Genomic DNA, 122,370 nt, shown 5'->3' on the forward strand with positions numbered 1-122,370 from the left:
CCTTTGTTCCTTAAACAAATTGGTTTTCGTCAACTAATTTTATTTCCCAAAAAACTGATCTATAAAAATAATATTTTAAATGTATTTTTTGATACAATGCCTATCAAAACCACTTAATGTCTTTCAATTTACCATAGGTCTATGTACTTGTATTCTTTTTTTTTTTTTTTAAGATTTTATGTTTTGTTTTGTTTTGTTTTGTTTGACAGAGACACAACGAGAGAGGGAACACAAGCAGGGGGAGTGGGAGAGGGAGAACAGGCTTCCCCGCAGGGCAGAGAGCCCTATGTGGGGCTCCATCCCATCACCCTGGGACCATGACCTGAGCCGAAGGCAGATACTTAATGACTGAGCCACCCACAGGCCCCTCCATTTTCATTTTAAAAGTTGTTTTTTTTTTTACCATGAATAGATATAGATATAATTAAAAAGGGCAAAGAAATATATTTATGGATTTTGTCTTAAAAATATAAGGTTCCAGTTATTAGTACAGATCATACACTCTATGTTTCTAGAATCCCAAATGATACAAAGGTATTTATTTGAAACAGTAGCTGTATTTGAGTATGTATTTGTATTTTAATATTTATTTGAAATTGTTTTTATACTTACATATACTTTATTAAAATAGGAATGTGCACAACTAATTTATGCCTTGAACAATGAGTTTAAGATATATTAAGAACAAAATCATCAACTCAAGAAATCAAATTTGCTTTTCTTTCCCTTCCTGTTTTAGTACCTTTTTGAAGGATTTTAATTTAGTTTTGAGATAGGATTGATTTGCTTATTTCATTATCATGGAAAGGAGTAGAGTCATATTCTGATCATCATTAAATCATGGAATAAGCAGGGTCATTGCAAAGTTGACTAAATTTGTTACTATATCATCCGTGATCTATTTCTGAATGCTGAAGTAAAAAGATAAAGGTATGTCAATTTTCAGTGGGAAATATTTTACATGTTTTTAAATAATAATGAACCATTTTCTTTTCTTCCCCCCTTTGCAATGATGTCTCAAGGTAGTCAGTTTTTGTATTCAACTTTTGGCTATACCCTACTGGCAGCCATAGTAGAAAGAGCTTCAGGATATAAATATTTGGACTATATGCAGAAAATATTCCATGACTTGGATATGCTGACAACTGTGCAGGAAGAAAATGAGCCAGTGATTTACAATAGAGCAAGGTAAATGATACCTTTGGTGTGTCTCACTATATCACATTTTAACACTGTGCTGTTCATTAAAAGTCAGACTTTCATTGTCTCCATTCCAAAAATCATACTCACCACATTTTGAGAGCTTTTCTACATGTCTGTTTTTCCATCTATAAAGTAAGGGAAATTGAATGTATTTGCTGCAGAGTATTCCAGGATCCTTGGATGAGAGAGAGCAATAATAATTTAAACTCATGCATAATTAAACCAAAATTGCTCCTATCATGTGTATTTATCTATAATTTGCTCTCCTATCATCCCTTTTTTTATGTTGTAACTAATATTTTCTTTATCTGTTACTGTTTTTAACTTTTTAAAATTTTGAAATGATTTAACACTTAAAGATAAATTATAAAACTAAATACAAAGAATTCCCATATACCCTTCACCCAGAATCCCCAAATGTTATCCTTTTACCACATTTGCTTTATCTGTTATTTTTTTCTCAACCATTTGGAAATAAGTTGCAGACAGACCTTTCACCCATAAATAATTAAATATGTGTTTTTTTTAAAAAAAGGACATTCAGGAAACTAATATCAGCATAGTAATTATATCAATTCTGTAGACCCTATTCAAATTTTGCCAGTTCTTCCACTAATGTCCTTTATAGCAAAAGAAAAGGGAGAGAAAAAAAAATTCTGCTTCAGGATGTAGTCCAGGATCATACATTACATTTTGTTGTCATGTCTCTCAGAAGTCACATGAAGTCGTTTTGTCCCATTATTGGTGGTGGTGATTTAATTGCTTTGTTGAAGTGGTACCTGCTGGGTTTTCTCCCTGTAAAAGTTTAAGTCGTTTCTTTGAAATATATCAAATTAAATTTGATCATAATTTTTTCTAAATTATGATTTGTAAAAGGGGCATTGGGAGAGAATTTTGAGACTAATGACTACTATGAGTTTTATGGCTATGTTTTCCATTTTACTCATTATTATTTGGTTCACTAGAAAGGTAAGGTTTTTAACAAATCAACTGTTACTTTTACTTTGCATATTTTTCTTAGTACATGCTTTGCAGATGGCTTAATGGTACTTGAAATAGATGAAATTGTGGGATTATTTTAGCTTTATCTTATCCCTATATTAGGTTTGTTCAGTCTTCTGTTATATTTAGTTAAATTACCATTTTTAAATTACGAGTATATTTAAAAGGATTAAATATGCATTGCAAATCAGCCTGAAGGAGGTTTTTTTGGACTTAAAAGAAATTAGGTTAGCAGCAAGCAATGAATTTTAATTTTAAAATGGCCTGTAGTTCTCAACCACTTCAATTAGTGTTTATTATTTTGGGATCCAATATTACATTGTACTGGAAAGCATAAGAAAAACTGACAAATACTGGAGATTGTCAATTGAGTATAAAAAAAATGCATACATTGTCAATTGAGTATATTTAGTAAAGGTGGTGTGGATGCATGATTTTTTTAAATCATTTTTTTTTAGATTTTTATATTCCATTGTCATACAACACATTATTTTTTTTTAAGACCTTATTTATTTATTTGACAGACAGATCACAAGTAGGCAGAGAAGCAGGCAGAGAGAGAGGGGGAAGCAGACTCCCTGCTGAGCAGAGAGCCCGACATGGGGCTCTATCCCAGGACCCTGAGATCATGACCTGAGCCTAAGTCAGAGGCTTTAACCCACTGAGGCCCCCAGGCTCCCCAGGATGCATGATTTTATTTTGATTTAAATCTAGGTGTTTGATAATGAATGCTTACACTTATATGTAAGGGAGAGAAGAACATTAGGTATCATCACTGAGCTGTTTTCTAAACTGAAAATTAAGACTCTTTGAATGTACAGAACTGCAAAGCAGTTCTTTTTTTCCTAATGAGTAATTTATGACTTGCAAAAACATCAAAATATGGCATATGATGGTGAGTTAATTTCATTCTATTGCCCATTCTTTGAAGAAAAAAAAAAGACAGTGGGTTTTCTTTTCTTCTGTTAAAGGTTCCTATCAGCTCTGAGTTTGTTAGATTTGGAAGTATCGAATGGTGCTAAAGGGGTAGTTGATTCATATTAGTTATATTAAATGGGCTGCTGAAAAGGGCACTAAAAAAAGAAAGAATGTTACCTGTGAAAATGGTCTGTCCACTCACTTCACCTTTATTTTACTTGATGCAGTATCTACTTGGGACTCTAAAACTCTACTTTGATTCTTTTTTTGTTAATAATTATTTTAAAAGAACTTAAAGGCACCAGCTTTTTAAGGGAGTTCAGGGAGTAAAAGGAAACTTCAAAGACAAGTATTTAAAAAAAAAAAAAGCTTAAAGTAAAGCTTAGTAAATCCATATGTTTCTATTCGTTTATGTTTGTCATTTTGCAGGAAATAAAATTTCCAGCAAAAGTTTGCAGCTTTGTTAGTGTTTACTCACTCCTTCATAATAATTACAAATTAAATATAAATATATTATCCTAACCTAGGCTTTTTAGAGTTATTGTAACCCAAGAGTAAATACTTAGCATCTTTTTGCTCGTGTGTGTGTGTGTGTGTGTGTGTGTGTTCAAAACAATCAGTCCTAGTGTCTGTCACCTTTTTAAGATATTTCCCTAGAATCCTACCCCAAAATACTACTTATATTTCTTTGGCCAGAATTTTAGCAACAGGCCACACTTAGCTGTAAGAGATACAGAGAAATTAGTTTTTAGCAGGGTACATTGTCCTGAATAAAACTGGAACTTTCTTAAATGGAAGCCTAGGAATATTGACTTAGTATACACAAATAGATATATTGATTCTATATAACAAGTATGTTCTGTATAGGCAAGTAAACTAAAATAACCCTTGAAGCAAATGCCCATGGGGAGTGGACTGATTGTTCTTGACACTGAAAGACATTCTGTTGATAGGGGAATCCCTAATCAATGCATTAGCTTATTTTTAGACTCTGTTCATATTCCCTGATTTTAGCACAATACTTGCAACAAAAATATCTTTTATAATTGGATGGGACCAAAAGCAAATACAATGCATATTTTCTGAAGTGTTTGCTGTATTTTGGCACTATAGATATGGTCTTTACTTTCTATTATTACCTTTGTGATTATTATTATTATTTTTATTTGTGAAAGTGTTTTCTAAAATTAAGCATTTTTTAAAAGATTTTATTTAACAGAGAGAGAGTGCAAAAGCAGGGGGAGTGGGAGAAGCAGGCTCCCACTGAATAGGGAGCCTGATGGGGGCTTGATCTCAGGACCACACAGGGGCCCCTTAGTCATTGGTTTTCATGAAAGCATATTTAGATTCTCTGTGGGCTTCTTTTTTTCTTTTTAATCTTCAAAGCACATGCCTTTGGCCACCCTTGGTTCACCCAGTATTATGACTTGGACTTTTAGGGGACATGGAAGATTCTTGAAGGAAGAAAGGAGTAAGTTTTCAAATTATATATGCCCACAGACCTCCAAAGTTATGAATTTTGAGGGAAGGGTACACGTTGAGAGAGGAGGCCCACAGGTGATTCTGAAAAACAACTGTCCTACCCTTCTCCATACCAGATTTGAGAATTACTAATGCTAGTAGAGAATCTGATCGGGAAGAAGGGTTGTGGTACTAATGCAGACCTAAATTTTCTCTGTAGAAGGGAAGACCTGGGCACATGGGGCTGCAGTGATTAGGGGGATGTAGGAAATCATAGGTTTGAGATCTAGAAGAGAGAGCTCAGAGCTGCAGACTAGCCAAGATTGGGTATCAAGGAAGTGCTGGTTAACAGTACTGCAGGAGGCAAATAGGATATCGACTATACAAGAGAATTAGAAGAACCTTGAAAATCCAGAAGAAAGCTGTTTAGTGATGGTGGACCAGAAGCCAGATTTTAAGGAGTTGAGTAGGACTAGAGAGGGTGAGTGCCTGGAAAACAGAAGGTCTGAGCTATTCTGTGTAGTTTGGCAGTAAATGATGAGGGAGAAAGGACTGGCAGCTGGAAGATATAACAAGGATAAAAAGATAAAAGTTGTTTTTCCTGGGACACCTGGGTGGCTCAGTTGGTTAAGCTGCTGTCTTCAGCTCAGGTCCTGATCTCAGGATCCTAGGATCGAGTCCCACATCGGGCTTCTTGATCAGTGGGGAGCCTGCTTCTCTCTCTACCTCTACCTGCCACCCTGCCTGCTTGTGTTCTCTCTCTCTCCCTGACAAATAAATAAATAAATTTTTTAAAAAGTTGTTTTTCCCTTAGGATACAGAAAACAGAGCATTTTTTAAACTGAAGTGAAGGAGTCAAAGTCAAAGCTTCTAGCATGGCACAGAGAGAGGACAAAGGACTTTTCCTTTGTGACCTGTCCCCTCTCCGCTCTTCCAGCATCACCTTCTACCACTTACCCCACAAGCTCTCTGCTATAGCCAAATGGAACTGCTTTGCTCCCCAGCTTGGCCTTTGTAATCAGCCATTTGAACAAGGCTCACTCTCACTAGCGCTCAGGACTCCTCCCATCCATCTTGGTAGTCACCTTACAACCTGTTCCTTGAAATGTGGTCCAGGCTCCAACAGTATTGACATTACCTGGGAGCTTGTTAAAATTGCAGGATTTTGTGACCCCTTCCCAGACCAACTAAATCAGAATCTTCATTTTAACAGGATCCCCAGGTGATTCATGTAGTGCTTTGAGTTTAGAACTGTCTGACAAGTCTCATAGTGCCTTGAAAGCAGCTACAGAGTATTTTTTACCTCCTTTAGTCTCTCCAGTGCCTTGCAAGTTGTCTCCATTAACTATTTGGCCAACAAATGATGCTTTCATGTATTGAATTTTTTTTTGTTTTTTTAAATTTTTTTTAAAAGTTTATTTACTTAAGAGAGAGAGAGCACAAGCTGGGGGAGAGGCAAAGGGAGAGGGCAAAGGGACTCCCCACTGAGTGCAGAACCTGCCACCACTGGGCTTGATCCCAGGACCCTAAGATCATGACCTGAACTGAAGTCAGATGCACCCCTAAACATGTTTAATGAGCACTTAGTGGGTGGCAGGTACTGTTCTAGGTAGGGGAATCATCAAGGAGCAATACTGGTAAGGCTCCAGCCCTTATGACTCTTACATTCTATGGGAAGAGACAAACATGTAGACTAAGAATTTCAGATACTGATATGAAGAAAATAAAACAAAGCAATGTTATATAGAGTAATAGGAAGAGAATGTAGGGGATCTATTTAAAATACATTTTAGACATGACTGATAAGGAAATCTAAATTGCCTTGTTGCAAATACAGAAATAAGTCTGACATAAAAAGAAGCAAGGCAAGATGTTGTAAGTGATGAGAACATGGAAGTAAGTAGGGGCTAAATTGCATTGGACAGTAACTTTCAATGCCATTAGAAATCCCCCCCCCCTTATTTGAACAAGTATTTTATACCTCCTTTAGTTTCCTGAAATGATCTATTTGGTTATATGATCTATAACCTATACTCACTACTCCTTTTTTTTTCTTTTTTAGAGATTTTATTTGACAGGGAACACAAGCAGGGGGTGTAGGAGAGGGAACAGTAGGCTTCCCACTGAGCAGGAAGCCTGATGTGGGGCTCGATCCCAGGACCCTGGGATAATGACCTGAGCCAAAGGCCAATGCTCAATGACTGAGCCACCCAGGCGCCCCCATATACTCACTACTCTTTTTTTTTTTTTAAGATTTTATTTATTTATTTGACAGAGAGAGATCACAAGTAGGCAGAGAGGCAGGCAGAGAGAGAGAGGAGGAAGCAGGCTCCCTGCTGAGCAGAGAGCCTGATATGGGACTCGATCCCAGGACCCTGAGATCATGACCTGAGCCGAAGGCAGCGGCTTAACCCACTTAACCTATTTTATTTTAACTGAAATAAAAAATAAGGGGCATCAGGGTAGCTCAGTCAGTTAAGCGTCTACCTTCAGCTCAGGTCATGATCGCAGGTCCTGGAATCGAGCCCTATTCCCTGCTTAGCAGGGAGTCTGCTTCTCCTCCTACCTTTGCCTCCTGCTCATGTTCTGTCTCTGTATCTTACTTTCTCTGTAAAATAAATAAATAAAACCATTTTTTAAAATATGTAAAATAAATAAAAATTATAATTTATAATTATAGATATTTTGATATATAAGGTTTACTCACAACATTAGAAGACATGATAAAGTCAGACACAACCTAACACATAAAAGGATCATAAATGTAACAACTGTAAATGCAGACCAATATAGGTGTGTCATATTGGTGCCTTTGGTGGCTACCTCTGGCTAAAGCTGTGAGCGAAATCCAGTGCAGTCTTTCTTCGGTTTTCACCATGGTTACTTTCAAGAAAGTTAATGTAGAATAAAAATGTCCAAAGACTACTTTGTGTTTATAAATAAAATGGAGAGGATTCTAATCTCAGCTCATTATAAACAGAATCTTTACTTAAATGATTACCGGTAGGATAATTGAAGGTCTTCCACCATAAGGGAGAATATACACTACTGTGTGGGACTTTTCCACACGTCGTAAGACATTAGGACCCTTGAGCCCCCTGCCCACTAAATGTTAGTAAGAGCTTTCTAGTAATTGTGACATCTAAAAAAAAGGCCTCCAAAAATTTCCCTTAAAGAGTTGGCACTGCTTCTGTTGAGGACTGTTGATTGTATTGTAGGCCATCATAAGAAGTTCAGGTTTTGTAATTACACTGGTAATCATTGGAAGGTTTCAAACAGATGGAAGAAGGGTAAGACAAAATATCAGGCTTCCACATGGAGAATGGACTGGAAGGAGATAAAATAATCTATGAAGTATAACTGGCGAAACAAGGTTGTTCAGGCAAAAAGGCAGTCAGGGATTCAGGTAGTAGAATTAGTCATAAAAACAATGGGAAATTTTCTTAAGTGACTGGAGAGAAGGAAAAAAGAATGCATGATAATGTAAATGCATTTTATTTTTTTCTTTAAAGATTTTTCTTTATTTATTCGACAGACTGAGATCACAAGTAGGCAGAGAGGCAGGCAGAGAGAGAGAGTAGGAAGCAGGCTCCCCACTGTGCAGAGAGCCTGATGCGGGGCTAGATCCCAGGACCCTGAGATCATGAACTGAGCCAAAGGCAGAGGCCCAACCCACTGAGCCACCTAGGCACCCCCATAAATGCATTTTAAGGTAAAGATGGGAGTTTGAGGCCATCTAAGTTGTCTAAAGTACTCTGGAATCTTCACAGTAAAACAAAGGATATAGTCGTCTGCCGGCTGGCCAGAGGTGGGGCTGAGGACTGGAAGAGATTGGGACTAGCTGTTGTGAGGAATAACCAGGAAAAGAATGAGATTTGGTAGCAGCAGTGAAGACCCTTACCAAGTGTGAATCGATACCAGTCAGCTTTGTGATGTGAATATCTGCAGCTTTTCTCCCCAGATAAAGAACCAAAGAAAGGGGTACGTAGATTTATTCAGGATTGGCAGATTGGTGTTCTGTCAGGTTGGGTTGGAAGAGTGGGGAACCCAAAGATGCTAGTGAGACCACAGCTGAAACTGTTCAGGCTAGAACAGAAAGTTCAGTGAAATTAGGAACTAGAAGACCTAGGAAATTGGGAAGAGTTAAGGGGAATAGATGGGGGTCACAATGAGGGCACAGAGCAGGCTCAGTTGGAGAGTTGGCTGGATTGGATAACCTTAGTTCTAGGAAGAAATGTCTGAGTTTGAGACCTTACCCATACAGTGGGTGAAAGTGATGGTGAGATTCAGTCTGACAGTGCTTACGAACAGCCATGGTGGGATGAAGATGAAGATCCTTACGGATGAGACAGCACTCTGAAAACCTCAGGACACATTTTATTAAGAATCTTGAAAGAAAGGATTCTCTTAAGCTACATTTCATTTTTGGTTTAATTATTTTGTGATTTCATTTCATTTACATAATACTAGAATAGAAACCTTATGAAGTCAGGCAGTTTGTCTCTCTTGTTTAACACTTTATTCCAGCATTTCAAGCAGTGCCTCCCACACAGGAAGTGCTCTACCAGTAATTGTCGAATGCATGAGTAAGTAACAGCTGTCCTTTATTAGGTAGCTACCAGAAATATGTAACGTGATTGATACATGTTTTCCCATCTCTGCAAAGAAAATATTTTTGTCACCGCTTCCCAAATTAGGATGCGGAAGCAGAGAGGCAGCAGACCACCTGGGTTCAAATCCAGGTCTGCCACTTACAAGCTGTGTAGTCTGGGACAAGTTATTTCTACTGTCTGTGCCTCAGTTTTCTATCTGTGAAATAGGAATTATAGTGGTACCTACCTGTGAACCTTGTTACAAGAATACATTAGTTCATACTGATACAGTTCTTAGAACAATGTCTGGCACGGAGTAAGAATTTTCAAGTGTTAATCAGATAAAACCAGCATATTTTACTAGCTAGAAAGGGTATGCTGCGGTTCAAACAGGTTTGCAAGCTCCAGCTTCTCTCAGTACACCAAGAAAGTCCCACGTCACATCATGACACATCGTATTCCTATGGCATTTTTAACCAGGAGGTTTAGTGTCCTTACAAATATTAATCTTAAGTGTCTCAGTGTGTACTCTTTTCGTTATAAAACTCACATGCAACATATGACTCACTGAGCCCAAGGACTATAAATATCTACCAGACAGTAGTGTTTCCGCATATGCACCAGGCAAATGTATCATATGTAATATTAATTCATTTTTATAGGGATTGAAAGTTTGATACACTCAAAATGGGCAAGCCATGCCAGTAGATAAAAAAACAACAACAACCGCTATCTATACTTTAATTACTCAATTATCGATGTTTTATTAGAATATGAATCAGACTGAAATGAATATTTTCTCAGAATGTATGATCAGTACATTGAAACAACCTGTCTCATGTACATATCTTCCTATTCGTCCTCATATGTAAAGTTCATAATAGACTATTAAGTTTTTAATGACCATTCTTATCTCATTTTAGATTTTATGTTTACAATAAAAAGAGACGTCTTGTCAACACACCATACGTGGATAACTCCTATAAATGGGCTGGTGGTGGATTTCTGTCTACAGTGGGTGACCTTCTGAAATTTGGGAATGCAATGCTGTATGGTTACCAAGTCGGGCTCTTTAAGAACTCCCATGAAAATCTTTTACCTGGATATCTCAAGCCAGAAACAATGGTTATGATTTGGACGCCAGTCCCTAACACAGAGATGTCCTGGGATAAAGAGGGTAAATACGCAATGGCGTGGGGCGTTGTGGAAAAGAAGCAAACATACGGTTCCTGTAGAAAGCAGCGGCATTACGCCTCACACACCGGAGGTGCGGTAGGCGCCAGCAGTGTCCTGCTGGTCCTTCCCGAAGAACTGGATGCGGAACCTATAAATAATAAGGTTCCCCCAAGAGGAATAGTCGTTTCTATCATATGTAACATGCAGTCTGTTGGCCTCAATAGCACTGCTTTAAAGATTGCTCTGGAATTTGATAAAGACAGAGCTGACGTATCTTAACAGGTGCAAAAGGAGCTGTTTTGTTCTTGTTCTTGCTGTTGTTCGAAACATTCAAATCCCAAAATACATGAGATTTTTAAAAATAGATTTGTAATAGAGTATAATTGAATGCAGAGAATTATGTACTTCTAATTGCTTAATTTTGTAATTGTCTTTTATTGTAGGATTAGTTCTTTATACTCAGGGAAGTAACTATATTATTTTTACTTTTCAAAAAAAGTGTTAATTCTTGAAATAAAATATTCTGATAAAAAGAGATTTTTTGAATGTGTAATATTAAGAAAATCTCATTCAACAGGGAACTTTAAATATTACTATTTTAATATGACAGCAGAAACAAGTTAATGAGAAATGTATATTAGTTATGTATTGCAGCTTCAAAGAACAAAAAATTACCTCGTGGTTTCCAAGGCTCAGTAGCTTGACTAGGTGAATCTGATACCATTCTCTAATGAAGTTGCAGACAAGATGTTGTGATCGTCTAAAGGCTTCTCTGAGGCTGGAGGACATGCTTCTAAAGTGGCTTACTCACTTGACTGGTGGCAAGTATCAGTCCTCTGGCTTGTGAGTAGCAAGAGGTCTCAGTTTCCCTCCATGTGGGCCTATCTGTAGGACTGCTTCAGTACCTCAGTGTCACGTTAATTGGCTTTTCCCAGAGCAAGTGATTCAAGAGACATTGAGAAAGGGAGGGAGGCCAGGAAGGAGAGCCATGAGCCAGGCAGAAGCCAATGTTTTTGATAACCTAGCCTCAGAGATTACATACCATCACATTTGCTGTATTCTCTAGCTTTCACAGACCAACCCTGATAACAATCTTGGAGGGATTACACCGGGTATGAATATCAGGAGGTGGGGATCATTGGGGGTCATCTACCATGGTCTGACCTCTGGTCCCTAGTGATTAATGTCCTTCCTACCTCCTCCCAAGTTTTCCAGAAATTTCATTCCATTATAGTATCAGCTCAAAACTATCACGGAAGTCTAGGTGTAGATGAAGTTCCTGGGGGTAGTTCCATAAGTATAGTTCCTCTTTATCTGAAGACCTGTGAACTAAAGACAAGTTACCTGCTCCCACATGGGCAATATACAGCAGGCAGCATACAATGGCACAACATAATGCAGTTACTGCTATGGACCCTATGGGGGGAAATGGAAGACACATTCTTGCAATTCTGAAATCCAACCAAACACAGGTTGGCAGCTCCTTGGTTGGTACTCAGGGCCTGGGGATAATTCTTGGCTCTTGGGCTATATTCTCCGGCTCACAGTTCTACCCTCTGACTTATTATTTTTTCATGAAAGGTAGCAGGTGTTTGTAGCTGAGTGGTTTTCCCAGCCTGCTTTCTGCTTATATAAATTTGGAGGTTCAAAGGCCTCTTTTGTATTCTGTCTCTCCTTTCAGTTTGAGTAGTGTTCCTGCCCATACAATTTGTTTAAACTTGGTAAGTATTCTACAGATATTGGGGGCCATGTTAGTAAACAAAAGGCATACCACCAAATGTCTTCAAAGAAGGCCCTTCTGTAACTTAGGATTCTGCTGGGACAATTGGAGAAAAAATGTTGTTTCTAATAAACCCTGTTGTTTATATAGCTCTCTGAGATATCATCTTGGTTCTTTTCAGCAGTCAAATGATTTTAGTCAGACCCTTGGTTTCATTTAAAATTTTTAATATTTATTTATTTTATAGAAAGCAAGCATGTGTGAGTGCAGGGAAGGGCATTGGGAGAGAGAAACTTAAGCAGCCTCCTCACTGAGCTTGGAGCCCAACGTGGGGCTGATCTCACCACCCTGAGATCATGACCTGAGTCAGATGTTTAACCAACTGTGCCACCCAAGCACCCCTTCAGCTTCATTTTAGAAAATGTTTTCCTGGAAGTGCCCTCAATTTTATCTTTGCCCTGAAGCCATTTTGGTTTCATTCACCATCCAGAGATTCTGGGAATTTTCTAAACCATCCAGTATTCTTTTTGTCTAGTAGTCCTTCCTTTAGCTTATATCTCTCATGTATTTTGATATAAGCAGTAGGAAGAAGCTAGGAGACACATTCAACACTGGACATCTCAGCTGGATCACCCAGTTCATTGGGCACAAGTTTTACTTTTCCTGTCCCTGCAGGCAACAGTGTTGCTAAACTTTCTAACACTACAAAATTCCTTTTCCTCCAATTTCCAGTAAGATCTTCCTTACTCTCATTTAAGTCCACACCTGCAGCCTCTGGAAAGGCCATCATACTTCTGAACAGTTTCTTCAAGGCTCCTGGGGCTTTCAGTAAGACTTCAAAAGACTTCACTCCAACTTCTAACCACTGCTCTGTTCCAAAATCACTCCCATATTTTAGGTTTTGGTTAGAACCTCACTCTACTTCCAGGTAACAAATCTGTAATGTAAAAAATACATATTTCAGATATAATTCAAAACTCATATACCTTAAAGTGTACAACTCAGTAGTTTTTAGTATAGCCACAAGGTGTATATCCATTCCAAAAAAACCAATATTCTACCCATTAGTCTTGCTTCCTGTGCCTTTCTCCTTCAAGACTCTGGAAACCACCAGCCTACTTTCTGTCTCTTTGGATTTGCCTATTATGGACATTTTGTATCAACAGAATCCTACAATATGTGGCCCTTTGTGTCTGGCTTCTTTCATTTGGTATAGTGTGCATCAGTAATCTATTGTGTAACAAATTATCCCATCTCACAATTTCTGTGTTTCATAAGTTTGGAAGCAGCTTAGCTGAATTGCTCTAACTCAAGGTCTCTCCAAGATTTGCAGACAGAGTGTCAGTCATCTAAAGGCTGGAAGATCTTATTTTAATATGGTTCACCCAAGGGCTATAGGTAAGAGGCCTCCATTGCTGACTTAATGACTGTCCTATAACTTCCTCCAAATTGAGTAATTGAAGAGAGAACAAGGCAAATATCACAATGTCTTCTGTAAGTTAGCCTTGAAAGTTATACACCATCACTTACACGAAATTCTCGTGATCACACAGACCTGCGCTGATTCAGTGTACGAGACTGGCTCCACAGATGGCTTGTTAGAGTGTTGACATCTGAGGAAATTTTGTTGTAACAGCCTTGGATGAGTGTAGTGGAGATTACACTGAATTCAGGAAAATTCAAGAAGAAACCAAAGTTTTTCTACACTCTACTAAAGGAGGGGTTTTCTATATTTCTGAACCCTAAACCTGTTCTTCACTTTCTGCTTTGATCTATAAAGGTAGATGGATGGGCAATTCTGAGTTGGTTGAAGTGTAGAGAAAGCAGCTCCCTAAAACAGATCTGCTTCATCTCCTCTGATTTCTTTCTGGCTTCTGATCTCTATGTCTTCTATTTGTATTTGTCAAAGTTTTCTATCTGTGCCATTTTTTTTTATTAAAGATTTTATTTATTTATTTGACAGAGATCTCAAGTAGTGGAGAGGCAGGCAGAGAGAGAGAAAGAGAGAGAGGAGGAAGCAGGCTCCCCACTGAGCAGAGAGCCTGATGCAGGGCTTGATCCCAGAACCCTGAGATCATGACCTTAGCCAAAGGCAGAGGCCTCAACCCACTGAACCACCCAGGCACCTCTCATCTGTGCCATTTTTTATAAACATAAAAAGGTCATTCCTCCCTTTAATTTATTAGATTAAATTTAATATTTAAATTTTAAAATATGTTTTGACTAAAAATAAAAATGTTTCTGATAGTGAAAGAACCATGGTTCTAATTTGATCATGTGATATCAGTATAAGCTTTGAACTTTTGTGTAGACCACAGAGTGAACTGCTTGGAAGCTCCAGAGAGGGGATCTTTAAATTGGGAGAAAAGGATGAGGCAAGAGCATGATCTAGGTGTTGGGGAGAAGTGCACTGTGACTAAATTATAGGTGTGGGAGAGTCCACAGAGTGTGAAGATCCCCATGAATTTAGTGAATGTGTATTATGAACAAGGCACTTGCCTTCATTGTTTTTCATCTTTTTTAGGATTCTTGAAGCTCTGAGAAGAAATGGGAACTTTTTCAGAAAATAAGATGATATGCAAATGTCAGGGATTTACAGACCCTAGATTAGGAATTCCCGTTTCAGGTATTTCTGCCGTGATAACTTCTTTTCTCACTTAATATTGTGAGAAATTGTACTGATAAATTCACATATCTCTCAAAGTAGTATCTCGATGTGGCTGATCCTTAATATTAGGGGAAAGAACGTGGCACAAGTTTCTTGTGTTTGGATTTTGGGGGGGGGGGTTGTTTTGTTTTGTTTTTTTACCCCTGTAATTTACAAGTTGCCAAGGCTGTCATTAGCTACAAATGATTTGCTTTACCTCCCTGTATCATACTGTTCTTTTATTTTGTGAAATTAAAAAGAAAATGCCAGAAAGCACAAAAGATTCACATGGCAGATGCTCAATATAGTCTCAATACCCTAAAATGTTAACATTTAGTTACATTTCTTCATTAAAAAATAATAAATATAGCATAAAAGATAAAGCTTAAGACCCCTTTCACTGCCACCCAAAGTTCCAGTCCCTTTTGCCTTTTAGGCAGCGGCTATCAGGAGTTGGCATATACCCTTCCAATTCCCTGTTTAATTCTCTCATAGCCATGTATGTATCCATATCTAATAATAGTATTAATTTGTATTATTTACAGCCATACAAATAGCATCATAGTATACATGCTTTCTACATTCCCTTTTTAAGTTTAACATTATTTTGTGGTCTGGTCAGTGTATTTTAGCTGCTATAAAATACTACGTTTATGACTATTTCATACCGTTTTCTTATTGACAATTTTTTTTAATAGGCATTGCTGTAAGGAACATCCTTTTTTTGGTTGAACCATATGAAATTGTTTTTTTAGGTCAAAAATATTTGAGTAGGGACAATTTTTTGTGGTTGAACATAATTCTGTTGTTGTATGCCAACAGTAACTTATAATTTTGGACTATACGGTGAATGGGAAATGGTACCTGATTGTTTCTACTTGCATTTACCTATTGGTAAAGTTAGACTGTTTTCATATGCTCATTAGCCATTTTGATTTCTTCTAATGTAGATTTCCCACCTATATTCTGTGCTCATCTGGAATAGGGGAAATGAATACAGCATTTCTTTAAGTATTTATTGTGGACATGTTAATGGACCAGGAAATGAGTAACCTCGAAGTACTCCCAAAGTGTGGTAGTTTTCCAATGGCCATAAATTCCCCTTGTTCCATTGTGTGTACTCCTTTGTAATGTGCTTTTACCTTTCTTCCAAGCCAAAGATGGAATCTATTTCTCTACTCTCTTCAATCTAGGCTGGCCTTGTGACTTGCTTTGACCTATAGAATGTGGTGGAAATAATGTTGTGTAAGTTCTAGACGTAGTCTTTAAGAGCCCTTCCAGCTTCTCCCCTGAGAATACTGCCCCAAAACCTTGTTTAAAAAAAAAAAAAAAAAAAAAAAAAGCCAGATTAGTTTACTGGGGCATGGGAGGCCACACAAAGGAGAACCGAGATGCCCTAGCTGACAGCCAGCACCCACTGCCAGACCTGTGACTAAAGCCGTGTAGACCTTACAGTCCAGTAAGCCTCTTGCTCAATGCGGCTGCTTGAGTGAGCCCAAGTGAAACCAACCCACAGAATCATGAGAAAAAATAAATCACCATTAGTTTAAGTCATTAAATCTGGGGGTGGCTTGCTTTGTAGCAGTAGTTAACGTAACGGTGCTCACAAGTATCTGGTTGGCTCACTTGGTAGAGTGTGTGACTCTTGGTCTCAGTGATGTGAGCTTGAACCCCATGTTGAGTGTAGAAACTACTTAAAAGTAAAATCTCTTTTATAAAATAATTGTGTGGTAGCGAGATGGGTAAATAATTTAGGAGAGAAAAAGAGAACTTTGAAGTACTTGATTTTTAATGGTATCCTTTTTTATTTAAAAAAATGTTATTAACAAAGTGCTTATTATGTGTTACACATTGTGCTAAGCACTTTGTATATTATCTAATTTTATCTTCAAAACAACCATATTAAGTAGAAGTTATTCTTTATGATTTTATTTATTTATTTGAGAGGGAGAGAGAGAACAAGAAGCGGAAGGTCAGAGGGAGAAGTAGACTCCCTGCCCAGCGGGAGCCCGAAGCAGATTCAATCCTGGGACTCTAGAGTCATGACCTGAGCCGAAGGCAGTCACTTAACCAACTGAGCTACCCAGGCGCCCAAGTAGAAATTATTCTTATCTTGCTGGAGGTCATACAACCATTACCATTGGAATGGATTAAAGAATGAATAACCTCATATTTTCAGAATCTCTGTTTTCAAATCTGGGATAGCATTTTAAAATTTGGTTTTCTGTGATAGGCAGAACAGTGGCCCCCTACAGATGTCCTAATTCCCAGAACCTGTGAATAGGTTACCTTACTTAGCAAAAGGAACACTGCAGATGTCATTAAAGTGAAGATCCTGGATAGGGAGATTGTCCTGGATTTTCTGGGTAAGCCCAATGTAATCACAAGCATCCTTGTAAGAGGAAAGTAGGGGTACCTGGGTGGCTTAGTTGGTTGGGCATCTGACTGTATTTTGGCTCAGGTCGTGATCTCAAGGTCCTGGGGTTGACCCCCAGGTCAGGCTCTGTGCTGAGTGGGGAGTCTGAAGGATTTCTCGCCCTCTTCTCCTGCCCCTCCCCCTGCTCACACGTGCAATCTCTCTCTCAAAAATAAGTAAATCTTTAAAAAAAAAAATAATAGGAGGAAGATAGAGTCAGAAGAGATGTGAAGACACAAGACACTAGAGGTAGGACGATGTAGTCCACAGATCAAGGGATGCAGGCAGCTTCTATAAACTGAGAAAGAAAGGAAATAGATCTTCTCCTAGAGCCCCCAGAAGGAGCATAGCCACACCAACACCTTGATTTTTAGCCATTTTGGACTTAAAAAAAGAGAAAAATCATATATATGTGTTGTACCTAGAATATATAATAATTCTTTTTTTGAATATGTAAGAATTCTTATGATTCAATAAAACCCAACCCTATTAAAAATGGGCAAAGGATCTGAGTAGACATTTCTCCAGAGAAGAAATATGAATAGCCAGTAAACACATAAAAAGATAATCAACATAATTAATCATCAGGGAAAGGAAAATCAAAATCAAAGTGAAATAGCTCTTCACCCATACCAAAATGGCTATGATCCAAAAGACTGACAAGACCAAATGTTGGAGGAGGGGCACCTGGGTGGCTCAGTGGGTTAAACCTCTATCTTCCGCTCGGGTCGTGATTTCAGGGTCCTGGGATCGAACCCCGCATCGGGCTCTCTGCTCAGCAGGAAGCCTACTTCTCCCTCTCTCTCTGCCTACTTGTGACCTCTGTCTGTCAAATAAATAAAATAAAATAAAATAAACTGTTGGTGACGAAGTGGAAAAATTGTAACCCTTGTGTATTACTAGTCAGAATGTAAGATGGTGCAGCCTCTTTGGAAAATAGGCAATTCCTCAAAAAGTTAAACACAGGATTATTATAACCTCGCAATTCTACTTCTAGGTGTATTACCCAAGAGAATTTAAAATGTCTACATAAAAAAGTGTTTGGGGGGTGCCTGGCTGGCTCAGTGGATTAAGACTCTGCCTTCAGCTCAGGTCATGATCTCAGGGTCCTGGGATTGAGCCCCACATCAGGCTCTCTGCTCAGCAGGGTGTCTGTTTCCCCTTCTCTCTCTCTCTCTCTGCCTACTTGTGATCTGTGTGTCAAATAAATTTTTAAAAAGTTAAGAAAAAAGTGTACATACATGTTTGAAGTAGCCAGAAAGTGAAAACTCACTGTCCATCAACTGATGGGTAAATAAAATGTATATTCTTATGACAGATATTATTCAGTCATAAAAAGGAATGAAGTGTGATGGCCATCTTAAATATTATGCTAAGTCAAAGAAGCCAGACACAAAAGGACACATATTACATGACCCCATTTACATAAAATGTCCAGAATAGGCAAACTGATGGAGACAGAAAGCCTATTATTGGTTGCTAGGAGCTGGGAAGAGGAAAGGGGAGAGAATGCTAATGAATATGGAGTTTCCTTATGAAGTAATGAAAACAGTCTGGGATAACAGTAGTGATGGTTTACACAACCTGTGAATATACTAAAAATCACTGCATTTTACATTGTAAAAGGTTGAATTTTATGACACCTACATTATATGAATAAGAGCAAGAGCAGGAATAAGAACAAGATCAAGAACAAGAAGAATCTTTACTGATGATTTCCAGGAACACCAGGTAAGAAAACCATTTGTCATCTGATCAGGCCAGAAGCCAAGATTTCCATTTTCATTTTCAGTTATCTTTATGTAACCGGATTTTCTACTTATAGACATAGAAGTTTTCCTTTAAAAAGATGTTTACAGGGGCGCCTGGGTGGCTCAGTGGGTTAGGGCCTCTGCCTTTGGCTCAGGTCATGATCTCAGGGTCCTGGGATTGAGCCCCGCATTGGGCTCTAGGCCAACGGGGAAATTTTCAGGTTATTTGCCCTCTAAGTTAGTTATCATAGGTTTTGCTCCTTTCCATATCCATAGCCTGCCATCCCCACTGGTTCTTCTTGGGGCCAAGGTTCCAAAACTATGCAAGCTAAAGTGAGTTGGGGCACCATAGCAAAAACACTGATACTTGATACCTTTTGTATAGGACGCCTAATTCCAGTCCCAGGTAGTTCTGTTACATTACATGGTACCACGTTCCTTTTGATGATGTCATATCTTTGTGAAGCTGGGTTTGGGGACATTGCTGTGATAAAAAACAAGTACACCAGAGCCACTCAACACACATCTGTAGTCAGGAGTGCTCATGTGTCTGGACCAGAGAATTCCATGTCATCTGCCATTCTCAGCCAGTATATCCTGGCTACTCCCAATGCCTCCTCTCAAGTTGCCTACCCCAAAAAGTGCTTCCTACCATTCAGACCCCAGCTGCAGTTATCTACTAAATTATGCAATATGTTAAGGCCACATAAATCCAAGGCATTACACTGTAATTACTGTGTAATTATACTGATTGTTAACTGCATTAAATATGTACTTCTGGACATGTGTTTCCATAGTTACAATGGCAAAACTGTATTTAGAATTACCAAATAATGGACTTCTTTCCACTTTTTAATTATTTAACCCATTCACAGCAATTTGGAAAAGGTCTGATAATCAAATATTTATAGTTTCTACTCCTGAGACAGATCAGAATACACTTTTTTAAATGCTTATAACGAATCCACAGACACAGTATATATAAACATATAGCATATTCACACACACTAAAGATAAAAAGGGGAATTTGCCCATAATCAAAACTTTATTGAAAAACTGACACCAAAATAGGAGATCACTGTTGTAAACCTTACAAAATTAAACGTAATTACATATCTTGGTAGATTTACTGGAATTACTGAACTGATAAGGCTTTCTGCGATAGAACACAAATTCAAGAGGTTGTGTGGATCATTAGTGTTGCTTTCTTCTAAATGAACACCCTGCAAAGGAATCATGAGAACATGTTAAACACAAGTGTACACCATCTCTGCTATAGTTTTAATGACAAAAAGTATGTTTTCGGTAAAAAAACAAAACGAAGTTTTAGGAATATTAGAACAATATTCACATACAGGTTATTTATCCTTTTATGCCAGAAATTTACTATAATAAGTCTTGTATATTTGAATTTATTCTGATGTGACTATAACTGTTATTCCTGCTTCTCAAACGCTGTATTAGAGTCTATAAACCATGAGCCTAAATTCAACAGTTAAAACTTTAATGCAAGCTGTCAGGAAATGTAATCTTAATTTTTAGGAATTATTCTGAATTACTTTCCTAAGAAACTGATTTTGATTAGAATTCTCTTCAAATCTATTAGGAAAACAATAATACCCTATTAGTCATCCATGGGCACAAAACTCCAAGACACAAAGGCTGAAAACATCTTGCAAGTATGCTTTTGAGAGCAATGCTGCACTTAAATATCATATGCCAACTCTGTACTTACATCTCACCAGGACACACAAAACAGATCTTGGATTCACTGCCAAATCTACTTATAACTCTTCTGGTGAGAACATGGAATTTACAACACCCCTAAAATTCACAAGCAAACTTCAAGTATCATTATGAATCATTATAAATCTATAAGTACTACTATGGAAAACAATATACATAATTACTATTTTTTTCTTAATGCACAAAAGTGAAAGAGGAATTAAAATGGGATTTTTAGAGGCACCTAGCTGGCTCAGTCCGTAGAGCATGTGACTCCTGATCTTGGGGTATTAAGTTTGAGCCTCGCATTGAGTGTAGAGATTACTTAAAAATAAAATCTTTTTAAAAAATAAATAAAATGGGAATTTTATTTAACAATTAAGTAGATGCTCTGACAAATCAAACTGCTGGCATTTTGATTGATACCTTAGTTATCTGTTGCCTAGCTAGCAATGATAAAAACTCTTTAGCCAAATGTGTGAAATACATATAAAGCAAAATATTTACAAGAGAATTTTAAAAATTTATGGGTTTGGGGGCGCCTGGGTGGCTCAGTGGGTTAAAGCCTCTGCTTTCAGCTCAGGTCATGATCCCAGGGTCCCACATCGGGCTCTCTGCTCAGCAGGGAGCCTGCTTCCCCCGTCTCTCTCTGCCTCTCTGCCTAATTGTGATCTCTCTCTGTCAAATAAATAAATAAAATCTTAAAAAAACAAAAACTAAAAATTTAAAAATTTATGGGTTTGAAAATCCATTATGTCCTATTGTATGTACTTATTCTTTTGCTCCATTTGGGCTTACATTTAATATTCCAAATTAAGCAAACTAAATAACTACAGAGAATTAGGTGTTCCAAACTAAGAAAAACAAGTTCAATGCTTTGCGAAATTAAAGGCATAAACTTACCCATCTGAGCAGAGCACTCTTTACTGAAAGCATACAACTAATGGTACTAATGAATTTAAGATTTCTTTTAAACTGGCTTTTAATAAAGGCAGATATTTAGGGACGCCTGGGTGGCTCAGTTGGTTAAGCAGCTGCCTTCGGCTCAGGTCATGATCCCAGCGTCCTGGGATCGAGTCCCGCATCGGGCTCCTTGCTCCGCGGGGAGCCTGCTTCTCCCTCTGACTCTGCCTTCCACTCTATCTGCCTGTGCTCACTCTCGCTCGCTCTCTCTCTGACAAATAAATTAAAAAAAAAAAAAAAAGGCAAATATTTATAATAATAAAACATCAGCACTGGGTTAGAAAATGCCAAATGAATACCCTCTGTGAGTCTGGCCTTTCCTCCCGTTGGCTGGCACAGCACTGTTGAACAGCCTACACAAAGAACCACCGTCTGAGCATGGCTGAAAACCGTGGTAATCTTGTAGCAACCTAGAAAAAGGGCAATGTTAAAAGTGAGAAGCAGAAGAAAATAAAGCCTATTGTTCACCAGAGTTCTAGCAAAGACCTTGTAAAAGATGAAGAACTTGAGTGCTGTGCAATAGCAAGCCACATATTTAACTTAAACTTTTCGAGTCATCACATTAAGAAAAAAGTTTTAAAAGAGCCAACAGGTGAAGTTAATAATGTATTTTATTGAACTCAGTATTTCCAAAGTATTATTACCATTTCAGCATGTAAGCAATATGGTTTTTATGTGTGTGATATTAAAAATTGGTATTAAAAATCCAGTGTATATTTTATACTTAAAAAGTATTTCCCACTGGGACAAGCCACATTTCAAGTGCTCAGTAGCTACATACAGCTAATGGCCACACACTGGGCAGCACAGCTTAACAGTAAAGCATCAACATACTTTTCACCGCATCATGAAAAAACTGATGATCAGAACAGTTTAATGACTTAGTAAGTCGAATGTCACCTCCCCTTTGGAGTCTCAACCACCACCCCCTCCCACCCACGAAGTTTCTACAATGGTTTGGGTAGTTCCTTAGGAAAATGTCCCTTTTGACATTTCCAATTCTGTGATCCCACTTCTACTCAACACAAAGTCCTAACATTTGTAGCTATCTAAACATAACACACCACACTAGCAATCCCTTTAGAAATTTTCCTTGGGAAAGGAATTAAGATTTGAAATTTTACCTGGGCATTTTACATCCATAAAATAGGAATTTGGGCTTTGCACTAGCCGTTTCTTTTTATGTTTTTTCTTCTCCTCTTCCAAGGACGGGTGTAGTAAATCTCTAGCCAACTGAATAAAAAAGCATATTATTATCGCTAGAAGGAATCCACAGTTCTGGCCGATTTAACCGTATGTGAAAGATACATGCAAAACAAGGAATACCAGTCACACTCGGCAGATGCAACACGCCAGATGTTATTTATTCAGCCTGTTCAGCAACTTTAATCAGGACTTTTTACAATGCTCGTGTTCTCCAAGTCCCGGTAAAGGAACTCTATGACGATCAAGCAGCATATGGTACGGTTAATCCCGCTCTTCTTTATTCAGCGGAGTACTAGTCTCCGATAAACACACTGTGGTGCTAAGAACTTGACCCCAGCCCTGCGCCAACCGAGGGCAGAAATCGCTGAGGCAGACCCGAGAGTGCCAGCGCTGGGGTGATTTCTGCCCCCTGCCCCCGGGGTTCAACATCTGATCTGACAGGAACTCTGCGTGGCTGAAGCGTGACTGCCCTGACGGAGTTAACATGCCAGGCAACTGCGAAAACAGTTTTTTAAAAAGGAAACCAGCCGAAAACCGCTTCCGAGAGGGGGCGAGAACCAACCAGCGCAAGAAAAGCAAAAAGACTCCAAAGACTGCAGTCTCACGGGCGCCCACCAAAACCCCAAATTGATATTTTGGGTGTCACCCGAGGAGCTGCCCCCTCCTAGTCACTGAGTCCAGACTTGAGCCCAGGGCGGCCCCGCTCCACGCCCGCTCCACGCCCAGAATAGGGCCCGACACGCCGCGCTGCCCGGGCAAGTCCCAACAAGTCCCCCACGCGCGGAGGAGCTGCGCGGCTCGTAGCTACCGAGCCGTGTTCGACAGAGACCTCTCCCCCGGCCCGCCGAGGCGCCGGGCTAACCCACCCCCGGGACCCTCCCGACACAGAAGCCCGACACAAACGGAAAGCCAGAAAGTAAACAACTCACAGGCATGTTGAACCTTTCGCAATCCCGGCCAGTCCAGATCTCTAAGGCGACACCTCTAGCGAGCAGCACGCGATCTGGAGAGCGGCATCAACTTCCGGGATAGAGGAGGCGGGGCGGGCGGGCCCGTCCGCTCTAGGCGCTCCTCTCGGTGGTGGGGTCAGCCTCGGCCGGGGCCGGAGATTCCCGGCCACGGGGGTACATGGGGGTCGCGTAGTTACGAAAGCTTGGACCGCGCGCGGCTCCGGGGCTCCCGGGAGAGGGCCGCTGGCCCCTGGGCTCTGCCTCGGACAAGTGGTGCCCGGGGCGAGGCTTAGGCGGTGTGGCCGGCCTGGGAAGCCGCCTGGGGCTTAGGTTGCGGAGAACGGATTGCCCTTGGCCACCCCAGCCCGGCGGCGGCGTAGCGGAACCCGGGGAGCCCCGTCGGGCGGTCCCTCCACGGTCTCGGCCGGCGGACCCCCAGCTCTGCGACGGTTCTGCGGAGCCGCAGGTGTCCGCTCGTTTGTTGAAACTGTAGCATTAATCAAAACTATTAATCCGTGTCCGCGAAATTATGAAAGTTTTGTATACTTGTACATCCAGCTTTCAAGGGACCGGTTAAGTTCGGGGAAGGCGGCTCTGCCTTGGGTTTGCATCGCCCTGAGAAAGTTTTTAAGCACCGGATTCGCTACCGAGCTTAGTTCACCGCTCGACTCCTTCATGCCTCTGAGAATTATACTTTACAGAGCGGACAACTCTGACCTGGAAAAAAAGGCACGGAGAGCCACACTTGAAAATATTTTTGATGAGGACGAGCTTGAGGGATGGGTGTGAGGGAATATGATCAAAGGCTAGGAAACCAGGCTCTCTCTGACAAATAAATAAATAATACCTTTAGACAAAGCGTAAGAGACTCTTAATCTCAGAAAACAAACTGAGATTTGCTGGAATGGAGGGGAATGGGAGAGATGGAGAGGCTGGGTGATGGACCCTGGGGAGGGTATGTGCTATGGTGAGCCCTGTGAATTGTGTAAGACTGTTGAATCACAGACCTGCACCCCTGAAACAAATAATACATTAGATCTTAATTTTAAAAAAATAATAAAAGCTAGGAAACCAGGGAAATGCTTGACCAGAAGAATGTCCTAGATAACATTCTCCATCACCTTTTATTTCACACATTTTGGGAAATGCAGAAAAAAATGAAGAAAATTAAACACTTTTGACAATTTAACCTATAACCTTCCAAACATTTTTTATTTACTTGCATATAGGTTTGTTGGGAGTTTGGGTTTTATATATCATCTTGTACATATTCTTTTGTAGACTTGATTTCCCCCCCCACTACTTCTAATGAACCATGTTATTATGTATTTTCCTAGATTATGACTTTTAATGAGCACATAGAATTCATTCTATGAATATATATCCTCCTTTCATCTGTACACTAAAGTGGACATTGGGTTTGGGTTTTTTAATATTTTGTATTTTAAATATGACAAAATATTAAATATTTTGAAGATAAGTATATGGAATAATACAATAATGTGTCAGAATAATGACCCCCCTCCAAAGACTTCAATGGCCTAATCCCCAGGACCTATTCATGGCAACTGGAATTAGGGTTGTTAATTAGCTAATTAGAAGTATTATCTGGGTAGGCCCAGATCACAAGGGTGATCTCAAAGTAATCAGAAGGGTCCTTAAAAGTGGAAGAGAAAGACAGAAAATGAAGACTTAGAGAAAAAGATTCAGGGATGAAAGAAAGGTCTGAGAGATGCTGTGTTGCTGGATGTGAAGATGGAAGAAGTGGGGCCAGAGCCATAGAACGTGGGCAGCCTGTAGAAGCTAGAAATGGACTCTGACCTGGAGTTTCCTGAAGAAACACCGTCCTTCCAGCCCCTCAGTTGTAACCCAGAAGAACCCAGGTCAGACTTTGAACTATAGAACTGTGAGATGAGAAATTTATGTTGTTTTAAGCTGCTAAATTTGTGGTAATTTGTTACAGTTGGAAACAAATGCAATAATGAAAACCCATGTAGCCAGTCCCCAACTCTGTCAAGTCTGACCATTCAATACTGCCTCTCTCAAGGATTTGTCATTTTAAAAATAATACTGTAGTAAATACTCTTGTCAGTAAGTCTCTAGGCACACCCTTGATTATTTCCTTAAGATAAATTCCTAGAGGGGGCTCAGTCGGTAAAAGGTCTGCCTTCCATTCAGGTCATGATCCCAGGGTTCTGGGATTGAGTCCTGCATCAGGCACCCTGCTCAGTGGAAAGAATGCTTCTTCCTCTTCCACTGCCCTCTCCTCTGCTTGTGCTAGCTCTCTCTCTCGCTCTCACTCTTTAAAAAGAGATAAATTCTCCCTCTAAAAAAAAAAAAAAATCTTTAAAAAAAGATAAATTCCTGAGTCAAAAGTTATGTATATTTTAGGTTTTATAATATAAACTGACAAATTACACTCCAGAAAAATCAAACCAATTTACATTCTAATTGTTGTTGTTGTTGTTGTTTTAAATTGTATTTATTTGTCAGAGATGGGGGGGTGGAGAGAGCAAGCACAAGCAGGGTTAGCAGCAGGCAAAGGGAGGGAAAAAGCTCCCCTCTGAGCAAGAAGTCTGATGAGGGACTCCATGCAAGGAGTCCAGAATAACGACTGGGGCAGAAGGCACACACCCAATCCACTGAGCCACCCAGGCACTCTTATCTTTCAGTTGTAAAAGTTTGAGAATGCCCTCTTTCTTTGTACCTTTGACAATAGTGATATTATGTTGTTCCTGACGTCAGTCAATCCTGAAGAACTGTATGGTATTTTATCATATTTTACTGTTATTTTAATTAATATTTTTCATGAACTTATTAGTGCCCAGCATATTTCTATTGAGATGATCATCCATTACTTCCTTATGTATCCTCGTTGGTTTTTTTTTTTAATTAGGTAGGCTCCACGCCCAATGTGGGGCTTGAAATCAAGACCCTAAGATTAAGAGTCACATACTCTACCGAATTAGCCAGTCAGGCACCAGCCCCCAGTTATGTATTCTTTCATATTAAGGCCATTAACCCGTATGTGATTACATATGCTGCAAATATTTTTTCCCAACTTGTTATTTCCTATTAACTGTATCCTATTTATGGGGTGATTTTAAAACTATACAGAATTTTTAAATTTCACATACATATATTTCAGACCTATTGGTGTTTCCTTTTTTGCATTTGTGTTTTGACAAGCCTTTGCCACCTTAGCATCCGCTAAACTTTCTGCGCATTCTTTTGTTATGATATTTATCCTTTAACTTCTTGGTACTTGATGCGTAGTCTCAGAACACTTTCCAATGATCACGTTTAATTACTGCTTCAGTTCCTTACTGATGCCCGGGGCGGTGTCGAAACGCTCAACATCTAGGACGCTATACCAGCAGAAGGAATAAAACTGAAGGTCAGGGAGACCTGGGCTCTATAACTCTGCCTCCTCCTCCAAAGCTCAGTGTCACCTACAGTGTCCTCAGGTCCTTGCAATGCTGGCGGAAAAACGGACCTGGAGTCACTTTGCCTTTGACAGCCCGCTTTCAGGGATCTCATGGAAGGATCTCGCAGAAGGATCTTCCACTGGCGCCCCCACGAACCATGAAGTGCCCGCGGGAGTTCTGTGTGCTGCTGAGAACTTCCCCGCTGTTCTATCTGGCCACGTGTGAGAAGGTACATTGTTATCTCCAGTTGTGCACCAGCCGCCTTCACCTGCGAAGTGTGCAGCCATCTCTGCTCCCTTCCGCCTTCATCAACTTCAGACATTGGGAAAGCTGACAGGTGTTCCAGCTAAGCCAGGAGCTTAACTGGTGCTAAATTTCAGGCTAACCCAAACCTGTTCTAAATAGCTCAGAGACCTATTTGCCTCTGGGCTGGCGTGCCTACCTCAGGCTTGTGCCTTTCTTCTCCCAGAAAGGTGGTCGGAAATTTAGTTGTAAGAAATTCAGGGTGTGGGGTGGAGCCCCAAAGATAACTTTTTGCACTCCTGCCTAAGTATTGTTCTGAGAGACTCAGAGAAATCTGTGTCATCAGCAAACTCTATAACAAGGCTGCATTCTTTTTCTCTTCCTCTGTGGTTCATTTGTTTGTTGTCAAGAATCAAAGCATGTGTGGCTTATTCTCACGTTCCTGAAATCAACGGCAACTGCTGAAAGCCTGCCTCTTCTCTGCCCCCTAGTTCTCCGCAAGGTCACAACCTTTGTCCCAAAAGCTGCGTTGTCAGGTTGAAATCCATCTGCCACTCATGAAGATGTCTGACACGCTCAGGTAAACTCCCATCTATAAGGGGTAAGAGTCTCAGGTGTAAACGCTGTTGTCCTGTTTTTTTCTTTTCCATGCCAACGTAATTTCTGACTGAAGCTGAGCCAACTGGGGTGGTACTTTAGGCTGGATGTTTGTGCCCCCCTGAAATCCATATGTTGACTCTTAACCCCCCAGGGTGATGGTATTGAGCAGTGAGGCTTTTGAGAGGTGGTTAGATCCTCAGGGTAGAGCCCTCATGAGTGAAATTAGTGCCATTATGGAAAAGGCCCCAGAGTGCTCCCTCACTCCTTCTACCCTTTAAGGATACAGTGATAAGACTTCTATCTGTGAGTTAGGAAGTGGGCTCCAAATGGGCCCACACTATTGATCTTGGACTTGCCACCCTCCAGAACTGTGAGAAATAAATGTCTGTATTTAAGTCACTCGGTCTATAGTGTTTTGTTAAAATAGCCTGGACACACGAAGCAGGCTGGCCTGGTGGAAAATGTCACCTCATTCTTGGAGACTGTGCTGGGTTTTCTCCATGTGTCCCTCACCTGATCTGCTCTCCATCTGTCCTTCATCCTTCTCTGTGCCCACAAGGCTGATCTCGACGGGCTGCATCTGCTGAGTTCTCTTGTCCTCTGGTTTCTAATTGAGTTGGCCCAATGAGGTGCATCAGTAGGAAATCACAAAGTGGGTGAGGAGAAATATTGGGGTATTTACTCCCCTGGTTCTATCCTTGGTGGGCCGTTTTCTTCCCTATGGTCATGTTACTCTGAAGGAAACAGTTGCTTCTGGTGTCCTTTTCCTACAGCTGGTAAGGGATTCCAGTCAGTACTTCCTCCCCTTTTGGTTCTTTTGCTTAAGGGGTGGTATTACATGGTTTTTTGTTGATTTCTGTTAACTGTGCTCAGCCTTGTAAATATACCTACGTGAAGCTATCTTCCGTCATCTCTTTTGAGTGGGCCGTTTGCGATCTGCCAGTATCCTGACATGAGGATCCCTTGCCAGGATGTGCTCCTCTTTAGCCTGCAAGGCTTTGTAGATTTGTAGATGGGCTCTGTCTGCCCTTCAGCCATCAACCCAACCAGGTCACTGCAGGGATGTCCATTATCCCTGACTACAGAATCCTTCATGTGTAACAGGTTGTGGCTTGAGATGAAAATGGGAATCTTGAGACAGCCTAGAGTCCTAGCCATGAAGATCTTTTGCCACATTACAGACAGCATTGGGACCACCTAGGAACTTGTTGGAAATGCAGACTCGGGCCCCAACCCCAGACCTCCTGAGTCACAATCTACGTTTTAACAAGAGCCTCTGGCAATATCATTCACATCTCAGTGTGAGAAACACTGTCCTAGGGGTGCCTGGGTGGCTCAGTCTGTTAAGCGTCTTCGGCTCAGGTCATGATCCCAGAGTCCTGGGACCAAATTCCACACCCGGCTCTTTGCTCAGTCAGGGAGCCTGCTTCTCCCTCTCCTTCCCCTCCCTGTGCTGTGCTCTCTTCTACTCTCTCTCTCTCATTCTCTCAAATAAATAAATCTTAAAAAACAAAGAAGGTTTTAAGAAAAAATAGAAAGGGGGTGCCTGGGTAGCTCAGTGGGTTAAGCCACTGCCTTCGGCTCAGGTCATGATCTCAGGGTCCTGGGATAGAGTCCCGCTTCGGGCTCTCTGCTCAGCAGGGAGCCTGCTTCCCTCTCTCTCTCTCTGCCTGCCTCTCCATCTACTTGTGATTTCTCTCTGTCAAATAAATAAATAAAATCTTTAAAAAAAAAAAAAAGAAAAGAAAAAATAGAAAGAAAGAAACACTGCCCTAGATTTACCATCCCAGCATTCGCAGCATTCTCTCTGGAGTCTTCTTACGTTTCTGTGTGACTATAAGGAAGCCAGAACCTAGTTTCCACGACTCCAGGTAACAAATCAAAGATGATTCTCTAAATTGGAACAGGGAACCCCCCTCCCTTCTCCAGGATGTTTTGTCCATTTCAGCAAATCTTATTCTCTCTTACTATGTTGAGGAAACCTTTAAGTCAATGATACTCAAACTTGGTTACACATTAGAATCCCTAGAGGAGCATTCTAGGTTAGTTTTAAAGCATTTAGGGGTGGTACCCAGGTGGTAGGGTTTGTTTGTTTATAGGGGGAATGGGGCAGGGAGGGGCAAAAGGAGAGAGAGAGAGAATCTTAAGCAGGCTCCAAACTTACCACGGAGCCTGACGTGGGGCTCAGTCTCACAACCCTGAGATCATGACCTGACCCCAATCAAGAGTTGGATGCTCAACCTACTGAGCCATCCAGGCGCCCCAGGCTGCAGTATTTTCTAAAACTCCCCAGGTGATTCTACGGGAGGCAAGATTGAGAGCTACTATTCTCAGTTCCTCAGAGCGCTCAACTGTTTCAAAAGCAAAGCCCAGGGGCGCCTGGGTGGCTCAGTGGTTTAAGCCTCTGCCTTCGGCTCGGGTCATGATCCCAGGGTCCTGGGATCAAGCCCTGAGTCAGGCTCTCTGCTCAGCGGGGAGCGTGCTTCCCTCTCTCTCTCTCTGCCTGCCTCTCTGCCTGCCTGTGATCTCTGTGATCTCTGTCTGTCAAATAAATAAATAAAATCTTAAAAAAAAAAAAAAAAAAAAAAAGCAAAGCCCACAAGAACTATAGGCAACTCCTCCTGAAAGGTTGGGGGGGGTGTAAAACCATTGCTGTTCAGCTTGTCCAGAGCAGTTAGCCAGATGGGGTGTCCCAGCACTGCACTGCCTGCCTTGAGGATCAGGTGGCAGGTCTCCTGGTCTCTCCAGCTGCTGCTTCCTATAAACGCTCTCAGAGCCTGCCTGAGTCTCTAGGGAAGACAGTGAGCTATTCAGAGGCCAGAGGCCAGGTGCTCTTTCAAACTTTCTTGTCTCTCCACAGCATCCAGTGAAGACATTTTACAAAGATGCTGAGGTCAGCAAAATGTATGCAAATGCAATTGCTCCCTTTACTGCAGCACTTACCACCTACATTAATCCTTTCTCAATAACCACTGCTGTCTCCGGTGGTTTTTCTTTGCATGTTCTTGTACTACAAATTCATGATCCTTATGTCCATGTTTCTTTGGGTTCTCTTCCCTAAAAGTCCGTTGGCTTCTTAAAATCAGGATGTGTTCATTCCCCAACTTGCCTAAGTAAGAGAGCAGGTGCAGAAATCTGTCCCCTGAGCTCCATACTCAGTGTAACTGGTGTTATGGTCTTTCTTTGAGAACTAACTAGTCTGCCTCTGATTTATCCAGAACTTTGCTTTTCCTGTGAGAACTTTCTAGGTCCTTCTCGAGGCATGCCTTTTGTTTTCCCTCTGCCTCCAGTTAATGTGATGGAAAGACTGAAGGACCACAGAGTCCTGGCTAAGCCCCAGTTTACTTGTTTCTAAAACTGGAAAAACAAGTCTAAGTCATTATAGGGTTAATGGGATATTATAGTGAGCTCTTCCCTTGGAAAACATGTTCAAGCAAAATAAATGAAAATCATTCTGTTTTCCCATTAGATAAAAGCTGATTAAAAGGCTAGTGGGTCAGCAGGCTCAGAGTATTTAGAAGAACAGTGCTCTATTTATTTACATTTTACAACGTATTTATGATTTGTAGAATGTCTGCTATATACAAAGTGGAAGAAATGTAAGCCCTGTTACCTGGGAGCACAGAAATCTTTTAAGTCTAATAACCACTTAACCTTTGTAAGCTCTTTCCCCATCTGTTAAATGAAAATAATATGCATGTCTATTTCATAAGGTTATATGAATGCATAATGAGATACTGCTTATAAAGGGCATAGTATTCTACAGATGTTCAGTAAGTGCCAGCTGTAATTCCTAGAGCTTGTTGATGATAAAGAAAACAGTTGGCTCTGGGAATCTTGGGCTGCTGGTGATTTCCTTCGTGGTGACTTGTAAAATGCAAGGTTTATAGAATAGTTCTGACTTAGGGAAGATCATGAATTTGTTCCATCTGCAGAAAAGACTTGCTGGAGTCTTACCTCTTTTTTTTTTTCTTTTTAAAGATTTTTTTTATTTATTTGACAGAAAGAGACACAGCAAGAGAGGGAGTACAAGCAGGGGAAGTGGGAGAGGGAGAAGCAGGCTTCCCACTGAGGAGGGAGCCCCATGAGGGGCTCTATCCCAGGACCCTGGGATCATCAGATGCTTATCAGCCAAGCCACCCAGGCGCCCCTGGAGTCTTACCTTTGAATAAAAAACGAAGATATTGTTCTTTCAAAGTCCAATAGGTGGCACAAGGAGCCACTTGTCATGCAGGACAAGCACTGGCCAGTAGAGAGTTTTATCTTCCCTTTTCCAAAGGCCTTAGTCCTGGCTCTGTCCCTCTAGTCTGTTATTCAGTCACTCCCTAAGCAGCTGTGCATAATAGACTCCAAGTATACAGACAGGGGTTATTGTGAGTTTTTTTAAAGGAAAAATACATATAAGACTGAGTCTAATCTCCAAATATTTTCCCCTAAAAAAATCCATTCTTCTGAAACTAGTTAACTGTATTAAACTATTTAAGTTCCAGATTGCCACTAGGTGAAAGTTAAATACCATTGGCTCTACATATATTTTTCATAGAGATACTTAGTCCAAAAATCTAGTAGAATTGTGCCAGCTTTGTGGTCCTTATGTAGCATAGACTCTAAAGCAGTGGGACACAAGGAGCTAGGGGAAAGTTGGATTGCTGATCTGTAGTGTTTGCTGACTTCATAAATGTTTGCACCATGGTCAATTTCAAGTACTAACGTGAAAGGACTTCATACAGAGTGGAGAAGAGAGGGACACAATCCTCTTGATCAGATAATGCCAGAGTCTTATTTTAGGAATATTTCCAGTAATCAAACTGCTAATAAAATATCCATATTGATGCTTTGGCATATCCTTTTCTCTTACATCAAAAGCAGGAATGAAAAATGGGAGGGGCACCTGGGTGGCATAGTGGGTTAAGTGACCAACTCTTGGCTTCAGCTTAGATCATGATCTCGGGGTTGTGGGATTGAGCCCCAAGTCATGCTTCAGTTTCTCTCTCCCTCGCCCTCTGCTCCTCCCCCCTGCATGCTCTCTTTCTCTGTGAAATAAGTAAATAAATCTTTTTTAAGATTTTATTTATTTATTTGACAGAGATCACAATTAGGCAGAGAGTCAGGCAGAGAGAGAGAGGAAGGCAAGCAGGCTCCCCGCTGAACAGAGAGCCTGACGTGGTGCTCAATCCCAGGACCCTGGGATCCTGACCCGTGCTGAAGGCAGAGGCTTTAACCCACTGAGCCACCCAGGTGCCCCTAAATAAATCTTTTTTAAAAACAGGAGAAAGAATGGGCTATTAGACAAACCCACAAACTGGATGTTTGGCCTTGAATAAAGAAGAGTTGACCGACTTGATCGTTTTATCCACCTGAACACAGCCCATTACTCAGAACAAGAGCTCTACAAGCCATTGCTCTCAGGCTTGCTAATAATGTAGTAATATATTAAATATGGAATTTCAGCTTAGGAAGGGACAATGCATTTCTCTTTTCAACAGCTTTAATTGTTCCTTCTATCATGTCGAAGTCGGCTTGCTTTTAAATTCACCTATTGAATTTCTGGCCTAGGAAGGGGACATAAAAAACCCATGTCATTCATTTTCCAACCAACAGCCTTGAGCTAATTGAGGACAGGGTTTCACCCCTTCTTAGAATTTACTTCTCTAGGATGCATATCATAGTATTCAGAGTTTCTCATCACCCTTTTTATATTTCTTTGGACATGCTCCAATTTGCCCACATCCCTCTTAAAATAGGCCCAGTGACCAAACACATTGCCAGCTCTGAATCACAGGGAACTTGGTACTTGCCTTGTTCTGATCATCACATGTGTATCAGTTCAGCCCCATATCCCATATGCTTTTTTGGCAATGTGATGGCATCCCACTGTTGATTTACATAACCTTGTAGCTGACTAACACCCTAAGTCTTTTCAAGTGTTACTAAACCTCATATTTCTCATGCTCTAATTGCATTTTAAGAGATCTACATCCAGTGAATATTCTAAAAACCAGTGAATTGCACTCTTTGTCAGTCGGTTGTATGATATGTGAATATCAATAAAGCTGTTAAAAAGTATAAGTGCAGGAAAGAAAAGCCAATGTATTTTATCAAATAACCATGAAATCTTGACAAACACAGTATTTCACATAATCATTACAACAATCCTTTGGCGTTCTGGAGGAACTAAGATCCTTGTGTAAGTGGGGAAGCAGGGATTTGAACCTAGATCTCCTCAAGATACCCATGCTCCTTCCACCACACTGCTTCCCAGTCACCCTGCTACGTGCTAGGCACCGTGATCGGTGCCCAGTTGAAGTTAGAGGAAGGAGGTCTTCCAGGCAAGCAGGACCGCAGGACCGTAGGGACCCGCAGAGTGCTAGCAGTTGACAGGGTGATTTAGAGAGATTCAGGCACGAAAAGGAAGGTGTCCCATAAGTGAAGCAAATATGATTGCTGAAAGTGGGGGTGGTAGAGCTGGGGGAGGTGTTGGCAATAACTGTGTGATTAACCCAGAGTGGCAGTGTGGATCACACAGGACAGATTGCGGGTAATAGGGTCTCAGCTTGATCTGTGTTTCCAGTGGGTTACCAAGGAAGAATAGCTGTATGCACACGGGAGTACTGATTTTGAAGGGGCCAGAGTCCTGGCAGGGTTATGGCGGCAGAGACTGAAGCCTATGGCATCCAGGAGTCAGGTCCTACGACACAGAATCAAACTGACTCAATCCCGGGATGAGGCTGAAGCCCAGAATCCAGAACCAGAGCATTTGATGAAGCAGGATAAGTCCCAGAGTGACCTGACATTGTCCCCTGAACTTCTGTACCAAGGCTCCTTGAAACCTTCAGCTAGAGGAAGGATTTGCCACTGAATCTGGGGCAGAGCCAAAGCTACGGGCAAATGTCCAGTGGCCCAGAATGGGGACTGACAGAACGTTAAAGCGATCAGTGCCTATCCGGTGTTTGTTTTGTTTTGTTTTGTTTTTTCCCTAAAACATGCATGACCAACGACAGCTGCAGTTACACAAACCCCTGCAGACGTATTCAGGGTTAAAACATTCTGGGTGGGCTTTTCAGATGCCACTTTCTTCCCTACTACACAAGAAAGGGTATCAGGAAGTGACAAAAATGTATTTCAGGAGTAGCCGTGAATCTGTCCCATCCATTTCTGTCATCAGCAAACATGGCTGGTGTGCGTGTCCGGTTTGGGCAGCCAGTGTGATGGGCTCTCCTGGGTGGGCAGCAGCAGGCAGACCCTGACTGTGCAGCCAGAGTCTCTGACTTAGCCTCTCTCTCTCTCTGCCACCCACTCTGCAGCCAAGCCTCCTTGGGTTTCACGTAACAGATATATCTTCAGCTTGCCTGCACTCAAATGGAAAGAGTGCTGGAGGTAGGCCAGGGCAGGAAGGGCAGCAGGGCCTCGGGGTGGGGGTGGGGGGCCAGAACAAAACCCTCAGAGGCCCTGGGAGGGAAGACAATTCTTATCTTGCCACCTCCTTTTTCCTCTTAGGGGCGACCTGGTTTTTCATCTCTCTGTCTCCCTGCCACTCTTTTAACCCGCTCTCCCAAACCCCAGTTTTTCTGCTTCTCAGGACACATAGTGACAGTGGCCATGCTAGTCCCTCATTATATGCTTTCCTCATCCCAGGGCCAGTAGTGACCAACCAGAAGACCTGGGTCCCAGTTCCAGATGCACTGGCGAGGGAAGCTGGTTGTCTCAGCTTGGGTCAGGAGTGTGGGTTCCAGTAGTCTCTGGGCACTTGGAATTATAGTGACTCCTAGGGCCTACCCCAGTGGAAGAGAGTGGGGGGAGCTCTTAGGAAAGGAGGCATAGGTTGGACAGAGACTCCATAAGGTTGTCTACTCTCTCCAAACCATTGTCACTACTGCCTTTAGCAAGGCAGCTGGTGGTCTAAGTCCTCTCCTCAGGCTGCCTTGCTATTGCTCTGTCTTCTCCCTGAAGCAACAGGTTATTTGCTAGATGAGATCTGTTGACTAAAAACACTTTCTCCACAAACTTCAGTATTGAACTTTGTATTCAGCAATGAATACATATGCAGTAACTTTTTTTTTCATGTAGAATAATCAAATCTAGAGACCACGTTCGAGGAGAGATACCATTTTTTTTTTAAAGATTTTATTTCTTTATTTGAGAGAGAGAGAGAAAGGGAGAGCACAGAGGGAGAATAAGAGGGAGATGCAGTCTCCCCACCAAGCAGAGAACCTGATGTGGGGCTTGATCCCAGGACCCTGAGATCACGACCCGAGCCAAAGTCAGATGCTCAACCGACTGAGCCACCCAGGTGCCCCGAGAGACACTATTTTTAAAAAGATAATTATTTTAGAGATAGAGAACAAAAGCATAGGCAGAACAAAGGAAAGAGACCAGCAGATTACAGGCTGAGCATGGAACCTGATGCAGGGCTTGATCCCACGACCCGAGATCATGATCTGAGCCAAAATCAAGAGTCCGATGCCCAACCAACTGAGCCACCCAGGCGCACGCGCACACACACACACACACACACACACACACACACACACCTTTTTTTAGAGAGAAAGACGGCAGCGAAGGGGCAGAGGGAGAGGGGAAGAGAGAACCTTAAGCAGGTTCCACCCTCAGGTTAACCAAATGAGCCACTCAGACACCCCCAATGGGATACCATTTTAAAGACATCCCAAGTACATTGGTAATGAGCCCACTTATAAGGATCCACACTGCCTGGCAATATATTTTTACAACCAGCCAAGTGCCTTTTTTTTTTTTTTTTTTTTAAGATTTTACTTATTTATTTGACAGAGATCACAAGTAGGCAGAGAGGCAGGCAGAGAGAAAGGAGGAAGCAGGCTACCCACGGAGTGGAGAGCCCGATGTGGGGCTCGATCCCAGGACCCTGAGATCATGACCCAAGCCGAAGGCAGAGGCTTTAACCCACTGAGCCACCCAGGCACCCCCAGCCAAGTGCCTTTTAAAACAGTCCTCATGTTATGTCTGAATGTGAACTATCTTACCCATACTTCAAGTCTCTAAAGAATAAAATCTGCAAGCAGGGGCTAGGAGCAGAAGATTTGGAGTTTCTAACCTAAGCAGGTTCCTGCTTCATATTTCTAAGCCGGCATTGAGAGGAACTCTTGGGTAAGCAGTTAAATCTGACGGCTATCCTTGAAGGCTCTGCAAGCAACCAAGACTTCTGACCCTATAATCTCCAGTGGTGATGACAGTGATATTATCTGAACACTTATTTCTTGTCAGGTACTGTGCTAAGCACTTTACATGGATTTACCTCAGATAATCTTTACAACATCTGTAGGAGATAAATAGTAGTGGTATTCCCATTTCATAGATAAGGAAACTAAGGCACAGAGCTTGTTAAGTACCATTCCCAAGACCTCATGAATGCTAACTTGCAGAACTAAGATGAAAACCTAGGTTTGGCTGAAGCTTAAGAATTTTGATCTTAACCAATATAATATACTTAGAAATTCAGATAAGAAATCTTTTTTAAAAAAATTATTTGAGGGTAGGGCACCTGAGTGGCTCAGTCACTTAAGCATCCAGCTCTTGGTTTTGGCTTGGGTCATAGTCTAAGGGGTCATGGGATTGAGCCCCGAGTCTCCATCTCCCTTTCCCTTTACCCCTCTCCCCCCATCTTTCTTTCTAAAAAAAGTTATTTGAGGGGTGCTTGGCTGGCTCAGTCCATTAAGCATCTGACTCTTAATCTCAGCTCAGGTCTTGATCTCAGGGTCATGAGTTCAAGCCTCGCACTGGGCTCCATTTTGGCACGGTGCCCACTTTAAAAAAAATTATTTGAAAATGAAGCACCCTAAGAAAGAAAGAGGAAGGAAGGAAGGAGCCCCCTAGTTTTCCATCATTTTCATTACTCCTTAGGTCTTTTCATTTTTCACTGTATTTGATTAAGTGAATTTTTGTGTATCCTATAAAGAAGGCACTGATGTCAGAAAGGATGTAAAGATGACTAAGACCCTCTTGGGATTTTCAAGGAGTTTAAGGTCATCTAATAATAAGGAAAGGGCTGTATAAACATAATTTCAATGTATGATACACCATCCTAGAAACATGAAGTCTAGAGGAGATTAAGGGAAGGGGCAATCATGTTTATTTACTGTATAAAAGTAGTGATTTAGGGTACCTCAGTGGCTCAATTTGTTAAGCGACTGCCTTCAACTCTGGTCATGATCCCAGAGTCCCAGGATTGAGTCCTGCATCGGGCTCCCTGCTCAGCAGGAAGTCTGCTTCTCCCTCTGACCCACTCCCTCTCATGCTCACTCTCACTCTCTCTCTCTCTCAAATAAATAAAATCTTTTTAAAAGTTATGATTTGTTGCACATGAATATTGTTAGATGAATTGTAGAAGAAAGACAGAATCCCATGTTAACCAAAGTAACCAAATTTAACCAAAGTAACAATTAACCATTTAACCAAAGTAACAATTCTGAAGTGTGCTGCTTAGCAAGACTAGGGTGACTTCTGGTAAATCATGCAGTTATGTCTTAAGGAAACCATGGAATGTCACCCTTATAAATAAGACCATAACTTTAAAGGAAGAAATGCGTCCTCGATGGCTTGATCCTTGTTGCATATTTTCAGTAAACACCTCTAATGTGAGCTGTCAGCCAGCAAACCAAGGCAGGGAGAAGAGGAAGAGGGGGAGGGTTGATCTTTGGAAAGAGCTCTTTATTCAATGTGACCCTTTAGATCTCAAGAATCTTTCTAGAATGGTCCCAGAAATAAATGGATACACCTATTTCGGTACTTTGATTGCAGAAACTGGTCTATCATCTGCCACCAGCTGGGCCCAGTGGGTCTTGGTGCTGCCTGCTATCCAGGAATCTGAGATGTGCACTGATTCTTTGCCCTGTGCTCCACTCCCATTGCCAACCCTGCTTTCTTTTCAGATAATGCAAGCCCAGCTGCGCCTCTCTGTCCCCCCTGAAGTGTGTAGCTTCACCATGGCAGTGTAAAGCAGGATGCACTCCAGACTTTGGAAAAAATAGCTATAGTGCTCCTTTTCATTTATGTACGACTTTACATTACAAAGCCCGTCACAATCATCATTAATTAAACCTGCCACTCATGGCCCTCTGAGGTAGGACTGAGTTAGTCTGCTTTTTTTACTCCTGACAAAAGAGACAGAAAGGCTTAGGGATTTGCTGAAGTGAAGTGGTTCAATCAAGGAAGCTTGGCCCAATTCCTTTTTCTAGTTCATTCCTTTTTGCCTGGAAAGAGGCCTTCACGGTGCCCAGCTCTTAATTCCAAGCAGCTTAAGGAAGTCAACTGGGAAGAGCTTCTTGGCAGGGAAATGGCAGCAATCTAGAGCAGAGCAGCAGTGTGGGGCTTGAATTATTTGAAGACAGCCAAGTCATATTCTTCTGGTCCCACTGGATGTTAGATATGTGAGTACATGCACACACACGCACACGCACAATTTCTCCCATCAGGCCAGGGAGCCGGGCCAGGACACGGGGACATAGTTGGAACATTGCTTTTGAGTAATGCTACATCTGACCTGCTGACAAAGCAGCCCACACACCACCCATGTTTGAACCCTCTGTTACTGATCCTTTGTATTATGATTTTAAACAAACTCAGAATCAAACCTATTCCGAGAGCAGGCCTAGTCCCATAATTTGTGGGGGTTGAGGTGAAAAAAAAAGTGAAAACAAACAATAACAAGAAATAACAAACACAAAGAAAAGAGTGAAAATGGGGTGCCTGGGTGGCTCAGTCAGCTAAGGTCTGCCTTCAATTCTGGTCATGATCTCAGGGTCCTGGGATCGAGTCCTGCATCTGGCTCTCTGCTCAGTGGGGAGTCTGCTTTTCCCTCTGTCTCTGCTGCTCCCTCTGCTTGTGTTCTCTCTCTATCTCTCTGTCAAATAAATAAATAAATAAAATCCTAAAAAAACAAACAAACCAACAAACTGAAAACAGGCCCACATATCTTGTGTCTAAATATTTAAAAATTGTAAGTGAAGATAACAAATTTCCTCCCTTGACAGATACATGTTTATAATGGCCTAAAGAATGATAAGAAATTTAGAATATTTTGGTTCCGCAGAACTCCCTACCAGAATGTGGTGATTCAGGGAGAGCAGTCCCAGTCTGCCCTGATGCCCTGCTTTCCCACCTCCAGGCAGGACATGATCACAAAGGGCCTCATACACAAACAGTGAGGATGCCAGACCATGTGTTCAAGCTCTGGCCATGTTAGCACCCCCTTTTGGCCATTGCTTATGCCTGTGGGGCCACACCAATGGCACAGTGAGGAAAAGAGGCCCCTACCATTCCTGGAAGCAGGGTTTTTGGCAGGGAATTCTGAGGTCTAGGTACCTAGAGTAGGTTCTAGAAAGTGAGCATGGCTCTGAATGAATACACCCACCTAGCCTGTGGATTCTTCACCCAGTGGGGAGTAGTGACCAGAAGAGGGCAAGAGTAGAGCTCTTTAAAGAACTGGCCCCAGGGGAGGGGCCCGTCTTGCTTAGACATAAGAGCAAGTAATATCTGGCTAAATAATAAAGAAACCAAAAGTGTGAGTTAATATTGGAGTCTGCACAAATCTGGATACCATAAGAAATTGCTACCTCAACTATAAAACACACGGGCATGAACTGCTTCAAGTGTTTTGCTTGCTCTCCTCCCACAAATAATTTATTCTGGGCAGTAGGCATAGTCTCCAGTAGGTATAGGGCCAGAAATCAAATGAATAAACTCCATAATCAAATATTTTACTGGAGAGGTTGTGCTCCCTTGAGAACCCAGATACCAAAGCTCTAGGTGGTAATCCTGGCTTGGGTGACCTTTTTGTTGCCTCCCCAAAATGACCAAGTAGAAAGAAGAAGAACAGTGACTTCCCGGGCCCTGGGTGTGTGCTGCCCTGCTCTTGGGTCAGTCAAGGTTGCAAAGAGCTATGGGACCAAACCAATCCCTCCATCTGCCTGATTTCCCTCAGAATCAGAGTCATGATCTCAGTCTTGGCTTGACATACAGAAAAGTTAAAATTATGAGTTTCTTTGTTAACTCATTTCGATTTCATTTAACGATCTACAACATTTAATTAAAAGAAAACTGTCTGCTCATAAAAAAATATTTTTAGTCTTCAATTCTCAAGGCAAAAGAGGTAAAGAGTAGAATGTATACGATGTATACTTTGATGATAGTTTGTTGTTGTTGTTGTGTATTTCAATGGTAAGAGCATTGGATTCTGGATTATTGGCTCAGATAAAGGCTTTAGTTCAGCCTTCTCTGACATCATCGTTCCTAACGTGTGAAAGACCTATTTCCGTAATGATGTTTGGATGTTGGTTACATAAATAAATTCCTTAAAATTTTTTTAACGGAGGTAAAAACACAGCCCCAGTCAGAAATAAGGAGTTAATTCAAACCATCAGGTGGTGGTCACTTCTGGGGTGTGGACAGACAGATTGTCCTCTGGCTCTCCCAGCCTTCTCCCTCACAGATACACTTTGTTCAGACAGAGCCACTCTGTGAGCCAGGGACAATTCATGGTGCTTATGTTGACCTCATTTCTGGTTGTCACTTGACAACTTGACCCATCTATTACTAGATGATCCAACTGTTATGGCATTACCACCGAAAGTACCCACCTTCCTGCAGGCATTGCAGGCATGCCCTCAGCCTCCCCACCAGTTCCGACTCCCATGGCATTGTGATTGATCCTCCTTAACCAACCGTTCAAGTGAATTATATGTCCAAGTAAGTGACTTAAGGCCGGTCAAAAGATCTTGCTGGGATGGTCCTGTCCGTCTCTCAAATAAGAAGCATAGCTCTCAGATGATGCTGATGACCATAAAGCTTGATGTCCAGGATGCTCTTTATCTAGAATAATCTGGGAATGGGGCATTCTAATACACTGGGGAATCTGCTGAACTATAGACTACCAGTTTTGAAAGAAAAATAAACTAATTAGGAAACAACTGCAAATTAATACAACAGTGCATTACTGGCTTATCATAATTTTACCCAGCATTGTAATTATGTTCACATGTGCCCCATCTCTCATGCAGGCTTCTTGAGGGATGGTCTGTACCAATTTCATCTTTGTTCCCCTTATAGTACCTATGGATCGCTTTATGTATTGTAGGTGCTAAAAAAAGATTTTTATTAAGTGAATGAAAATATAGAACACAAATTATAATTTGCCAACACTGACTTAATCTTTCTCTGATGACTCAGGCCTTCCAGGGTTCAGGCTTATTATTACATGTGTTATCTCTGGCAATATTTAATACAGGCCAAGTGGCTGACAGGGGAATTCGACAATAGCTGGAAGACAGGACTTGGTGTCTACTGATTTATTCCATTTCTAAGTCTATGTGCATGTATTTAAAAGTAAAACAGAAGTGATCCCACTTATTATTCCCTGAAAGAAAAGCCACATTACATAGAAGATTACAAATAAAGAGTGTTAACTAGCTTCTGCTTTTATTTTTTTATTTTTTTTTAATTTTATTTTATTTTATTTTTTTTTAATTTTTTATTTTTTATAAACATATATTTTTTATATACATATATTTTTATCCCCAGGTCTGTGAATCACCGGGTTTACACACTTCACAGCACTCACCAAATCACATACCCTCCCCAATGTCCATAATCCCACCCCCTTCTCCCCAACCCCCTCCCCCCGGCAACCCTCAGTTTGTTTTGTGAGATTAAGAGTCACTTATGGTTTGTCTCCCTCCCAATCCCATCTTGTTTCATTTATTCTTCTACCCACTTAAGCCTCCATGTTGCATCACCACTTCCTCATATCAGGGAGATCATATGATAGTTGTCTTTCTCTGCTTGACTTATTTCGCTAAGCATGATACGCTCTAGTTCCATCCACGTTGTTGCAAATGGCAAGATTTCATTTCTTTTGATGGCTGCATAGTATTCCATTGTGTATATATACCACATCTTCTTGATCCATTCATCTGTTGATGGACATCTAGGTTCTTTCCATAGTTTGGCTATTGTGGACATTGCTGCTATAAACATTCGGGTGCATGTGTCCCTTTGGATCACTACATTTGTATCTTTAGGGTAAATACCCAATAGTGCAATTGCTGGGTCATAGGGCAGTTCTATTTTCAACATTTTGAGGAACCTCCATGCTGTTTTCCAGAGTGGCTGCACCAGCTTGCATTCCCACCAACAGTGTAGGAGGGTTCCCCTTTCTCCGCATCCTCGCCAGCATCTGTCATTTCCTGACTTGTTGATTTTAGCCATTCTGACTGGTGTGAGGTGATATCTCATTGTGGTTTTGATTTGTATTTCCCTGATGCCGAGTGATATGGAGCACTTTTTCATGTGTCTGTTCGCCATCTGGATGTCTTCTTTGCAGAAATGTCTGTTCATGTCTTCTGCCCATTTCTTGATTGGATTATTTGTTCTTTGGGTGTTGAGTTTGCTAAGTTCTTTATAGATTCTGGACACTAGTCCTTTATCTGATATGTCGTTTGCAAATATCTTCTCCCATTCTGTCAGTTGTCTTTTGATTTTGTTAACTGTTTCCTTTGCTGTGCAAAAGCTTTTGATCTTGATGAAATCCCAGTAGTTCATTTTTTCCCTTGCTTCCCTTGCCTTTTGCGTTGTTCCTAGGAAGATGTTGCTGCGGCAGAGGTCGAAGAGGTTGCTGCCCGTGTTCTCCTCAAGGATTTTGATGGATTCCTTTCGTACATTGAGGTCCTTCATCCATTTTGAGTCTATTTTTGTGTGTGGTGTAAGGAAATGGTCCAATTTCATTTTTCTGCATGTGGCTGTCCAATTTTCCCAGCACCATTTATTGAAAAGGCTGTCTTTTTTCCATTGGACATTCTTTCCTGCTTTGTCGAAGATTAGTTGACCATAGAGTTGAGGGTCTATTTCTGGGCTCTCTATTCTGTTCCATTGATCTATGTGTCTGTTTTTGTGCCAGTACCATGCTGTCTTGATGATGACAGCTTTGTAATAGAGCTTGAAGTCCGGAATTGTGATGCCACCAACGTTGGCTTTCTTTTTCAATATCCCTTTGGCTATTCGAGGTCTTTTCTGGTTCCATATAAATTTTAGAATTATTTGTTCCATTTCTTTGAAAAAGATGGATGGTACTTTGATAGGAATTGCATTAAATGTGTAGATTGCTTTAGGTAGCATAGACATTTTCACAATATTTATTCTTCCAATCCAGGAGCATGGAACATTTTTCCATTTCTTTGTGTCTTCCTCAATTTCTTTCATGAGTACTTTATAGTTTTCTGAGTATAGATTCTGTGTCTCTTTGGTTAGGTTTATTCCTAGGTATCTTATGGTTTTGGATGCAATTGTAAATGGGATTGACTCCTTAATATCTCTTTCTTCTGTCTTGCTGTTGGTGTAGAGAAATGCAACTGATTTCTGTGCATTGATTTTATATCCTGACACTTTACTGAATTCCTGTATAAGTTCTAGCAGTTTTGGAGTGGAGTCTTTTGGGTTTTCCACATATAGTATCATATCATCTGCGAAGAGTGATAATTTGACTTCTTCTTTGCCGATTTGGATGCCTTTAATTTCCTTTTGTTGTCTGATTGCTGAGGCTAGGACCTCTAGTACGATGTTGAATAGCAGTGGTGATAATGGACATCCCTGCCGTGTTCCTGACCTTAGCGGAAAAGCTTTCAGTTTTTCTCCATTGAGAATGATATTTGCGGTGGGTTTTTCATAGATGGCTTTGATGATATTGAGGTATGTGCCCTCTATCCCTACACTTTGAAGAGTTTTGATCAGGAAGGGATGTTGTACTTTGTCAAATGCTTTTTCAGCATCTATTGAGAGTATCATATGGTTCTTGTTCTTACTTTTATTGATGTGTTGTATCACATTGACTGATTTGCGGATGTTGAACCAACCTTGCAGCCCTGGAATAAATCCCACTTGGTCGTGGTGAATAATCTTTTTAATGTACTGTTGAATCCGATTGGCTAGTATTTTGTTGAGTATTTTCGCATCTGTGTTCATCAAGGATATCGGTCTATAGCTCTCTTTTTTGGTGGGATCCTTGTCTGGTTTTGGGATCAAGGTGATGCTGGCCTCATAAAATGAGTTTGGAAGTTTTCCTTCCATTTCTATTTTTTGGAACAGTTTCAGGAGAATAGGAATTAGTTCTTCTTTAAATGTTTGGTAGAATTCCCCCGGGAAGCCGTCTGGCCCTGGGCTTTTGTTTGTTTGGAGATTTTTAATGACTGTTTCAATCTCCTTACTGGTTATGGGTCTGTTCAGGCTTTCTATTTCTTCATGGTTCAGTTGTGGTAGTTTATATGTTTCTAGGAATGCATCCATTTCTTCCAGATTGTCAAATTTATTGGCGTAGAGTTGCTCATAGTATGTTCTTATAATAGTTTGTATTTCTTTGGTGTTAGTTGTGATCTCTCCTCTTTCATTCATGATTTTATTTATTTGGGTCCTTTCTCTTTTCTTTTTGATAAGTCGGGCCAGGGGTTTATCAATTTTATTAATTCTTTCAAAGAACCAGCTCCTAGTTTCGTTGATTTGTTCTATTGTTTTTTTGGTTTCTATTTCATTGATTTCTGCTCTGATCTTTATGATTTCTCTTCTCCTGCTGGGCTTAGGGTTTCTTTCTTGTTCTTTCTCCAGCTCCTTTAGGTGTAGGGTTAGGTTGTGTACCTGAGACCTTTCTTGTTTCTTGAGAAAGGCTTGTACCGCTATATATTTTCCTCTCAGGATTGCCTTTGTTGTGTCCCACAGATTTTGAACCGTTGTATTTTCATTATCATTTGTTTCCATGATTTTTTTCAATTCTTCTTTAATTTCCCGGTTGACCCATTCATTCTTTAGAAGGATACTGTTTAGTCTCCATGTATTTGGGTTCTTTCCAAACTTCCTTTTGTGGTTGAGTTCTAGCTTTAGAGCATTGTGGTCTGAAAATATGCAGGGAATGATCCCAATCTTTTGATACCGGTTGAGTCCTGATTTAGGACCGAGGATGTGATCTATTCTGGAGAATGTTCCATGTGCACTAGAGAAGAATGTGTATTCTGTTGCTTTGGGATGAAATATTCTGAATATATCTGTGATGTCCATCTGGTCCAGTGTGTCATTTAAGGCCTTTATTTCCTTGCTGATCTTTTGCTTGGATGACCTGTCCATTTCAGTGAGGAGAGTGTTAAAGTCCCCTACTATTATTGTATTGTTGTTGATGTGTTTCTTTGATTTTGTTATTAATTGGTTTATATAGTTGGCTGCTCCCACGTTGGGGGCATAGATATTTAAAATTGTTAAATCTTCTTGTTGGACAGACCCTTTGAGTATGATATAGTGTCCTTCCTCATCTCTTATTACAGTCTTTGGCTTAAAATCTAATTGATCTGATATAAGGATTGCCACTCCTGCTTTCTTCTGATGTCCATTTAGCTTCTGCTTTTAAACCTTCACCAGGTCAAGGAATTTATCTTTGAGATTTTTGTAAAGGTAGGATGTCATTAGTACCATTAATGTATTGTAGCTGTTATTTTATTAAAGTCTAATCATCAGATTATAATTTACTAATGAATGCAAACATATTTATCGCTATGCACCTAGTATATGCCAAACCCTGTGTTAGTCATTAGGGACACAATATGAATATAATTTATACCCTCAAGAAATTTAAATAATTTATCTTTAAGAGCATTTTATTATACAGATTATTTTACAGAACTTTAGATGTCACTGTAGAAAATTAGCCTGGCTGTTATGTGACCCTCTAACATGTCCCATAACTCACTCAAAATACAGAATAATACAAAAGAAAAAGAGCAAATGTTAGCTGAATTACTTGACAGTAGCCTTTTTTTTTTTCCTGAAAAACTCAGCCTCCAGAATGTTCATTTAAGAATCTAGTTTTTTGCATTTTTTGAATACTGGGTAAATTTCCTTCTGGACATAAGGCGATTTTCATTTCCATTCAGAACCATGTCTGTCCCCCAGAACTTGGGGGCAAGGCAGCTGTCCCAGGGTGGGAGAAAGGAGCCATCCCATCAGCCCTGCCCCCTGGCCAGTCTCTCAGTGGGTGGGTGCAGTCCTGAGAAATGACAGGAGGGAGCCCTGCCCTGGGATTCAGGAGAAACCAGTTCAGTTTGTCAGCTTCCTGTAAACATGCTTATTTTCATCATGACAGTAGGAATTTACATTATTCACTCTTCATATCTGGTACTAAGGGTTTAGATGCAATCTAAACCAACATATATTTTGCTAAACACAGGTCCCAGAAGGTGTTCCATCAAAAAGTGCCTCAGAGCACAAGTGTGAGGAAGGCCGCGCTTTGCAGCCAGTTTGAAGAGTCAGTCACAGAGCACATCAGCATATTAAGGACTCAGAGAAACCATATCATCAAAACACTGTGAGAGCAGCATCTCTTGAAAGCATTTGGCCATGAAACCCATCCTTCTGACTTCACCAGCTGATGAACACTGGGTACTCCGAGGTACAAACTTTGGAAACAATAAGTGATCTCATATATTCATTGGTTTTATAGCATCTTAAAACAGAAAATAGTTTTAGAAATAGTCAGTCAGTGGCCAAATTAGGTCCCTTTCATTTGTCAATTTCTTACAGTCCATATGCCAATAACTCCAGTGAATGAAATTCTATTGCGAGGAGGACTCCAAAGAGCATCAGTAATTGAGATCTACAGATTTTCGCTAAGCTCCAGGGTTTCCACTTTGGGTTAAATTCTTGGTTGAGGTTATTCTTGATTAAACAAAACTAATGGTGCATATCCATAGGCTAGGGAGATGTTACTGAGCAGAGAATTATCCACAATTCAAGAAACTAATGAGAAGGGGGAAAAGTGAAACAAACAGCAGAGTCCAAAGCCCAAGTAATTATCTCCTGGGTAACTAAGAGTAAATTCCTTTTTTTTTTTTTTTTTCTATTCTGACACTGAGTTCAAGGCAATCCTTTGATTTTTTTTTTTTTTTTAACAAGTATTGAGTCATTTATTCCTTTGGTTTCAGGATTAAGAAAAGAGAACTGATATTTGCTATACCAGCCTCAAAGTCCAGTGTTCTAGATAGTGTCTCCTTAATGCTTACTTAAAAATAGTCTTACAATCACTTCGTAATGGACTTTGCCTTGAGTTTAAAGGACAAAGATAGTTTTAGGCTTTGCTTTCTTTTCCTGCTGTTTGGTCGTAAAGAATTCTGTAAGTTGGTAACTAAGTAAACAACTGTAGGCTCCTAGCGGTGAATTGGGTGTCCCACAGTACCAACTATAGTGTAGCCTAACCCCAAAGCAATTAAAGAAGCAAGCAATTTGCATTCTTTTTCTACAAAACTACTCTTGAGTAGCAGATGGCAAACACAAATGTTTTGCTCTAGAGACATATGGAAACCTCTCTGTTTCATAAAAGCCTCAATGAATATTAAACGCTGAATGATGCCATTCATTGCAGAAATAAGATGTTGTGATAATCTCCCAAACAGGCCTAATTAGGCCATATAGCTACTTGAGTTTCAGAGAGTAATACGTGGGAAATTACTATGTGATTAGGATTTCATTAGCAGTTTTTCTTAATCTGAATATTCATCCTGGCCCCAAAGAATCACCTATTCATCCTTATTTCTAAAGCATTCTGTTGTATTGCAACCATCACTGATAATTGTAAATCTTAAAAATGAGTAATCAAAGACTTCTGCTTGATTTCATATTAACTGCTTCAGTTCTGTCTGAACAGTGATAGCAAGGAATTCCAGGAGAGATCTGGTGTTCTGTCATAGGTTCTGGAGCGATCGACATGTTCCCTAATTAACTTCGTTTAAGAAGACTTGCTGCTGTTAAATTAGGGGAAAAAAAGGAAGTCTATGTGTAAGGTTGTTCAGGAAATGATTATCCATATTGGTAGGAATTGGAGGCAGGAATATGACTGGATATGGCTGTAAATACAAAGCAGAGTCTCATTTTTCTCCTAAACTTTTAGATTGGCACTGTCATAAATTGTTGTTGCTATCACAGAGAGGACTGAAACGTTGTACTCCTTGGAAAGAGAGAAGTACCGGTAACTGAGTCATAGGGCGAACTAAATTCTCTTTGGAACAAGGAACTAGGTATCTTGGGCTCCTTTCCCAGCACCACGCCCTGCCTGGCCTCCAAGAGACCTGCTAGGCCTTGAGGCTGTTGATAAATCCCCTTGATTCACCAGGGTGTTTGGTCGGCCTGGGAGGGTCACCTGTTATGGGGTTTGGATTCAAGAGCCAAAGTATTCCACAGATAGAAAGGGATTATCTAACCCAGCCCCCCCCCCCTCACTTTACAGATGAGGAAATTGAGGCATAGAAAGGTTGTTGTCCTTGTTTAAGGTCACAGAGCAGAGCTAGTTAGTGGCAGAGCTGGGAACAGAACTCAGGTCACCTGGGGCTTAGTTCAATCCTCTTTCTATTACAAAACCCAGAACTTAGAAAGTTCGAGCCTGAGATGCCTGGGTGGCTCAGTAGATTGAGTGTCCGACTCCTGATTTCAGCTCAGGTCATGACCTCAGTGTTGTGAGAGTGAGCCACTGTCAGGCTCCTTGCTCAACAGGCAGTTTGGTTGAGATTCTCTCTCTCCCTCTGTCCACCCCCCCCCCCCAGTCTCTCTCTCTCAAATAAATACAATAATCTTTTAAAAAAGAAAAAAGAAAGGTCAAGGCTGGCAAAATGGTTAACCTTTGCTGCTTGCTTTGAGTTGAGAAAGAGTAGAGAGGGGCCAGGTGGCTAAGTGCCTATGTTAATCTAGATTTGGATCACCTATCCCCTCTTTAGGCAAACATTTATTTGCTTCTTGCCTCTTTTTTTCTGGCTCAAAATCAATCCACCTGTTTAAGAGAACAAGTCAGAATTTTCCTGGATTTCAGCTCCATTACTTCTCTAGAAATTCCATCATAACCAATCACTTAACAGTACTCAGTGAACATATCAATGTGCATTTGACACTGAAACAGTTGGTAGTATTCATTTGTTGCTTCTGTAGTCTTGTCTCCTGTTTCCTCTGTTTCTCACGGAGCCCATGACTTTCGTTGAGCTTGACCCTCTGCTCAGCCCCACCCCGGTTTGTCCAGGCCAGTCTCTTGGACGCTAGGATTGTTCCCTGGCAGGGCAGTCAGGTCCCAGGGAACTTGATTTTAGGGGATTTTTAAAGAACTTTTGAGGATGAGGATTCGTGGAAGCAAGGAGTTTGGGGAGTTTCAAGATGACATCTTGCAACCACATTGGGCTGGCCTGTTGAAATATGTGTTACTTTGAGGAAGCATTGCTAAGAAGATGAGAGAGAGAAAACCCAGGTCCCAGGCACGTCATTTGAGCTGCTGGATGACTCACCTGTCATTAGTTTTATATCTAATTATTTCAGTATGTGATTCAGTAACTATTTCCATTATTTAAACCATGCAGTGTTCTATTATTTATTGCCATAAGCATCTCGGATCTGTCATGATACTGATTGTGAGTTTCAGTGTATCTTCATTTTGCCATCAAATCAGAGTCCATTTTAAAGTTGGTCCTAAAATGCTTTTTTAAATTACTCAAGCTTACAAGGAACTCTATCCAAATGCACAAGATTTGTTGCATATGTCTTATTTGACACAAAATCTTGCATAGCAATGTCTAGATTAGTGAAAGGAATGGATTTTACTAAAATATTTTATCAATTTTGTAAAATATTTTATTGTCAGAAACTTTATATCAGAGAAAGAAATAATGTAAGAGGTGTTTTTTTTTTTTTAAAGATTTTATCCATTTCTTTGACAGAGACAGATCAGAAGTAGGCAGAGAGGCAGGCAGAGAGAGGAGGAAGCAGGCTCCCCGCCAAGCAGAGAGCCCGATGCGGGACTCGATCCCAGGACCCTGAGATCATGACCCGAGCCGAAGGCAGAGGCTTTAACCCACTGAGCCACCCAGGCACCCCTGTAAGAGGTTTTTGAATGGATTCTTTAAAGCCCACCCTCTAGTTGAGTACAATATTATCCCAATTCTCTATGCAGGCTAAGCCTGACTTCCCCTTTCTGTCAGCTGGACCCTACCCAGAAATGGAGCCACTCAGAATTGTAGCAACGCGGGTGGCTTCCTCTGCATTCTAGATGATTAGGTATTCACTCCTGACACTCAAGAAAGAGTTTTACTTTCATCTGGGCATAACCATGGTCCTCGCCCATATTCTAAGGCCTATGCCCTTAGAATATGGCCTCCCATTCAGTCATGTTCATTAATGCATCCCCCCTCACCTCTGTTATACACCTACTGACTCTGTTCTAAGAAGCTATGTTTGTTGAAATGTGTTAATCAAGCAGATACCGTACTTTCAGGCAGCAATTTTTGGTATTATATCATTTTAATCTAACTTTTGCGTCTAGTCAAAATATTTAATAATCTATTTGGCATGAGCATTTGATCAATCAGGTTGGAAGCCTGACCAATCAGAATGTATGCCCAAATAATAAAAATGGACACCCAACCAATCAAAATGGATGCCGACCAGTCTGAATTAAAAGCCAACCAATCAGAATGAATACTTGACCCATCCGGATAAATGAAGTGTATACAACCAAATGCTTGTCTTCCATTTATCACTGAACTTTTCACTTGTGGATTCTCCTCTCAATTAACTGGGAAGCAAACTGAGGGCAGGAACCACATGATAGATCACTTAGTATTTTCCAAGTGGCCTTGCTGAGCTGGTTTCATAGTGAGCTTAATGGATATTTGTTTGAGTGGACATTATTCATCCTGTGATTACTCAGAAAAGATCAGTGGGTGGGAAGAGTACAGTTTGTCTCTCTCTGATGAAGGTGATTATAGAGTTATCCTACTGGAATATCACTAAACAAATAGCATGTTTTTGGATAACACACAGGTGATAAGAGAAATTGGTATTTTTGAGGGATTATCATTCAATATGATCTTGACAAGCTAGAGAAGTAAGATATAATCACACTGACTTCTTAAACACAACAATGTATAGTATACTTACAGAATGAATAACATTAATACAAGATAGCATACAACCAGAAAGGTATTTGTGAGGTCAAAAATACCTAGGTCTTACAGCGAATAATAAACTAAAGGTGTCCCAGCTAGTTAAAAAATTAGAAAACTGGCATGATAGTCAGATCCAGATAGTTTATTCATTTATTTGACAACTTAATTGAGTACCTGCTCAATTACGGCATCATGCTAGGCATGCTGGGGGCACAGTGAGAAATTAGCAATGTCCTTTCCCTCAAAGAGCTCAAGTTTTAAGGGAGAAGACAAAGAAGTACACAAAGTATTGGATAACAGAGAACTTTATTCGATGTCTGAGTCATCAGTCAGTGAAAATAATCACCATAAAGGACATCTTTGTAGCCCACCGGGGCAGCTGTGCTCAACAGATGGCAGAGGACCAGAATGCAAGAGTATTTAGACAGAAGTGTCAACACTGACGGGTGCAGGCTGATGACCAGAAGCTGCTTTGCCCCTAATTTTTCAGGACCATGTAAGCTCCTGATTCTTATACGGTGCAGTTAAGAGAAAAGCCCCAGTAATGATAGATACCAGTTTTGCCAGCCCTTGACACATAGGGGTCTCAGCCAAATTTAATTTCATGTAAGCAGTTAAGAAAGGTAACTTTCCTTACACGCAAGTTTTACAGACCAATTTAAAACAGTTGAAGAATGCTTGAATTAATTTGAAAATTTTCCTAGCGAACACACCAACCCTCAAGAATACGTATAGATTCTTGGGGGGGGGGTGTGTGTCTTTGATCCCCAAATGAATAAACTGTAAGAAGTGAATAATCCCTTGGCATTGTGCAACATGGGCAAAGGCAAGGCAGCTCAAGGACAGAGTAAACGTGCCGAGGAGGACAGGGAAAGAAAAAACAGGAAAATGAACTAAATCTCGGATCAAAACCAGTCTGAAACTCACACAGACCTCCTGCCACCCCACCTCATTAGAAGATTCACAGGGAAGAATTCAGATTGAGCCAGCCTGGTCTTATGTCCATCTCTTTGGCTGGAGGAGTGAAGTACCATGATTCACAGCCATCAGAGGGAAAGGAGGAGCTTTCCAAAAGCAGGAAGAAAGCGTGCTGACCTGACAAAAATCACAGAGGGTGAGCTCCTTGGACATCCAGATTTCTGTAAGTCAAGCTGCTATACCCACGTTAACCTTATCAAAGGCTTCAATAATCATTTACGCAATCAGATTGAATGTGTTAGTCTTCCTAGTGCTCTGTAGTGATGTAGCATTTCAAAGATGGGTTTGGGCAACTGGCAAAAAACATTGATGTGGTTTCCTCAGAGCACAGTAGCACAGATTTTTAGAAAGAGGGTCCTCCAATGCCATTTGGAGAAAGAAAAGAAGGTGGCAACCAGCAACCTGTTCCATGTGATACCCTCAGCTCTACAGATATATTTATTGTCCAATCCTTTGAGCAGAGTACCTTGACTTAGTAGTATTGTTACTACCACCAAATCTGTATTCTAAGAACATTGCTGTATAACTATAAAAATATTTATACAATATTTTTATACAATATTCATACAATATTTAAATATAAAAATAATCTATAAAGGGAAAAATTTGGATTCTTCTTGAAATAGTGTCCATATATCAAAATTCTTAAACTATGATGCACAGACTTACCGCCTAGAAAGTCCCAAAGTTATATACACTTGGTAGCAAAGAAAAACCAGGGAAGTGAAAATAAGACAGAGTTGGGTTTTTTCCTTTAAATTCCCATCAATTAACAAAATTCCCCTAAGGAAATTTAGGGACTTTAAAATTCCTAACTAACTTCTTTCTGAAGTTCTGTACCACATCAGTGTGTTCTTACTCATTCTGAAAACGAATGCCAACAGTTGCATGCAGATAGTGGGACTGAAATTTATTTTAATCAATACACATTTTAATTTTTTTTTTTTTTGACAGACAGAGATCACAAGTAGGCGGGGGGGGGGGGGGTGGCGGGGGGAAGCAGGCTCCCTTCCGAGCAGAGAGCCTGATGCAGGGCTTGATCCCAGGATGCTGGGATCATGACCTGAGCGGAAGGCAGAGGCGTTAACCTAACACTGAGCCACCCAGGTGCCCCAATACACATTTTATAAAAGAAAGATTTCACTGGTCTTGGAAAATTTTTTCTCCCTTCTTTTCCAGAATGAAGGTGAAGGTATAGAACTGAACTGTTCATGGTTGTTCAGCCCCAGTTGAGGCCAAATTCACAGACTTGTCCAAGAATTGGCTGGGGCAAAGAGGCAGAGGAAGGGGCCCTTCTCTTGAGGGGACAGAAAATGACATTGACATCCTTAGGAGCTTTGTTCCCATCTGTTGGCTTTAGGAATTAGTTATTAGATTAGCAGCAACTCTCTGGGTACTGTGTTATCAATAAGTGTGAGTAAATCACACATTTCCTCTTCTTTCCACATAAAAGGTGAAAGCCAGTACTAAGACCAAATGAATATTCTGACACAAGACCAAGAATGGAATATCACTGGCACCATACATGAAGTCACAAGGCACTCAAGATGTGTTTCAGAAAGCTTGTCTTGTTTAACTAATTGTCCCAAGTTTTTTCCTTGTTCCACTAATGGTTGAGCCCATTGCCTCCCTTAATACCCTCCTCCAACCTTTCAGAAAGTTTTTACTTAGATCTAAGGTAAATGCCTAGGCTGGTGGTTCTCAAATATTTTGACTTCAGGACCCCTTTGTCCTCTTAAAAATTATTGAGGACCCTGAAGAGCTTTTGTTCATGTGGGTCTTATCAATAGATATTTGGCTTATTAAAAATTAAAACTGAGAAGGGAGAAGAGATGAGAGACAGAGCCATGACTGGATAGAGCTTCTGGTTCTAGACGTGTGTGGCCATTCCTTGCCCTTTGGCTTTATTTGAACCAGGAAACCTCCTCCCTTCTAAGAGAACTTGATCTGGATGGGTTTCTGTCACTAGCAAATGAAAAAGGGCTGACCACTATATCCACAAAACAAAGAATAGTCTAAACCAGTAAATAAAGTTGTAAAGTGAGTATAACAGAATGCACCCTCCCCCGCCTTGTCATCCATTGAGAGGCTCCAGAGGGTTTAAGAAGGTAACCTTCACCACTAACATTTCTACAATGCCTATGGATTTCAAAGTGCTTTCATTTTAAGCATCTCATTTCATTTTCTCTACAACCTTAGGAAGTAGCTTGCTTTATACCCATTTTACAGATGAGAAAACTGGGTCGCAGTTTTATGAGAGGGAGCAGTTAAGCCGCCGAACCAAAATCCAGATCTTGTTCTTTAGATTCCCACAGTCATAGTTCCTGCCTCACATAATGCATGCCACTTTATAGGACACAGTCTTGTAGCGCAAGTTTTAATATTTAAAAATCCCAGATTTTTATCCACCGTCTTATTGGGGGGAGGGGAGTGGTCTACATAACAGATCCTCTAAAATACCAATCCTATTTGCCTCTGGTCTGTATGGCGTGAAGAGAACATGACTGGGGTTCAAGTTAGAACGGCACTCATTCTTTTCGAGATCTGTAACTGAGGGGCTGAGGAAGGGGGCACAGAGGTGGTGCCGGGCAGGAACTGCAGGCGAAGCCAGATAACGCACCCTGCAGATAATCCACAGGCTGCGCCACAGCCGCGTGAAGCAAAGAAAGCATCTCTGCTCCGGGTCCGGGCGGAAGAGATGCGGTAGTCCTGGGACTCAGATTCAGAGGTCTGGAATTGAAAGGCGCCCACACACAAAGAAACCGTGAAGTTGAGTTCCGGCGGCAAGACACGCAGAGTTCGAAATCGAGCCTTCCTTCCCAGCCGGGGTGGAAACGTCTAATCACCCACTCCCCCAGCACCCAGCGGATCTTCTTTTATCTCCTGGGGTTGCTCGGACAGCCGGTGCCGGGCACGCCCGAGGCTCCTCCAAGGAACTACAAGTCCCATCTAACCCGGGGACGCGGGCGATGATGACGTAGCCCCAGCCGATTGGCCGCGCGGGGCGGGGCGCGCAGGCCTTCTTCAAGGGAAGGGGCGGGTCGCAGGGCGGGGCGAGCGGCGGTGGCGAGGCGGACACGCCCCCTCGTCCGCGGCCCCCTCCCCGCCTCTCTCCGCCGCTTCTCTAGCTCCCGGGTCAGAGGGCCGGAGCGAGAAGATGGCGAAGACGTACGATTATCTGTTCAAGCTGCTGCTGATCGGCGACTCGGGGGTAGGCAAGACTTGCCTCCTATTCCGCTTCTCCGAGGACGCCTTCAACACCACCTTCATCTCCACCATCGGTGAGGGAGGGGCCGCGACTGGGGACGGGGAGTGAGAGACATGGGGGGCGGGTGCAAGCGGGCCGGGGAGAGGGCTGGAGGAGAGCTTGGGAGCCCCAGGGAGGGGACCCCGGGGACGGCAGGGTGGCTAGGGCAGTAGGAGAGAGTGAAGGAGTGAGGGAGAGGGGCGGGCGGGGACGTGAGGTTGGGGGGGGGCGGTTAAGAGGGAACTTGGGGGCAAAGAAAGGGGAAGGGGAACCAGAGCAACAAGGACTAGGGGTATTGGGGGAAGTGAGAGGGTTAGGGGAGTGACAGGGAAGGGTCTTAGCGGGACAAAGTGGGGGGCGGGAGACACGAAATCACATAGAGAAAGAGAAGGGGATAGTGGGTGTGAAATGGATTAAAAGACAGGAAAGAGGAAGGAAATGCGAAGGGGGAAATGAAGCTTCGGGAGGAATGGGAGGGACGTGAAGTAAAAGAACAGAGGACACAAGGGACAAGAGGCGAGAACCCAACAATCGGAAGGGAATTCAGAGGAATGAGCTATCTGGAGGTGAGGGATGAGGGGCACTGGCCACAAGAGGTCTGGATCTCTTGTCATGGAGGGGGTGCAGAACAAATATTGCAGGATGCGGAGAAGAGTTCAGAGGATCAGAGGTCAGAGCGAGGACAGGTGGTGGAGAAACTAAAGGAAAGCTGGGTGTGAGATAGAAAGGAAAAGGAGAAGCAGAATAATATACAGTCCAGAGGTTAAGCAGAGAAGACAGAGAAAATGGGAAAGGGAGAGGACGTGGAAAACGTGGGGCACGGGACTTTCTCCAGTACCTGGGAACCCTGGTTACCATTTTCTCTCTCCCTTTCCTTTGGCTCAAGTGCAGGAAAAAGATCAAAACGTGACTAATGGTGGAATAATGCCTACAGAGTGTGAAGTGTTCTGTGAGCATTAACCGGTGTTAGGAGAATTGGCGACTCTTGGGAATGGTGTGATCAGGAAAATACGGTTCACTCCTTTACTACCATCTCCTGAGAAGCAACACTTCTCAACTTTGTAAATTCTTGGGCTTGAATGTTTAATAACTTCTCAGCGGAGGAATTGATCTTACATTCTGCCTGACTCCCTATGCGTTTTGCCTTGGTTTTAATTATTACTTGCTGAATGAATCACAACACAACAGTGTACCCCCAATTACTTTGAATTGATTAATCGTTTTACCTGATCTTGGCGGGGAGCTGGCTTTTCTACTTTTGTCCTGGCTGACTTTGTGTTCAGGTAAGGAGATAAGTAACTTACCATAAACTGAAGAGCAAATCAAGGCTGGTTTTAAACTGCCTATGCAAGTGACCTTAACATCATTTTCTTTGTTAAATAGCTGCAGTTAATTAAATACCTTAAGAATCTTATCTTTCAGTTGTCTGGGTGTTGTTTGTAGTTTCTAATAGTAGCTCACTTAAGCACCTTTCACATGGTTCTTATAGCATATTTCACTGTGAATTTTTGGGATTATTATGGTGCCTTGGTAACAATTGTATTTGAAGACTGTGTGTCTTAAGGATAATTTACCATTTAAAAAAAAAGAATATTTAGGTATGGAGCGCTCTTAAAATTGAGAACTAGGGAAGTCTATGGTTGGTTTGTTTGTTCTGGCCTCTTTCTTACAGACTGAGTGCTCTGAAACCTCCCCGGTGTTATGCTGTCTGGGCTTAGGGAAGTTTGAGTTGCAAGTTCTTGGCAGTCATTCTTGAGTGGGACTTTTTCTTTTCTGAGGAAGCAGATTTTAAATGTCATGTCTCAAGTATATTCCTAAGAGATTTGGTGGGAGCTGTCACAGCAACTAAAGGACGTTAGTTTTGGATGCTGGTACTAATTTCAAAACCCCGAATAAACCTTTTACATTGTTGAATGCATAGTGCAGTCCAGATGGCAAAGGACAATTTCTAACAAGTTGAGTGGGTAGCCTTTTGTCGTTTCTCTCTGTGTGTGACCCTCCCAGAAGCATTCTCCTGTGTCAAAAGTGAGTGAGTCTCAATGATGCGGTTTCTCTTAAGCTCCTTGGTTGACTTTCAGTCATTTAACATAGCTTTATTAGCCCCCACCCCTTTTGCCTTAATTTTTGTCCCATATTTCCTGTAAGGGTATCTGCTTCCTTTTGTGATAGTAGCTTTTAACAATTACTTTTCTTGGGGCGCCTGGGTGGCTCAGTGGGTCGGGCCTCTACCTTTGGCTCAGGTCATGGTCCCAGAGTTATGGGATCGAGTCCCACATCAGGCTCGCTGCTCAGTGGGGGGCCTGCTCCGCCCCCCCCCACCCCCTGCCTGCCTCTCTGCCTACTTGTGATCTCTCTCTGTCAAATAAATAAATAAAATCTTTAAAAAAAAAAAATACTTTTCTTGCAGTTGGCTTAGAATCTTTTTTGTGTGGATTTTTTTTTAATTGAAATTGGTTCTGTAAAGGGTTGCAGCTATGAAGGCAGGAAAACCAGTGTCCTGAAACTGTGTTGAACAGAAGGCAGACATTAGTCGGAATGAGTCTCAAATGTGATCTTGGTCTTCATATTTTCTGTGAGGTGGATGTGGTTAAAAGAGGCTATGAGCTGCATTTTCAGTTGACATGGAGGAGGGGAAAGAGCCCTCAGAGGGGAAAGGAGCCACAGAGCCTGACAGGAAGTGGTATCACACTGCCTTCAAACAGCAGAAAATTTTTTTTACCTGAAACCTAATGCTTTGCATTTGAAATTAAGCTGGGAAAAGAAGGTGAATATTAACAACATGCTCATGAACAAAGTTCTACACATTCTTCACTAACCGCACACGTAGGCATGGAGTGTCCACATCTTTAGCAGCAATATCCACTCCTTGCCCCCCTCTCCCCCATCCACTGGTCATCTGAAATTGTTGAGGTAAGAGTTGGGACTTAAGAGTCCCAGTCATAATTATTTTTTGAGATACCTAGGTGTATAAGTTCTGGGCTTTTCTGACTGGATTTTTGACAGGGTCTGCCACAGCCTTGCTGACTAAACTTGATAAGGTCAACATCACAGGAAAAACTCATTTCTTAATACCTGAGGTTTGTGTGTGTGTGATTTGGTAGATATGCATGTGTGCTTGTGTCTTCCCATGCAGATACGTGTTTAGTTTTGATACTGCTTTGTCAAAGTTCAAGTCATTGTTTAAAAGGCATTTGCCGTCTTTGATAGTGGTTAGGCCATCATGAAAGGAAGGAGACAGTCATTTTGATTACAGATAATGGCTCTCTCACAAGTACTTTCTTCTCACTTCTTTAAGGTTCTGCTACCTTCTCTGAGATCCCAGCTCTCCTCATTTCCTTTCTGCTTTTGGGGTCGGTGGAAGGTGCATTGTCTTCCACCTGACCCTTTGCGAATCTTTCAGTTTATCAGTAGGATAATACTCGTTAACTACTGAGTAGGGAGGGTATATCCATTTGAAATTATAGGCCCAGGGGTGCCTGGGTGGCTCAGTGGGTTAAAGCCTCTGCCTTCGGCTCAGGTCATGATCTAAGAGTCCTGGGATTTAGCCCCACATCTGGCTCTCTGCTCAGCGGGGAGCCTGCTTCCTCTTCTCCCTCTCTGCCTGCCTCTCTGCCTATTTGTAATCTCTGTCTGTCAAATAAATAAATAAAATCTTAAAAAAAAATACATAACCTCTTAACATGAAAAATACATGTTTCCAAAACAAAAATAATAAAAAAAAAAAAAAGAAAGAAAGAAATTACAGGCCCAGTGCCTATGACCAACCAGCCTTCCAGTTCAGAGGTTTGAGAACTGAAAGAAGTTTTTCTGTTTCTTTCTTTCTGTTAAGATTTATTTATCTATTTGAGAGAGAGAGAGACAGCAGAGTGAGAGAGAACACCAGTGGGGTGGGTGTGGGGGGATAGTGGTGGGAGGGATAGAGGGAGAGGGAGAAGATAGATAGAGGATAGAGGGAGAGGGAGAAGCTGACTCCCCACTGAGCAGGGAGACTGATGGAGGACTGGACCCCAGGGTCCTGGGATTATGATCTGAGCCTAAGGCAGAAGCTCAATCGACTGAACCACCAAGGCGCCCCTGAAAAAGTTTATTGATGAGCTCCCCCAAGCCTCCTGCATAATCATAATTAATGTTTTAAATGTCTGTCAGATGTGATGTTAAGACAACTAGGAAACAGTAATACAGTCACCTGTGCGTTATATTTCCTGTGGGACGTGGGAACAGTTTACTGTTGATAGGAGGCCATACAGACACCTTGGAATGGCCTGTACTGTGCAAGGTGCTGCTAGAACAGAAGAGAAAACCCAGCCCTGTCCTTTAACTGGACAGTGTGAGCGTCATTCCTTTGCTGTCTTTCCCCACCCCTCCCCCCTCTTCCTGTCAGGGTATTTCCTGAGTGGTTTCATTATTTAGTATGGTCGTAGTTTGACAGTAGAAGAGTTGGAGATTATCAACTTTCTAGCCCTGCCCCACTTTTGTAAGTAGGAAAGCTAAGGTTGAATTGACAGTGTCAAGATCACACAGCTGGTTGTAGCAGAACTTCCCATGAAGCCCCTAATTCAAGTCTGCGTGACTTCTCACTGCTGCTATTTCTGATCAGTCTGTCAGTCTGATCGTCTCCATAAATCCAAGTTACCACCTTTCCCCGGGGAGGAATTAGGTTTTGCACTTACACTTTTCTGTGAGGATTTCTCCTAGGATAACTCTGCATATGATAGCCCTCTTTTGCCTGTTTCTTTTGTGTCCCTAGTTACAGGTTGGGAGATCAAAGTGCATCCTGTCATTAAAATTCCTTCCACGTGCAAAATAGCTAATGAAATCATGTTAATAGCAGTATGCTGGTTAATTGTTGCCGCCTGGTCTCATCAGAGCACTTTTAGATATTTTATTCTGTAACGTTGCATTTTTTTCTTGGATTCACTTTTCCTAAAATCAGGGGTTGGCAAAGAATGGCCCTGGGGCCAAATGTGGCCTGTAGTTTTTGTGCCCATTGACAAGCGAAGAATGCTTGCTAACATTTCTAAGTGGTTATTAAAATATAAAACAAGGACTATGCAACAGAGACCATATGTGTCCTACAGAGCTTAAAAATATGTACTCACTGTTCCTTTACAGAAAAAGTTTGTCGACCCTAACCTAAAATTAAAAAACTTTTTTGGGTGGGTAACAATTCAAGGCTGTTATCAAGAATTACTGACTGAAAAACAAACTTTGTCATATTTACATTTTTATCCAAAATGTCATCAACATTTGACTAAGCATCAGCCAAATATGTAGAGTAAGTGGATTTTAATTTTCATACTTGTTTTCCTTGGTTTCAGCCTTTCACACAGAAATATGCAAGGAACATGCAACTTCAAATTGAACATTTTGTACATAAAGCCTAATTTTAATGTCATTGTGTTCTCTCGAAGCTGTCAGGAGATTTTCCATCCAAGCCGTAGCTTTCCTGACAATACTGTTTCAGAAAAAGTAGAGCTTAATGTTTGATAATAAAGGGTTAAACCTAACCTCCTCAATTCCTGTTCTAGTGAGGGAGAAAAGCCATTCAGCAAATAAAGAGTGGGTGTGGGGAAACTGAGTCTTGGACACAATATGGATATGTTTTAAGACTAAGCGTACTTTACAAAAAAGAGTTTTGCCAGCTGTTCTGCCTGGCAGCAAATCAGGGGGAAGCTTTGTTTTGGACCCACTGAGAAAGCTGTGGGGAAATAGGTTTGGATATTGTCTTCAAGGGAAATAAGCCTAGCCTTTGAAGACCAGAAAAAAATTAGCAGTTGATTTTTGAGTTAAATCCGATAACTGCATTTGAAAAGAACCATGGAACCAGAAGCAGAAGACCTCCGGGGAGCTGCTGGCACGGCCTGAGGCTGGGTCTTGTTGAGGCCTGCCTGCCTGCCCGCACTGTGGAGCCATTCTGGGGACCAGCTCTCTTGTGTGTATTAGAAGTGGGAGGATTCTGCAGGAAAGAGATTTCATGCAGAATGAGGAGAGGCTTGGAGTGGGGATGGGGAAGTAGATTTCAGGTGGCGGTTAATACTGCGGAGCCTAACATAATAGGGAGCTTCTGAAATGTAAGTAGCCATTGAAGTGGACTGTTTCACGTCTGGTGTTAGGGAGAGAGCATGGTGAATTAAGGGGAGTAGTGGGTCTGCAGTCAGTTTACGTCCTGGCATCTGCCATTCCTAGTTTTCTGGCCTTGGTGAGTCACTTGTCCTTCTAGAGCCTTAGTTCCTTCATCTCTAATAGAGTCTAATATTATACCAACTTTTCAGGGTTGCTGTGAATTCCCTAGGGCAGAAATCAAGCCTTATTTACCTTTTAAGTCTCCAAGGCCCATGTTAAATGACTTTTTTTTTTTTTTTTCATCAGCTGGATGAATGAATGCCTTGGTGGATAAATTGTGAAAGCCCTATATGAGCTATAAAGCATTGCTTGAATTTTGGTTATTATTCTCTTTCATAGTATTATAATTAGATTATGTCTGAGATACAATCAGAATGCTTAATTGGAATTCTTACCACAAGAATGGTATTTTCCCCAGTATAAAGTGTTATATATCTTTCTATTATCTGTTTTAAAGGGATGTTTTAGAATAGGTAAGATATCACTTATCTTTCAGTCTTCATAATAAGCTGTTTGACACCCGGCTTCCAATCCCCCACTGACATAAATACCAAATAGAAAATGAGTGAAATCACTGGGTTTGCTTTAGAAGAGCCATTTCAGCTTTGTCTCTGCCCATTAGCTTCAAACAATGCAACAGATGCCTGTTAACAGTTTCATGCCCAGTTTTAATTAGCAGATGGAGCTCTGTTTGTGTCTGTATTCTGCCCAGTGCTTGTTTGAGTGACAGGGTAGTGAGTGGATTGGAACTGGGCTGGGCATTTGGGTTGAATAAAGCCAAATTCTGTTTTTAAAGAGATGAATATAAACATTTATTGTATAGAACTTCTTGTGTATCTCACTAGAATGGCACAGGGTCTAGAGTAAAATGAATGTTTCCAGTTATGTTTTCTGCTCTTATTACCATTCTAAAATTACATAAGGTAGAAAAAAATGACCACTTTATGGCTTAGATGAAGGGCTTTACTGTCATGAAGTGGCTTTCTTTGAAGACCCATTTCAGTATTTCAATATTGGGCAGAGTATGTTGAGAAATATGCAAAGCTGGGATGAAACAGACTTCAGCATGAATGTGAGCATGGGCAGGAGTGGTGGCGGCCACCCTCTGCGCTGTGTAGTGTAGACCACCGAGCTTGGGAGACCCCGGGGGAGACCAGGGGCTGACGGGTCCCTGACCTCTGCGTTGCTGAGGGAGGGAAAGGGCGGGAGAGGGCGGGTGGCTTTGCCCTACACATCGGCCATCTCTTCTTGCAAGGGAATAGATTTTGCTGTCCATCATGTGAGGGCTAAATTTCAGTATTAAAAATACTGTCCGTGGATGATAATTAGATGTGTTGTATCTGGAGATGTGTCCTTATCCTCTGTTCATTTTGTGTTTGGGGATTTTTCTTATTTTGTGTTGAATTAATAGGAACCTTAAAGAAAGTAGGTACCTGATTGTCTTTAGAGGAAAAAATGTCCGCTTTTTTTTTTTTCTTTTTTTCCCTTTAAAGTTACTAAGTTACTTGGGACTTCCTTTGAGAAGCCACATAAAGTGGTGGGGCAATTGGAAACTGTTCTCTGCAGCAGACCCGTTACTTGGCAGTGATGTAATATCTCTTTTCTCGTTGTTGTACCTATAGCATTCTGCATCAGTGTGATTGGGTGCTTTGGTATTTACCTTTTGCTGAACCATTGGACATTTTCCAAGTAGCTCTCATCTTCCTCAGCCCTGAATGTTAATTCTCAATTCCTGGGAGAAAGTGCTAAAGCTCTCTATGTCCTCACGTTCATCAAATTTAGGCTTGCTGTCCCTAAGAGAGAGGCTAGGACAGCTCTAGTTGCACCCAGTGACAGCATTGCAGGACTTTAAAGCGCTTGTTTGCAAAAGTCCGGTTAGGGATGGAATCCCACCTCATCACGATTGAGGAAAACCAACTGCAAAGCAATTAAGCAATATGTCGTGTTGCATAGCTTTCTTCTGGCAGAGCTAGGACTGGCACGACTTCCCCACATCATGTTGTGATTTTGCATATTTTGGCAAAGAACTTGGCAGTGATTATTTTAATAACTTATCAATGTTTTCCTGATATACGAAGTAGAGGGACACTCTCTAAAATACCCAGTCGTGTTTTGACATGAAATATCGGGTGATCTATTTAAAAGTTGAATTGTAAGAGTCTGTTTCTTATGGCCCTATGCAAAATTTTTCTGGAATAGGTATTACCAAATATTCCAATCTCATACACAAAAATACACAAGCTCCATCACAAAAAAATAAATAAAAGGGTTTGTATTGTGAGCAGTCAGTGACTAACCCTACTGTAATTTGTATGTTGCCTGTGAATTTGGACGGGGTAACTTTATGGTTTTCAACAAGGAATTTTTTACTTTTTCTTTTCTAAAGGTCTCTGAATAAAATCTTGAGATGGAATGGGAAACAATTTTTTATTGAGAGTTAACTCTTTCAGTTTTGGAATGATTCAGACTACTGTCTCAGTTCAGACTCCACTAATACTTCACCCTTATCAGTTTTTTGGGGGAGAAGGGTTGGATTGGGAAGGAGAAAAGAATGAAAATAACAGGGGCGCCTGGGTGGCTCATTGGGTTGAGCCTCTGCCTTCAGCTTGGGTCGTGATCTTGGGGTCCTGGGATTGAGCCTCGAGTCGGGCTCTCTGCTTAGTGGGGGGCCTGCTTCCCCATCTCTCTCTGCCTGCCTCTCTGCCTACTTGTGATCTCTCTCTGTCAAATAAATAAATAAAATCTTAAAAAAAAAAAAAAGTTACCCAAGAATGAAAATAATATTCTACCCTCCACCCATGTCCATTTCTTTGGCTACTCCTTCAGTCTCTTTTGCTTTTCTTAGTAGTTGGAGAAACTATTGGGAAAGGAGTTAGAAACCTCTGCCTGTGAGAGTGTGAGGACTGGGGCACCTGGTTGGCTCAGCCGATGGAGTGTGTAACTCTTGATCTCGGGGTTGTAAGTTTGAGCCCCACACTGGGGAGAGATTACTTAAAAATCTTTAAGAAAAGAAATAAATAAAAGGGTGTGAGGATTAGTAGTGACTTTTGACTTCATTGCTGTCTACATTGTTTAGAACTAGTTAGTAAAAATTTGGTGCTTGTTTCAGTCACAAACAGTAACAAACAGTGACAGATGAGGTTGTTGTCCACAAAAAAAATAATTTGAGTGCATTTCCCATTTTGTCTACTTACTATTGTTTTGAAAATTTCCAGTCTTACAGAAGCATGAAAAAATTGGTGGGACTGGCAAAATCTCTTACTTCCAGAAAATTCCATCATAATCAAATTTTAAAACATGCGTACATAATATCAGTTGTGTCTCTATCTTTGCCCTTCAACCTTCAGCTTTGACAAATACCATTACATCTGAAATTTGTATTGTGATCTAGAATATGATTTACCACAATTTTTTATTCAAATCATCTATTATTGCCAAATATGTAATACTGTGAAAAACAATTGGTGTGTGTTTGCAATCAGCCCTGTTTAAGCACTTCCCAAGGAGTGAGACTGGGCCTGTTTTCTCATTGTGAAAAGCAAATACAGGCTTCGATGGTTTTCATACTCTCTTCTGGCTGCAGCATTCTATGAATCTATGAAATCAAGTAGTGTGTGTAAAGAAAGAGGGTTTGTCCTTTATTTCTTCAGTTAACCACTATGGGCAAGGGTTCTTTCTGCAGGTGAACACTAGTGTCTTGATGTCATGAAGTCAGAAGAAAGAAATAGTAGCCCTAGTTAATTCCAGCCAAGCCTGTGTTGATCTTGTAAATCAAACGTTTTGTAGTCCTAAAGAGATTGCTTAATGAATTTGAATCCTGTGCTCAAAAAAATGCTTGGGTTCAGGGCGCCAGGGTGACTCAGTTGATTAAGTGTCTGGCTCCTGGTTTCTGCTCAGGTTGTGACCTCAGGGTCATGAGATTGAGCCCCATCTCAGATTCTACACTGAGCCAGGACCCTGCTTAAGATTCTCTCTCACCCTCTCCCTCTGCCCCTCCCTCTTCTAAAAAATGCTTTGGTTTGAATAATAAAGCTGAATGTCACCAAAAATATAATCACATGAGAAGTTGGAAAAATACTTCTTTGAGAAGAGATGCATAAAGTATTTTCAACTTATCTCATTTTCTTTACATAAAACATGGTGAGGTAGGTGAAAAATAATCCAAAAAGATAAGAAGCTTTTTGCTGCTTAGGTTTGCTGGTACTGAACTTCCATTTGACAGATAAGGGACAGAGGCGTGGAGACATGGAAATGGCTCTAGGTCACACACAGCCAGACCTTAAGCAGCAGGTTTTGGATTCAAGTCTCCTTTCTCTTACATTTCATCTGCTTTTACTTCTCTTGCTATGAAAATACATATAGTATAAAATCTGGACATAGCCAACATCTGTAGAAAATTCAGGGATTGAACCAGAGATATAGGGTCCAAGCACATCTCTAGAGTCCTTGATTAATGGAATGCTTTTGGTCAAACCTTTTAGCTCCTTCTCATGATCTTTACTTTCTTACCAGTTAAAAAGAGAGGCTAGTGGTGGGGCGAGGTTGCTTGTGAAGTGCAGAGTGGGAATTGCAGAGATTTTGATAGTCATTTCCCAATGTAAGACACTAAGTCTTTTTCATTTTCTCTAAATTCACTCATTCAGCAACATTGTTTCATCCACAAAATTTTGAGAGGGGAAAGAGTAACAAGTATCCAGGCAATTTAACACAATGAGGAAGAGGGCTCCAAAGGGGTAAAAAAAAAAAAAAAAAAAAAAGGTTGTGAAAGCTTGGAGGTGAGGTAGAGGAAAGTTTCTAGGAGGAAATGGCATTTAAGCTAAAATCAGAACCTGGAGGAGGACTTAGTTGGGTAGAATGAGAGAGTGTGGGGGGACGGAGGGCTCCTCCCGCAGGTGCACCAGACAGCACAGCCCTCTGGAGGAACTCAAGACATCCTGTTTAGCTGAAGCCTCAAGTGAAATGGGAGGTGAAGTTGAAGGTAATTAAAGGGCAGGTTGTAATGGGCTTTCAGACCTGCTCAAGAGTCTGGACTCTGTCCTGAGAAGGGCAGGAGTCACTGAGAATTAGATTAGCAGACAGTATCTGTTGCCTTCTACGTCACTTGGACCCTTATGTTCACCAAGTGCTTTCACTTATATTTCTGTTTAAACTCCTCAGTAATGAAATCTATGGCTAGACATTGCTATCTCCCTGTTCTGGAAGCTCAGGTCCTGAGAGAGTAATTGACTTGATCCAACAAGTAAATCTTAGAGGAGCCCTGACCATACTTTTGTCTACATCAACCTGCTCTTCCCAGAACAGGTTCTGGAGTTTTCCATGGGAGGGACTGTACTGGCACTGAGGCTGGAGTAACAACCATGTAAAGTGACTTGAGAAGTGTGTTGCATGGAAAGATGAAATCACCTTCTCCCCAGAGAAGCTCTTATACAGCTCACGCCAACATGCTTCAACTTGCCTGTTGACCCTGGGAGGTCAGTGGACCTGTGGCTTGGGGTTGTCTCCTGGCCTCTAACCCCCTCCCTTAGGAAGCAGTCAAATATGTGCACAGCAGAGTGGAGGCAGGAAGGGACAGAGTTTAATTATGAATCCAACTCTCTCATGAAAAGGGAACTAATTGTAATGGCAACGCAGCATTGCCTCTCCACATGGGGCCATTGGTTGTTACACTTGTATGTTGTTGGCCTTAGACTGTAATGTGCTAGGAATAGCTGCTTTAATTGTAAGCTTCTTTCCTTTGGCAAATTAAGTTTAAACTTTGTGCTAGCCTGTCCTGTTCTTTTCTGCAGGGTGAAATCATCTCTGCTCTGGGTTTTGTTTGTAAAGCCCTATTTGGCAGTTTTCCTCAGAATCGCAGGGCATTGTAGACTGGACTAACACCTGATTGGTTTGCTAGCCCTGAGTTTCCAGAATGTTGCTGTGAGCCAAAAAGCAGAAAGGCCGGAGCAGCTAAACCTGATAAAACAAAGTCCCATCTGCTAAAGCTCATGAAGTTGCCTGCTAGGGGAAGCCCTTGGTCTCTCATTTTAGCTTTGCATTCTGGATTTTTACAGTGGTCATTTGTTTCTCTGAGAGATTAGGAGCAGAGCTGAGGTCCTCTGAGAGGCAGGCCACCAACATCTAAGAGGAAAAAGTGGCAGTATGCCACTTGCAGCAGGGATACTCATTATAGGAGTGTGGGCAGCTCAGTAGTAAACTTCCTGGGCTTCCATTTCTTCAAAGCAAAATCAGAGTGTTGTGAACAATACACTCTAAAGACCCTTCTATTTTTTTTTTTTTTAAGATTTTATTTATTTATTTGAAAGACAGAGATCACAAGTAGGCAGAGAGGCAGGCAGAGAGAGAGAGAGAGGGAAGCAGGCTTCCTGCGGAGCAGGGAGCCCGATGCGGGGCTCGATCCCAGGACCCTGAGATCATGACCCGAGCCAAAGGCAGCAGCCCAAACCACTGAGCCACCCAGGCGCCCCTCTAAAGACCCTTCTAGAAAAAATAGTTCCTGAGCAATAACCAAAGGATTCACTGACAAAAGGAAAAATAGACTTAACACAAAATAACATGGTATGGATAAAAGAACTTGGGCTTCTGAGACAAGTTCAAGTTCAAGTCCTGTTTGAGAGCCTTGGGCAAATGATTTAAGCATTTTCTTTATTGATAAAGGAAGGATAGTAACTCCATTTCAGGATTTTGGTTTCATTTTATTTTGAGAATCAAATGCACCATCATGTGTATATTATCTTCGGCACATGGGACACACACATGAAAAGGCATGTGCGGGAGTGAACTCATTCCCAGTTCACTGAGGTAGGCCCAGACAGCTGTGAGGGAGGATCTTGGCAATCCCTGGGACTTCATTGTTAGAGCACTTGCTTTTAAAAGAGCTAACGTTTATTGAGTGCTTACTATATATACTAGGTACAGTTCTGGGCATTTTACATGGCTTACCATTTTTCATGGATTGATCCAATTCATTCATGAGACTACCTCTTAGGTACATTCTGTTATTCCCATTTTCCAGAAGAGGTATGGAGTCACAAAATGGTTGAACAACTTCTCAAGGGCACGTAGCTGGTGAGTAGTGAAACCAACCCAGATCTGAATCCAGGCAGTCTTATTCCAGAAACTGTTTTTAACCACTGTGCTTTTCTACACCACCAGTGACTCAGAAATATTAAAAAAAAAAAAAATTAGTTATCTTCAAGGATACAGTGTGGTGCCAGGTGTCCTGACCAGCTGGGCGGTATCACCAAGTCTTTTGACCTCCTTGGTATCAGTTTTCCTTTTGCCAAGAGGATGGCTGTGAGGTGCTGTAGTGACAGTGCTATATAGTACAGTGCTTAGCACAGGGGCTAGTGTGCAGCGCGGCTCAGTAGTTGGTGAGGGGTTTTGTTTTTTCCAGGTAATTTAAGAGGCACTTGTTAGAGTGAGTTCCATAAAAATTATGAATGGGAACATTTTGGTTACTTTATGGGGTGTGCTTCGGTTTTCTAGAAAATTCATTCTGAAAGTTGTGGCCCACATGGATTTTACAAAGCCAGAATTAGAAATATTTGTCTTGAACCTCCTTCTCAAAGTGAAGGGAATTGTCCCTTCACTGGCTGGCTTTAAGAAGGTGTCCAGGAGCAGCCCTTGACCTCAGGGGCAACATGTCAGTGTAATGTAAGGAATAAATCTTGTGCAGCCTTCTGGCTACTGCAGACTCCCAGGGCATCTTGAATTCTTCCTTGGGGCGAGAACAAAAACAAAAACAAGACACAGTGCTCAGTACCCTGTCTAGGAGGGACAAATGTTTCAATTTAAATATTCCAGCTCAATGTCCTCTGTTAGGGCCCTGAATTTTAAGTACAGCGAGTTTCTGAGTGAAGTCTCCTGAATTTTAATGAGTTTGTTTGCATACATGAATTTGAACAATACATTAAATCTTGAAACACCGTAGCTGATTTTAATGGAGTAAATTACCCAACTTGAAAGTTAGTTGATAGGCTTTTCTTTACCAAATAATCAAGATGATGATGCTTTAATCTCAAAAAAGTCATTAATCACATTTTTACAATAGCGATACATGCCATTAATTTTTTTTAATCATTGAACTATCTCATCAAGAGAATTAGGGGAATAAATGTGTCAGTATGAGTGTAAAGCATGATTTTTCCCCCTTGTGATAGTTAGTACTTAACAAATGATTACATGGACATGGTAAGCATAAATTTGAAATTGGTTTTGTACAGTACTTGCTTTGGAGCAGGAAGGTGAGGTGAGATGCTCTTGGCTAACTTAAAAGTGTTTTTTTGTTTGTTTGTTTTTAAAGATTTTATTTACTTATTTGACAGAGAGAGAGAGAGATAACAAGTAGGCAAAGAGGCAGAGAGCCTGATGCAGCACTGGATCCCAGGACCCTGAGATCATGACTGAGCCGAAGGCAGAGGCTTAACCCATGAGCCACCCAGGCGCCCCTTAAAAGTGTTTTCAAACATTAAAAATATACATATAAGGCTGGTACAGGAGGTGGCAGGGTCCACATGATGAAGGGCCTCGAGGGCTAAAGTAAGGAGCATAGATTTATTTTTTTAAGATTTTATTTATTTATTTATTTGACAGACAGAGATCACAAGTAGGCAGAGAGGCAGAGAGAGAGGAGGAAGCAGGCTCCCCGCTGAGCAGAGAGCCCGATGCAGGGCTCCATCCCAGGACCCTGGGATCATGACCTGAGCCGAAGGCAGAGGCTTTAACCCACTGAGTCACTCAGGTGCCCCAGGAGCATAGATTTTATTCTGACTCTAGTTGAAAGAACATAGGCAGAGTGATGTGCATATGGTTTGTAATTTTAAAAGCTGCCATGGTTTTAAGAAAGTTCATTTTGGGGGCACCTGGCTGGCTCAGTCAGTGGAGCTCATGTGACTCTTGATCTTGGGGTTGCAAGTTTGAGCTCCTCCTTAGGTATAGAGATTACTTAAAAAGAAAATCCTTTAAAAAAAAAAAAGTTTGGGGCACCTGGGTGACTCAGTGGGTTGGGCCGCTGCCTTCGGCTCAGGTCATGATCTCCAGGTCCTGGGATTGAGCCCCGCTTCGGGCTTGCTGCTCGGTGGGGAGCCTGTTTCCCCTCCTCTCTCTGCCTGCCTCTCTGCCTACTTGTGATCTCTGTCTGTCAAATAAATAAAGAAAATCTTTAAATAAATAAATAAATAAATAATTTAGAAAGTTCATTTTGAGGCTTAATGGCACTGAAAAACCATGCTATTCTAGTCCATTCCATAACGTAATGTTGCGTCCAGAAGAGTATCTTGTTAACAACCTCTAGATGGCCAGAGGCTTACCCTATAATAAAGCGTAAAGGTTGTGATGGTGGGTTCGGCTAATGCTCCAGGCAATGAAATGTGCCAGATGGTGGAAAGAGCAGAAGCATTCAGATCATCACTTCTGACTGTGACCTTCTGGAGGACAGCAACCGTGATATGCCCCTTCAGAGCTCATTTTTCTGATGCTCAGGCACACAGGATTTGTTTGTGAAGTAAGTCAACTAACACCATCCATTTCCTTCTGAGGAATGGATCTTGGGCTCTGGCAATAGTGATGTCTCATCCATTAGCACATCCATCCGCTTCAAAGGATGTGTAATTATCACCTGTTACTGCTTATGGTCTTTTTCTAGATGCAAGAGCGAGAAAATCAACCTATTTCTCTTTTACCCAGAGAGCAAATGCCTGCTAACTTCATTTATGATCAGGCATATGTGCACACTCTCTTGCACATGGAAGGCCCTCAGGGAATGTTTGCTGAGTGAATGTCCAATTGATGGCCGATGCCCTCTCCCCAAGTCCCAGCTGCCCATGGCTACCTCACATCTCTTTTGTAGTTTCCAGGAAAGATCCCACCACCCCCAAACAGGAGTGTCCTCAACCTTTTTTCTTGCCATCTCTAATTTCTGGGTAATCTTCCCTCGCTTCCTTTCCCCTTCTCTCCAAAGAGGCAGTGTTGACCTGCTGGTTGATTTCTTGTAATACCTTCCCTCTCTCTTGGGACTGTCCCCCCCCCCCCCCACATTATCACTTTCTCTCTTACATCCTGTTTTTTTCTTTCTCTTCCTCTGTTGAAATTGTCCCCATTCTAGTAAGGAGACCTCATAAATGCATGACTTTCTCAAGTCACCCATCTCTCTCTCTCCTTTCGATTGTTGTTTGACTCCTTTAAAGAGACGTCTTGTGCGTGGGGGTTGGGGGGGTGGACATTGGGGACGGTATGTGCTATGGTGAGTGCTCTGAATTGTGTAAGACTGATGATTCATACACCTGTACCCCTGAAACAAATAGTACATTATATGTTAATTTAAAAAAGAGAGAGAGAGAGAGGTCTTGTCCCCTGCACTTTTTTCTGTATCCTCATGCATTAACACCTTGAAATCTGCTCCACCAGCTTCAACACTGTGTCTAGGTCATCCTGTCATCCTAATTGAACAGGCCAGTGGGCCTTTCTCCAAACTTGACCCCCTTGGCTTCTCAGCAGCATCTGACACTGTTTATTACTTGCTCCTTGAAGCTCATTCTTCTACCAGCTTCCAGGAATTGTCTGCTCCAGTTTGCTTCCTACTCTTCTAACTGTGCCTTCTGTTTCCATTGGTAGCCTTATTTTGCCTTTTAGTTGAAGTCATTGTCCAAGTGTCTGTTCTCGATTTTTTTCCTTTTTTTTCTTAGAATTTAGGCACTTTAATTTGTAATCATGCTCATCTGTGTGATTACTGCACGAAGTTCTGTCTTCCTGCCACATGGTCTCTCTGTGAGTGCAGGTAGCGGCTCTGTTGTTTTTCACCTGTCCCTACCGCCTAGTACAGTGCTTGGCTTGTAGAGTTAAAAAATCCCCAAGTGATGAAGGTGGTAGGCTTGCCCCCTTCTAAGTCTTCCAGGTAGGACTCCCCAGCTTCATATCTCATTACATCCCCAGCCTCTCCCAACCCACCCCAAAATGAAGTCATTTCCTCTTCCTATCTCGTACCCTTTCATGAATTTTCATGTGTCAGTTAACACTACCATCAGCTTTGTTTTGTCTTGTTTTCATTTATCTAGGCTCAAAAATCTTGCATATAAGTTGTTTCCAACCCCTTTCCATTATTTCTTCTACCACCCTCATATAAGGCCCTCCATGCCTGGACTTTGCAGTGCCCCCCAGGTGGCTTGGACACTTCCAGACTCGTTTGGACAATACCTCTGCCTCCCATTCTACCTGTGCATTTAGATCAATTTCACTGTAGAGCATAGCTCTAGATATTAATCATACTAATAATCCCTTACCTCTCCTCTTAAAAGTCTTATTTTTCACTTTGCCTAATTGAATGCATCTTTCTCAGTCTGTCCTTCAACATTCCCTGTAGTGAGGTGTCAGCTTGTATTTCCTTCTCTTTCTTATGGGAGTCCTACACTCAAACCCAGGGCCTCCTAAACTGGTGTACCAGCAGGCTGTGGCCAAGCTTTCACTTGACCAGTATAGGTTTCCTAGCTGTCCTTTTGTGAGAAAGAACGCCATTTTTCAGTCCCCGAAAAGACGTACATCCTACGTTTTTGGAATTCAAATGTTGTTTTACTTGTAAAATTCTGGTGATAATAGATGGTCATTATTTATCTCATTATCTTTTGCAAATTAAAAAGATAAATTGCAATGAAATTCTTGCAATTTTGTTTCTCTGAGGGAGAAAATGCTATTTCTAGCTCAGTTTACTCTCCAAGCAAATTTTATGGGATAACAGTTCCTAGTTTAGTAGAGCCCTTCTTTCAACTTTTCCATTCCCCCTACCACCACCATCTTTTTTTCTTTCCAGTTCACAAATTTTACCAGTTCACAAAGTTCAAAAGTCTAGGAATCACTGCTCTACCCTGAATGGGTTGTTTCATGAACACACTTCTTATCTGCCTGTTGACGTCCTACCTTTCCTTCTTTGTTTTTGTTTTTGTTTTTGGGTGGTTTTTTTTTTGTAATGCATAAGCAGGTTTTCTGACTTTATTTATTTTTATTTTTTTATTTTTTATAAACATATAATATCTTTTTATCCCCAGGGGTACAGATCTGTGAATCGCCAGGTTTACACACTTCACAGCACTCACCATAGCACATACCCTCCCCCATGTCCATAACCCCACTCCCCTTCTCCCAACCTCCCTCCCCCAGCAATCCTCAGTTTGTTTTGTGAGATTAAGAGTCATTTATGGTTTGTCTCCCTCCCAATCCCATCTTGTTTCATTTATTCTTCTCCTACCCACTTAACCCCCCATGTTGCATATCCACTTCCTCATATCAGGGTCCACCTTTCCTTCCTGATGCTCCTCAGGATGTTCCTTTCATGGGACACCATGTCAGAGCCTTGTCCCTGCCCTCCCCCCACTGGAAGATGCTTTCTCTTTCCTCAGAGGTACTTTGTACCCTGTAGCACTTTGGACTTTTGCATGACATCTTCCATGTTCTTCCTGTGTTCAAGTAGAACTGGCCTCCTCTGCATCCCCACCTCCCCACTCCCACGATAACTTTCTTTAGGACAGAAGCTTATTTTTTCTCTGTGTTGTTTGCATTGCTAGATGTTGTAGTTGGCTCATAATTGGACAAATCATCCTAGGACTCCAGTTCCGTGATAATTCTTTTGAGCAAAAGAATTATCATGGAACTGGAGTCCTAGGATGATAGTGATGAAGGGATTAGGTAAAGCTCACATCTTCGGGGGGAAAGGATCTTTTAAAAAAGTTTTAGTTCAGACTTTTTTTTTTTTTTTTTTTGATGACTCTGAAATTAAAATCATAGTTGCTTACTAAAACATGTTGAGAATTATTGCCCATTTATCTTTACCAACCTGGGGTTGACCCCACGACCCTGAGATCAAGACCTGAGCTGAGATCAAGAGTTGGATACTCAACTGACTGAGACACCCAGACGCCCCTGCCCATTTATCTTTTAAAGACAAAACCATCTTAGACTGTTGCTCTAGTTATCTCAAGCATTGGATCAAGGTCTGCTGTGGTTGTGGTGGTTAAAGTGAGAAATTACACATTTGACATCTTCTGTGAAACCTGTGAAATCTTTGTTGTAACGTTGATTTAGATTTCATTTCAACAGAAGAGGTCCTGAATATTTTCTTTCCCCTAGGTGATAGGCCAGTTTCTTGGCCTCTAGCCTTCTCTAGAGTTTATCAGCGCTCTGTGAACTTGGGCCTGATCTAGATAACGAGGCTTTCTCTGTGTCTGTGAGTAAGCCATCTATGAGCCATATATGAGCCTGTCACTTTCAGTTTTCTTTAAGACAATTTTTAAAAAGTGAATTAGCTTTTTCTTCCCACTTTGTCTGCTTCTACCCACTGTCCCCCTCTCAGATCTTTGGTTACTGAGTTTGAATTATGCAAAAGCATACCTAGATGAGAAATAGGACAGTGGCCAGGCCTCCTTAGTATATGTTTGAGGCAACCTTCAGTGCAAAACACCTTCCACCTTTGGGTCCTTGACCTGGTGAGGTTGGAATGGTGTCTCACCATTTCCCACAGAGGCACTGAGATCATTTTCGACTTGGAGAAAATGGCAGGATTTCTGACATAGAGGACCTTGGCAGGAGAAGGAAGAGCTTGCCACTACCTCTTTGGGCACCCCTTTTTTATTAAAGAAAGGCTGGAGGAGGGTAGCCAGGGGCACTGGCAGTGGTGGCAGCCACAGCTGCAGTCAGTGACCACTGGGCCAGATCGTGGCTGCCTTTTTTTAAGCTCTGCTGGTTTTCTATCATGAGTAACTGGTATGTAAATAAAAGATGAGAAATTGAGTTGTCTCTTGGGGAGAATGAAAGCTTAACATCATGCTACAGGCATTTTCTCGCAGCGTACTAACAGTACTATGTGGTATGGTTCTAATTAACTCTGAAGGGCCAGGCCTTAACTCAACCTAAGGAAAGTTCTTTTGCCAAAAGATACTGCTGCGTGGTGACCCACTGGAGCCCTTGCAGTATTAGAGGATAAAAGCAGAAACAGAGGTTGGGGGAGGACTCTGGTTTGTTGGAGATGGGTGTCTTATCTGCAAAAGCCCAAGTAAAAGACAATGATCAACTCTACTTTCATTGGCTTAAGTGTTTTACTTTAAAATCTCTTTTGGCTTCTCCAGCCTACCTTTTCTTTTTTGACTGGGGACCAGTAATTCAATATCCTTTGTACATCAGAAGTATAGAAATTGCTGAGATTGTGGGGAAATGATGACACTACAGTGAAGCTCTTGCCTCTTTATGTGTTGAGAAGTTGGGAGATTATTGTCTCACCTACTGGAATATTATAACTGTGCTCTGTTCCAGGCTGTATACACTCACTGTATCTCTCACTGACATGCTGATTTTACCCTGTAGTATCTTAACTCTGTTGGCTATTTGAACAGGGAAGAATGTGTAAGACCTTAGGGAGAGGCTTAATTTGAAATTTTCTTTATAAAACTTCTTGATACTGTGTTTGGCAAATACTTCCTTAAAATATGATTTTTAAAAAAATTATTTATTTATTTGACGGAGACACAGCAAGAAAGGGAACACAAGCAGGGAGAGTGGGAGAGGGAAAAGCAGACTTTCTGCAGAGTAGGGAGCCCGATGTGGGTCTTGATCCCAGGATCCCAGGATCATGACCCAAGCCCAAGGCAGACCCCCAGTGACTGAGCCAACTAGGTGCCCTGTCTTTTTTTTTTTTCTTTCTAAGATTTATTTGAGAGAGAGATAAAGCGAGAGAGCATGCAGGGAGGGGCGAGGGAGAGAAAAACTCAGGCAGACATCCCCCTGAGTGCAGAACCTGATGAGGGGCTCAGCGCTATGACCCTGAGATCATGACCTGATCCGAAGCGAAGAGTCAGACGCTCAACCAACTGTGCCCCCAGGCACCCCTAAATATCTTCTTAAAAGTAAAAGTGAGAGTGGTAGAGTTCAAAATTAACCTCCACTTAAATCCAGTTACGGTTTTGGTGATTTTTTTGCCAAGCACCACATTTTCCTTCATATTGCTTCATATTGACTGACCATATCCCTCATATATATCCTGTCCGGAGGTGAAATTCCCCTATTAACGGCATCCCTAGGAGCCCTGTCTTCCCAGCGCAATACATTGTGGCCCTGCCTGAGTTGGTATAAAAACATCCTTGGTGTGTAACAAGCAGTGCATGCAGAAGTAGTTCACAGCAAAAAAAAAAACCCAGACAGCAACAAAAGCTTGGTACCCAGGTTGCTGTTGGATAGGTTACCGTGTTTGTCATTTTTAAACCCCCAGGTTGTGAGATAAGTTAAGGGAGGGATTTCACCAGCCCCTTTTCTGTTTCAGTTCATGTTCATCGTTGACTCATACTTATTCTAGTCAAACCCCATTTTGCTTGGAAATTTTTTATATTAGAAAATGTCACTTTCAACTAGGGGAGGGGAAATTCTGATTGAGCCTCAGAAGTGATTTAGCACTACTTTTGACTCAAGAAAAAAATTAGGGAATCCTTACAAAGAAAAATGTTGTAAAGTACAAAGTGATTCTTACAAATAGGGTAAAGAAAAGTCATCTCTGAGCTTTACTGGGAGAAGGAGGGGGGTGGGGATCAGGGAAATTATTACAATTTTTTTGTTATTATTAAATTATTTCAAAATTTTTCTACATGGTGGGGAGATAGCCTTCCCCGTGGACTTCCTCACATTTCCCTATTCACTAAAACAGCTCTAGTGAATTGCCTCCCAATTGGTGTATGAATAGGAAGAAAGACACCAGAACTCTTAAACTTGATCTTGAAAGGCCCGTCTTCACATATAATCACCCACAGATGTCTGTATGTGATTATATATTCCCATAGAGAAGGAATGATAAATGTAAATGAGAACCATGATATAATTTTGCCTTGCTTGCTTGCACATTTTCAGAATATAATTAAAAGCACATGCCACTGTGAGTAGTTAACTATGAGGTTTATGTTAGGTTTTTGTAAGATTCTGGCAGAAACATAAAGCATGTTTTAGCATCTAAGTCTTCCCTCTGTCCTCTGTCCCTCCCTCCCCACTCTTCTTGCCTCCCTTCCTTTTTCTTCCCTTTCTCCCCTTTGAAATCAAAAGGAAACTCTCTAGGTTCTAACTTACATCTCTTCAAAACTAGAGATCATTTAACCTTTAAGGCACAGATTTAAAAATTATTCATCTTCTGCTTCTAGCGGTACCTGCCATTGTAACTAAGTTGTACTAGATAATTGCTTTCTGACTTCTTTCTTCAAGTAAAATCTGATGAGGATAAATGTCTTGTAGGCACTATTTCACTACCCAAAACAAGTGGCATGTGGGAAGGGAGGCAGAGGTGAAGTTATGGGAGCAATCATGATATTAATTAGGTTGCTGGATTTAGTAAATCATGGTCCTCCAAATAATGCCAAATGCCCAGAAAAGCCACTGTACTGCCTAAAGAATTTCTGGTTCATTTAGTCCCTCAATTTATGCTTAAAACTGTGACGTGTGTCTCTTTTAAATTCAGTAGGCTGTGCATTTATGACTTTAGATGATGCAGCTTTCACTTTAAAAATAATGATAAAAGCTTAAGGTGTAAATTTAAATTGTAATATGGACACTAAAAAAAAAAAAGAAAAGAAAAGAAAAAAAAAAAGAAAAAAGAAACCCATGAAAAAATAAAACAATTTTCACTGGTTAAGGGCAATTCTTACATGAGTTCTTCTCAACTGCTTTTGTTTGTGAGTATGAAAACTTGAATGAGTAAATTTTGTCGTCCAAGTAACTTTCTACATTTTCCACTTATTATCTCTATGTCTCATCTGCTCTTAAGAACAAAATAAAAAGTGGCTTCCTTTTCTGCACCAACTTTGTCAAATGTAGAAATTTCCAGTGCTTAAAAATTCAGACTGGTCATTCTTTCCACGGTGTTACAGCCTGGGAGGTAAAGGGTCTGTCTGATGTAACTCCCCAAGAGCTTAATTTCAGTTTGAAATAGGAATTCTGCAGTGGTGTTGAATTCCTTAGAAATGGGTGTGCTCAGTTTCTGACTCTTTCCAAAGCTTGTGCATCTGACAATGGATGTGGCCCCAGGCGGGATCTCCTGCCTCCAATTTCAGTTCAGCGGTTCATTTCTCTTTTCTTGTGTAACCCTTGTGATGCGAGTTTCTGCTTTTGAGAGTTCACCTTCCTGGTTTTTCCCTCCTAATTTAACAACTGTGTGTAGGGGTGGGTTGTTTATTGTTTTTTATTTTTTTCCTAAAGGAAAAATATTTTTATTTTTATTTTTTTTTTAAAGATTTTATTTATTTTTTTGTCAGAGAGAGAGAGCGAGAGCGCAAGCACACAGGCAGACAGAGTGGTAGAGGGAGAAGCGGGCTCCCTACGGAATAAGGAGCCTGATGTGGGACTCGATCCCAGGACGCTAGGATCATGACCTGAGCCGAAGGCAGCTGCTCAACGAACTGAGCCACCCAGGCGTCGCGGAAAAATATTTTTAATGAAATACATAGTATTTATATGTATTTTTCTTGTTTAATAATTAAGTTCTTTCAAATTGAACAGGGTATCTAAAGCTCTTCTGTCCTTGTAACTTATGTCTCATTGTCACAGAGTCAGTCATCACAACTGCCTTTTCTATAGTTTCCTTATCCCAAACAGGGTGGATACCTGCCGTTGCTGTTTATGACCAAATACAACCAAATACCACGTTTGCCCCAAACCAGCAGCTGGGTCTCAGGGAATCTGGAAGTTGAAGACTGGTGTCTGCATAATTCAGTTCCAGGGCCCTTTCTCTTGCATACACATCTCTCCATGCCTTGATTTGGACATTGCCTTCCTCCATCCAGAACTCATTTTTCTCTTGTTTAATATGGACACATTAGCCCCCCGGGCAGGCTTGTTATGAGAGTAGTGATAAAATACAGTAAGTTTGCCTAGCACAGTGCCTGGCACTAAGTGGACTCTTGAGAAGTGATAGCTGTTTTTATTAGTGATGACCTATCTCATTATAGTTGTCAACATCATTATCTATTGAGGGGGCGAGAGGTCTCAGGAGAGATTCTTGAGGGGTATTAGTTGATTCCATTATACAGAGTTATCTAATCTGATGCTCATTTTGCTTGACATTTTGTTCTTTGGTACAATTTGTGCTGTAGCTATTCTGGACTGATTTAAACTGAAGTCCATGATTTTGTAGTCAATCATTTCCCCATTTAAAAGGTTCAGTCCCATTCCATTCAATTGGAATGAGGTCAATTACCAATCAGGATTGAACTCTTCTACTTTTTTGTGATGGGCCTTTCTCTCTTTTGCTTCTTGGCCTGAGGCCGATGGATTTGAAGCATCTCAGGTGATGGAGGAAGCAAAACCTCTGGCAAAGTTATGCTCAAAAAATTGGGCATATGGCCCAGGCAGTATTTCCATTATTAGAATTCTCCTTTTTCTCCTTTAAGGATTGCTTGGCTCCCTGCTCCTTTGTATGTTTCTTTAACCACAAAACAGAAAGAACAACACGCATACACTCTCTTTTTAATGGCTTCTTACATTTAACACATTTTTCAGTCCTTAGTGGGCCCTGAAGTTGTCTTTGTTTTTTTCTCTTTCTGTCATTAAAAAGTGAAGCTAGAGTGGCCTCTCCTTATCAGCAATGGATTTTTTTAAAAAGTAAGAAAGAGGGCACCTGGGTGGCTCAGGTCATGATCTCAGGGTCCAGGGATAGAGCCCTGCATCGGGCTTTCTGCTCAGCCCTGCCTCTTTGCCTACTTGTGATCTCTCTCTCTCTCTGTCAAATAAATAAATAAAATCTTAAAAAAAAAAAAGAAAGAAAGAAAGAGCCTGTGACCTTTGGTTGACTTCCAGAATGATCTTTAGGCCAGCATTTTTCAGTATGGGTTGTAACCATTATTGGGTCATGAAGTCAGTTTAGTGTGTCCAGACCAACTTTTTAAAATTTTTTAATGGAGGGGAAGAGAATAGACCAGAACACAAGAGAACAGAAAATATAAGAGTCCCTTGTATGTATAAAAATAACAAGGGATGAAAGTCAGTTGCCGCTTTTGAAACTTTTGTTTCAGTTATATAACATGTGTAACATGCACACGTATGCATATATGTGTAACGTGCTGTGATGTAAAAAGTATTTCTCAAAAAAAGGTATTTCTCAATTGTGGGTCAAAAAGGCTAGAAATCTGAGGCGCCTGGCTGGCACAGTTAGTTAAGGCAGCCAGCTCAGGATTCTGGCTTCGGTGGTGAGCTCAGTGCTGTGAGATCTAATACCACATAGGCTCTGGGCTCAGCATGTAGTGGGCTTGAGATTCTCTCCTTCTCCTCTCCCTTTGGCCCCCTCCTCTGGCCCCCCTTCTGCCCACACTCTCTCTGGGGAAAAAAAAAAAAAAAAGCTAGGAAGCCACTGCTCTGGTTGCATTTGTCACTGAAGAGTTAAAAAACAGGATTTTTTTTTTTTTTTGGAACAGCAATTATCTGGAGGCTGTTTAATTGGATAAAACCCCTTTTTCCCATGAAAGAAAACTGGGCCTTTTAACTGTCAAGGCTTTTATTGATGGAGGGCTTTGGCTGATGGTTTGACTTGCTCTGTTTTTGTTAGGGTCTTTCGGGTAATGAGCCTGTTGTCTCTCTCCTCTTTTGGTGTCCTGCTTTCTCTTCTCTAAGTGGCCCCTGGAAGCCATTCTGGCTGGTGGAGCAATGGCAGAAGTTCTTATACAGCAGAGACTTCTGTGACATACGGTTTTTTGTGATTGTTGCCAGAGTTTGAAGAAAATTGTGGTTGGGGGAGAAAGTAAAACTCTCTAACCAAGATAAAATATCCAATTCTTTTTTCCCCCTGGTGGTAGCACTTGTATTATTGTTCCTTCTGATTTAATTACAGAATTGGTTTTTATTTACTTGCATGTGGATTTTTAAAAATCACCTATGCCCCTAAACCTATCTAAATTAACATGTTACTTTAAGAATTAGAATTAAGATAATGTTAACAGAACTTTTAAAATTTTTTTAAAAGATAGATTTATTTATTTATTTATCTCTGTGTGTGTGTGTGTGTGTGTGTGTGTGAGAGAGAGAGAGAGAGAGAGAGAGAGAGAGTTTGTGTGTGTGTGAGTGAGCCCAGGCAGGCAGAGTGGCAGGCAGAGGCAGGGGAAGAAGAAGCACGTTCCCTGCCGAGTCAGGAGCCGGAAGTGGGATTTGATTCCAGGATGCTGGGATCATGACCTGAGCCAAAGTCAGCCACTTAACCTACTGAGCCACACAGGCATTCTGGTAACAGAACTTTTAATTCAATCCTGTATCTCTAGAAGAGACTGCCTTGTTGTCTTTTTTCCCATTCTAAAATGAAAAGACATCTATATTATGTTGTGATTTGTTCTTTTAACAATAATGAAAATATTTTAGTGTATGTGTGTGTGTTTGTCTTTTCTTTAGCACCTAAAATTATCCAAATATGTAACTTAATTTGTCAGTCATTAAGATGGCATTCCAAGAGGATTAGTTTGGAGATGTGTGAACCTGATTGTATTCAGAAGTTATTAATCAATGTCAAGGAGTATTTTTTGAGTACCTGTAGTGTACTCAGCAAAAAAGAGGGAGGTTCTGAAAGAATTGCTATTAAGTAGAGGTTGAGGCTCCTGCCTCATAAGGACTTACCTCTCATTCACCCTGTAAACATCTTACTCTGCTGTATCACTGGGCTCGTTTGTCTGCCTAAATCTAGTTGGGAAGGCAAAACGTGTCCTGTGAAATAAAAAGAATAATTAAATGCCATCTCCAATGGTACTTATTCTAAATTCTCTAGGAATTTGGGGCAGAGAGTGAGCAGAGTCAGTTACGATAGCTGGAAGACAGAGAAAGTAGAGTTACTGAGTCTTGAGCCATTGTCAGCATTCCAATGGGAAGGATGGAGAATATTCCAGACAGTGGGGGAATCCAGACAAATGCTTAGAGGTGGGGAATATCAGAGTGGAGCATGAAGGAGGCACTTCTGAGCGTGTGTTCAGAGGAATTGTGAGAAGTAAGGCTGGGTATGTTGGGTGGAGATCTGTATTTTAAGGTGGATGGATAATTTTAGCATTTCATAAGCTGAAAAGGTACCCCACATCCTAAGGGTGCTTACAGTCTACTTTGGGAGAAGGGAGGGATTATAAATAGAGATGAGGCTTCCCTGTAAGTGCAGTGCTGGAAGCCAGTCCTGAGATGGAATTATTATAAGTAGGAAGCTTGGAGTCACCCTGTCCAAAGGCACCCTTGAGCTATATTGGGACTGCTTGGGCTTGGGGCTTGGCAACATTGCTGACTCAGTGACAGACTTCCTTTTTGGAACAGGCCTGACTCCTGGCTTGCCAGCGTATGACACTCAGAGTTCCCCAGGTCATCCTATCCCCAACTGCCCAGTTGACTGTCTGCAAGATCGCAATAGCCAGGGCTGCCTCCCCCTCCAGCTGGGGGTCCTGCCGCATTCCTAGACGGGTTCCCTGAGGGCTTCTCCTTGAACACCAGGGCATGGTTGCAGATCGATGCAGGTGCTTGCCCTCTGCCCCAGGCCCACAGATTAATGGTGGCAATTTTTTCCTCAAAGCACTTATTGAAAATAATTAATAACATTATCTCATGGTAACAGGAAATCATGTTTGATTATCATTCAACTTGCTGTTACTTGGCTCCCAGGTCTCTGGCATGTAATAGTAACACATTTCATTCATGCAGCTAAGGGTTAACCGTATCCTTGGTTATCTTTCCTTCAGCTCTATTCCTCCCTCTTTGCCTGCCCAGGCTCCTGGGTTAGGTGGCTTCAGACTGGGTTTAGACAGAGACACTGTCAGGAGATGTGAGGGGAGGAAACAAGGAGACACTAGGGTATTTCTCCTTTTGCCTTTGTGCCTCGGGTAGCTTCTTTAGGAGAGGAAGCTACTGTTTCTCTGGGACTCCCATTTTCACTGGACAGGACCACCCTCTTATTGGGCAACACCTTCTTTTGCCTTTCCAGCTTAGCCCTGGTACTGGCTTCCTGCTGTTGCTAAACCCTTGACCATTTCCTCTGGTTCTCAGCAACTTCATGGCTTGTTGTCATCAATTCCCTGCATTAAATTCTTTATGTAGTAAATACTTGGAAGTGGTTTCTTTTTCCTGATTGGATTATAACGTATACACTGCTCCAAAAAATAAGTTTTTCTTCTATCTTTTACAGTGTTTTTTTTTTTTTTCTTTTTTTCTCCTGTGGTGCAGCCTCAGAAATAGGTTTAAAATAACCCATTTCAGGGACACCTGGGTGGCTCAGTTGGTTGGACGACTGCCTTCGGCTCAGGTCATGATCCTGGAGTCCCGGGATCGAGTCCCACATCAGGCTCCCAGCTTCATGGGGAGTCTGCTTCGCTCTCTGACCTTCTTCTCGCTCATGCTCTCTCTCACTGTCTCTCTCTCAAATAAATAAATAAATAAAATCTTAAAATAACCCATTTCATTATCCAACTGTCTCCTGATGAAGCAGTGTGATGTAGTGAAAAGAGCACTGAGCTTGGCGCTTCAGTGATGTCACAGAACTGTCTATGGCCGTTAAAATTTTTATGAACACTTGTAGTTATTTCCATCATAGTTTCTTTCTCATTATAAACTCAGAGTTGGAAGTCCAACCACAATTAGATAGAGATGAGTTATGTAAAGCATTCCTCTCATGTTGGAAGACATTAATGTGCATTTAAAAGTTATCCTCCAAGTGGCCAGGAAGTACATTTGACCACTGATAATACCCCAGGCATCCCAAACTTTTTTGGTTCTTCCTAGCTTTCCTGCAGAACCACGAGCACGTTCCCTAGGGCAGCATACGTGTCACAGACCCAGTCTTAGAGACTAACATGAGATGGATTTCAGTCATAAGAGCAGACAATTGCCTCTTCTCTTTTCTTCTGAACTCCCCTTATTTGGTACCTTGCCTTGGGGGAAAGATTTAATTTAATTCAAAATAGACTTGCAGTGATGGTGTCTTTTCCAGTTTGGAAGATGCCAGGATGATCAGATCTATTTCAGATTAATCCAGAATAAGAATTTTTAATGCAGTGACTGCACTGTGCATACTCCAAGGACTCAAAGATTGAATATCTGATGTTCAGGTCTCCTCAGAGTGGACCTGTTTTTTCTTTCCTGATACAGAGAAGACCTGGAAATGGGTTCAGCTTTCAGTTCTCTGTTGGAAACTGGCTCCTCCCCAGTCCTTTGTAATCTGAGTTAGTAGCACGTGGTGGGGAGGGCCTCTGGAAGGTGAACCCCCTGTTCTCACCACTTGAGCCACAGAATTCTCGTCCTTAGCATAGTGGATGGCCCAATGAAAGGAGCTGGCCAGACCTAGCTCTGCCACTCACCAGCTTGTCATCTTAGACAAGTTACATGACCTCTTTGAGCCTCAGCTTCCTTCTGGGTGAAATGGAGGGAATGGTAGCTATTTCCCGGAGTTATACTTGGCACATAGTAAGTTCATAGTAAATGGTGGCTGTTTAATGTGATCTCATGGTACATATCAGACAAAGGACTTTGGAGTCAGGAACTCAAGATTACAGCAGATCTGCAGAGGTTTGCTGAGCTCCCTAGCCTTTGCCAATATAAATTAATACTGGCAGAGTTTTTAATATTACCATTCCTTGTGAATATTATGTTTGCTCATTATGATTTTCAGCTCGTGTTTAAAGTTCTTAGAGTTCAGAGAAAATTTCAAACTTGACCAAGACGATAGTATCTATACTGGAGTATTGGCAGGGAATGTGAAGGTGATGGTATAGTGAGTACCTTTTTTTCCTTTTAAAGTTTACTTTTTTATTTATTTAAGTCATCTCCCTGCCCAGGATGGGGTTTAGACTCACCACCCCTAGGTCAAGAGTCGCCCACTCTGCTGACCAAGCCAACCAGGTGCCCCCTCCTTTTTCTTTTAAATTGTCTTGAAACCTTAAGTCAAATTGGTTTCTAAACAGTGAAAACTTGCCTTACCGTGTTTGCCATTTGTGATAGACAAATGCCACTTGTTTACTTTCAGCCTTTGGGGAGATAATTACACGCTTGCTTATGGAAGTGACAGAATTGAAGCAGGCAGTTCCCTATCTTAGGAAATTGTGTATTCTGTGGGTTCATCATCTATCGTTGGTTCCTGCTCCTGAGGAGCAGGCCTTAGAATGTTACCTTTTACAAAAGACAGAAGTGAAGCATAGGATTTTCCGGTAAGAGAGTGTAATGACCAGTCATGGCCTAGGAACTCTTTCAGGCCTGTAACTTCATCTCTGTATTGCTCAGGGCCTGCAAAGAGTCAAGCTCATGTCAGGCTCAAGACTTCTTATCAAATTACATATTGAGGGGCACCTGGGTGGCTCAGTGGGTTAAGGCCGCTGCCTTCGGCTCAGGTCATGATCCCAGCGTCCTGGGATCGAGCCCCACATCGGGCTTCCTGCTCAGCAGGGAGCCTGCTTTCTCCTCTCTCTCTGCCTGCCTCTCTGCCTACTTGTGATCTCTGCCTGTCAAATAAATAAATAAATAGTCTTAAAAAAATTACATATTGAAATTTGTCCTTTCATTAATTAACTTGATTTCCATTTGACTAAGCTAAACTTCACTGTGTGTCCTATGTGGTTGAACACTCCTTCGTGGATCTTTGTGTAGCTAATCAGTTTTCTGTTTTGTAATTTGAGTAATAGACTGTACTCATACATAGAATTGGAATTGGTTGCACAGTTGAAAAAGGGCCAAATCTGACATTTCTCTGCCCTTTGTATCGTAATATCCAAATGTGGACTCTAGCCTTGAGGCCCATAAAGGCTTATCTGAAGTAGATTAAATATCAGGTTTTCTGAATGTACAGGTTGTTTTTTTTTTTTTTTCTTTCTTCTGTTACTTTCAGAAATTCATGCAAAGAATTGCACTCCAGTGGTTATGATCTCTTCTTTTCTCAAAATGGCCAGTGACATTTTCCCTCATGCTCCTCAATCTGCTGACAGACTGTTTGGGGTTAGAAATACATAGTCATTGTGTATCATGTTTCTTATTTCTTAAGTCCTTTGTCGTACACATTTCCTGATCTAATGGCAACGCTGCCCAAACTGGGCGTACTCACATTGTAACCACCAGATGTGGAAATCCTGCCCCAGGCTTGCCTGAGGACATCCTTGAAATGACAGTGTGTCTGTAAAGTGATCATGTGAGTGGGGAGTTCTGTTTTTGCTTTTTATAGTGATAACTGAGGGTTACAGTTAGGGTGATGCCGGGGTACTTTTGGCTCTGCCAAACACTGGTTAGATGTTGGCAAATACCACCTTTTCATTTGCAGAGGTAAAATTTCCACCTCAGTGGTCAAGTGGATTATGTTTAGCTTTTTCTCAACTTTTTATATATGACAACAGTCTGGCTCAGTCTATATGCCATACACCTAAAGGCTGGAATTCTCTATCCACTATATCCCTTTATTTACTTTAAAATAATCTGTATACACCTGCCTTTTTTTTTTTTTTCTAAACCACAGTGTAATGTGGGGCCTCATGAGTAGAAAGATGAGTTAAAAATATACAAAGCAGGGGCGCCTGGGTGGCTCAGTGGGTTAAAGCCTCTGCCTTCAGCTCAGGTCATGATCCTAGGGTCCTGGGATCAAGCCCCACATCTGGCTGTCTGCTCAGCGGGGAGCCTGCTTCCCCCTCTCTGTCTCTCTGCCTGTCTCTCTACCTACTTGTGATCTCTGTCTGTCAAATAAATAAGTAAAATCTTTTAAAAAATATATACAAAGCAGATTATTCACCAAGGCCACTTTTGCCCTTGTGTGTGTGTGTGTATGTGTATGGGAATTTGCCTTGAGCCTCAACTGAGCAGCTTTTAAAGTCCAATGAGCTCACTTTTATTAATGCTAGCTCTGTTGCCCTTTCCTGTTTTACAGCTGATTAGATTAATTGAATATGATTAATAAATTATAGTACGGCAGACTCAAAATTATCTGCGTTAATTAAGGACAAGGATAGCATGGAAAAATGAAATCTTCAGATGTCTTTCTTCTTGGCTTTGTTTCTGCAGATGCCACAAAGACACATCACGTGAAAGCAAGCTCACATTTCCTTATCCCTTTCTTTGTCTTCCCATACGTTCTTTTGCAAGTGACAGCAAATAAACTGAAACTGAAGAAATTAGGGAAAGAGGGACAGATTTGTCCAGTCTCCTTGGTAGATAATGGTTACAGTCTTTAGTCTCCATCTTTCAGATGGAGTATGTGAATTAGTTATTTGGTGTGTTTTTTAAAATACCTTTTCCCCCCAGAGAAATGGCATATACTCATTTTACTTATTTAATCTAGAATTTGAAGTATAGTCCTAGTGAGTACTACTTCAGCTACAGCATGTGGAATTTTTTTTTTTTCAAATTACTGAATGTTATAGACCTAGTTCATTTTTTTTTAAAAGATTTTATTTATTTATTTGACAGAGAGACCACAAGCAGGCAGAGAGGCAGGCAGCGAGAGAGAGAGAGGAGGAAGCAGGCTCCCTGCTGAGCAGAGAGTCTGACGCGGGGCTCGATCCCAGGACCCTGAGATCATGACCTGAGCCGAAGGCAGCGGCTTAACTCACTGAGCCACCCAGGCGCCCCAACCTAGTTCATTTATATCTTGTTCCTTTTGTAATGTTATAATGTAACTGCTTTCCAAGTTTCTTTATATATTCACAATGACCAAGGGTTACTTTTAATATATTAAAATATAGTACTCTTAATATATAATATATCTATATATACTTTAAAAATATTCCTTCATGGTGAAAAAGACTCAGCCTTTAGTGGCTAGTCTAGTCTTGGGAAGTAGAGGGTGAGGATGTGGGAGGTGTGTGTGTTATTTTCAAGAAAGTGTACACTCAGGGGTGCCTGGTGGTTCAGTGGATTGAGCCTCCATCTGACTCTTGATCTCAGTTCAGTTTTTGATTTCACAGTCGTGAGTTTGAGTCCACAGTGGGCTCCATGCTGGGTGGGGAGCCTACTTAAAAAAAGAAGAAGAAGAATACAAAGAAGAAATCACTCACTCTTCGGTATTCTGTAGTGGGAAGTAAGGGTCATTGCCCTCCAGGACCCAAGATCAGGCTGAAGACTGCCAACCGTCTTCTATATCTTACTTGCATGCCTGTCATTTGGGGCAACCTCCTGCTTATGACCTGTTAAAAAACACATTTTGTATTGGTAACTTTGAAAACTTGCCTGAGAAAGACAGGTGCTAACATTCAGTGATCCTTAATGCGTTCCTCCAGGATTGGGAAAGAGTAGTCTATTTTGGAAGAAGTGGGTAAAGACAAACATAAGTGAATAATTCTTTTATTCAAGATTGAGGGCTACAGAGTGGAAACTGTGCAGTTAGTTTTCTTGCTCTGATGCCTGGGTCCTTTTTTTAGTTATTGGGGGTGGGGGTGGAGAGCCTTGAATGGGGTGTTCCGCTTTGAAATCGGTTTAATAAAAATAAGCTGATAAAGTATAATTTGAAATTTTTTTGTCAATTTTAGGAAAATTATTTCATGTGGTACTGGGTGATTCTCTGAGCCATTCAGGTATCAGGATAGCTTTTTAGAAATGATCTCTTGTCCATATTGTTTAGATTTTTGTTCCTCCTAACCCCAAATACTGGGATTTGGAAATAGGGAGCATAATGATCAAATGAGAAGTCTGAGGGTAGCATATTTTGATAGCCAACTCATTTTATGCTTTGATAGAGTTATCATTCTTTGTCTTTTTAAAAAACGATTTTTTAAAAAAGATTTTATTTATTTGACAGAGATTACAAGTAGGCAGAGAGACAGGCAGAGAGAGAGAGAGAGAGAGAGGAAGGGAAGCAGGCTCCCTGCTGAGCAGAGAGCCCGATGTGGGGCTCAATCCCAGGACCCTGGGATCATGACCTGAGCCGAAGGCAGAGGCCTTAACCCACTGAGCCAGGCGCCCCCCAAAATTATTATTTATTTATTTATTTATTTGAGAACGAGAGAAAGAGTATGAGCAGGAGGTAGAGGAGGAGGGAGAAAAGAATCTGAAGCGGACTGTGTGCTGAGCCCAGAGCCTCCTGCAGGTTTTGATTCCACAGCTGTGAGATCATGACCTGAGCTGAAACCAAGAGTCAGAGGGTTAACTGACTGAGCCACCCAGACGCCCCTCATTCTTTTGTATTTGAAAGTTAAAGTGGCAATAGGTGGGGGAAGAGGGAAACAAAAGAAAATATGAAGTATTCTGTCCTTCATCAGTCCAGACTGCATCCTGTAGATCTGAAACGTGAGTAAGAGAGGATCTGGATTTACCAACCCAGTTGGTACTGGGTGTTGGTATCATTGTATTCTGTTAAAAGCCAACCCAAAAAAGTAATAGGTGACTATTATATATATATGTGTGTGTGTGTGTGTGTGTGTGTGTGTATACATAATTAAATTATATAATAATAAATAATTATATATTAATTAATTATATTAATTATATATAATTATATATTATATATAATAAATATGATATAAATAATAAATATAATAATTATTATTATATAATAATTAAGACATTTTACTTTAGAGAGTGATAAACATTCTGCCACCTATTATATAATAATTATTATTATATAATAATTATATAATATATAATTGTTTAGATTTTCTTTCCTCCTAACCCCAAATACTGGGATTTGGAAATAGGGAGCATAATGATCAAATGAGAAGTCTGAGGGTAGCATATTTTGATATATAATTATTATATAATAGGTGGCAGAATGTTTATCACTCTCTAAAGTAAGTAAAATGTCTTAAGTATGTAGAGGTGGATAGCCATTTATATATATATAAATATATAAAAATATATTAATATAATTAAATAATATAATAATTATATAATATTATATATATATATATATATATATATATATATATATATGATAGCATAGTGGGCCCATGGAAGTCTTCCTTTGCATGTAAGGTTACAGTGCTGTGAACTTTAAACTTTGGTATTGTGAGGGAGTGTGTTTACAAATCCGGGTGATATAATCATTTGTAGAAGTTTTTCATCTTTGACTGGGAAAAACTATATTCTGTTCCTTCCATTTTTATTGATCTTTGTGTCATCCTTTTACTTGCATATACTCCCATCTGTTTGTTTTAACCTTACTCATTAGCAGTAGCTTATTATAATTACCCATCTGTCACCCTGGCTACAGTGAGCTGTAAATGCTGCTTAATTTTACTATACTTTTGTGGCATTGATGCTGGTTTTGATCAAGAAAAGGCTTTTTTGCTAACTAGACTCAGCATTATGAGTTTGCAGTTATGTTTTTTTACTTTATAATCTCTGATCACCTTTCTTTTATCTTGAGAACAATCAGTGGGAGAAGAAGGTGGGAAGGGGTAAGGTAGGTGTTGCAGGAAAGAGATTATGACTTTTGATGATTCTTCAGCCTGCCGTAATTTGGTATAGACGCTTACCCACTTGCTCCCCCATTAAAAAAGAAAAGTTGGTTTGTATTAACTTGGTGAGCAAAATTACTCATTTTGCGTTTTGGACCAATATAAGCTGAAATCTTTTGTAAATAAGTGATTTGGAAATTTTCCTGAAAAATAACAAAATTATAGCTAAAGTTTATTTCAGCCCTAGTTGTTAACTGATATATTACATCGATAAAATCTTTTTTGTTTTTCTTAAGAACTCATTCTCAAAGGAAAAAAAAATACGTCATTTGTTTTTAGTTAGTTGCAACACATAATGTTGTTACTTAGTTATATTATTTTAATGTATTATTTTCTTTTTAACTTTCGTTTGCCTCCAAGTGAATGGAAAATATTATACAGTCAATACTTGGAAAGAGCCAAAGGATCAGTTTTACTGCATTTTTGGTGCAACATCATTGGAATGTAGTTGTAATTTTTTCCAGTGATAATTCCAGTGATTTGGCGGTAGAGTTTTCCCACAGCAACAGTGTGTCAAATCAGGGATTTGCTTTTCTGTTTTCATTTTCTGAATAACCACAGTATTCCCTCACCCTAAATGAAACAGACCTGACCCTGAGTTGTCAGAGACAAACAAGGAAATTCCAGGTTTAGGAAAGTGATAATGACTCAGACTGGTGGGGGGTTGCCTGCTACAGAGGTACACTTTCTCAGAAACAGTGGCTGGAGCAGAGGAGATGTGGCTGCTTTCATTTATTTGGGAGCAGTATGGTTCTTGAGATGGTCATGAATTAATAATGGGGAAAGGAATGGAAATCTCTGAGGCATTCTGAACTTTTATTTTTCAAGAAAGCTTAATTCATATATTAGGCTCTTTATGAAAAGAGGTTTTTTTGAATGTAAAATATCTGTTCATTGAAGACCTCTAAAACCCACATTTTAACAACTTCAAGCACATTGCTACTTCCAGATTGAGTAACACTTAAAACACATTTCCTTTTGAAAATGCAAGATTTGCAAAAGGGACTTGTCATGCATTCATTTGGCCATTCTCAAGTGGTGAACTGAATGCTGGATAATCTCTGCTGGCCCCTTAATCAGATTTAAAATTCTTGTCCTTCCTAGGTGTTCCTGCATACTTCATCTGAGTGATAGCTGTCTTTTTGCACCTCATTTGCTATTTCCGGGTTGTTGTTTTTTTTTCTCTTGATATTTTTGTAGTTCTAGCATTGAAAACTTTTTGTCATTCAACACATAGCTTATTTTTAGCAGTTATCATTTGGTACATAATGAGTTGGTTTTTTACCTTTTATTTCCCAAAGACATTTTAAGGGTTAATTAGATCTTTATAATTTAATCTATAAAGCCCTTTGAGACCTTACTTAAAACTGTTCTTATCTGCACTGTTTTTGTATCTGCCGCACGTACATTTATGGCTCAAAAAGGTAAATTCTTCCTTATTTCTAAAATTAGTTTATGAGTTTATCTTTTGTTGGTATGATTAGATTGTATAGGTACAGCTGTCTTAATGCCAAGAATGCCAAGAGGTGACTTTAATTCGGCAACAAGTAGAAGCTTTGTTTTGTTTTAGATTTTATTTATTTGTCAGAGAGAAAGCATAAGCAGAGGGAGCAGCAGGCTGTCCACTGAGCAAGGAGGCCTATGAAGGCTGGGTCCCAGGGCCCTGGGATCATGACCTGAGCCAAAGGCATTAACCCATGCTTAACAGACTGAGCCACCCAGGTGTCCTGACATTTTAAAACAATGTAAAGATGTGTAGCTTTTTCTGTAGGAAGGAGTACTGTGTGTCGCTATTGATTTATACCATAAATGAGGTTTAAGTTATTGCTTCCTATTCACAGAATAGAGGAACTAAAGAAATCTGAAAACTTCTTTCTTCTTTTTGGTATAGTAGGTGTCTTTTTAAAAGGGCAGATTATATTCACAGACCACTATGTTCATTTAAACTGTTGTTAAATGCCTTCAGAGCTTACTTTTAATGTTTTTTTTCTGCTAAACTTTAAACTTTCTGATTTTCAGAAAGGAAACCACATTATAAATTTGAATATAAACAAAACAAAAAATTAAATGATTCTGAATATAGGCGGCAAAATTGGTACTTGGTGAACATGCTTTTATGAACTTACAGAATGTGTATTTACAAAAGAACAATGCCTTGAACTCCTCTCTTTCATTGTCGTTCTTTTTTTATTTTCTTTTTTATTTTTTTTGGAGGCGGGGGTGGGGGTGGGAGTGGGGGCGTTGAGGGGGTAGGGCCTGCAGTGGGATGTGGAAGAGAGAATCTTAAGCAGGCTCCACCCCATCACAAAGCCTGAAGCAGGCGATCTCAGGACCCAGAGATCATGACCTGAGCTGAAATCAAGAGTCAGACACTTAACCAACTGAGCTACCCTGGGGCCCCGATCTAAGTTACATTTTTTTTTTTTAAAGATTTTATTTATTTATTTGACAGAGAGAGATCACAAGCAGGCAGAGAGGCATGCAGAGAGAGAGGAGGAAGCAGGCTCCCTGCTGAGCAGAGAGTCCAATGCAGGGCTAGATCCCAGGACCCTGAGATCATGACCTGAGCCGAAGGCAGCGGCTTAACCCCACTGAGCCACCCAGGCGCCCCCTAAGTTACATTTTCTTAACTTTGTTTCTACTTCAACACATTTTCTCCAAGTCCTTTATTTTGGGGAAAAAAAATTTTTGAAGCTTCAATCTGTGACTCTTATTTTTTCCCATTTCAGTATTCTGTTTTTCTAATTAGAGGTTTTAGCTAATTGTCCTAAAGTCAGGTACTCCAAAACCCATGTTTAAAAGTCCACATTTAAAAGTCCACATTTTTTTTTTTAAGATTTTATTTATTTATTTGACAGCGATTACAAGTAGGCAGAGAAGCAGGCAGAGAGAGATGAAGGGAAGCAGGCTCCCCACTGAGCAGAGAACCCGATGTGGGGCTTGATCCTAGGACCCTGGGATCATGACCTGAGCCGAAGGCAGGGGCTTAACCCACTGAGCCACCCAGGTGCCCCTAAAAGTCCACATTTAAAATTAAACCTCGGTGTTTAAAAGCCCCCCCCCCACAAAAAAAAAAGCCTAAGCAAAATGAAGTTGTCAAAGTTGCAAAATAGCAGTATCCATCTATACTGCATCTTCATCATTAATAATAAAAATCTCAAGGAAGTGAAGGTAGCATTTCTCTGAAGTAGATTTCAATATTTAGGACAGTTTTTTCTATTTCTGGAATACCTCTGACATGTAAATAGACCAACCACATAACCCATATTCTCATAGTTTGGGATCACAGATGTTTCTAAATGTACTTTTGAAGCAAAGTATATTTTTCCCCTTTTAATTGTGAAAGTGCAGTGTTGGACTTCTGCTTCTTAAAGTGGGTCAGAGGGGATAGATACCCTGTGTTTTTTGCTGTTGATACATGGCTCCATGAGCATTAGAATTTTGCATTGCTATCATTCACTGAAATGCTAAGTGTCCCAGAATTTTGACTTTTTTCCCCCATGGATAATTTGGCTGCAGCCCAAGTGGACTGATTATAAATGCACTTGAGTGGGAACCAGGTGTGAAACATGTCAGTAAAAGGTCTCTGCTGTTTCTCTCCCTGCCCTCCCCTCTCCGATTGTCCTGGGTCAGCCTACTTCACCAAGTAACCCAAGACCGTTGTAAGGTAGAAGAGAGAGCTCTGTGTGTTCTAAGCTACAGGACCCACAGGGCAAAAATGCATCCAGATCACTGCAAGCCTGACGGTCAGGACGACTAAGCTGGCTCCAGAGTTGTTGAGGCCTGGAGCCGATGTCCTTCATACTCTTTCCACACTCCCGCACAAACCCAGAACAACCTCCCTAGGCTCTGAAAACAGAAAAGGTTGTTAGTAAATAAACATCTGTTGGCTGACTAATTGACATCAGTGTAAAATAATTTTGTCATTCTGTTCCCTCCCTGTGTTAAATTATATCTAATTTGTGGAATGAAAGGGGGCCCGGTACTGCTCATTCCAACCTTCTTTGCCCTACTAGGTCTGTTAATTATGGACGTGGATCAAGTTCAAAGGTTCCTTCCCTCTGTTCTGCAGGCCAGGCCCTCCCTTCTTGGCTGCTTCCAACCACACTGCTGGTTTCTGAGAAATATCTGATAAGCAATGCTTTAGGCGAGCTCAGGCCACATCTCCCTAGAGCCTCGCTGCCAGGTCTCTACCGGCTCTTGTTAATGTGGGTCACCCTGGACAATGCAGAGGCCTCAAGTACAACTTTACCTACTCCTCAGAGGTACGGGGCACAGCTCCCTACCCGAGTTCTGAGGGTGGAGGGAGAATATCCTCTTCCTTCTCCCACTGGAATGGAAAATCAGATTTCCTTTGTTCTTCTCCTAGAGTGCCACTCCCAACAGTGACCAAATGTGTATTCTTTCATTATTCTTAGCCCAAACAGAACCTTCTTTTTCCTCCAGGCTGGGAAGGAAATGCCTCTGAACTCCCTGCATAAAATCGGAGCAGCCAACACTCCTTGCTACCCTAACCCCCTAATCTGCCCCCTCACTTTCTGAACTTGATCCAGTCTCGCTATCGCCCACACCTGGTCACCAAGGCTCACAGGCCCTCTGTATACTGAGTAGCACGGTATGGAGTAGTGCCTGCCACCCACTCCCTCCACCACTGCTAGCTCCCACTATGTTTTTAAAGTTGCCTTTCATGTCTAAATTTGGTTAGATTTTTCTGCTATCATTAATGAATATCTTCAGATACCACTTTTTTTCAAATAACTACTTATTGCTTCTTAAAAATTAGTAAGAATTTCAGGCATACAGAGTATACCTACTATAAAACACTCCCACATTCAGATACCACCATGCAGTTTTAGAAATAATAAATGATTGAATTGAAGTCCCTCTGAACCTCTCCTTAATCACCTCTTCTACCATTTCTCTTCAAAGGTAACAGCTATATGGATTTTGTTGGGTCATTCTCATATGTTTTTATACTTTAATTACACATGGATGTATGTATAAATGATACGTTCTATAGTTTTGGGTACTTTTGAAATTATATAGGAATGGTTTGACTCTGGGAAATTTTGCAGTTGGCTTTTTTCACTTCGTATTATGTTTTTAGATTCAATCATGTTGATACATGTGACTCTTGGTCACTGTTCCTGGATATCCCCTGTATACCAAGGTGTTCTCTCACTGGGGGCCATTTCCGTTGTTGCTAACCTTTTGCTATTGACCCTTAAAGAGCAGGCCTCCCCAGGGAGATACGGACATTCTTGCACACATCTCTTTGGAAGGCCTTTGGAAGGATCTTTAAATGACAAGTTTGATTTTAGACTCTTTTGAGTTAGTCTTTGTGAATCTGGGTAAGTTGCTGTGGCTCCCTGGGCCTCAGTTTGCTTGGGCACACAGGGTGGACTAAACTAAAGAACCTCTAAGTTTCTTTCCAAGCCTAGAATTCTTTCTGGCTTCTCTCCCTCCTTACAGAGTATAGTATGTATCAGTGATGAGTAACTGCTTAGCATGAGAATCAGTTCAGGGGAAGGGGAAAAAAAAAAAGACTCTTGTGTGTCTGTGTGCATGTATTTAAATTCAAAATGAAAATGACATTGAGTCCCTTGGGAATGTTTTCTTACCATGTAGATTTCCTATTCTATTGACTAGATAAATATTAATGACAAAACTGGCACTGCTTTAAAGCCATCAAGAAGTTAATGGTCGGACTTATTCTAGTAAACATGGAAGCAGTGTTGGAGTCTTGTCTCCTGAGAGTAGATGTTGGGCTGTGTTGCCAGCTGGGCAGGCCGAGGGATTGCTCATGAGTTGGGATGACTCAGGGTCGTCATTTTGAACATGAATTATTGTATTATGTGCTGCCAAGAAATGATGCTTTCTAAAAGACTGTTGAAATATGAAGGGCTTTTTTTTACTCTAAGCGTAATGCCCTTCAGAAGCTGTATTTTTGAGATCGTATGGTCTCTTTAAATTAAAAAAAAAAAGAAAAAAAGTTGCTCCCTTCCTGCCAGAATGAGCTGCGGTTCTTGCTGCTGTTGATCTGACAGCCCCCTCCTTCTTTGCAGTCTCTCATCACCTGAGGCTAGGATACAGGCCAGTGCTTTGGAACTATAGTCTCAGGGACTTGCAGGCTGTGAAGATCGTGGATTAGTGCAGAGATGTCGTGGCAACTACCTGGGTTGCTCATTGTCATTTTTTCCTTCATATTGTCTGTTAGTGGCTGAACGCTAGATGAAGTACTAGAGTTATTATCAAACCTGGTAACCTACACATCAGGCTGTTATGATTTGTCCATTTCCTATAGCTGTGAACACAAAATTTTACTAATTAATAGATTGGAGTATCATTCTAACAGATATCGTGATCAATTCAACAGCTTTTCCATTCTCTCCTATTTTTAGCCATCCTGGGGTCAGGGAAGTGACCCAGCTGCAGGGATGGGTCTTGATCAATCTAAATTTAGGGAGGAGTTTAGCTTAATCCAATCTTGGTGACTGCCGGTGGCAGAGGTTGGTTCCGGAACTCAGCATTAGCCTCTAGAACATGACATTCTCATGGCTATAGTTCTAGAAGTGAAACATGAAGGAAAGGTCGCTGGAGGCTTTGGGGAAACATTTCCTCACTTTGAAGTGAGAGGCACAGGAAGATTATCTCTTTTCTTCTCGGCATTGCTCTTGTGGTCAGGAACCATTACCAGTCAGGGGATGAAACTGACACTCCCAAGAGGGCAGAGCCAAAGGAGGTACAGAGAAATGAGCTGGAACTACTGGACTGAGCCATCCCTGAACCTCAACTCATCACTGGGCTTATTATATGAGTCAACAAATTACCGTAAGCTAGTTTGATTTGAGGTTTCTATTATTTGCAGCAGAGAGCATCCTAATTGATATAATTACATTACTGTATTATGGCTGGTTATTCTAATTCTGGAGTAGTCTCAGGAAGTTATCTTTAAAGTGAATATTAATCCACCTGTAGTCTACTGCTGTTATTGTCAAACTAATTATAAGATCTTGATTTTCATATTGTAATAGATTTCTTAGCATCCTTACTATTGTTACTACAGTATGCTAAGAAAACTTTGAACTTTCAAGTTGTTCTTAGTTCTCCCCATACTTAGTAGAATGTGACCTTTACTTACTGATTACTTAGATGAGAGTATTTAACCTTTTATTATCTACTGTATATGTGTTTCTGAATGCAGTCAAACTATCAAAGAGAGGATGGACCCTTTGCTTGATTTGAGAGTAATTCAGAGCAATATGGTAACAAAACCAAATAACACAGGATTAAGCCAGGACTTGTCATGTCAGGGATGGACGTGACCAAGGAAAGAGCTGAGGGAGGAAATGGGGGAGGACCCATGGGTGGAGTGTCATCTTCAGGGAAGGCTGCTGCATGAGGTAGCCAGGCAGAGGGGAGGAGGTGGGGGGGGGGGCAGTTGGAGAGAGGCTCTGAGGGTGGCAGGGTCAGGAGAGCAGTGCCTCACAAAGGCTGTATTGCCAGGCAGAGGAAATTGACCCCACACCTTAATAGTGAGGTGCCATTACCTCAGAGATGGTTGACAGTTACCCTGGAGAGGAGTTAGACCAGGGAGAGAGGCTGGCACCGAGTCCTGGGAAGCTGTTACCATAATTCATGTGTCAGGTGACAAGAGCTATAGGATAATAGCATCTGAATATGTAATATCTTACATTGATACGGAATTTCAGAGTTCCCAGAGCACATTCAAACATGTTATTTAATTAAGTCCCCTCACCCTTTTTTTCTGGATGAAGATACAGAGGTTCAGAGCAGTTAAGAACCTCCCAAAAGGTGTCAGTGACAGAACCCAACCTATAGTCTAGGTCTTTGGACTTTCAGGTCTATTGCTTTTCAATAATAATATAAACGACATTTTCTATTATTAGTGAAATTACTAGTTGTGCTAATTTGGCTCTGCTCTGTGCATTTGTCTATCAGCTGGCTCCTGACAGAAGTGTAAACAGAAGCTAAATACCACTCGTCCCAACTCTTCTCAACACTGAACACCTCTGAATAGTGAAAAGATGGTGAAGTATTACAGATAATGGTAGAACCTCCTCAGATTACAGAAAGGTGATTCTTCTAACAAGTACAGAAAACAAAAGGCTGGATCGGGAGAAAGTTTCCTAAATGTTTTAAAGGAATGGAGAGTGACTGAGATTTTAGTGAGCCTCCAAGTTTTTTTGGGTACTCTCAATATTTATATGTAGAAACATTGTAGTAACATAGCTGTTGAAGGCTTTTCTCCTCCCAGCATAACTGCATTTAATGTTTAAGTCAATTTAGAAGATACGTAATTGACACGTTTTCTTGAAATGTCATGGAAACTGCTTTTAAGGGGTTCTGAACAGAATGCAAAAGAATAGAAAAATCTGAAAGCTGAGTGGCCAGATGATAAAGATTTAGCAAACTGCATCCAGGTTGTATTCATTAACTTGTCCCTTCAAAGAGTAGCAGCTTATTCCTGATAAGTGTGGAGCATTCTGATATTTGTCAAGGACTTTGTGGTTCTTTGTAATTGAAATTTCTAATAAGTTTCGAACTACCATAGTGCAGGGTTGCGGGGGGTGGATGGGTAAGAGAGGGTTGGACTTTTAACTGCCAGGGCCCCCAAACGTCTTTTACATGGAACCTGTCTGGCCCACCTGAGTGCTACTTACAGGTTAGAATTACCTGGAGAGCTTTTAAAAATTACCAATGCATAGATCCTACCCCACCTTTTTTTTTTTTTTCCTTTTTAAAGATTTTCATCCTTTATTTGAGATAGAGTGAGCACATAAGCAGGGGATAGAGGGGAAAAGAAGCAGGCTCTCTGTTGAGCAGGAAGCCCGATGTGGGTCTCAATCCCAGGACCCTGAGATCATGACCTGAGCCAAAGGCAGATGTTTAACATGCTGAGCCACCCTGGTGCCCCAGATCCTACCCTTGACCAACGAAGTCAGAATCTCAGAATTTGGGGAAAGGAACAGACCTAGTCATAAATAGTTTTTAAAGTTCTCCAGGTAATCCTACAGTTCAGCTATTTCAACTCCAGCCTGTAAGCAGCAGGAAATGTTTATTAAATTGTACATAGGATACTTGGTAGCTGTATAAAATAAATATGTAGGTTTTCCCGTCCCTGAGCAAAATAGGCAAGTTTGGGGCCTTAGGGTTTTGTTTTTCTCCTTAGCCACTTGTAGGTTTTAAAGAATACATGGCAGGAAATGGAGGAAGACATTCTAAAGAGGTCTCATGGCATTTTTTAGGGAAGACTGGGGCAGGAAGGGTAGGAATCATTGTTTGTGTATATTTCAGGAAGCCGAGAATATGGCATGTTCTCAGTCTATCTAAATTATGTCACTTCGAGGGATGTGATCCATTTGTATCAAAATAATGAGGCATATAATACATTGCATTTAACATGTGTGGGAATTCTTCGCAGAGTAATTAGCATTCCTTTCTTCAGCCTGTATTCAGAGGAAACATACCATTCACACCCTCTCTGTGTTCACATTTTCCAGTGCGTTGGAGAGCTTTCTTTTTTCAATAGAAATCTTTGTCCTTTTCCTAATAAGACTTGGATTATAGTTGGAGAAATTTAGCATTTCTTTTTCTTTTTCTGGCAGGAATTGATTTTAAAATCAGAACGATAGAACTGGATGGAAAGAAAATTAAGCTTCAGATATGGTAAGTTAAAAAAAAATTATACACAGAGTTTCTACCTTAATTGGAATGGAAAGTGGGAATTAAAATGTGAATTGTGGTAAGTTAGTGGTAAACTGTGAGAGCTAAAACATCTTTTCTTTACCACAACCAAGGGGGAGTGGGTGAGTATTGAAAGGTATCTCCACCAAGAATGGGAAGGTAAGGAATGGTCTTAAACCTGGAAGAGATCTGAGAACTCATTTTTCCCAGACACTAATTTTGTAGGAAGGAAAGAAAATCTAAAGAGTGTACACACTTTTTCACTGTACTTGTTGCAGCTTTGAAATCAGATAAGGCAAAAGTTGTCACATGGTAGGAACCCTAAGCAGGTTCTTTTTAAGTACAGATCTAGATTCTAGGTTCTGCCTCTCAGCTGAGGGCTTGGGCCAATTGCTTCTCTTTTTAGGTCCTGTTTTTCCTCATTGGTTAATTGGTTGGTGAGCCTGAAGATATCCAAGAGCCCCTGCAGATCTAACATTTTATTATTTGCTTTCATGTGGCTTCTCTTTAAATTAAAAAAAAAAAAATGAGGATCACTGAACCCATCTAATGTGTGATGATGACAGCAGTAGTCAAAGCTTAGAAATTCAGAGCAGGCTAGATTAAGAAGCAGGCAGGGCAAAATAGTAAAATAATATATATCAGCTTTTTCCTTAGGCCATTCTTCTTTGAATCTCAGAACCAGGGTATAACTAGAGCATCATGTTGAAATCCACTGGTCCTTCTTTAAAGAGGAAGAACCTAGGACTTAAGAGTGGTTAAGTCCATCTGAGGAATTCTGTCTGGGTTACTGATAAAGCTGAGACAACTCCCCAGATCTGGAGCATCTTGACAGCTTTACATATCAGCCCAGGATAATAGTTCCTGGTATATTCATTGGGAAACATAGTGAAGGTTACCGCAGGTTGCCCTTTTCATCTATTGATATTTAGTAAGAGACCAAATATTTTGAAGATCTAAAGAAAAAGTCTAAGGGAGAAGCAAAGAGAATTTCTGACTCAATGCTGAATGGTCCTGACCATGAATAAGAATTGAATAAGAGTTGTTACTAGGAGCCTGTGGTTAGTCAGCTAATTAGAACCAAATATAATATCAGAGCATTCTTAGCAGCATGCTAAGTCTTCACGACCTGTATTTAGTATGGCAGGGGTTTCTCCTCTGTCCTCACTGCAGAGCTGATTCTAAATCCAGTAGTGTGTGAGACCAAAATATGGTTAACTGGCTCCAAGATGCTTGGCTTCTGTTTTCCGCATGGTGTGTTTGCCATATACCAAGCAGGTGCTCTGGGTATCTAATCCTGATCAGTGAGAGAATGGCAGAAGATGACTGTGGTGGGAAGCCTGGCCTTGCCCTAAACCTCTGAGACCAAGGATGCTTGAGGTTCATTCAAGGGGCTGAGCCATTTAACGGTTCAGTGGTAGACCATAGCCCAGCAGAGCCTGTTGCCTCTTCTACAGAATGAGGATAAGTGTCTTACTGCTACACTGGGCTATAGTGGGTCTCACATGAGCACAGACAAATGTATTTTCTAAGGTATAAATAAACATTAAGGTATTAATGTTTTTAATTTGCTGTATTTCCCTTGGGCCTCCATCTCTTATTTGGGTTGGTATACCAACGTGTATTTCTACAAATGCCTCTCTTTTGTGGAATTAAGTTGTACAGTTTCGTTTGCCTTAGTAGCACAGGGAGAGAATTAGTTCTGGTGGTGCATAGCAAATTTAGAAATACTGATTTTCCCAGATATCAAGGAAATTTGACTCCCTTTATAGGGATCACTTCAAGCAAAGTATGAGAAATTTTGAATTTTTCAGAATGAATTTTAAGAGAATGCCACCAACCAGAAAGCAAGAATACATGAACGTGTATATAGTCTTGAGGTATTGTTCATATCTTAAAGTGTTCAGAAACATTTTCATCCATTCTGTGTGAAACTCCAGGCTCCCATTTAATCCCAGGCTCTACAGCTGACAAAGTTCTTGAGGAGATCCATTTTAGTGTGCTCTGCTGAGCAGAATTCACACAGTAGTAAGTGCAACCCCATTGCTTGCTTTGTACAGAAATCAGAGAGCAAAATGCCTTAATCATTGGGCATTTACAAAAAGGATTATAACAACTTGCAGGGGTCCAAGAATTTAGAACTATTCTCTGTTCTCTCCCACATGTATTTGACTAATAGAACATGCCAGTTCCTAGCAGGGCCATGTATTTTCTCGTTGCTGCTTTTATCATCAAGGTCCAAGTTTCCCACCAAAGTCATTGTGAGCTCCTGACAGGCCTCTGTGGCCACCTCCGCCTCCAGCTCACAGACACACAGCATGTTCCCTATGCGGCTCGTTCGCCTTGCCCTTGAAACCATTGCCTTTGTGAGCCGCCCAGAATTCTCTCTACAGCTTAAGGTCTCTCCTCAGCAATGCTGGTGACAATTCTAAAACCACTTTCTCCTTTGTTTCAAATTTTAGGGACACAGCAGGTCAGGAAAGATTTCGAACCATCACAACGGCATACTATAGAGGAGCCATGGTGAGTGTGTTTGAGAGTTTTTATAACTCTTCAGGTGAGAGTAAAACATGCATATTCATTTCTCAGGGTTTTAGGATCCAAGCTACAGTCTAGCATAATGCAGGAGATAGGTTTTGGGATGTGAAAACAAGACATTTAAAGGGTTTTTCTATGCTCTCTGTTCAGTAACTGCATGCTTTGACACTGGTCTTCATAATACTCATCAGGTTATTAGTTTATAGATATTTTGGAACTCCTCCACACATTCTGAGCAGTTATATATCTTAGTGGAAGCTGGGAGACCAGTTAAAGGCAATGACGGTAATTCAGGCTAATAGACGAGAATAGGAATAAGACCGGGCTTAGGAGTTGAGGGGTCAGAATCGGGAGATCGTGTGGTTTTTGGGCCTAGAACAGGTTTTAGTGACCCTGGCTGTGAGGAGGTAAGTCTCAGGGTCTGCTTGGGCTGGCTGGCAGGGTTGTATCACCCTTTATCAAAACAAGGGTATAAGGAGGAAGACAGGATTTGGAGGGGACAAAGACAGCCTTGTGTTTTACTTAGTTGAGTTTTTGGTGACCACACGGGACATTTGGGAGCTGCTATCTGGTCATTGGTCTCCAAAACACATCTGACCGTGTTTTCTTCGGCTTCGTCTTGTGCCGTTTTGCCATTGGATCCATGAACTCTTACCAGGCTGCCTCTTTCACTCAGTCCAGTGGGTTCTGGGCCATTCTCGTCAGCAGGGTACTTAACATTTCTGCTGTGTGCCAGGCACTGTGGGCTTTCCCTCTTCACCGCAGCCTCAGCCCTATGGCCCAGTTCAAGTCTACTCAGACCTCAGGTCTTGGCTTTACTGTCATTTTCTCAGGGAAGCCTTCCCTGACCACCTCATCCCTTAGCCAGATTAGCCACATCTGTACTCAAAATTCCCCATACTACTTCATAGCAACTGTCAAAGTTGTAACTAATTGTGTAATTATTGGTTTATTGTTTTCTTTGCTAGCTGGCCATAAGAGGAAGGGGCCTTGTCTATCTTGTCCACTACTGGTAACACAAAGTATAAGATCAGGCACATAGTGGGGGCTCACTAAATATTTGTTGAATGGACAGACAGATGGGTAGGTCTAGCACTTAATACAGGAGGGTGGTCTGGTGATACAGATTTTGGAATCGCTACCATGTAAGTGTCAGTTGATAAATTTAGGAGATAAACTGTTTAGAAATACCAGACATGGGGTGCCTGGGTTGCTCAGTGGGTTAAGCCTCTGCCTTTGGCTCAGGTCATGGTCTCAGGTCCTGGGATCGAGCCCCGCATCGGGCTTTCTGCTCACCAGGGAGTTTGCTTCCCCCCGACCTCTGCCTGCTGCTTTGCCTACTTGTGATCTCTCTCTCTTTCTGTCAAATAAATAAAGTCTTTTAAAAAAAAACCAGACATGAGGATCTTTAAAAATACAATGACAATGCCTTTCATTAAACCTGTATAACAAATGTATTATGTTTTAAGTGTCTGCAATTTATGTAGACGGATAGTGATATTTTGATCAGCCCATATTTGAAGAAATGATTTTATTTTTTAAGTATAAAAAGAAATAACTTTTTTTTTTACTTTATTTTTTTAAAGATTTTATTTATTTATTTGACAGAGAGAGATCACACAAGTAGGCAGAGAGGCAGGCAGAGAGAGAGGGGGAAGCAGGCTCCCCGCTGAGCAGAGAGCCCAATGTGGGGTTCGATCCCAGGACCCTGAGATTATGACCTGAGCCAAAGGCAGAGGTTTAACCCACTGAGCCACCCAGGTGCCCCCAAAAGAAATAATTTTAAAGCAGTATAGTTACAATCTTAGTATAGGAGTAAGAAGCAAGACATTTCTACTTGAAATAATAAAGTACACAACAGAAGTGATTACCTTTTTCTCTAGTCACTATCTCTGTTTTAACTGAAACACTCCTTTAGCTCCATTTGGTACTGATTCTTACAATGTGCAGTCGGGTAGAAAGGGTGTATCACCCTCACCATAATCACTAATTCATTAAAAGTAAACTGTAAAAAAAATGTTTACATACTATTCACACAGTGAGACAGTGGAAGAATTTGTTTTTCCTTCTTTGTACTTTAAAATTTTTATTATAAATCTCTTAATTAAAAAGACAAAGGACATGGGGCGCCTGGGTGGCTCAGTGGGTTAAGCCGCTGCCTTCGGCTCAGGTCATGATCTCAGGGTCCTGGGATCAAGTCCCACATCGGGCTCTCTGCTCAGCAGGGAGCCTGCTTCCCTCTCTCTCTCTCTGCCTGCCTCTCTGTCTACTGTGATCTCTCTCTGTCAAATAAATAAATAAAATCTTTAAAAAAAAAAAAAAAAAAAAAAGACAAAGGACAAAGCAAAGATTTCTGGAGGGTAGGAGTACACTGACACTGTATTCTATAACTTTAAATGTATGATGTACTCAATAAAGGTTTTTCTTACAGGGAATTATGCTGGTCTATGACATCACAAATGAAAAGTCCTTTGACAATATTAAAAATTGGATAAGAAACATTGAAGAGGTATGTATGAAGGAGAATGATGATACAAGAGAGGAGTCCTTCTGGGTGCTTGCGGAGGACTCCTTTCTCTGGAAGAGGCAGCTAAGCTGCTGAGAAGTACACCAGGGGCAGCTGAGGCCCCCTTGCTCTGAGGAGCACAGCCAGAGTGATCTCTGGTGCCATAGGTCGAACCGCTGTATCCAATAGGGAGCTACACACAGCAGAGCAGTCTCACTAAATTTTAAACTTGGGTCGGATCTTGAAAATAATTTAATCCAAGTCCCCATTTTACCCATGTTGAAAACTGAGGCCAGAAAGAAGAGACTTGCTTGTGCTCCTCTAGCTTTAAAGTCTGACTCCCTGCCTCTTGCTGTCTGACTGGCAAAGACATCTCCCTGTTCCATCAACTTGGCATTTTTCCCTTCTAACCTTTTCTTTATCATTAGATATTTTAAATTTGGTTTAATTCCAGATTGACTGGTATTAAGAGTTTTTTTTAATGTCTTTAACATTTCAGAAAGAAATCTGACTTTAAAATCATTTTGTACACATTAATAATAACTGACAAGATTTCATATTTTAAGTAGTTCAGAATCCAGAATACTATCCTCATTGGCTTACTCAGTACTTACTTTTTTCCTTTTTTGACCCAAACTAGTATTTGGAAGTTTTGTTGTTGGATAACCAGAAGTTCTACTTCTGTTTGTTCATGTACCAAAAAAGGCACAAGAATGACTGTAAGCCTTTGGGGAAAAAGTTCACATAGGCTCTTATGCTGTACCTTTTCCCTCCTCCCATCTTTTAAATTTTTCCCTGCATCAGGCTTTGTGTGGAGCGAAAGATTATTTTTCTTATTATTAAATTTATGGATATGTTTCTGACAGGTTAGGATTTGTCTGTTGAATAGCTGTGTTTTGCTCTGGCTGTTTTTACAACGTACTATTTTCTCCCCATAGCATGCCTCCTCAGATGTTGAAAGAATGATCCTGGGTAACAAATGTGATATGAATGACAAAAGACAAGTGTCAAAAGAAAGAGGAGAGAAGGTAAATTTGAACAGAATGCGTAAAGATTAGAATCTATTCACACAAAGCAGTTATTTTCTTAGTATTACTTAATTATTGATTTCAGTTTGAAGAATATCTGTATTTTAATCCTTTAAAAAAAAAACAACAAAGAGATGTAATCCATACTTGAATAGTATGAATTAGTATTCGAGATCCAGCTCCATATATTGTGTAGTCATGACTCATTCCTGAAGAATTTGCTGTTTTCTGGGAGATACAAATTGGTCCTTTTTCAGATTCCTGCAGCTGAGAGTTCAGGCTATTTCTTCCATATCCGTGTGAAAATGCCCAGTTTTAAAGGGGAAATAAATCATTCTCTTCAATTAAAAGCGATCAGATAGGTGAAGCTTAACCAGTAATCACATTCCAATTCATTATTTTTTGCCTAAAACTGTTTTACACCATATTAGATTTAGGTCATTATGATTAAACTACTTTTAATTCATCAAGCTATGGATGTCATTTATGGTGTTTTCTATTTTGTACCCTGCAAAAAAAGCAAGAATTTATTACATGTACATATTTATTTCTATAACATTTTCTAAATTAACTTAGAGTCTTCAGTTTTTAAGTCTTAGAATTTTGCTTTGGCCTTTTTTTAGTGATGCATGCAAAATGTATTTTGTTTTTAAATCTGACTGCAAACTATTTTTCTGTAAGAACATTCATTTAATCTTGCTATTTTAAATAAACTGGGAACTTTTGGGGAGTAGATGGAAATAGAAACCAAATAAAAACGAAAGCAGTGAGTACTTAGTTTTTTAAGCTTTCATTCTTTATGTACCATTTATTAAAAAATAATTAAAAGTCAGAATAGTAACTGTTAGAGAGTTGTACTTTGGGAGCAGGTGAAAGGGGTCAATGAATCCCAAATTAATGGTAGGAGCAAGTATCTGTCTCACGCTTTTTCTTGTAAGCATATTAGAGAACTAAAGCGTAATAGAACAAAAGAATAATTTAAGTCATGTCTTGAGTGGAAGCACTGCCATTTTACTTATGATGATTAAGCTAGCTATCTACATTTCAAACACATAGAAGAAAGCAAAGAAATTTGAGAACCACAAGAGTTTACAACTAGATCCTCTACCGTTGGGACTTTGAACAACCTAGAAAAAGGAAATGCTTTATATGTTGAAGCAACATGAACAAAACTTAAATGTTTCTGTTTGCCTTTCAGTTAGCTATTGACTACGGGATTAAATTCTTGGAGACAAGTGCAAAATCCAGTACAAACGTAGAAGAGGTAAGAACGAAATGTTCGGTGACCTGTTATGGGGTAACGTTAGAGCTTAGATGCTTATTATGTTCAAGCAACTCTCCAAAGTTGTCATTTTCTTAGTGAATGCCTTCTGTGAGCTCCCCCTCCATTTTGTGAATTTTTGTGCTTCTGATTTTTATGGGGACCCAGGTTGTTGAATTTCTAGCAACCAGCCCCCACATGGGCTATATGAGATTGCTTGATTAAGATTCACTGAGCAGAAGGTAGAAGTTCCGTTCAAGCTCAGCTTTGCCCTTTGTTTAGGAAGCCAGAAATCCTGCACTCGCCGAACAAGCACAGTGTTTTCTGCTCATTTATCATGGTTCGTGTCATCCTATAGTAGCCTGTAGCAGGAGAATCTTAATTACTTTCATGTCTGTACTCTCTCAAGAGAGAATTAAACTGATTATTGAACAGATTTCCTTAGATTGAGCATGATACATTGTAACACAACAGCATTTGGTAGAAATAAATGTGTTTATCAGAGAGTAGTTTTAATAAATTTTCAGTAAGTTGTTAAAGACAAATCATCTAGAGTCTTCTAAGAATAAATTTTCTTTACCAAGGGCAGTGGTTGATAATATTTTCTTTTTTAAAAACATTTTTTAGGGAAGCCTGGGTGGCTCTATTGGTTAAATATCTGCCTTCAGCTCAGGTGGTGATCCTGGAGTCCTGCACTGGGCTCCTTGCTCATCGGGGAACCTGCTTTTCCCTCTGCCTGCTGCTTCCCCTGCTTGTGCTCTCTCTCTTTCTGACAAATAAATTAATTAATCATTTTTTAGAATTTATTTGAGATTGAGAGTGAGAGAGAGAGCGCATGAGAGGGGAGAGGGTTGAAAGAAGAAGCAGACTCCCCACTGAGCAGGGAGCCCGATGCGGGACTCGATCCCAGGACTCCAGAATTATGACCTGAGCCAAAGGCAGTTGGTTAACCAACTGAGTCACCCAGGCGCCCCATTAATAACATTCTTAAGACTTGTAAAAATGATAAGTGTGTGTTAATATGTGCACCTGAATGAATAGTAATACTGATGGTTTTATAGACATTTCATTTCTTAGACTACCACCATCCACCATAACCATTATGGCTTAAAATTCAGATTTAAGTGACTTTATTAGCTAAGGGACACGGTCAGAACTTTTTCTTCGTGTTTTTAATAACTACCACTAATTGTTTCTGGTTGGCTAATGGGTGTTAGGAAACAGGAAGCTTCTGTTGATTTATTTACACAAGCATAGAGGAGCAGAAAAATGCTTCCTTCTGCTGCCACTAAAGGATTTCCTTCCATCAGAAAGAGGGGAACCTCTTAAGTAGAAACAGGAGAAAACTTGTGCCCTGAGATGGCCCAGGTAGGGTTTCTTCCACAAAGTGAACTCTGTACCCTGGCTTAATGGAGCAGGCTTAGGTCTCTGTTTGTGGCTGCACTCTGAGGCTTACAGAGAGCTGTGAGCTATGCCAGTACAGAACTGGGAGTTGCCCGAGCTGTTTATTCTGACCAGGTATTTGGCAGAAATTAGTAGCTTTCCCAGAGTTTTAATTTAGTGTCGCTAGCTTTTCCTAGAAACTGGGATGAGCTTCCTTCAAAACTTAGACTCACAGGTAACCAGTGTGACAGTGCAACATTGGTAATAAGTGAGGAGAGTGGTTATCATGCTGTTTCTCTTTGACTTGGTTGGACATAAACCTTCTCCTGAACATCTTTGGGGGCAGTAGGGTGGTTGGGAATAAAGAGACCGACAGTTGTGGGTTTAGCATGGAGACAACCAAAGATTCTTTAAGAGTCTTGGCTCTGTAGAGAGGCACCTGGCTGGCTCAGTCAGTGGAGCATGTGTCTTTTGATCTTGGAGTTGTGAGTTCAAGCCCCATATTGGGTGTAAAGATTACTTAAAAATAAAATCTTAAAAAAAAAAAAAAAAAGTCTTGGCTCTGTAGAAACAAAGTAGAAATGATAGGTTTAAAAAAATACTTCATTTGGGTTACAGCACACTAGGCACAAAATGTCACTGAGATTACTCAGATTTTTCCTCTTTCTGTTTGAACTTAATTCCACGGTAGGGAATTGAGCTGAGCTAAGACATAGAAGATGATACAATTCTCAGGTACAAGAGTGAAAGCAACTTGAAAGAGAGGATATTGGGGATAAAAGGTAGAGATTTTTGTGGAAACAGATTCTAGAGCTCTAGCATAATTTATTCAATTATTAGACATATTCAGCATCTCCAAGACAAGACACTGCACCCTGCTCTGAGGACCTGCAGTGACCTAGAGCCTCTGCCCCCACAAGTGCTTTTGTTGCACTGAGGAAGGTTCCTATTACTCAGCAAGGGTCGCATGAGGAACTTGTGCTAGGTATTATGTGCAGAAAATATTTGATGAGTGAATGAATGACAGGGTTTTAATTTAATTTAATTTAATTTATTTTAGCAAGAGAAAGAGCATACATACACGAGCAGGGGGAGGAGCAGAGCAAGAGGGAAAAGGAGAGGGAGGTAATCTCCAGCAGACTCCATGCTGAGCACAGAGCTCAGTCCCACGACCCCAAGATCACAACCTGATCTGAAACCAAGAGTCAGATGCTCAACCTACTGAGCCACCCAGGTGGCCCATGATTGACAGTTTTATAATACTGGAAAGTGTTCATGATATCATTGAAAAATAAGATACAATATTCAGGTATATACTACAATTACAGTTATGTTCTTTTCTCAATTAAAAAGTGTCAAATAATATTTTATAATGAAATAATGATAACATTCTACATTTCTATTTTATAAAATATAAACATACATTAATAAAATTTTTGGTTTTACCTTTAGGCATTTTTTACACTTGCACGAGATATAATGACAAAACTCAACAGAAAAATGGTTCGTATCACTTTTTTTACTTTCATTATGCTATTTGTTAAATTTGTTTTTCTTATTTTTGCTGTTTATTTATTTGATTAAAAGGATAGGGCTGTTTGTAACATAGTCACAGTGACTCATTTTTTTCCTGACTCACATATTCACCTGATTGAATTTTGATTCTTATTTGTTTCTTATGAACAGTGGCTGCTTCCATTCTTTCATCTAATTCTGTAGGTGGTCCTTAATGGAATTTTGACCAGCGTAATTAAAATAATAATGACACAAATTACATTTTTGCCAAGAAATTTTCTAGTTTAGTTTTAACATGACAGGTATTTATATGTACATGTAATGATGATCTTAAAGTTGCTAAAGTTCACTTTTTTTTTAACTTTTTTTTTTTAAAGATTTTATTTATTTGACAGACAGAGATCACAAGTAGGCAGAGAGGCAGGCAGAGAGAGAGAGAGAGGGAAGCAGGCTCCCTGCGGAGCAGAGAGCCCGATGCAGGGCTCGATCCCAGGACCCTGAGATCATGACCCGAGCCGAAGGCAGCGGCTTAACCCACTGAGCCACCCAGGCGCCCCGCTAAAGTTCACTTTAATTAGAAATGATGTCAGTGATGAATTGTTAAGAGCACCTTGAAAGTTTGTTTTCACCAGAATCCTTAATATAACTGCATACTTTTAATTAGCAACTGTTCTTACCTCTGGAGGATTGCCTATACCAATATCCTAACATTGTTTCCATCATTACCCTTGAAACTTTACACTCCAGTGGCTGTTTTTCTGAACTGGAAATGGGAGCTTCCCATCTAATACATTATTAATTTAAAGGTGCTAGCCTAAAATATGTTATGTTTCTCATTTTAATCCACAACTTCCAAAGATATGGACAACATCAGAGCCTGACAAGTCCCCTTTCTAATAAAATACTCTACCAAAGACACATTTGTGGCATAGTTTGACATTTGTACATTTTAGATAATCAGGATCAAACCATGAAACTTTTATTTCCTTGGTAACTTCATCTTCCCTTTCTTCCCTTTTTTAGAATGACAGCAATTCATCAGGGTCAGGTGGACCAGTGAAAATAACAGAGAACCGATCAAAGAAGACCAGTTTCTTCCGTTGTTCGCTACTTTGATGAACTCAGTTTCTGAGAGACTGCAGCACACCTAAAGGACCCTTTCCTGCTTCTCTGAAAGCACAGGTCAGCCAGCCTCAGAATCACACCGCCTGGCTGCTGCTGAGAGCACCACTGAACCTAGACTTCTCGACACAGAATGCCATGTGGATTCCAGCCTCATGGCCTATCAAGTTAACAGGCTCTTTTTTTCAAACATGGAAGCAATGAAGTGGAGACATATGCAGGACTTAACTTGTTTTTCCTTTGGTTTGTCCCAGAAGCTGCTATCTTTTCTTTTTCACTTTGCACATCAGTGTTAGCCTATCCCTGCTACAGCACAGTTTCAGACTCATATTTGCACACTTTTGCCTCATTATAAGTTCTAGACAAATTTGTGCACCTGGGGATGTTTGGAAAAGTAAAACATTTAAAGCAGGTTAACATACTAAAATTAAAAGAAGTTTAGTCTGGGTCGTGTGGCCAGATAGAATTTTTTTAAGGGCTCTAATTTGTGATTTCCTTAAATAAGAATCATTAAATTCTGATAAAAGTGATCTTAAAAATTCATTTAAAATGTCCTTCTATTCATCAGAGGCCATAATTCCTTTATTTCTTCAGGTTATTTAGAATTTTGCTTCATTCCTGACCTTTTTGTTGGAAAGTTTGGGTAGCTGAATAAGTCACTTTTTCAATTGATTACCTCTCTGATCACTAGAAGCTACATTTGGAAATCACCTTAATATTGCGTTTCCTGGGGGTTATATTTACTGTTCTCTCCTATGTTTGACCTCTTGTAACCACTCAGTAATCAAAAACATAACGTATTTGAACATTGTTGTCTGTTTCTAATTGTGAACTTCTTGAGCTGAAATTTTACATAGGCAGAGAGATGTACCATTTAGATCTTATTTTAGCATCTTATTGTCGTTCTGTCATATCAGCATCATAATACATGCAATGTATTTTTTCTTAAGTTCACTCTTTAACTTGCTGGTTTCATTTGTAATACCCAGTCTCTACTGTGATCCCTGTCTGCAAAAGTTAACAAGTATTGGATTTAGATTTTTGTTTGTAGAAAGCTTACCTATAGGGAGATAGATTAACTTGTTGATATCAAGTGTAACAGAGGTAGCTCTTGGTAATGGTAAACAGAATGATTTTTTGTTCTGTTTTTACTTGAGCTCCCTTCTTCTTCTTCTCCCTTTCCTCCTCCTCCTCCTCCTCCTTCTTCTTCTTCTTTAAACAAAGGTAATTAGGCCTAGTACAGCCTCTAGGAAAAGTCTTTCCTTTTTGTTAGAGAAAATAGGAGCAAGGCTTTCCATTTTAAAACATCTGTTATTGAATGTGTAGAACCTGGTTCCATCTGTTTGGGTTTATTGTTATAGAACTCGGTCCAGTCATTTGGGCCAAAACCAGCCAAAAGCTCAGCTGCCTTTCTAACCAGACAGTGGTACTGGGATACCTTTTGTAGATGAAACCTTCACATAAGAAAAAAATAAAAAGCTATTTAGCGTTAACTTATGTGCCAAATTCAGATCATGTTGTTGTTATTCTAGCCTTCGATGTCATAATACAGCAGGGAGTAATGAATAGGTGATTAGGGAAATGAATTCTGCCAATAATTATCCTTCCTGTTAGGCTTTTTTTGTTTCATGAAGGTTACCATCATGCTTGAGAGTTGAGAGTGGAGATGAAAATGGAAATGGATTGCTTGTTCAAGCAATGGATTCAAGCAAATGGATTGCTTCAGATCAAGACATAACTAATTGGAATGCTTGGACCCATCAGACCTTTACTATTGTTTGAAAACTTGTGTACAGTTTAGCAGCTGCAAATATACCAGAGCTATTTTTGATGGATACACTAAACTTAATGTTGGCAGATCTCAGCCTTCTTGATTTTGTTTGTTTGTATTTACCTATAGGCCTACAGGCACCTGGTTATGTCCCAGTCTAATCAGTAGTTGCTTGATTGAAAGTTGATTGTACATCTACCATATTAAAATTAGCTCAATTTTTGGAAAGAAAAAATAATTTCTTAGAACCATCTCTTATTGACTAATATTCTGAAAAAGATCCAAGCAGTTAAGCTTTCTGAATGGTAACGAAATACTTTCTAAAAGGCAAGTGCTAGGACACCATGTATGAATGTAATTCTCCTAGTAATTTACCTCTGACTATTTGGTGTCTTAACACTTTGGTTTATATCTCAGGGGTTGTCTGCAAACCAAAACTGACATATTCTGTGGTTAGCTTTTGTTTTTTTGTTTTTAAATACAATGCTTTGCTTTTGTTTCATTCCTTCTCTCTTCTTTTGTCTGATGTGGGTTAATAGTTAGTCTCCACGATCTTCCCTTTGAAAGAGCCTGTAAAAGTTAGATGAGTCTAAAAGTGCTCTTTGAAGTAGCAGCAATTTGGAGGTAGATCCTCTGTTATATAGAAATAAATCGTCCTTGCTATTTTCTTATGTTTAGCTTTGCTAAATTGTATATAATTTGAGCTAAGACCATAGGAAGTTCACTTTCTGCATGGTAAAATGACCCAATAAATATTCCACTTTGCTTAATAATGTACATATAGTGCATTATTTTTTCTATGTGTAGATGAATTTAGTGACAGATAATTGTCTGTTCCCTGCTGAAACTGAAGAAAGCTAGTTTGTGTGAACATGTTTGTGGTCTTATGGACAAGGTACAGAAAGGCGTTGGCAGCAGTATTTGTGGTTCGGGGGCTGCACGTGACTATCAGTGTGCTGATTCTTGACAATGATTGGACTAGACCTTTTCAAGTAGAGTCTGAGGATTTCAGACACTGAAAATGTGCTGTAACTCAGTAGCATGTAAACCAGTTGATTGTAAAACGTTTCACTGGGAATTTATTTTAGCTATGTTTTACTTCGTACAGATTATGAGAAAATAATCCACCTGTGCATCGGTTAGGAGGTGCTGCAGGGTTTCTTACTATTTACATGAACATTTTGTGCAGTCTTTGTTATAAATGTTCAGAAGACTATACTCTTTACTTTGAAGGACTATTTTTTCATTATACCTCATTTAGCTAACTAGTATTCTAATACCTGGTAGAAAACCAGTGAGCCAGCCTTGAAGCCTCCAACACCATTTAGATTATATGTTTTGTTTTGGACTAAAGACATCATTGGAAAAGGTAGGAGATAGCTTACTCTAGAATAGAACATACATGTCATAGCCACTAGTGCGAACAAGGTATGATCTCCCTGTCTCCCTTAAGAAATTTAGCTGTGCAATATAGATGAACGTTTGCAGAAATTTCTAAGTAAGAGATTATAATTCCATTTTACAGATTCTGAATGCTGAGAATCTGTATTAAGACTTATAAAGTTTTTCCTGTGAACAGTAAGTGATGCATTTAAGCAGATTTTTTTTTCTAGTTCATGACTTAGCTTTCTTTATAAATTTAGTACTTAATCTTTAAAGATGAGCTTTTAAGCTTCAAATTTTAATACAGCATTTCATTATGTTGGTTTACTTATCTCAGATTTTAAACACTCATTTCTGCCATCAGGTTTTTTAGAATTTTTCTTCTAACAGAAAAGACATTCCTTTTCCCTTCTTGTTATATGCAAAGAAGGGAGGGAAATGGAATGTCAAAAAAAAAAAAAAAAAAAAAGAGAGAGAGAGAGAGAAAAGAGAAATTTCTTGTCCTAGAGGGACCTAGAGGAAATATGCTAATAAAATTTTAAATCCCAGCACAATTTTACAGAGAATCAGTCTTTTTTTTTTTTTAAGACTAATAAAATTAATACGAGTCCTGTTCAGTCTGAAAAAATTCTAAATGACTGAAATTTACAGAAGTGAATATCAGCAAATAATTATTTTAGGGATATTTTCAAATTTTACTTCATTTTTTGAAATGCTTGTGCCATATGCGATTGCATTTCTTATTGCCAAGAACTAATAGAACTTCTGGTTTCATTTTCTTACCTTTTTAAAAATGTGAACTTAATTATTATAATTCATTCCTATGGCCTTACAGATGGGTTATATTTTGTTTTTTGCAGCTGACACTGCAGTTCCTTTAGTGCAAAATGCCATAAACTATTTGACTAAAATCATGCCCCCAATGGGAAATACTAGTTTTTCCATACATTTATCCTTCTGTATATGTTTCAGCATATTTTATTTTTGCTTCAACAGCTTAATGTGAAAAGCTCCTGCAGATAAAGTGAACCTGTCATGTGGTTAATCTTGTTTAAGCCAATTCATTAACTGTATACTGATACTGATGCTGTGGTTTTGTTTTGTTTTGTTTTTAAATGGATTTTATTCCAGGTGAACTTTTTTTTACAGTAATGTTCGTCTAAAATAAAAACTGCATAATGAAAATAACTCATGACTCTGAAATGAATTGCACATTAAAAAAAAGCGTTTCTTCAGATTCTTCAGAATCTACGTGTTTGATTCAAACCATGGTAGGTTTGAGATATTTTAGCAAACTTATCTGACTTGGAATTGCTTAAAGACTCAGAAAAATTGAAGTGCCTGGCTGGCTCAGTCATTAAGCGTCTGCCTTTGGCTCAGGTCATGATCCCAGGGTCCTAGGATCGAGCCCGCATCTGGCTCCCTGCTCGGCAGGAGCCTGCTTCACCCTCTCCCAGTCCCCGTGCTTGTGCTCTCTCTCTCTTGCTGTCTCTCTGTCAAATAAATAAAATCTTAAAAAAGAGAGAGAGAGAGAGAGAGAGACTCAGAAAAATGGCAGATCTCCTGCTCTTACCTAGATCAGAATACATTGAGGTGATTCTGTTACAGAATTGTTACAGAATGGCAGTCTTAAATTGATCATCCTTCCCTTCTTAGTCCTGTCAAGTTTAGTTTCTGTTGTTTGGTTTTCACTTCCAAATGCCACAGATTGAGATTCCAGCCCTGTCACTATTCTCCCACAATGGTTGTGCACATTCCTGGTCGTAGCCTTTCGCATTCATCCCCAGCACCATTTTGAAACTTCACTGTTCTCAAGTTTCCCACTTCTCTGCCTTTACTCTTGATAAGTCTTTCAGTTCTTGTTTCCCGGAGAAAAGCATCAGTTAGCCATCTCTTCCTCTCTATCCTATGGCCTACCAAGGTCCAGTACCCAACGCCACTCATCCTCACTCCTTCCTCTTGGAGCAGAAGCATCCCTTCTCTTCTGTGCCTTTCTCACCACTGCCTCTTTTCTGCACTCATCCTCCCACCTCTGCCCTTCAGAGAACTTGAAGCTCTTTCTCTTCCACCTTCACACTCTTATCCCATGTTACACCTGGCCCCTCATCATCTAAGCACCCTAATGCCACAGATGTTGGCCTCGTGTCTCTCTCCCCTATTGCCCTTTTTTCTCTTCTTCCTGTTGTAGCTAAGCTTCTTCAAAGAGTTGCCTACAGTTACCATCTTCACTTTTTTGTTTTTCCTTCATTTCTCAGCCTGCTCCAGTCTGGCTTCCTCCCCAGCCACTTCACTGACAGTAGCCTAGTTGCTGAAGTCGCAGACAATTTTTCATCCTTATCTTGGCTAACCTCTTGGCGGCATTTGACCAGTATATCTCTTCCTCCCAGAAATGTACTCATAGCTTCTGCAACAGTATTCTCCTGATTGTCCACTTTTCCAAAAATAATTTCATCCTTTTTCATGGCTCTAAATGCTCATAACTTCTGTGATCGGGGGAATAATGGCCCCCAATGATGGTCATGTCCGGATCCCTGGAACCTGTGAATGTCACTCTACATAGCAAAAAGGACTTAACAGATGTGGTCAAGGTAAGGCTTTTGAAAGGGGGGGGGGGATTGTCCTGGATTATTGGGGTGGAGTAATATGTAATCCCAAGGGTCTTTATGGGAGGGACACAGGAGGAGTTGGAATCAGAAGGAAACTATGAGATGACAGGGAGTGAAGGTATGAGCATGCAGGCCTGTGAGCTAAGGGAGGTAAGTAGCCTCTGGGATTTGGAAAAGGGAAGGGGAAGAGATTCTCTCCTAAAGCCTCCAGAAGGAACCAGCCTGGCCCAGACACTGGCTTTAGACTGGAAAAGTCATTTCATAATTCTGGCCTCCAGAACTCTTAAGAGAATAACTTTGTGTTTTTTTAAGTGCTACATTTGTGATTATTTGTTACAGCAGCAATAGGAAACTAATACGGCTTTCAAGTTTATATCTCTAGCCCTGCCCTCTTTGCAGACAGGAAGATTTCCAAATTGATCTGCCTATTGGTCATCTCCCCTGGGATCTGCTACAGGTACATCAAACAACATGTCTGTGTCTTAACTCTGCTCTCCATCTTTCTTGCTCCCCAGCAGTTCCCACCAACAATCCTTAAACCCAGGAGGAGAACGCTGTTCTCTTTCCTCTTTTCTCCCTCATGGTAGATGTTAGCACAATCATCTACTTAGGTCGACAAGTAGCCTCCAAGTCTTATAGATCAAACACCGTTATCTCTTCCTCATCTATCCACTTGTCCATTGTTTCTGCTCCTGTCTGTGTTCCATCTTTTGCCTGGATCTCTGCAACCTCTCCTAACCAGTTGCCCAGTCTCTACTCTTAGTTTCCTCCAAGCCAGTTTTCACAGCACCAACAGGAATCTTCTGTCACTGCCAAATTTAATCCTTCTGTGGTACCTCACAACCTTGGGGTAAAAGCTAAACTCTTTAGCCTGGCAAACAAAGAGCTTTACCACCCCCACATCTTTTCTCTGTGGCCTGGGATCTTGTCATACCCTAACTCATACCCATTTTGCACATCACCAGTAACTGCAGTTTCCCGAACATACCACCATGCTTTCTCATTCCTTCGCTTATGCTGCACCTTTTACTGACTTCCTACCCTTTTTCTAGCTAACTCTTCCATGTCTTTCAGGACTCAGTAAGGGTTTCTCTGGGAATACTTTGGGCACAACCCATCCAGGTTAGGAGCCCCCTCCCATGTGTGCCCAGAGTTTCAACGCACTGGATTCTAACTGTCTGCTTATTCTCTTCCCACTAGACTCTAAGTTCCTGTAAGCATGGGGACCAGACTTTAGCTTTGTATCCATAGTATCCAGGAAGGAGTCTGACACATAGTAGGTGTTTAATAAGTGTTAGAAGAGAATCAGTGAGCTTTAGCGATCATCAAAATTAACATGTTGAAGAAAGCTATGTCATTTTGGAAATTTTGTTTTCCATTTACTTCTTAATTGAAAACTTGAGGAGTAGGGATGCCTTGGTGGCTCAGTTGGTTAAGTGTCTGCCTTTGGCTCAGGTCATGATCCCAGGGTCCTGGGATCGAGCCCCAAGTTGGGCTCCCTGCTCAGCAGGGAGCCTGCTTTTCCCTCTGCCTGCCGCTCCCTTTGCTTGTGCTCTCTCTCTGAAAAAAATAAAATCTTTTAAAAAACCAACCAAGCAAACAAAAGGAACTTGAGGAGTCAATGGCACTGTTACTTAGCCTCAAACTCCTCTCTTATAAACAGCATTGTTGAAGTCCATGTAAAAGGGCTTTTTAAACAGCAATGCCCTATATAAGTGTAAGGTACTATTATTTGGAGAAAACTTAAAATTGGTTTTTCTAGTAAATAACCATGAATGCTGAAGAGGACTATTTTACTGGTGACTTTGTCAGTTTGGTCTAGCTGCTTTCTTCTTTTGTATTCCAGAGGACTTCATTAAAGATGTCTTTACTGATTGGGGGGCCAAACTCATTACATTTTGCATTACCTTCCCCCCCCCTTTTTTTTTTTACAGATCTTATTTATTTATTTGACAGACAGAGATCACACATAGGCAGAGAGGCAGGCAAAGAGAGAGGAGGAAGCAGGCCTTCCACTGAGCAGAGAGCCCAATGCAGGGCTCTATCCCAGGACCCTGGGATCATTACCTGAGCCAAAGGCAGAGGCTTTAACCCACTGAGCCACCCAGGTGCCCCTACCTTCCCATTTTTTAAAATTAGGTTTGAGGACTAAAATTGAATTGATATATGGTCAAGATACTATGAATACAAATTCCCTCAACTTATAGTTCTGCGTGTTGAGTTGCCTACTTCCAAAATATTTGAAGCAGTTTTAACCAAGACACATGAATCTAGTTACAGTTGGGGTAATCAAGTCATTAAAATAAGGCTAAAAGAGTAACTCATTTTCTGAAGTCATTGCAGTAAGTATAACAGAAACCCAGAAGATAGATTTAGCTTCTAGTTTCTTGGAGTCAAGGCCTGAATATGATGAGTTAGCACTCAGAGCTGAGTGTATGCATTTGTCAGGAGAAAACAATTTTTTTTTTCTAGCTTCAAACTCAAATAATAAAGCATGGGTCTATTAAAAATATTCAATGATAATTAAATGTTTTCTTAAAAAAGATTTTACTTATTTATTAGAGAGTGAGCATAAGCACATGTGCATCAGCAGAGAAGGGCGGAGGGAGAGAAAGAAGCAGATTCCCTGCTGAGTGGGGAGCCCCATGTGGAACTTGATCCTAGGACCCTGGGATCATAACCTGAGCTGAAAGCAGACGCTTAACCTACCGACCCACCCAGGCACCCGATAATTAAAAGTTTTATCAAATGTACAGGAAAAATGTAGATGGTTGTTTGTCGGATAAAAATCTTAATTTATGCTAAGGACCTGAGTATATTGTGCTTCTGTGAAGGTATTTCTGCATGGAGCTGAAGAGATGGAACTGCATTTCATAACTTTGATTCAGCATAGAACCAATAAGAATCTACATAATGGTGAGTCTATCATTTTGCACTGTTGTCTCCGCCTGAGTTTCAGTAGGTGCTGTATAACCCATTTCAAAATGAAGAAGGATTTTGTGGAGTGAATGAGGTCAGGTTGCAAGATGGGGCTCCTTAGTGGGCCTGGAGACTGCTTACAATTCTCTCTTCCTCTCCCCTGCTCCCCCCTCTCTAAAAAAAAAGCACAACTTTTCCAAAGACTTGGGGGTGTGCGGACAAAACACACACACAAAAACAATCCTGAGGACAGCTTCCCTTATTGCTATTTCATTCTTATACTATTATGAGTTATCGCCTGGGTTACCGCTATATGGGTATTATATATAACAGAGCAGGAAGTCCCCCTAACTGTGCCAGTAGCAAAATGTGCCTTAAAAAGGACAAGTTTATTTAGAAAAAAAACTTAAAAAGTAGAAAAGACAACTCTATTTAGAACAGGAATCCCGCTTCTGTCTGCAGCTGCTTTTCTTCATTGGATCTGGAATCTTCCCGTTCTGGCTCCAAAGCGGGCTGAGGAATCTCCTCTCTTCCTAGTGACCTCCCAGCCGGCACCGATGGCCTGATCAATGTGCACCAGCCAGTGGTGCTGGTAATGGCGGGGATCGTGGCCCTCAGCTAAAGTCGCCAGTGAACAGAGCCTCTGCATCAGGGCGGCCATAGATGCCAAGTGGAGCGGAAAGCTTGGCGCTGAGACCGCCCCCGCCCCCGCCTTCCAGCCTCAGTCGTTACACCCCCTCTCCGCCCGGCCCCAGCCCCCGGCGCCCTCCGCCCCGCTCCGCCCAGCTTCCAACCCCTTCCGCTGCGTCCCAACCCCTACCTCCGCTCCGCCCTAACCCGCCCCGCGGCTCCCGCCCCCACCCCTCCACCGCGCCCCGCCCCTCCCACAGTTCCCTCCGCCCCTTCTCCACTTCCCTCCGCTCCTCCTCCC

The 122,370-nt window shown here is 40.9% G+C and overlaps 3 protein-coding genes across 4 annotated transcripts in view; 2 read left to right on the forward strand and 1 right to left on the reverse strand.

The window, feature by feature from the left end:
• Positions 1-10,889, forward strand: part of LACTB (lactamase beta) — a 14,738-nt gene extending 3,849 nt beyond the window's left edge. The window contains exons 5-6 of one of the 2 annotated variants that reach the window (XM_059180719.1): positions 1,023-1,188; positions 10,100-10,889. In XM_059180719.1, the coding sequence (XP_059036702.1) occupies positions 1,023-1,188; positions 10,100-10,631 (698 nt within the window). In that variant the 3' untranslated portion in view covers positions 10,632-10,889. The remainder of the gene's footprint in view (positions 1-1,022; positions 1,189-10,099) is intronic. The other variant, XM_059180720.1, reaches the window with a different exon arrangement.
• A 9,023-nt stretch (positions 10,890-19,912) lies between these two features.
• RPS27L (ribosomal protein S27 like) lies at positions 19,913-23,826 on the reverse strand. The gene is made up of 4 exons (XM_059180721.1): positions 23,710-23,826; positions 22,699-22,807; positions 21,874-21,984; positions 19,913-20,109 (listed from the first exon to the last, which is right to left on the reverse strand). The coding sequence occupies exons 1-4, from the start codon at positions 23,713-23,715 to the stop codon at positions 20,081-20,083; spliced, it is 255 nt and encodes an 84-aa protein (XP_059036704.1). The 5' UTR covers positions 23,716-23,826; the 3' UTR covers positions 19,913-20,080.
• A 32,194-nt stretch (positions 23,827-56,020) lies between these two features.
• RAB8B (RAB8B, member RAS oncogene family) lies at positions 56,021-117,102 on the forward strand. The gene is made up of 8 exons (XM_059180722.1): positions 56,021-56,235; positions 101,329-101,389; positions 103,870-103,930; positions 106,377-106,454; positions 107,390-107,479; positions 108,678-108,743; positions 111,576-111,626; positions 112,662-117,102. Exons 1-8 carry the CDS (start codon positions 56,112-56,114, stop codon positions 112,752-112,754), a joined length of 624 nt encoding a protein of 207 aa, XP_059036705.1. The 5' UTR covers positions 56,021-56,111; the 3' UTR covers positions 112,755-117,102.
• The last annotated feature ends 5,268 nt before the right edge of the window (positions 117,103-122,370 follow it).

Source organism: Mustela lutreola, chromosome 7 (genome assembly GCF_030435805.1).
Source record: "Mustela lutreola isolate mMusLut2 chromosome 7, mMusLut2.pri, whole genome shotgun sequence".
NCBI classification, from domain to species: domain Eukaryota; kingdom Metazoa; phylum Chordata; class Mammalia; order Carnivora; family Mustelidae; genus Mustela; species Mustela lutreola.

What these genes read in the sequence shown, in the direction of transcription:
- RPS27L (XM_059180721.1), bottom strand. An exon ending in TATGGATGTAAAATGCCCAG is followed by an intron (nt 21,985 to 22,698) that starts GTAAAATTTCAA and finishes CCCTTTTTCTAG; the next exon opens with GTTGCTACAAGATTACCACG. An exon ending in AAAGGCCAGACTCACAGAGG is followed by an intron (nt 20,110 to 21,873) that starts GTATTCATTTGG and finishes ATTCCTTTGCAG; the next exon opens with GGTGTTCATTTAGAAGAAAG.
- RAB8B (XM_059180722.1), top strand. Translation starts at nt 56,112, where the DNA reads ATGGCGAAGACGTACGATTATCTGTTCAAGCTGCTGCTGATCGGCGAC. An exon ending in AAAATTAAGCTTCAGATATG is followed by an intron (nt 101,390 to 103,869) that starts GTAAGTTAAAAA and finishes TTCAAATTTTAG; the next exon opens with GGACACAGCAGGTCAGGAAA. An exon ending in CAAAACTCAACAGAAAAATG is followed by an intron (nt 111,627 to 112,661) that starts GTTCGTATCACT and finishes TCCCTTTTTTAG; the next exon opens with AATGACAGCAATTCATCAGG.